This window comes from Meriones unguiculatus, chromosome 14 (assembly GCF_030254825.1).
Source record: "Meriones unguiculatus strain TT.TT164.6M chromosome 14, Bangor_MerUng_6.1, whole genome shotgun sequence".
NCBI lineage: Eukaryota > Metazoa > Chordata > Mammalia > Rodentia > Muridae > Meriones > Meriones unguiculatus.
In genome coordinates, this window is record NC_083361.1 from 30,012,935 (window position 1) to 30,122,358 (window position 109,424).

Here is a 109,424-nt window from a genome sequence, read left to right on the forward strand (position 1 = left end):
GAGTGAACTGTCCAGAAGGATGTAGGAAGAGGATCCCAAGAAGACAGTAGGGAAAAACTTCTCAGGTGAAAGAAAGGCCAGGAGTCTGGTGTTTGAAAGCTTGGGAGGGCTCATCCCCTCAGAGCCTGCTCTGCAGCAGGAAAGATGGGCACTGCAGCTGCCCAGGGATGCCAAGTGTAACCTAGTTATAGCACACTTATGCTCTCTCTCCAGAATGGCCAGAATCTTACATACTGGCTGGGCCCCCTGTCCCTTCAGGCCTGCTTCATGGCCTGTAGCCTGCAGGAGAGGTGACGGAGAAGCTTCAGTTCAGACACAATGCCTGTGGGGACTTCGGCTAGACAGCAGAGGCAGAAAGCAGCCAGTGCAGGCCCAACCAGGTCACTTCAGACCAGAGCAGTGGTGACATTTAAACAACCTCCACAACTCCATCTTTGCCCCCATGGAAACCCCAAGTCATAAACCATATTGACTTTAATCTCAAGTGTCAGAAAGTGTCAGGAGTCTGGGAGCTGACCAACTACAAACAGGTTTGTGCAAAAAAAAGAGCAAATAAAACATCATTCAGAACAATTTTTGACATCAGAGCCAGCAGTGTATTTTTTCCAGAAACCACCACAACAACAACAACATGATCCTCTTAGGCAAAAAGCACCAGGCCTTATCACTATGAATTTGTGTTTGTGTGTTATGTTGATACATAAGTTTGGAGAAACTGAGCGGAAACCAACGGTAACTGTCTTCTTTACCAGGCACGGGGTGCTGGAAGAGGCTCCTTAGAGTTTAGCGGGCAGCTTTCTGTGTTTGTGCGCTTTGACTGGAGCTAAAGGGCTCTGAGCACAGCGCCGCACAATGGGAAGTTTTGAGTTGGATTTTAGAAGAAATAACTTTGATCGTTTCAAAAGCAATGAAGCCTGATGCAGCCAGGAGAAAAGAAGGCGGTAATTTATGGCTGCCATTAAAGACACAAAGACAAAGGCTGGAGGGAACGTTTCACTTTGCGAAGATTTACAAACGTGTTAAAACAAAACAAAACAAAACAAAAAAACACCCTTCAAACCAGAAATAGCCAAGTGTCTCCCTCAGCACCAAACACAAAAGGACTGGGAGGGAGGAGCCAGAGACAGAGAAAGGGGTGGGGCCTGACTGCCTTCACTGGACAGGAAAGGTTAAAGGGAAAGTGCAGGAACGGTCTTTCTCAGAGGCTCCATCAGCAGCAGAATACACCCGCAAAGAGACAGGCTCAGCCTGGGCCCTGAGCAGACACAGGCTGGGGTGGCACACAGAGCTGATCAGAGGCCTGAGGCAGCAAGCTGTAGCCAGTAGCCAGAGCCCCCCCAAAGATCAGTGCACTCCTGTGCATGAGCTAGGTGTGTGGGTGGGTGGGGATTGGTGAGGTTTTTTTCTTTTTTTTCCAAACAAGGAATTAGTGTGTGTGACATATACATACAGTATATATAGACAAATGTCCACATACACTTGAGGATGTGTGTAAGTAAATATTCACAGGAGAAAATGGAATAAGAACCATTCAGAGAAATCCACATGAGAGCACTGGTACTCAGCATATGGCCATCTGTTTCATCCATTAAAGGGTCCGTTAAGCCTTTGTTCCTAGACTGAGGCTGACTATAGTGGCCTCAGCTACCTGCGCCTGGAAAAGATGGGACTACCTGGCTGTGGGGGTCAGGTGGTGGCCATTGCTTCTGTTTGCTGCTCACTGAATCTGCTCTTTACAGGTTCCTGTGGTCGTAGATGCTACCTATACCCAGGACAAAGCTGGGAGCCCTGCTGCCCTTGGCGGCCCACCCTTAGCCTCTGGGCCCTTTTTTCTTTCACTTCCTTGCTATTAAGATGCACTTAACTAGATAACCATCCTCTGCGCAATTTCGACCCCAGTTCTCTGTCTCTGTCTCTCTGTCTCTGGCGGTCTCTCTCTCTCTCTCTCTCTCTCTCTCTCTCTCTCTCTCTCTCTCTCTCTCTTTCTCGTGTGTGTGTGTGTGTGTGTGTGTGTGTGTGTGTGTGTGTAACCTGTGGGGCTGGGTATCAGGGAGGCCTGGTTAGGGCCAGGAGCACACAGTGAGTGTGAGTGTTGGCCTGGGCAAAGCCACTGGGGTCATTCACCTCACTCAGGTAGCCTTGTCCTGAGTTTTCCCGATAGGATATGTGGAGCCCCCCAAAAGTGTTGGAGGGGCGCTGGGCCTTGGGTCCCGTGTCTCGTCGTGTGGGGACTAAGCGGGGACACTCTCTGGGCGTCCGGGTGACTACTTCGGGCTGGAAGTACCCGGTCAAGTTGGAGGGCGCTCCCCACGGGGGAGCCGAGCGCTCCGCTGGGCTGTGCTGACAGCGCTCCGGCCCGGCGGCCGCGCCCCCTCCGCCCCGGGCCGGGGAGGGGCCAGGCGGGCGGGGCGGCACGGGAGGACCGTGTGAAAATGAGGCCGGGGCTCGGGGGCGGGCGGGGCCGGGGGTGTCGGCGGGCTCGGAGGCCGGGGCCCGCACACGCCTCCCCGCGCCGCCGCCGCCGCCGGCTCTCCGCGCGCTGCGGCTGCCATGGGGGTCGCGGGCTGCGGTCGGCCTTGGGAGGCCCTGGCGCTGCTGCTGCTGCTGCTCCTGCCGCCGCCGCCTCTGCTGGCCGCCGCCGTCCCTCCCGGCCCGGGTCGCGCCAACGGGCCGCCCGAGGGTGAGTGTGCAGCCGCAGGGCGCACCTGGCGCGGCGCAGGGCAGGGACTCCTGGGTCCCCTTGAGAGGTCTCCCGCCCCCGGAGCCCTCACCCGCCGTCGAGGTGGCCGGAGGTTCCTGCTCCTTTCCCGCCCTGGTACCTGTCGTCTTCGGGGTCTCCTAAGAGTGCCTGGCGTCCAGATGGTCGCTGCTGAGTACGGTGGAGACCCGGGTCTAGGGTCCAGCTCCCCCTTGCGTAGATGGGGAAACTGAGCTCGAGGCAATTTGACTCTTTTTTTTTTTTTTCTCTCCTTTGGGGCTCATACTTTCCAAGATGAGCTTCAGAAACGTTTGTGAGCACGGAACAGCTACTGTGCCAAGACCTGGGATGTCCCTAAGCCTCCAGTAGTCATAGATTAGAACTCTGAACAGTCTGCTTTGACTGGACTTAAAACTCAAAACTCTCTCGTTTCTATCTTCATGTGCTGAAGTGGTGTCGACCCTGGACACTCTTTGGCTATGGTGGGTTTGCAGGTTGAGAGAACCGGCAGGGTTGGGCTGGGGCCTCTGGGACACCATTTCGGTATTGCCCGGTTTGAGAGCTCAGGATGCTGTTTGTTCAGAGACCAGGGAAACTTTCACCCTTGCCCCATCCCAAAGTCTGAGAAAGCCGAGAGACAGCTGTCTTGGCGATCGGAACTTTCTAGCCAGCCCTGCTCGCTCCTCCTTCCTCTCCCTTAGCAGGCAGTCTATACATGCTTCTGTGCCAGGCACGGTGCTGGCGTGGCATCAAAGACCTGGCTCAGTTGTTAGGGCACTGTGGAGAGACAGGTGAGGGTGCTCAGGGACAGCCCTGCATACTCTGGACCATGAATGAGCTAAAGATGTGGGAGCATGTGCGAGCATGCGGTGGGGGACATGTACCTGACATTAGGGGATCGTGGCTCACTTCAGGAGGACTGAGTCTTGGAGGCCAGTGAGGGACGCTTGGGTGATTCCACTTAGAGCAATGCATCTGCAAATGCATTGAGAGGTCTTAATGGACTTGGGTGTTCTAGCAGTATGGCATTGGAGGAGTAGAGCTGGGTAGGCTTGTGGGAGGCTGAGAGAGAGAGAGAGAGACTGGCTCTTGGATGCTGTTCCAGGTGCTTGCTGTGTTCTTTTGCAGATGTGGATGAGTGTGCCCAAGGGCTAGACGACTGCCACGCTGATGCGCTGTGTCAGAACACACCCACCTCCTACAAGTGCTCCTGCAAAGCTGGCTACCAAGGGGAGGGCAGACAGTGTGAGGGTAAGTGACCCAGAGCGGGCAGGTAGGCAGCAGAGGCGCTGCCACCTCCTTAGCTCCATAGCACACGGTGACTAACGAGCGCTCCTGCCACCTGCTCTTTGAGGTAGTTTTCAGATCCACAAAGGGCTGGGGCAAGAGGTCTTTCCCAGAAGGATCACAGTTTTCTTGGGCTCTAAAAGGTCCTCTTGTATAGCTTCTGGAAAAGGAAATGAGATTCTTTGCCGTTTTTTGGTTCTGCTCACAAGGAGAGCCAGACTCTCAGAGCTGCAACGTTCCTGCCTTCCTGGAGACTAAGGAGGAGTCCTGTCTTCTGCTGTCTCTGGAGGATTCATCCTGTCTGTGGTCTGGGAACTCCTAGGCTTTGGAATTATACCTAGGCACTGCCTTATTTGAATGGCAAACCCACTCTGTGCTGAGGGAGATTTGAGTTCTTCGGTGCTCCAGAGCTGTGAGCCTGACGTCTGGACTCTGCCGACTAGAGATTAGTTCTGAACTCAAGCTTGGAGCTGGATGGAAACTGCTCTCACCGGAAGAGGCAGAATGGTAGCCCTGACAGGTTTTCCCGGGAACTTTGGGCCATTTCCACTGTTCATTTTATGGATGGAGACATTGAGGACAGGGAGCTTGGGGTCATAAACACATGATTCGCCTGCAGGTGAATGTCTGTCTGCCCCAGCTCCTGGTCTGTCATGCTCACTCAGCCTGCAGCTGCTCTCGGACAAGACATCCCCATAAAACTGATGAGGGATATTTGAGCTCAGCTGTTCTGTGTCTTCTTGCCTCTGGACTCAATCTTGATGAACATATTTGAGGCCTCTTTCTTTCTGAAAGGTTTTACTCATAGTGGGAGTTGATCTGAGTGTCTGCAGGAGCAAACCTGACATAGTAAGTCTTGTCTGAGGCTTGGAAAACAGCCCTAACTTCAGGAAGAAGGAAAGCGTGATACATGTCTATTTGGGTGGTGTGTGATGTCTTGATGTTTGATTCATGACTTTTGTTTTTGTTTTTGATTTTAGAGAAAGGGTTTCTCTGTGTAGACTTGGCTGTCCTGGACTCACTTTGTAGACCAGGCTCAGACTCACAGAGATCCACCTACTCTGCCTCCCCGAGTGCTGGGATTACTGGCCTGCACCACCGCACCCGGCTTTGATTCATGTCTTGATGTTTCAAATGACCCCGTCTCATCTCATGGCCTCTGAGAAGTCCAGTTCTTGGTGTAGGACAGTCTGTGACCTCCAGGGGTAGCTGGTGTGTGTAGTAGACACTCATTCTTGGCTTTTGCTGTTGTTCTTGTTTTGATTTTGAATTTTTCTTCTTTGAGATGGGCTTGTGTAGCCTAGCATGGCCTCAGACACACAACCAATGGTGAAGCTCCTGCCTCTACCTCCCAAGTGCTGGGATTGTAGGTGCATACCACCATACCCAGCTAGATCTATCTTTCTTTCTTTCTTTCTTTCTTTCTTTCTTTCTTTCTTTCTCTCTCTCTCTCTCTCTCTTTCTTTCTTTCTTCCCATCCATCCAATCATTCATTTTAATTATGTGCTTGCATGTAATTTGTATGTAAGTATGTGCTTGCGAGGGCAGGTATTCTTGGAGACCAGAGGTGTCAGACCCTGCACAGCTGGAGTTATATTTAAGCTCAAGTGTGAGTGCTGGGAACTGAACTCACATCCTTTTCAGGAGCAGTACATGTTTTAACTGCTGAAACCATCTCTCCAGCCCCCATTTTTCTATTACTTTTCTTAAAAAATTTTTTAAAGAGAACTTTTCATTTAGAAATACTTTTAGACCAAAAGGGTTGCAAAACTCATGGCTACTCTTCACTCATCTTACAAAAGCACCATCTATCAACTTACAAAAGCACTGTACAGTCACCCAAACCAGGAAATCAGCAATGGCACAATCTCACTTAAAAAATAACTGTAAACATCATTCAGATTTCATCAGTCTCCCCTGATGTTCTGTTTCCGCTCCAGAATCAACTCCAGGTCCTGACCCACATAGCCAGCATCCGTGTTTCCTCAGCTCTTAGTCTTTCTTTGTCTCTCGCATCCACTTTATTTATTTATTTGAAACAGGGTGTCATGTAGCTCAGGCTAGGCTTGAACTTTCTGTGCGGCCAAGGAGATGATGCTATCAAACTCCTGATCATCCCGCCTTCATCTCCTAAGTGCTGGGACACCACGCCTGGCTTATGTGATGTTGGAGACTGGATAGAATCTCATTCACTCTAACTGAGCTACAGCTCCTGCCCCATGACACCAGCACTTAAAAAAAATGATTTATTTGTTCTATTTTGTGTGTATGTGCACCACACATGTGCAGGTGTCCAAGGAGGCTTGAAAGAGGTGTCTGATCACCTGGAGTGACAGGTGATTGGGAGCTTCCTGGTGTGGTTGCTGAGAACTGAACCTGGGTCCTTTGCAGGAGCAGCAGGTACTCTTAACTTCCAAGGCCATCACTTCATAGTTCCCAACATCAACACTTTTGATGGACACTGTTATTTCATTTGCCTCATGTTAGGAGGCAAAGAATTGATAGAGCTTGTCATGATGGCTGAGACAGGAGGATTGCCATGAGTTTGAGTCCAGCCTTGGCTATGTACTGAATTTTAAGACCATCCAGAATAAACTGTCTTTTTTCTTCTTATGATAGGATCTCCTGCATATCAGTAAGGCTGCCACGGAAACACCACAGGGACCTTCCCAGTAAATATATGATCAGTGATATATGATGTCACTGTGTCCCATTTGGGTGATGCTAACCTCCACCACCTGGTTTAAGATGATGTCTGTTGAGCTGGGCATGGTGGTGCACACCTTTAATCCTAGCACTTGGGAGGCAGAAGCAGGTGTATCTCTACAAGTTAGAGGCTGACTTGGTCTACAGACTGAGTTCCAGGACAAATAGAGCTACCCAGAGAAACCCTGACTTGAAAAACAAAACAAGACAAAAAGGTGATGTCTATTGGCTCTCTACTCAGTTACTATTCCCTCCCCACATTTACAGTGGGGGCATATTTAGGGGAAGGTACTTTTGGAATAATGCCAACATCCTTCTTCCCCCTCAAGTCTGTTCCCTGATGTTGTCGTCAGACCATGGATCTTACCTGCAGCAACGAACACTGTAGTGTGCATTGAGCTTTGCACCCAACCCCCTTATGTATCTATAAACGAGGGTTCTTTAATGAAGAGGTGCCTCTTCTTGCTCATTCATCCATCCCTTTATCTATTTCACTGTCTACTTTTGTATATTGGCTTTATATCATTATTTTTTTTCAAATTGTTCCAGCTCTAGCCAGTGGAAGCTCCTCCTTACTGTTGCCTGTATCATTTTGACATCCTTTTTTGAGAATTTTCTAATATTTTGTGTTGCAAGATCCTCTACACCTTTCTTATATTTTCTGCTTGCCTTGGACTCAACCATTTTTTATAATGGGCTCTGGTTCCTTTGATGGAAAAGGATGGATATACAGAAACTAAGACCTGAGTGTGTGGTGCTCCTAAGAGCATTGTGTGCATTGTTCCTAGGGCTCCTCAATGCACAGAGCTAGATGCCCTTGAATGTATACTGTTCATTTGTTGTTGTTATTGTCTGTTTCTCTGAGACAGGGTCTCTCTTTTTCATAGCTCTGGCTGTCCTGAAACTTGCTATGTAGATTAGGCTGGGCTCGAACTCACGGAGATCCACCTGTCTGCCTCCCATGGTGCTGGGATCAAAAGCGTGTACTGCCATGCCTAGCTTATTTGCTCTTTGTTCTTATTCCTCTGCACACATATGGCCATGTATTTACCTGTGCTCAGCCCTAGTAGACACATGACATATTTATAGGATGACTGATGCATGCCTTTGGGAGTATCCCAGTTTCACCAACCTCAGTATTTATTAACTAGAATGCAACATGCAGCAGTTCGTGCTTTTATGACATCCAGCAAATGGTTGCTTTCAGTTATCTAGGTTAGCACTTTTACTGACGTGTGTCCTAGTTATGTTTTAATTCATAATATGCTTAGTTTATTTGCTTCCTTTTATGCCTTACTTCCCCATTCCCACACTCCCATACTACACCTCCTGGAAAGCTGTACCAAATTGGCATCCTCAAAGAGGTGCAGTGCCTTCTTGTTCCACTTAGCCTGTCCTATGACTCTTCTTTCTACCCCTTTTCCCTCACAACTGTAGTTTCCTGTATTCTTCCATTATGTCTTTTATACAAACAGGCAAATAGAAGCCTATTTTCTTTGTTAACAAATTTTCAGATGTACCATGTATATATTATAAAGCTTACCAATTTTATATATACAAATCAAAGGTTTGTAACAGATTTTCTGAGTTGTGCAGTCATACATACAGAGTTCTAAAACGTTTTACTTTCTCAGTAACATCCACTCTTCACACTTTATTCCCAGCCCTTCCCCAGAAACAGCTAACCAGCCATCTGTTTCCAGCACCCTTCCTGGATACCTCATATAGATGAACTCATGAAATCCAGGTCCTTAGTATTTGGGTTGTTTCTCTTAGATTGCTGCTGTTGAAGCAGTGTCATGCTGCAATCTGTATCCACACTTCATCCCTTTTTATCAGTGAAGAAGTCTGTTGTGTAGACCTACCACAGGCTTTGTTTGTTCCTGAGACAGAGTCTTGCTATATGACCCAGGTCCTCACACTCACCATGCAGCTCAGGCTGATTCAAGCTTGGGTCCTCCTGTCCACCCCCACCCCTTTATTGAAAATGGATTTTTTTCTCACATAATATGTCCTGATTACCGTTTCCCTTCTTTATACTCCTCCCAGTTCGTCCCCACTTCCCCTCCCATCAGAATCCACTCCCCTTCTGTTTCATTAGAAAACAAACAGGCTTTTTGTAAAAATTTATTGTAAAATAAATAAAATTAAAAAAAACCCCAAAACATCAGAATAGGACAAAATACACACACACACACACACACACACACACACACACACACACGGAACCGAGCCCAAGAAAAGGCTCAAGAAACTAATTAGATTCGGAGACCCACTTGTTTACATACTCAGGCATCTCATAAAAACACTAAACTGGCGGGGTGAGATAGAGAGGAGAGGAGAGGGAGCAAAGTTAAAAAAAAAAAAAAAAAGGGAAAAAAGCCCTGGCATGACATTATGAGACAAGGAACCTCCAAAGATGCCATTGAGTTCATTTTTTGTTGGCATCCACTGGGGCATGTGGCCTATGCTTATTCCCACTAGACTCCCTTGATGGAAGTGAAATTTTCATTTGCGAGTGGTTATCAATTGGAGATAGCTTCTGGGTTAATGATGGAGGTATGTGTCCACTTCTTTCAGCTCTAGGACTCATCTGGTGCTGACATGAGCATGCTGCTTCAGTCATGGCTGCGTCAGTCCTGTTGAGTTAGAGGGCCTCATTTCCTTGGTGTCCTCCATCCTCCTGGGTCTTAGACTCTTTCTGCCCTCCTCTTCTGCAGGACTACCTGATCCCCGAGGGCAGGGATTTGACGAAGACATCCTGTTTAGGGCTGATGTTCCAAGGTCTTTCACTCTGAATAAGGTTGGGCTGTAGGTATTTGTGTCTGCACTCTCGGTATCTGTCCCATGATCTCCTTATCCTTAGACTGCTGTCTTAGTAAGAACAACTTTATAGTAAGTTCCTCTGGATGTCTTCAAGTTGTATTAGCTTTTTTGAGTCTCTTTATTCCCACATAAACTTTATGCATGTTGAAATTTTGTATGCATGTGTATGTTTTGATGTCATCTTGAATTTAACATATCTAGGCTTTCTTTTGCATTTTAATTTGTTTTTTTATTTAACACTATATTCTATTAATTATTTCAAACCAGTCCGTAGAGACCATCTTCGTTCTCTTTTAGAGCTGTCTAGTACTCCATCAAGTGAATATACCATGACTTAGGGTTTGTAATCCTTTGACGAAACACCATGACTGAAGCAACTTGTGGAGGGAAATGTTTATTTCGCTCAGTTCCACAGCACTGTCATCTTTGAAGGAAGTCAGGGGAGGACCTCTACTACCTTGGGAACCTATAGGCAGAAGCCGATGCAGAGGCCATGGAGGGGCGCTGCCTACTGGCTTCCTTCCCATGGCTTGTTCCGCTTGCTTTCTTATAGAAGCCAGGGCTAGCAACCCACCTACCACCCATCAGTAGCTAGTGAAGAAAATGCCTTATGGCTAAATCACATGCAGGCATTTTCTCGATTAAGAGTCTCTCCTTTTAGAGAACTACTTTGTGTGTCCAGTTGGCGTGAGGCCAGCTGGCACATACCACACCCATTAAACCGCTCTCCTAAATATGGACTTTCAGGTTGCTTCTAGGATTTTGTAGTCTCAAACAGTACAACCATGAATGATTAGGGCCTGTTTATTTTTCTGTTTGGGTGGATTTAAAGAAGTGGGCTGCCAACAGGTGAATGCAGACACATGTCTCCCACAGAAATAACACCTGCTGTGCTCTCTTCTGTTTTCTTTCTCAGACACGGATGAGTGTGACAATGAGCTCAACGGAGGCTGTGTCCACGAATGTTTAAATATCCCGGGCAACTATCGCTGCACCTGTTTTGATGGCTTCATGTTGGCTCATGATGGTCATAATTGTCTAGGTAAGAAAAACATTTGACCATGGCAGTCTTCCTCTCCCCACCCTCTAGCATCCTTTTTCTTTTTGAAAACAACCAAAAGGAGGACATGGGATATACTTCAGTCAGTAGAGTGCTTGCCCAGCATGCACAGAGCCCCACATTCTGTCTCCAGTGCTGCAAACTAGACACCATGTTGCATGTCTGTAATCCCAGCACTCTGGAGATAGAGGCAGGAGGATCAATAGTTAAAGATCATTGTTAGCTACCTGCAAACTTGAGGCCAGCCTGGGCTATATGAGACCCTGTCTACATATATAAAGAAGACAAAAAGGGATTCAGGGGTCAGGAAATGTGGGCTTTGGCCCCTTAGGTATTAGGCTATGTGACAGAAGACTGGATAGGTAAATTGCTTTAGTCCAAGGAGATGGGTAGACATTGCCATTACTGTTTATTGATTTTCTGACACGTAGTCATTCAAACCTTAGGTGTTTCATTGAAAGGATCCAAACTACCCTTTAAGTACTGCGTATTTTTGCCTCAGATACGTGTTGGGTCACAGCCAGGTAGATCCCCACAATCTTTCCCTTTCTTTCTTTCTTTCTTTCTTTCTTTCTTTCTTTCTTTCTTTCTTTCTTTCCTTCTTTCCTTCCTTCCTTCCTTCCTTCCTTCCTTCTTTCTTTCTTTCTTTCTTTCTTTCTTTCTTTCTTTCTTTCTTTCTTTCTTTCTTTCTTTCTTTCTTTCAAAAGACTAACAAAAACTTTCCAAGAGCATCCTCCAAGACTTTCACAATATCCACTGGTGCTCATTCTCTGAAGTGAAGACTGCAGAGCGATTCTACCAGGTCCTTCTGTGAGCTCTAGATCAGAACCTAGAAATCCCAGTGGGTGGAGCTGAGGTTGATAGTCTGGGGGAATGCAGCACGCCAGGCATGTGCTTTGCTTTGCTGGGATCCTGCTATCAGCTCTGCAGGATAGCACTGATGAGCCTTTCTGTGGCTGACCTGCTGGCCAGCGAAGGAGCAACTTGAACCAGGCTCTGTCTCTGGTGGACAGCTATTCAGATCTTCCTTTACAGTGTAGTAGGAAATAGTCACTTGATCCAATGCCTTGAGGTCAGCTTAAGAAGCCCCAGAAGTGCCAGGGAGATGGCACAGTTGGTAAGCTGACTGCTGTGCAAGTCTTCTGAGGACCGGAGTTCCAATCCCCAGCACCCATGTTAAAGTAGGAATAGTGGCACACACTTGCAATCCTGGCACTGGGGAGGCAGAGTCCGGCAGAGTCCTGGAGCTCCTTGGCCAAATGACCTAGCCCAGTTAATTATATAAGTTGGAGAACACTTGAGGAAGACATTTGACATTGACCTCTGACCTCAGGCACCCACCTGAACACCATTCCCCTTTCTCTGAGTCCAGGCTTACCTTGTGTTCAAAAGGTTGGGCTCTGGAGTCAGGGAGGAGGAGGAGGAAAAAAATGTTTCCATTTGAGATTCAGCCCTGATGTGACATTTTAGTGTTACCTAGTGTGGGCCTTTCCTGTCTGTGCCCCCATGAGAGAGGCCAGGCTTTGAGTGCACAGGTCACATGGGCTTCCAAGCCTGCAGTTGTCAGACATCATGAGTAGCAAGGAGAGTAAAAACTCCGAAGGAAGCAGCATCTCAAAAGGATACATTTGAAGACAACCATGAGAGCAGAAATAAATCACAATGAATTCAAAACTCAGAAAAGACTTCAATTTCTTAGGTAACATACATGCTAGGGGCTTGTAATAGTTGTTGTTGGTTTTACTCTTCAGGGAGATTTGCCTTTGGTTTGCTCAAAGTGTCATTTTGAGGGTTGCTATCTGGTGGCTGACCTACCTGACCATTACTGTGGGGTGGGGGCTTCCTCTGAGCAACAGGCTGAACCATCCAAGGCCTAACAATGTCAGCCAAGGCTAAGTGGAGCTTTCTAAACACAAGCATGCCCATACATTTCCAGGCCTAGAGTCTTGCCTTAGCCAATATTAGATGGCTCAGCAGAATGTCCTTGCTACCCACCTGGGGTCTCTTCATGGATTCTGCCAAGCATCTGCTTTATAGAGACACCAAGCATTCACCGAGCATGTATGCAAGGCTAAGGATTCCTTAAAGGGAAGGTAGTAGAGGATTGGGGATATGGTTCAATTGGTAGAAATTTTTTAAATTTATGGGCATTAGCATTTTGCCTGTGTGCAGGTGTCAGATCCCCATGAATTGGAGTTACACAGTTGTGAGCTGCCGTGTGGGTGCTGGGAATTGAACCCAGGTCCTCTAGAAGGGCAGCCAGTGCTTTCAACCTCTGAGTCATCTCTCCAGCTTGTTGGTAGACTGTGTTTAATCAGCCTGCACAATCCCTGAGTTCAATTTCCAGCACCTGGTAAAACAGGCATAGTGGCACACACCTGTAATCTCAGCATCCCGGAGGCAAAAGCAGGAAGATCAGGAGTTCAAGGCTATCCTTAGCCACTTAGTGAGTTTGCAGCCAGCCTGGGCTACATGGGAGCCTGACATAGAGAAGAAGAGGAGAAGGAGAAGCAAAAAAAGGAGGAGAAAGGAGAGAGATATGAAGGAATGCTGTCAGCTTGAAAGAGCAGAACCAGCACACAGAGGGACTTCTCTGGGCCTGCACACTGCAACGAAACACTTTGTGGCCAGAAGGAGCTCAGAGCCCAAGTTTCTCCAGAGTAGCAGGTGTCTGTGTTCTCTGGGGGCGAGCCTTTCCCTGTGGCCGGCCTCCTAACCACACCTTAGCTATAAATACAGCAGCCAGTGTGCCAAGTGCAAACCGTTCAGCTCGGACACAACAAGCAGCTCTGAACCCCCCAGCGCCGTGGTCAGGGAAGCAAATGTACAGGAAATGAATACAGCTCTTCCCTGCAGCTGAGTTCAGCCCTCCTGAACTTGGTTCCCGTTTATGACACGTTACTTCACAGCTATTTAGCTTGGTTCTTCTGAGAGGTTTAACAGGCACCACTACCTGGGCCCCACCCCAGTTCAATTACATTGATGTCTCTGGAGGATATAGCCAGGCATTTGGGGGCTGCCACAAGGCAGAGTCTGAAGGCAGCCTCTAGCTCCTGACCCACATTTGTCATGTGAACACACACTGTATTTATTCTATCTCATTGTGTCGCCCATTTTGATGACACATGGCTTGGAAGGACACATGGACTGAGGCTGCTGTAGCTCTGGAGAGCTTGCCTTCAGGCGTGCCAGGGAGACAGCCCTCTCTTACTCACCACGAGCCCTTGCTGCAGAACTCCTAGGCCAGGTGTCCCGGCACAGGCTTCTCTCTGGAATGTGCTTCCTTCGCCCTTTGGCACAGCCCCGGCAAGTTTGTTAGGCTTCAGGGGATGGCTCAAGTCCCATCAGTTTAGAACACTGCTCAGTAGTGTAGGAGGACCCGTGTCTGTAAGATCTGAAGCTTGAAACCAGATAACAGACATTTAAATTTCCAGGTTCCAGATACACCCAGGAGTCAGTGATAGGCACATGAGATAGTAGGCCAGAGAATATATATATTTAAATCAGCTTTCTTCTTGAGCCTTTGTGATATCTGAGGTACTTCTGGAAGTTTCCTCCTTGGCTCTGGTCATCTGCACTGCGCTGCTGGTCGCTCATTCGTTGACTAGTTAATGAACACTGTCCTGTCCAGTGCTCTACTAATTACTATTTTATATTGTTCTGTTATAAAATTTAAATCTATACCTGCCAGGAGTACACAGTCTGGTGGGGGCCCATGAAGAGTATTGGGAAGGCAGTCCAGGAAGAGGCTCAGGGCAGCTGTGACAGCTTCTCAGGCCATAGTGGAAGGAAGGTTTCCCTCAGGGGTGAGTCGTAAGGAAGGTGAGCCTCAGGGGTAAGGCTCAGGGCAGCCTTACTTGCTCTCTTCCTGACAGCACCTTCCTGGGGACTTCCCCTGACTTCTCTGCATCTCCCCTGCCCCTGGAACTGCCCACAATTCTCCCCTGGCTTGTGCGGCTCTGCTCCCTTTCCCACCTTCCTGGCTTTGGCCCTCTCATCTTCTGCAAGTGTTCTCTGCCACTATGCCTCTGCTCCCTCATGCCTGCCAGACCCCGCCTTGCACCTCAGTGTGTTAGGATAGCTCTCTTTACCTTGGGGGAAGGGAGCAAAACTGTGTCTCATTTCTATTCCTGAGACTAGTGTCAGTCTTCCCCATGTGTCTTTCTAGAAAGCCCCCCTTCCTGTCTTCCAAGGAGTATTAGAGGGGTGACACTCTTCCTGGGGCATCTGGTCTACCCAGCAGTTGTCTATGCCTGCCTCAGAGGCTCACCCACTCTGCTCTGTCTCCTTCCACAGCACTGGCTTGGTCTGTCTTGGGTACACACTTGCCAGACCCCAGGTTTTCCATTCTTCTGTCCACCCCTACTGCTGTCTTAGAGTTCCCAAAGAGGAGGCTTGGCTGTGCCCCCCCGTCCAGTGAAAAATGAGCTTTTTGGCCTGCTGTTTAAGACCCAGCAGCCTTGTGACCTTAATCTATCTTCCTGAATGTATCTCCTGTGACTTCCCTCCAGGCTCTAGCCAAATGGAATGACTCACTGCTATCCAATACACTCCAAGCTTCCCAGCCTCTGCCCAAGGGGAGGGCTCTTGCCCTTCAGCCTGGAGTCTCTTTTCTCCAGGTTTATAACTGCAGGAATCCTAAGGGCCCATCCCTTATCAGCTTTTCCCACAAAGGCTGTGTTGATAGCCCGCAATCAATCACGTGCTACCTACCTTCTTTCTCTTGTCCCACCCTTTTCTTATCTTGGGATCCATTGTACGTTGTCTTTCTCTCTCCTGAAGGCATTCTCAGGAAGTAAGCATTATCTCTCCCATCTACCACTCTGCTTCAGAAAGTGAAGGTGTTCCATGGCCTTTGTGTTTGTCTCAGGAGCTTGACTAGGTACCCCAGACCCATGGACCCATGGGGGCTGGGTGAGTTAACCACAGGCTCCTTTGGCTTTGGCTTGGAGAGTTTCTGTAATACAGGAACAAGAGGGACAAGAAGGACTTTCTTAGCAGGAGTCCCTGAGCCGCCTGGCAGGGTTGGGTTTTTGAAATAGCCATGAGAGCAAATCTTGATCCTTCTCTTCCTCCAGATGTGGATGAATGCCTGGAGAACAATGGCGGCTGCCAGCACACCTGCACCAACATCATGGGGAGCTATGAGTGTCGCTGCAAAGAAGGTTTCTTTCTGAGTGACAACCAGCACACTTGCATTCACCGCTCGGAAGGTATCTTAGCCTGGCCGGGGTGGGAGACTGAGTCTCATCAGTTGTGTCTGTGCCTTGCCCCCCCCCAGCATACACAGTGCTTCAGCAAGGAAGCAGAGTGTCTAGAAAGTCTTGGAAGCTGGGGACAAGTCTAGAATGTGCTGCTAGAGAGACACAGCCATCTCTGTCACCTTCATCTTCCTCACCTAGCAACATGGCAGGCTGTGGGATCTCTGAGGTCCTTGAAATTTTTCACACCCTCTGATCTTAATCTCTAAATAGAGTACATTTCAAACATCAGTACATGGCTCCAGAGAAATAAGGTGTGTGATTTGCCAAGTTTTTAAAAAAGATGCTGAAAACAACAGTACCAGTGCAAGCCTGCCCCTTGCTCTGGGCTGGGGGTGGGGGTGGGAGCTGGATCCCGCCCCCTGGGACAAGCCTCTTGGAGCCACAAGCCACATCTGGCCCTTTCCTGAGTTTTGCATCTATTGCACTCTGTGAGTCTATGGCTCTATGGGAGGCGAGGCTGGGGAGAAGGCGAGCCCTTCTCTGGACTAGAGCTCTCCGTGTCCCATTCTGTCATTTACTCAGCCATCACCACTCTTCTGATGGCCTCCCTCTTACACTCTTTGCCTTGAGTTTGTGTCTTTTATTATTACCATTTTTAAATTCTTATGACTTTGTTGAAGTCATTAAAGGCAAGTGGCTAATCAGTTATTTTTAAATGAATGTCATCTTTTAAATTCTCTGCCTTATCTTAAGCCAAACAGTGACTGTATTTCTCTGGTGTTGCCCCTGCCCTGTTTTTATATTTAAGAACCCAGATCTTGGGCAATTTATTCATTTTAGCATATGATGCTATAGATTCCCATATCTTAAGAGTGAAGTCACTTTAAGATCTTCCATTATTAATTACAAACTTATAAACTGATTATTTACCGTGGCTTCAGGTGGACTTTCCAAGCATTTCTTCATGGGAGATGACCTTACTCTATTTTCCAAGAATGGTACGTTATGTTTCACTTGATTAGAATGCCTTGGTGTTGGGGGGCAGTGTGTTCAAGAGAGTCGTCACCCCAGTCTATTCCTTCTCGGTGCTCATGGAGGAGACTCACATCCACTGTTGCTTATCTCATGTTAGGTGTGGCTCTTGAAGAGTAGTGATGGCTTTTTTCTTCCTGCTGTGGGGTCTCTGGATCCTGGTGGCATTGAATGAAATTTCACATGTCAGAACTGGAGATGGGAATCATTTAAGGAGCCAGGCAGACTGACCCGAATCTCAGAGCATCTCTCCTTTCAGTAGTTGCTCAAAGCTGCCTCCAGGGAAGTCACTCTGGCTTTCTCTTCTGGTGGCTGTGGAGGGAGGCAAGGACCTGCTGGTAAAGCCATTGCATCGGCACCCTCAGTATAGACTCCAGCCACCGGCAGCAGCTTGCTGGGGCTTTCTGGTCTCCTACTTACCCCTGGCTCAGTGTTCCTCTCCCCTCCTACAAGCCCCCTGGACTGATTTGAGATCCAGGCTTCTTAGAGCAGAAGTAAACACTGTTCTTTCTGCAAGATACATTAGAATTCTAACTCTTCCACAATTCAGACATTCTTGGATCCCCTGATGAGTACTTAACATGAATATAGATGTCTGGAACTAAAACCCAAATCCAAGAATTGCTGTTGTGGTCTGGAAGCTCTGATCTTCTGTTGTGTTTCAGTTTGACTGCTGGGCAAATACTGGCCAGTGTGAGACCACAGCAGGTTATGGCAGTTTGTAATGGTGACACCTTCCATCCTAAGACTTTTTAGCTGTTCAGCCAAACAAATGATTTCTAAAAATGATCGTTTCATAGGATTTCCTTCTTCATGTGTACAGTAAGTAACTTTTTGGAGACTGTATTTAAACTGACTTTAAAATCCACACACAGGCTAGTATTTTCTTATTGCTACTGTTTTGTTTTTTTAAATAATTATTTACTAAATGTTTTTCAGTAGGGGGAACTAGTAGCCGATTTTGATGAAAACTGAAGCTACTGCATTTTTGTTAAAAATCCTTTAAAAAGCCCAAAGCTGTGATAAAGAGAATGTGTGTTTTCACCCATGTAATGGAGCGTAGGCTGGAGAGAATCCTCACCCAAAGCCTGCCTTTGTTTCCATTCAGGGGTGCCTGGGCTCTCAAAATGAGCGGTTCTCTTTTGTCTCTGCCCTAAGGGTATTTAGATGGCCTTCTGCTGCCTGGACCTGGCTGCAGGGCCTGGGTGAAGCCTGTGCCTCCAGCTGTGCACATCTCTCATTTGTAGAATATTTTCCGTCTCATTCTTAAGGCGCATATTCTTAGTTTAAGTTTCCAGGAATCTCCTAAGGTGGACATCTGGCCAGGGAACAAAAGTTTGGGACATCTACAGGGTTTCTGAGCATTTTCTCTTTTGGTGAATCCTTAGTTTTAGACATGGCTACCAGAGCATCCTAGGGAAGTTAGGGCCCTGGCTGGCCTTCCTAGTTTGGATGAGATCTATCTGCCTCCTCTAGCTATGGCTTTGTTTTGAGGTGGGGTACTGTGAAGGTCTTTGGGGTCACGTCTTGAAAAGCCACCTGCATTTTTAGAGTCGCTTCAGTCTTCGTCACCTCCTGGCAGCTTCAGGTCCAGTTTGCTGTGTGGGGACACTAGGGGCAGTTTCTCTTGTATCCTGATGGCTTCTGGTCTTCCTTGTGAAATGTTTCTATTGTAAATGAACTGCTCAGGGGCTGCAAAGGTCACTTTGCAAATACCGTAGGCACATAAACAGAGTAAAATATCCAGAAGGTGAAGGGAAGGTATGGGGGGGTAGATTTTCTGTGGGTTCCTACCACTATAATTGAGTACTAATAACAGTTACCTGCAAGTATCACCATGCCTTGATTACTTCAAATGCTCTACTGACCCAGACAAATGTAGGATTTGCTGGGTCTTTTGGGGGAGGGAAGGACACTCCCTCCATGCGCAGCTCTCACCTCCTGTGCCATTTCGGTACTGGGGCGTGAATGACATCTTCATAAAGGACCAGCCAGAGTGAAGAGAGCTTTGAAACAAACCAGTGCAAACCTTTCTCTGGGCTACTTGACAGCAGCCCTTGGCAGGGGCTGATGAATCCCAGCAGCATGAAGCAGATTGTGTGCGGGGGCATACAGCTCAGAACTGTCAGATGAGAAACAAGGTGGTCTTTGGACAGACCCAAGAGGATTAGAGGATGCTGCAGCTGCTGCACTGTCTTTTGAAATAGAAATGTCTTTTGAACTAACTGTTCCCCAGACACACAGGTGTAGAGAAGAGACACATCACTTCACTAAAGTCTGTTGGCTGAGGTTTTAGGGGCAGAATACAGAATAGTGTTCAGTCTTAGTGAAACTGAATGAAATCTTCCAATTCTCAAGTGAAAACACTCCTAACTCTAGAATTAGAATGTCTCATGACCACTGAGAACCAAAGCCTCATTTTCAGGGATGTTTTAGAGTGGTATTACACAAATGCCAAGAAATAATACATGTGCACATCCTCACTAATTCAGTCCTGACTGAGAAGACATCTTGAGCATATGTCTGAATTTGGTACCCACAGAGCAAGGTCTCAATGAACTGGTTTCCTGATGAGGCAGGCTGCTGATAACCCACACAGGTGTTTCTTCTGCTTGTTGTACCATCATTTAGATCAGTGGTTCTCAACTTGTAAGTTGTGACCCGTTCAACAAACCTCCGTATCCACAAATATTTACATTATGATCCATAAACAGTAGCAAAATTACAGTTATGAAATAGCAACAGAAATAATTCATGGTCGGAGGTCACCACAACATGAGGAACTGTATTGAATGGTCACATTAGGAAGGTTGAGAACCACTGACTTAGATGCTTGTTAAACCGCCAAGTATTATAGCTTCCTGATGTATCCTCTTTCCACCACCATTAGCACAGATTGGGCCTAACGGGTTCTTACAGAACAGCTAACATTACACAGCAGCTAAGGGAACCCACGTGCAGGAACTCTTCCCTCCTTTCCTTTCTTCCCCGTTTTGCACTGTTATGTGATGCTGTCTGCAGGAGGCATAGCGCTCTGGGCATGCAGGGGAGGGGCTGAGATGGTCACATAGGAGACCAACCATCTAGGTGGTGTCTGCGTGCTCCCGAGGAGTGGATGTAAGTATATGGCAGACATAAAAGTTTGGGCACTGCTTTCTGGGATGAGGGCACCAGTTTTCTTTATTTTTAAAGGATGATTTTATGTGTATGAGTGTTCTGCGTGCATGTGTGTCTGTGCACCACATGTGTATCTGGCACCCACAGAGGCCAGAGATGATGCTGGGTTCTTTGGAACTGAAGTTGCAGATGGTTGTGAGCCATCATGTGGAAGCTGGGACTCGAACCCAAGTCCTCTGGAAGAGCAGCCAGTGCTCTTAACTGCTGAGCTCCCTCTCCAGCCCCGGCTTCTCTTTAAGAAAATTTGAGGGATCCTATCTCTTAGGTGACAAAAGAATCTTTCATGTCTCTGTTAATTGCCCAGCCTGATTATTTATTCATTCATTTAGTTTTTCAAGAAGGGTTTATCTGTTTAGCCCTGACTGTCCTGAAACTTGCTCCATAGACCAGGCTGTCCTTGAACTCAGAGATTTGTCTGCCTTTGCCTTCTAAGTGTTGGGATTAAAGGTGTGTGCTGCCACCACCTGGCTTTTTATCCTTTTATTTTTATTTCTTGGAGCCCCAGACTGGACTGATTTTAATGCAGATTCTTTTATTTATTTACTGTGCATGTGCATACAAGTTCAGGTGTGTATGGGTGCATGTGTATGTATGTATGTGTGACTGTGGGTACACTCCTGTGTATACCCATAGGCCATTGCATATGTGTGAAGGTCAGAGAACAACTTGTGGGAATTGGTTCTCTCCTTCCATGTGAGTTTAGGGCATAAAACTCAATTGGTGAGGCTTGGGGGTTAAGTTTCCCTTACTCACTAAGCCATCTCACCGGCCAGAGGTGGTCTTTAAAAACGTGTGGCTGGGACCATGCAGGGGCTGTGTGCCTAATAATCCCAGTTCCTGGGAGGTAGAAGCAGGAGCATTATGAGTTCTGGGTAATTCCGAACTACATAGGGAGCTGAAGGCCAGCCTGGGCTTCAAAGCAAGACCCTGTCTCATGAAACAAAAATAGATAAAACATGGGGCCCATCGAGATCCAGGACGGCAGGCCCATGGCCTTCTCCACTGTCCACCCTCATAGCTCTTTCCAGTCTGTCACACGTACTGCTGTTTTGCAGAGGGCCTGAGCTGCATGAACAAGGACCATGGCTGTAGTCACATCTGCAAGGAGGCCCCGAAAGGCAGCGTTGCCTGTGAATGCAGGCCTGGGTTTGAACTGGCCAAGAACCAGAGAGACTGCATCTGTAAGTGTGAGCTGTCACTCAGCTGAGGTAGGGACAGCCTACCCAGAAGTGAGAAAAACAACCACAGGCACAGCCACAGCTCAGGGACACAGAAGCCACTTGTGGAGATCATTCTTTCCTTCCACCATGTGGGTCCTGGGGATGAACTGAGGTCATCAGACCCAGGGGACTCTACCTTGTTCTATCTCACCAGACCAATAAGCTTTTTTGTTGTTATTTTATTTAAAAAAATTTTAAACGATGTCACTGTTTAAATACTTTTCTGTTATAACATTTGAAGAATTAAAAAAAAAAAAAAGCCACATTCCTGTGATCCTAGCACTTGGCCAGTGGAGGCAGGAGGATCAGTAGTTCAAGGTCATTTTTGGATACTTGGCTATAGAATCAATTGGAGGCCAACTTGGGCTACATAAGACCCTGTATCAAAAGATTAGGAAAAAAAAAAAAAAAAAAGAGGGTGGAAAACATGACCCAGAATCATATCACATAGCCAGTTCTTTTTTTCTCTCATATTCCTATTTAGTCATCATTCATGCGCATGCCCAGTTTTACATAGGTGTGATTATAGTACAAATATATAATTTGTTCTTTTAAATTAGAAAAATTACATATGAAAAAATTTAAACCACTCAGAGGCACATAATGAAAACCTGCTCTACGCCCTCTCTCTCTCATTCTGCCAGCTGCCTGATAGCTTTTGTTCTTGTATTTAGACAAGTTTTCACTGTGTAGCTGGCCTGGAACTCACAGAGATCCACCTGCCTCTGATTCCCAGTGCTGGGATTAAAGGTGTGTGCCACCTCCCCTGCTACAGTCACGCAATTTTATAGTTGGCTTTTTAAGTTTAATTTTTATTTTTTGTCCTGCCATCAGTGATTTCACACAGTCTTCATAACTCTTGGCTGATATTTGCATTTACTGTGTGCAAAGAGTTGCCACTTCCTGTGGCTACTTTCCCTTATAAGGAAGCCAGGTGACGAGAGAAGCCCTAACATAGATTACAAATTAAATGTTGTCAGTGTGTTCCAGACATGAAGTGCTAGAGAATTTCCAGAAGCCCCGGGGTGCAGCTGTGCTCACAGGCAGACTTCACCAGAGGGAAGCAAAGTCTAGAATCACTTGGCATAATCCCCCTCCACAGAGAAGCCCTCCCCACACCAGCCTTTCCATCGCCCTCTCTCTATATCACTCTGTGCAAGCCTTGCTTTTGGTACTGCTGTGGTTTATACAGTGACGCTGTGACGCTGCGTACACAGACAAGAATGAGGCCTGAGCAGAAGGTCTTTTATGTCACATGTCAGGCAGGTACTTTGGGAAGCATGGTGGTGCACGCCTTTAATCTCAGCGCTTGGGGAGTAGAAGCAGGTGGATCTTTGAGAGGTCAAGGGCGGCTAGGGATACACGGTGAGTTATTTAGGTCAGTTACATAGTGAGATCCTGCCGTTAAAATTTTTTTAAAAAGTTCTTTGGTTACAAACCTAGCCTTGGTTGTGGAAACCTCAGTTCTTTAAGTATTGATTCACTTTGATCTCAGTGACTTGTAACCATGGAAACGGTGGGTGTCAGCACTCCTGTGAAGATACAGCCGAAGGCCCTGAGTGTAGCTGCCATCCTCGGTACAGGCTGCACACTGACGGAAGGAGCTGCCTCGGTGAGTGACTTTTGCTTCAGCCTGCCCACACCTCCCCTGCACCCTCTTCTTACCCTTAATCCTTAATAGTGTTTAGCCCCAGTGTGAGGTATGGCTGATATCCGAGGCCCCTTCACATGTCACGGTGTAAGTGGCCTCTCTTTAGAGAGCTCTTGTTCTTCCCACGGACTGGGCTGTTCTGGGATCTGGTGTTCTGGAGACCTGGATGATATATTCCAAAGGAAGAGGGTGACAGAGACCAGAACTGGCTGTGCGCGACGGTACAGCAACCGTTACAGTCACAGTACGTCCTGCTTTTCATGACCTTTGCTTGCTGTCTTGGAGTTCTTGTCCTGAACTGAGGGCCCTGCAGTCACTCTGAAGCTGGCATCTCCTGGAGTCGCTTTGCCCAGCTCCTTATATTCCAGAACCCTCTCCATGCTTAATGTTCAGAAGGATCTTTAGTCACTTAATATGCTGTTTCCCACAGAACCACATAATGGCTTGTTTTTATGGAGTGGACAGTTACCCATCTGCCACTGGTCCAATCATCTCATGGCTGAGATTCCAGCACAAGTGCTTGCTCAGGGAATGAGTAGTTTGATCATTTTTCCTGACAGCTGTGGTTTTGCTTCTGTTGCAGAGCAAGAGGGCACTGTCTTGGAGGGGACAGAGAACAATGCCACATCAGTGGCAGACGGAGATAAGCGGGTGAAACGGCGGCTGCTCATGGGTACGCAACCCTCTCTCTTCCTTGGCCCTGTCACAACTCCTTCCCTCTCTAGCTCATTACAGCAGGCCTAAGCTTAGAGCTCATGCGTCCCAAGGCCAGCTGGGCTTGGATGAGCAGCTTCTCTGAAGCCAGGATATGTTTTGCTTCTCTACCCCAAACTGTTCCTTTGTCACTGTCCAAGATCCCTGGTACTGTGCCAAGTCATTAGAATAATCAGGTTAATGTCCTAGCACTGCCCAACTGTGTGTGAGACTTGGCAAACCGCTTCTGAGACCCTCTCAGCCTGTAGGTCTCTCTTTAAAATACATGTAATGGCTACGGGCGGAGCTCCAATAGCGTGCTTGCCTAGCATGTTCAAAGCCCTGGGTTTGGTCCCCACCTACCATAAACTAGGCTTGATATCACATGACTATAACACTCAGAAGGTGAAGGCAGGAGAATGAGAAGTTCAAGGTCACCTTCCTTACATAGTAAATTAGAGGACAGCCTAGGGTACGTTAAACCTTGTCTCAGAATAACTAAATTTCAGGTAGGCATAGTGGTGCATGCCTTTAATCCCAGCACTTGGGAGGTAAAGGCAGGTGGGTTTTTGTGAATTCGAGGTCAGTCTGGTCTACACAGTAAGTTCCAGGCTAATCAGGGCTACATAGTAAAACTATGCCTCAACAACAAAAAAATAAAAATAAACAGGATGTAATGAAACCTCTTAGGGGTTATCAGAGGACTCGGTTAAGATAATAGCATGTGGTGCGGTACTTGCCATCAAGCCTGATGACCTACGTGGTGGAAGGAGAGAATGGGCTCCCACAGGTTGTCCCCTGACCTCCACACACATGCTGTGCACATGCGCCTACCCACCTGCCTGCATAAATCAATAAGCACAATACATTTTTAAAGAGGTAATAACGTGGAAGAGCCCGGAGTCTAGTGTGCGGGATACAGTGGGTGGCCGTGGAGCACCAGCTCTCTTCTCTCTGATTAGCTGTAATGACAAAGCGTTCTGGGCAGCCTCCAGCTTAGCATGGCAGTTCGTCTGTTTCTGTGCCCACCAGCCTTCCATCTCGGAGTCAGCCAGTGCTAACGCTAGGGGATCTGAATGGGGAAGAGTGGCACTTTGGCTGGGGGACATGAGACAGTTGGCCTGCAGCCCCGACAGTCAAGCTAGAGATGAGAGAGAAGGGGCGGCAGTTGTGGGGATGGGACCAGACAGATCTTTTGACACATTATTTTGGAACATTGGGTTTGACTTAAGTAAAACTGCCCATCTGACAGTTCCCGGGTTTACTAGTCAGCTGTGATATTGACCCACACTGATTACCAAGCAGGGGACTTTTGGATCCCTCTTCTGCTTAATTTTTTTCCTTTTCTTTATGTGTGTATGTAGCATGCACACAAGATTTCACACTGCTCACTCATGCACACAAGTGTGGAGGCCAGACATATATGTTGGGTGTTTTCCTCTAGTGCTATTTATTTATTTCATATTTTGAGAGATCACTGAAACCCAAGCTCATCAAGATTTGACTAGACTGGCTGATTACTGAGTTCCTCAGAGTCGTCTGTCTCCTTTCCCCGTCCCTCCCCCAAATGAAGGATGCTAGGGATTCAAACTTAGGTGTACACACACACCCTCCTCCCATGTCCTTGATATGGCTTATCAAAATTTCAGTCAACCCTAAGTGTTTATGTTACTGAGCGCATTATACAGCGTTCGTCTAAGTCCTGTAATGTTCTGCCGTTGTATGCTGGTTGCAAATGGGAGAGCTGTTTTCCAAGACCCACCCACCGGTGCCTTTGCGGAATCGCTGGCACAGCTTTCTAAAGCAGCTCTTCCTAGCTCCCTTCTCTTCTCTGACCATCAGTCTCTCTGGGGCTTCCTGCTGCTGGGGAGGGCCTAACTCCTGGCCTGCAAGCTCTGTCAGCTGCGCCTTTCCCATGGGCCTAGGAACCCCCTTCTCTGCTCTCCTGTTTTGGCAGAGCCCCTGTTTTGACCTTTTGCACATTATATTGTGGATGAGATAAAGGTTTCTAAAAACCTTGTGTGCCTCCAAATGCCTTTCTATGCACTCTCCTTCACCCTTCACTGAAAATTTGGCTCGTTATAGAAATCAGAGTTGGAAGGAATATTCTATCAGAATTGCGACACCAGTGCTCCATTGTTTTCATCTTATTTTCCTCTCTCTCTCTCTTTCTCTCTCTCCCTTCCTCCCTCCCTCCCTTCCTTCCCCTCTCATCTCATGTAGCCCAAGCTGGGCTCAAACTCACTAGGGATGAGGATGATCTTGAACTTTGGGTCCCCCCTCCCTCCGTCTACTCCCCAGGTGCTGGGATTGCCAGCATGTGTCACCATGCTCAGTTGATGCATTGCTGGGGATGGAGCCCAGGGCTTCATGGGTGCTAAACAAACACCCAGCTGAGCTACAGCTACATCCCAGCTCTTTCTTTCTTTCCTTCTTTCCTTCTTTCTTTCCTTCTTTCCTTCTTTCTTTCTTTCTTTCTTTCTCTCTCTCTCTCTCTCTCTCTCTCTCTCTCTTTCTTTCTTTCTTTCTTTCTTTTTCTTTCCTTTCTTTTTCCTGAGACAGGGTTTCTCTATATAGCCTTGGCTATCTGGAGCTGAGTCTCGGATTGTGGGTTTAAAAATCTGTCTCTCCAAGCACCAGCCTTTCATTGAACTAACTGTGATTCCCTTTTCCTCCTCTGTGATCCCTGGTGCATGGTCTGACCTCCCCAGCATGTAAGCTGTACTTTAGCTGGGGCCTGGTCACCTGGCTATCTGGAAATGAGAGCTTAGGGGTGGGAGCGGTGTATCAAGGTGTGGGAGATGTGGGTTTTAAGGCTAGGGATGGGGTGTTGGGGCTGAATGTGGGGGATGGGGTGTGGAGACTTCTCAGGCAACCTGTTCTATTTCTTTATTTTTAAATTTATTTATTTATTTAGTATTACTATTATTTTTTTACTTCATCCTTATCTCCTAGAAGAGCTTCCTGTCTCTAACTCATGGACCTCCCTGGGTTCTGGGGTTCACATTGGCTTTGCCCCTGTGAGACCCCCCCTGCAGACCCAAGGGATTAACCTTCTTCTCCATTGACATGCCACTTCTTAATAGTTGACATCTTTTTCTGTCTTCTCTTCCATTTTATTCCAGAGGAGTTACACATTTAAACACTTACTTAATCCCAGTGTAGCTAAGTATTCGGAGGAAATACAGACAAGTACACATAGCTATTGCGTTTAGTTAGTACTAAGCTTGTTCCCCCAGGCTTTCAAACAAGGTAGCTAGGGAAGTTTCTGGACGTCAGGGTGCTAGCATTGCGTGAGTGCTGACTAGTACTCACCTATCGCTGAGGGTGACCAGGTGAAATGAAGAACTTCCAGAGTTCATTATTCAGTAGCTGTGGCAGGCTTTTTCAGGGAGATGGAGTGAGAGAAAACAAAGCAAAGCAAGTGAGTAAATTGGTATTTGCAAGGACAAAGTCTTTAGTGTGTAGCAAGGGAATGGTCAGGATGAGCCCCTGGGCCCGTCACTCAGATGAGAGAAGCTTCTGTAAAAGAAAGGTACATCACCTGTTCTGTGCTCAGTCTCGCCAGATTGAGTGGTTGTACTCAGCAGGTTGTTGTCTATGGTCACCAGGGACCTTTACTGGGTGGAGGATGTTTCTGTAGATTGGTGATACCGTCCCTCTGGTCACCAGTTTGCTGAATACAACCTGAGTACAGTTTGCTCTGTAGGTGGCAGAGACTCGGGGTAGGACTGTGAGCACCCTTCTGTGCTTTCAACAGTATTATCTGTAGGGCTCCTTTAGGACTCTAACTGCCCTTCCCATCTCTCATCAGAAACGTGTGCTGTCAACAATGGAGGCTGTGATCGCACCTGTAAGGACACGTCAACAGGTGTTCACTGCAGCTGTCCCATTGGATTCACTCTCCAGTTGGATGGGAAGACATGTAAAGGTGGCTTTCGAGTGTCCCGAAACTGGGGGCTGAGGGGCTGGTGACCTGGGTGGAGGGAGGCCCAAACTGCTCCTGTGGGGGACGGAGGCAATTCTGCCCTTCCACACCACTTGAGTGCTTTCAGATTTGCATATGATTCATATTGATGGGAGCTTTTCTTCCCTGGGCTAGTGGAAGGTTATAATTGAGTAAGCATAATTAGAAACGACTTAATTACACTAGCTGCTGAGAAGGTCAGCCTCTGCAAGCATCAGATAGATAATCCATTTCAGGAAAGTGGCCTTATTAGCGAAAGGTAGTTTATGGAACATTCATTGGCAGAAGATAATATCAACCTATCATAAATAATAGCCTGGAGATTACATGTAAATAACGGCCAAGATTATTATCCAGAGCAGTTAACGAATAACTGTACCACTATCTTTTACTAATGAAGACAGACCCTAATGACTTGCTGGTCTTTTATGGGCAAGAGTACAAAGGGTTTGTTAGTTCTTTAGCATGATAAAAAAAATAGATAAAATGGTTGTGAGATAAAACTGGGGAAAGATAAGATTAAGCATCAGGAATCATTAAAAAACGTTGAGACCATTTGGTCATTGTGTAATTTGCCAAAACAAAAGCTCTTGTGCCTTATAGCTTTAGTCATTAAGCTAGAAAAAAATCATACTAATGGAGGTTGTCTTATCTCATGCCCTTTGGAGGGCATTAGAGGATGAGAATAAAATAAAACATGAGATCACCGTTCCTTTCCAGAGTTTGTTCCTTTAGTGCTTGTCGACGGCATGGAAAGTCAGAACTGTCAACTAGACGGGGTACTTATCTTTCAGCCAGACCAGAAAGTGCCTATAAGATTGAAACCATCAGTGAACATTCCTGAGTGCTCTTGAGGGTCTGATTTTCTTTCTGAGGATAAGTGGCTGGCACAGGAGCAGTTTGGGGACTGGGGGGAGGCCAGGCAGCAATTGGCCTCTGGTTCCTAGTGCTTGCCTTTTACAGATATTGATGAGTGCCAGACCCGGAATGGAGGTTGTAACCATTTCTGCAAAAACACCGTGGGCAGTTTTGACTGCAGCTGCAAAAAAGGATTTAAATTACTAACAGACGAGAAGTCTTGCCAAGGTATGTGCTGGAGCGGAAGCTGAGGACAGGGAAGGTGTAAATGAGTCCTGGCTTGGTAGAGGCTGGCTCACCCTGCTCCCGATGGAGTCGTGGATTCCCATCTCCTGGATTTTACGTGCTGCATCCTAGGTTGAATGAAAACATGGTGTAGCTCACATGAACTTTGGAAACTAGGCTGTTAGCATTAGGGAACACCTTAGAGGCCCTGTCAGACTTGATTACGGTGGAACCCACTGCTAGGAAGGGAAGAGAGCATGCGATGCCAGCAGGGTTAGGTTGGATCTTGAGATTAGAGATAGTTCTCCTTTTCTAAAATCTATTTTACTGCAGTTGAATGCTTGGCAAAAGTTGGTGGCAAAAATTTGTAGATTTGGATAACACTCATACCTAGCAAAAAGTCGGGGGTCAATTCCCAATCCAGAACCAGCTGGTCTCTTCCTCAAGCCCTTACTGTGGATGACTGCTTTGAGGTGGGTGGAAAAGGAGTGAGTGGAAGATATACTGGTTGCCTAATAGGAAGATTATAGACATCCCTCCCTTCCTTCCTTCCTTCCTTCCTTCCTTCCTTCCTTCCTTCCTTCCTTCCTTCCTTCTTCTTAAAGACTTATTTTGTATTCTTTGAAATGTGTTAATGCACATGCAAGTGCAGGTGCCCACAGAGGCCAGAGGCATCAGATATCCTGGAGCTGGAGTTACAGGTCGTTGTGAGCCACCTGCTGTAGGTGCTGGGAGCCAAACTCCACTCGGTCCTCTGTAAGGATGGCACACACTTTTTTTTTTTTTCTGAATATATTACTTCTTTTTTTCTTCTTTATTAATTGCACTTTATTCACATTGTATGCCCCCTGTGGTTCTCTCCCTCCTCCCATCCCAATCCCTCTCTTCCTCCACCCTCTGCCTGTATGCCCCTCCCCAAGTCCACTGATAGGGGAGGACTTCATTTCCTTCCTTCTGATCCTAGTCAATTAGGTCTCATCAGGAGTGGCTGCATTGTCTTCTTCTGTGGCCTGGTAATGCTGCTTCCCCTCAGGGGGAGGTAATTAAAGAGCAGGCCAATCAGTTCATGTCAGAGATAGTCCCTGTTCCTATTATAATGGATACTTGGATACTGAACTGCCATGGGCTACATCTGTGCAGGGATCTTAGGTTATCTCCATGCATAGTCCTTGATTGGAGTATCAGTCTCAGGAAAGACCCCTGTGGCACACACTCTTAACCACCGATGCATCTCTCTAGCTTGTAACAGACCCCTTTCAACTGTATCCTTCCCGCAAACAGTGAACAGCAGTTGTCAATGTTAACAACTGATCTAGGGCAAACATCATTTCTATTTGCAGATTAACAGCTTTCATGCCCTGTCAATACATATAAGAAGAAAGTTTCAGGAAAAATACCGTTATTTATCTTGTTCCATTATTTCTGGGAATAAGGCTGCCTTACTTACTTTATTAGCATCTCAGCATCGGGGGCTCACTGAGGGGTAGAAGCTTAGTTGGTAGAATGCTTGCTTGGCATGCACAAGGACCTGGAATGGGTCCCCAGCACTGCATGAACCATATGTGATGTCCCACACCTGGGACTAGGGAGGTAGAGGCAGGTGCTTTAGAGATATCCTTGGCTGCTTATCAAGTCTGAGACCAGCCTGGCTAGAGATCCAGGACAAACAAACAAACAACCACAAAAACCTCAAAGCAAAGCCCAACACTGCATAAAGATCAGAATATAAAACGTAACACTGGTTGCTGGGGAGATGGCTCAGTGGGCAAAATGCTTGCCATGTGAGTGTGCGGATCTGTGTTTGGGTTCTCCAGCGCCCGCTGACAAAGCTGAGCGTGGTGCCCGGCATTGTGGCGCACACCTGTGATCCCAGCACTCAGGGAGGCAGGAGCAGGACAGATCAATGTAATTTTGAGGCCAGCCTGGTCTACAAAGGGAGTTCATGAAAGCCAGTGCTAGACATAGAAACCTTGTCTTGTAAAACAAACAACAAAACAAAACAAAAGCTGAGTGTGGTGGTGTGTGCTTGTAATTCCAGTCCTGGGCGGCAGAAACAGGAAATTCCCTGGAGTTCAATGGCCAGGCAGTTTGGCAGAATTAGCAAGTTTCAGGTTGAATGAGAGACCCTGTCTCAAAAAATAAGGTGGGGAGCAATTCAGGAAGACCCTGATGCTGACCTCTGGCCTTCATACCCTTGTGCACACACACACATGAATGCATGCATACACACAAGATAAAGATATAACATCTTTAAAAAAAAAAGATACTTTACAGAGCAAACTGGGCTTTCCTTCCCTCTTTGTTCCTAATACATAATTTGCCAGGCAGTTCAAATCCATTCTCTTTTAGACTCAGTGAGTTAATTCTAGATAATTACTTTGTGATTTTCTTCGGTTTGACTTGGAAAGCCAATTTTTCTATTCCACACAATGTTTCATAATGTATAGGACAAGCAATATGTTTAAGCTGTGTAAACACATTAAAAAGGAATTAGGAAAGTGATCTCATTACTTTTGGCAAAGCAAACATCCACAGTGAGCAGCCAAAGTCAGCTACTGAAGGAGGGCACCTTGTCAGCAACTGGCTGATGTTAGTAACAGACCTCAGGAAGGGCATCAAGTACCAGGAAAGAAACTGACATTTTCTCATTTTCCATCCATTGCTCTTGGTAGAACAAATATTTTCACAGAGTGAATTTGCTGAAGAAACTGTCAGGATTTCTAGAAAAAGCCAGGGAAAGAAGAACTTTGTAAGACTTTGCTCTTTTATGTTAATTTTTCTTGATCTATCCATGCTTCCTTTTCCCCTTCCCCTTATTTCCTCTCACCCTCCTCCCACTTTGTGTGTGTGTGTGAAAGAGAGAGAGAGACAGAGACAGAGATGGAGAGAGACAGAGAATGACAGTTTATTGTTCTTTTGAGTCAAATCAGGTCTTGATTGGCCTGGAAAGTCCTTAAGCTATGCTGGCCTTGAACTCATGGTGATTCTAATGCCTTTGCCTCCAAAGTGCTACAATTACAGGCACACACTATCACATCTGGCTAACATGTTTGCCTTTCATTGATGGAGCTTTTCATGGTATGTTTGGTATAGAAAAGTGGTCCAGCCCAATGGCATGGTTGTCATCCACTAAGTGTGACCCAGGGTTATCTATTTGGAGGCATTAATTAAACCATCCCAAGAGTTCAGGGAGTAAGAAGTAAAAACAAAACAACAACAACAAAAAACCCCACATAATCAGGTTCTCAGATGCAGCTTGCAGAGGCTGGTTTGCATGGCTCTACTTGCTGCTAGAGATCTCCTCTGAGCCTCTGATATAGAGGGCACAGGGAGGAGTAACAAAACCAAGAGATTTTCCAAGTAGATACAATTTAGACTTTAACGAACCCAGTTTCAGCATCTTTTATAGAAAATCACAGAAGGTTAGTGTTAATGAATTCTTTTCATGCAGAGGGCATTAAGACACAGGGTCAAGTGGCCTGTTGGGGTAAAGATGAGAAAGAGAGACACCAGAATTGTTGCCAACCAAAGCATTTACTCCTTTTGTTTTGCCATTTACCAACAAATATAGAGCAATGATAATGAATAGCTATCATTACTATTTATAAACTGGGTTATGAAACTATTTTTAGGTATCTCATTTGCCTTTGTTTATATGTTAGTTTGCTTTTTATTGCTGTGACAAAACAGCATGACCAAAAGCAACTTGAGGAGTAAAGAGCTTATTTGGCTTACACATCAGATCACAGGCCATTGCTGAGGAAGGTGAGGACAGGAACTCAAGCAGGGCGGGAACCTGGAGGCCAGTACTGAAGCAGAGGCCATGGAGAAACACTGTTTACTGGCTTGCTCTCAATGGTTGCTCAGTTAGTTTTCTTATACAGCACAGGATAACCTACCCCCATCTTCCCCACAGAGGGCCAGTCCCTCCTACCTTAGTTGTTAAGCAATAATATCCTCCTACCAGCCCATCTTATGGAGGTATTTTCTCAATTGAGAGTCCCTCTTCTCAGATGACCCTTGTGTCAAGCTGATTAAAAACTTAAATAAATTATATAGCTTAAATTTCTCAGCCCTTCCATGTAAGTGTGAACAAGAGAGATCATATGAACTTTAAGGAAGTAAAGTTTGAATAGGATCTACAACCAAGGAACTTATAGTGGTTATGGGTTATAGTTATAACATAGTCAACATGTTCTTTGATACAAATGATCAGAGAGGATGGGTTGACCAGTTGTCCTTACACATGTTGTTTTGCTGTTGGTCAGCAACTTGGAATTACCACAGACACCTGTACTCACGCAGCAGAGCTGGTGTCAGCCCCCCTCTCCCTTTGATCATTACAGATGTGGATGAATGCTCTTTGGAAAGGACCTGCGACCACAGCTGCATCAACCACCCTGGCACATTTGTTTGTGCCTGCAGCAGAGGGTTCACACTCTATAGCTTCACCCACTGCGGAGGTGAGTGGGCTACCTCTCCACAGTGAGGCCCGCCCAGGAGCAGAGCCACACTGGAGGGGTTATCTTCTCATTCTGGGGCAAAGAGAACAGTCTTGGACAGTAGCAACAAGAAAAGTACCCACCAAAGCGAATATGCTTACATTTACCCTGGTAGCACCTCAGGCATGCAACGGAGCACAGAGGAACTGAGCTCTGTCAGCTGTGGATTCATCAGCGAATTGACTTGTGCTTATATTCAGAGAGTGGGAGAGAGTCTTACAGGTGCTGAGACAATATCCCGTTGGCCTTCCCAGCAGAGGATAATGCTGCTGTCTTCAGCGAGGCTTGGCAGGGCACCCAGCAAATGTGTAGTTTTGCTCTGCCTGGGCATTGGCTGTAAAGCCTTGGTTCGAGCTTGGGTTTAGAAGGGGACATTGACTCTGTCTCTTCGTTCTGTGCCTATTTAACAATGTATGCTCATGTCTCATACCCTTATGGTCAAATAGGCTGTGGTATATATAAATCAGATTTTGTGCCAACTGACTCTCACTCTACTTTCCTGGCAATCACCTGTCATTGATTTAGACCTTAGAACAACTTGCCTGAGGTCTCTTTGGTGATTCTAAGTATCTGTGGGATTTGGAGACCTTTGACTGGAGCATTTCTTGCCAGTCCTCATGCCCTGAGTTTGAGAAGAACAGATAATGATGTGTCTTCCTTCTTTCTCCCCACACATTATTGGCACAACTAAAAGCATACCTTCCACCCTACCCCATCTATCAAGAGACCCCAGTGAAATACTCCTTGAAGACAGATGTCAGCCTGGTTGGGAGCTACCTTCCAATTTGGGTTCAGTGCCAAGTTCATGGGCATGGGTAGGTACACACAGCTTTTCTTCTCTCTCCACTGTAGAAACAGTTTAAGCAGGGAATCTTAATTCTGTCTCTCTCCCTTGGTAAGCAGACCAGAGGATGATAGAGTTTCAAGTTCAAACCTCATGCAAGGTCTGAGTCTGAAAATGGTGTGCTTCCTTTTGAGTGTTTCTGTCAATGGTTAAAGCCTCCCAACCAAGGCTCATGCTGGTGGGCAGTGTGCAGCATGCAGCCAGCAGGTGTCAAGTACATGCCCCTAAAAATGACAGTCGGTCAACCATGTGACTCATCCTACTGCTTCCTCCTCAAGGGAGAAATGTCATGACAGGGGCCATTTTTGCTCCACAGACACCAATGAGTGCAGCGTCAACAATGGAGGTTGTGAGCAAGTTTGCGTCAACACAGTGGGTGGCTATGAGTGCCAGTGTCATCCACGGTACAAACTCCACTGGAATAAAAAAGACTGTGTGGGTAAGAGGCTCCATCCTTCCATAGTTCCCATGTGGCTGCAGGCTCACCCCAAGTCCAGAGATTTCAATCTCTGTGTGCTTGCATTCGGCCCTGGGCCCAAAGTGCACTTTTCTCATTGAGTCCTTCCTTCTGAAGCAGCAGCAGCTGGTCTTTAACAAGTCCAAAAACAGGAGATACTTTGCAGGCTCCTTGACATTTAGCTCTGTGCTTCTGCATAGACTGGAGCATCCCTCTGTTTCACGGTCGCTTCTCTGCATGAATGAACAGCAGACAAGTGTTTCCCTGACCTCCATGGGAGGCACAGCTTGTGTCAGCAAGGCTGCACTGGGGCGGGAGGTCAGCTTTGCCTTCTTTTCTTGGGGCCTTTGGCATGCTCCACTTTCATCACACTTGGGTACACACTTCTTTTTCCTTAAGCACCTGTGTTTTGTCCTGTCTAGAAGTGAAGGGCTTCCTGCCCACTAGCATGACCCCCCGTGTGTCCCTGCACTGTGGTAAGAGTGGTGGAGGAGACAGGTGCTTCCTAAGATGCCACTCTGGCATTCACCTCTCTTCAGGTGAGTGGCATAACCCCCCTGGGGAGGCTCTCATGGTGGGGCCTGTAGGTGTTAGATGCACTCTCATGGCAGGGCCTGGAGGTATTAGATACACTCAAAGGGCTTCAGTTCTGGACCAGATTCTTCTTGACCACCAGTGGCCCATGCTTAGAGAGCCCATGTCCAGGGTGGTTTTTCTAGTAGCCTCTGTGGAATGTGTGAGGGTGGGGTGGGAGGGTGACCTTAGCTGCTGTCAGGATAGCCTGTCATCTTGCTTATGCGTTGTGACAATTCCACATTCTGTCTGTCAGGACTGCAAGAGGCCTACTCTGTCACCTGCGGCTCTTCCTCTCTCAGAAGCAGACAGCAAAAATCAAATGACTCTGCTTTTGGGGGTAATTACCAAACTGTGTTCTTGCAGGGGCTCGTCATGTTCCATGAGCTTCTTTCATGGGGTGCCGTTTGTGGGGGTGGTTTTGTTTGCTCTTTTCTTATCTGGATGCCGAGAGCACATTATAGGGTGTTCTTACCCACAGCTGTATTGTCTGATACCTAAATCACCCGTGGGAACCATACTTACTGAGTGTCCTCTGTGTACTTGGGAGTCCTGCTCAGCCTGGATTGACGAGAGGTCCACAGAGCTCTGGAGAGAGTTCCACGATCCATACTCCTTCTATCCCAGAGCACTTTAAAGGCCCAGTAGCGACCATGTTTGGGACCCTGGCACATATGGCATTCATAGAGGTGTCTTGGACAGAATGGGGAAGTGGGATTCTCTCTCAAGAAGGCGACCTGAACTTATTCCAGTTTGTCACAGGACTAAATACAAGTCCAATGTTTTCTAGACACCTCATCTTCCTAGATAAAGACACATTTGCCAACTTGGCACAAGCTTATCCAAATTGAGAACCACATTATATCTTGATGTCTATATTATAATGATGTCCAAAGTTTGAAATCCCAAGCAAGATGGTAGTTTAGAAGTTAAAATACTCCAGCTACACTATATTGCACTATATTGCAATATATTGCATAGAGCAGGCTATTTAATCCACTTGTAACTCTATGCACATATACATACATACTTACATACATACATATATATGTATGTATGTGCATGTCTCACTTTGTTACTCTGGCTAGCAGAGAATGTATTATATAGTTCAGGATGACCTTGAATTCATGACAGTCCTCCTGTCTCAGCTGCCCAAGTGTTGGTGGCATCAATTTATTATTTATTATTTTATTATTATTATTATCCTCATGAATCAAAACAACAACAACAACAGCAAAACAAGGCTCAGATAAAAATAGAGGAGCCGGGATTTGAACTCACACAATCTGAGTTCAGCATCTTAAGCACTGCTCATTGCTGCCCTTTCTGATGGGTGTTAGGACCAAACCAGAGGAGACAACATGCTCTGGTTCACCAAATCTCTCAGTGCTAATTCCTCGGTCATAGTGGATGCTCTAAGCATCAGCAAGCAAGTAGCTAACAGTCCTACAGTGTACCAGGCAGCAGCTAAACATTTATATTTTTTTGCCACTATCTCATTTAATCCTTGCAATATCCTGGTAATATGGGTGCTTCACTATGTGCATTTACTAGATGAGGAAACTGAGATAAGGAAGGTTAAGGAACATGCTGATGTTTTCACAAATCAGAGGGCTTTCATATAGAGGCATGGGCTCCAGCCCAACATATAGTTAAGAACAATTTTGGGAGAACAGAATTCTGCACTCACTCCATTCCAGATCCCAGAAGGACTGGCAGCTCCTCAGCCCTGTCCTCTCTGGAAGCTACACACAGCAGAGACTTCCTTCAACAATCTTATCCAGTTTTGAGCTGGAGGATACTTGCCTTCCTTTTGAGGAAGGCACAAAAACTACCTCATCTTTCATCTGGCTGTGGAGACCGTTTGGGGCTTTTTCTCTGTTACATTTGAACACTGGATCCATTGCTCCCCTGAGACATGGATCAGGGGCTCCAGGTGAACCTGTGCAAGGTATCGGGCACTTCATGAGCCAAACCTTCATTGGATCATCTCAAGGGTTAAGAGGGGTTCACTGGCTACATAGTGAGACCCAGACAGTGGGAGCACGCCATCATCTTCTGGGTGTTCTCTTCTTTTGCCTATGGAGGTAATTTCTCTCACTTATTTCTTTCTGAAGATGTCGTCACCGTCAGGACAAGTGTAACCTTTAAACTAAATGAAGGCAAGTGTAGTTTGCAAAAGGCCAAGCTGTCTCCCGAGGGCCTGCGACCAGCACTACCAGGTATGGCATCAGATGGCTGGCGCAGGGAGCTTGCCTGCACGGTGGGTAATGGACAGCTGAGCTGCAGCTGGCTGTCCAGCTGATGCGTGCACATGTCAAATGGCACTGAGCTATTCAGAATCTTCAGGAACTTCTTTCTCTAAGGAGAGCAGGGCTTGCCCTAACTCCTGTGCAGCTCTGGGGTGATACCTCGGGAGGTCCTTTGTGAGGTCATCGTTGAAGCTCTGGGGAAACCTCAGAGTTCACATGGGTCAGTGGGGCTTGAGATGAACCAGTCACTTCTGACCATGTCGGGTTGAAGTTTCCAGTCTCAGAGATGGTTTGAAGCATACACTATGGGAAGAAATAGGGTTGACTCAGAAAATGATAACACTGATGAACAAAGATAGGATATCCAACATTCTTGCTGCTCTGGTGTTTGGAAACTGTGGTCCCATTGGCATGTAGCAGAACAAACGCCATCCAAGAAAAACTGCGCTTACCCAAACAAGCAAATCTAATGCACTTCTTTCTTCCCTAGTTTTCCTTTCCATCATAACAAATAAATGGAGACATGGATTAGGAAGTTCCTTCACTCTCCAGAGGTCTACCCTCAAACAGATTAACCTAACGCACATCCTAGCTACTCTGACTGCCTGCTGGTTAATAATCAAGATGTAGTTTGCTGCCTCCACTGATGGAGCAGTCACCTAGTAATTATATGTCTTCAAAGAATGTTAATAGCATAGGGAAGTGTCTTGCAATATGGCTGAGATAGTAGCTGGGTGTGGTGGCACACACCGTTAGCCCCGACACTCAGGAGGGGGAGGCAGCTGGATCTCTGAGTTTGAGGCCAGCCTGGTCTAAAGAGCAAGTTCCAGGACAGCCAGGGCTACACAGGGAAACCCTGTCTCCAAAAAACAAAAACAAAAACACCAAAAAAGAGATAGAAAGTGTCTAGCTAAGCGAAATTGTATCTAAAAAAAGTCAAGTTGAAGAAAAAGCTTCAACTTTTCAACAGGGAGAGTTGGCTATATTATTAGTAGTCATTGTGTCTGGGTGGGAGAACGCTGGGTGATTTATTTTTCTGCATTTTTCATATTCCCTTTTATATTCACACTTTTCTGTAGCTTTTATTAAAATTGTTCTTTTAAAATTTCAAACATGTACATAGTACATTCTGATTACTGACACCCCTCCACCTTCTCTCCCCTTCTTCCCATTCCTATCCCTTCTCCTCTTCCCTACAAGTCAATTTCCCATAGCTGTGTCTTTTTGCTTTGCTTTGTGACCAACTGAGTTTCACCAGGGCCATCTGTACGCCTGTGGCTTTGGAGCTGAGCAAGGTGCTGGGCTCATCAGTGAGTACACAGCTCTTTCTCTCTCTCAGACTCAGCACACAGCTCAGTGGAGAGGGATAGGGCCCCACGAGCTCCTCTGAGGTCCATGACTGACTGTTGGTAGGCCCCTTCCAGGACACCTCATAGCATTGGCTATGTGGTGGTCAGAAGAAAGCATTTCACTACTCCTTTCCCTGCCTTCTGTCTCTTACATTCCTTCTATCCGCTCTTCCAAGATATTTCCTGGTCCTTCACGGGACTGATATACATGCCCTATTTAGGGCTGAGTCAATTTTTTGTACTTTTAAATTAGGAAAGTACTTATTATTTTTTTTTAATTTTTATATGTATAGGTGTTTTGACTCCTGTTTATCTGTGCACCACACATGTGCCTGGTGCCCAAGGAGGCCAGAAGAGAGTGTCTGCTATCTTGGAGCTGGACTTAAAGACAGTTCTGAGCCACACTGTGGGTGTGGGAATCAAACCTAGGTCTTCTAAAAGAATAGCCAGTGCTCTTAACTACTGATGGAGTCACCTCTCCAGCCCCAGCATCACTTGTTTTTAAAGATTTATTTTTACTGTCAGTCATGTGTACCTGTGTGGGTATGTATGTGGTATGTGCATGAATCTGGAGCTGGAGTTGCAGAGCTGAGAGCCACCTGATGTGGGTGCTGAGAATCAAAGTCTGGGCCTCTCTGCACGAACAGTGTGGGCTCTTCACCACTGAGCCAGCTCTCCAGCCCAGCAAAGTAATATTTAAAGACAGGTTGGGTCTGAAGTAAGATGTTAACAGTAGGGGGAGCTCAAAGGAGGGCGTGCAGGAAGTCTGCACTTTTCAGTAAATCCAAACTTCAAAATACAGAGCTTTAAGCTAAATATGATGACTCACATCTGTAATTCCAGCACCCGGGGGCCCAAGGGGAGAGATTGGTGTGAGTTTAATGTGGGCTCTGAGTATACAATGAATTCCAGGCCAGCCTGGACCACAGAGTGAACTTTGTATGAAAACAAAATAAACAGATAAAAATAGTTTTAGGGCCAATGGGCTGGCTCAGCAGGTAAAGGTGACTTATGCCATGCCTGACAGCCTGAGTTTGATCCTCAGGACCCAAACCTATAGAAGAGAGAACTAACTCCTGCAAGTTGTCTTCTGACCTCCACATGCACCCCCTACCCATGGCACACGTGAGCCATGGCACATGTGTAACCTTACACATATATGTACATACAACGTACATAACATAAAATGGTTTTCATATAGATATGGAAAAGTTGAAAGGAAAACAAATTCAAATTTAATGCCTACTTACGCTCTAAGATTAGCTCTTTTAAAAATGTAAAACAGGGCTGAAAAAGGTGGCTGAAAAAGGTCTTCTAGAGGGCATGGGTTCAGTTCCCAGCACCCAGCACCCAGCACCCAGCACTGATAATTGCCTGTATCTCTAGCTCCAGGGCATCTGACATCATCTTTTGGCCTCCTTAGGCACCTGCCCATATATGGCACACATACACGTATATAAAAAAAATAAAAATAAATATTTTTTAAAACTATAAAATGTATGTTTGGGGGAAAATACATATGCAGAAAATGAATTTGTCTCTTCCTTTGGCCCTTATTGTCTGTTGCTTTGTAATTGAAGATTATGGAACAGATGACTTTAGCTCAGTAAAAAAGTTCTAGAAAGACAAGTGAATAGATTTTGTGGACACGCTGTCCTGCTTTGTCATTTGGTTCAGTTCAGTTTTATCTACTGGGAGTCAAGAGATTCACCAGAAGCACTGGGCAGAGGGGACACCAGAAAGTCAGGGATAGGGACATGCAAGGCAAGTGTCCCACCATTGCCACAGACGGCGTCATGACACTGTTTGCTTCTGCTGAACCTCTGTGCCGTTTACTGTTGGAGGCATCACTGCTGATGTCCGCTCTGCTGCTCCCTGTGGGGTGGAGGTGCACCAAGTTTGGTTGGATGAGAGCGGGGGTTGGTTTCCTTTCGTTCTGTTTGAAGCTTTGGCATCTGCTCGGGTTATCCAGTCCAGCTTTGGGAAAAGCCACCATGAGAACACCCACCAACTTCACCAACTGTCATACAAATAAAATACAAATAGCCCTCAGCCCCTGGCTCTCATCCTCTACATATGTGGCTGGTCAGTGGGAGACAGTCTGCCTTTACCCGAGAAGAGTGTTGAAGAGCTAGGCTGTAACACTACATAGGAATGAAGATGTCCCAGCTTCAGGCTTAGGGCTGGCAATGGCTCGGCACGTGGAGTGAATCCCTCAGTCCTTGGAGGGTTGTAATGTTTACTGAGCTCTCGTGAATGCTCAGCTCTGTGCTCTGCCAGGACTTGGCTCCCGATCGTTTTGTTTCTTCATACAGAGAGGCACAGCTCAGTAAAAGAGAGCTTCCAGTACGCAAACCTTACGTGCAGCTCTGTCAAGCGAGTCCCAGGAGCCCTTGGCCGACCGAGCACCCCTAAGGAAATATTTATCACGGTTGAGTTTGAACGGGAAACTTACAAAAAGGAGGTGACAGGTTGGTCTGAAAGCCATCTGTGGTGCCAGGCTTCTCGGCTCGTTCCTTTTCTCTTTGCCTTTCATTTTCCATCATTCCGGGGGAGGGGGACAGAAACTAGCATAAACACTCAAGTATCTCCTGTTTGATTTTCACCCTACAAATTACACTAAATTGGTTTAGAACCTGATGGAGCGCCCCCCCCTTCATAAAACCCAAAGTTGCTATTTGGGTTGCACAAATTTGTGTTTGGATTAAATGCTGCCCAGGCTGCTAGGTTCCCAGCTCCATGGAATTTGGGGTGTTGGCGGGTCACTGGACATCCTCACTGCAGCCTGAGGACTCCTCCCATGCTGCTGTTCCCCCACCCCACCCTGTTCCTGCAGCTTCCTGCAATCTGAGCTGCATGGTAAAGCGGACAGAGAAGCGGCTGCGGAAGGCCATCCGCACCCTCAAGAAGGCTGCCCTCAGGGAGCAGCTGCACCTGCAGCTCCCAGGCATGGACCTCAACGTGGTTAACAAGTCCCCCAGAGTGCCAGAACAGCAGGAGGAGACCTGTGGAGTGGGCCAGGGCCATGAAGAAAGCCAGTGTGGTGAGTAGCCCAAAATGTGATTAATGACAGATTTGCCCAGCCAGACACCTACACAAGGGAGCCAGTGACAGGCCTGGGCCATGCTTCTTTGGCTGGGCTCACTCCAGAGAACACTCTGGATGCTTTTCCTCACCTGTAGCTGCTGTATATTCACCACCCTGGGGCTCCCCAGGAGCTGAGGTGTAACTACCTTGTCCTTCCACATACCTGACATGTTTGCTGCCTGTGGCCGGCAGTATTTGTAAAACTGAAGGACAGAAAAGCAAATGCAGGGTTGGCAATGCTGCCTGGCTAGGGCAGGATGCGAGGCACCCTGAGTCTTTACACATGCTATTGTCATTGTTTCTGTAGTCACTACTTTTTGGCTTGGCCCCTGGTAGTAATGAATGGACTCATTCCTGCCCTTAGTTTTGTGCAAAGGCAACACCAGAGGCTGCAGAGGTGCCTTGGAGATGCCTGAGCTTTAGGCCGAGGCTCTAAGCAGAGCTGGCTCCCTGGTGTGTTGTTGGTCTGTGGATGTGTGTATGTTTCAGAGCAAATAATTGGCTCCAAATCCAGCAAGAGGCTCTCGGGTGGCCAGAGGTGAGATTTGCTCTGTGCAGTTCTAGAGACACTGCCTGAAAAGCCTCACAGAGGGAACCTGGTTCCCTCTTTACAGTGATAAGTGCGATTGCTTTGGTTCTTATCTGTTAGGAATGTAACATTTATCCTATTGATAGTCTTACAGGGCTAGGGTCAGCATCCCCTAGAGGCAACAGAATGAATATAGTTGTCTGTGTTCAGTTGCTTAGAGTCTTACTACTGGCAGTAAGATATCACAGGGCAGCAAAGCATTGCCCTGTGAAACATAAGGACCTGCATTTGATCCATGCCACTCATATACAAAGCCAGTGTGTACACGTGTGTACCCCAGTGCTGTGAGGCAGGGATGGAAGCTCACTGGAGTTTTCTGGCCAGCCAGCCTTGCCTAGCTGCAGAGCCCCAGGCCCTAGTGGAAGAGCCTGTCTTGGAAAAAAAGTTATCCGAGGAACAACAGTCTAGTTTGTCTTCTGATTGCTACATGTATGCACAGACATGTGCATGCACACACACACATATACAACCCATATATACCTCGTGCATGCCCCCAAACAACAACAACAGCAGTAGCAGTAGTAGTATTTTCACTCCCGTGTACGGTGATGTTCTGAGAAGAAGCAGGCATCTGTTCTGAAGGGTCAGTAGACTTTCAGGCCCGAGCACTGGAGCTTGGGAAAAGGGGTAGGGAGTTGGTGTTTCTGCATGGGCACGACTGAAGCTAGCTTCATTCTGGACAACTTTCAGCAAGAGCCACAACGCCAATCTGCTGCTTTGCCAATGCTTACAGAACATCCAGCCATGAAGGGCCAGTTCCCAGATAGCCTTGACTCTTATTCCAGCTGATTTTCTTAAAAAGAAAAGAGGGCAATAAACCTAGCTGGCTGGCTTCTCATTTGGAATCCTCTGAGTTCCAGTCTCCATATCAAATTAGTGACAGAGCTGGCTGTCGCTGCCCTGCTTTCTAGGGTGAGTGCAATGTTTCTCAGGCGAGCAGGCAGGCAGGCCCTCTTTCTGGTCTCTGGGAGCTGAATTGCAGCCCTTCCCTTTCCAGGCCTACCTTACCAGGGTAAGGGCTGGTGGGTTCATCAGGGACAGTGAAGAATTCAGGAAAACTAACATCAAGACCTGTGGGCCTTCAGGGATCTTGTTAACGGTACTAGCATAGGCGTGTTGCAGGGAGCAAAGGCCCAGGAAGAGGAGCAGGTCTTACTAACTCAGGCCTTTTGGCCACAAACCTATGGGAGAACACCTAATAGAGTTGTATGCGAATGTGTCCCTGACATGCCTATCATCTAAATTTGGTTGGGTTTTTTCTTTAAAGAGTTTTCTTTTCCCAAGAGCTTCCTCTAAACCACATGAATTTGGTTCCCAACATGGACCAAGTCAGGCAACAATGTTGAAGACTTTCCTATGGGAACACAGCACAGGGATTGTTAGTGAAGGAGGAAGTGGGTACAAAGAAGGGTCAGGTATACTAATTAGAAAGGACTTGAGAGGCTGTGAGAAGGTTCAGCAGATAAAGGCACTTGTAGCCAAGACTGATGATCTGAGATTGATCCCTAGGATCCACAGGGCTGAAGGAGAGGACTCTTGAAAGTTGCTCAGACTTACTGATATTTCTGAACTCTAGTTGGCATACAAGGGAGACAAGCCTAGGATGGTCCTTGGTTCTTTGTAAACAATATTTTCAGCTTCTGTTTATTATTGTTCTTGTTACTATAATGAAACACTGGAGGTTGGGCATTTTTACAAAGAAAGAGGGTTATCTTGGCTTGTGATTCTGCATATCAGATGTAAAAGGACTGCATCTCATGATGGCCTTTTTTGGTCATAGTCTCAAGGAGGCCCATGGCCTTAGAGGCCAGAAGACGAGGGCATACATGCGGCTCTTGATCCGCCCTCCTCCCTTTTATCTTTTCTGTTTTGCTCTATTTGTGTCTTGCTGTGTGGTCCTGGCTCCTTGAATTCATGGATTTAACTGATCCTCCTGCCTCAGCCTTCTGAGTAGTTGATATTCTTCTCCCTATTCTTTTGTTTGTTTGTTTCTTTGTGTTTTTTTTTGTTTTGTTCTGTTTTGTTTTTCAAGACAGGGTTTCTCTTTGTAGCCTTGGCTCTCCTGGAACTTGCTCTCTAGTCCAGGTTAGCCTCACAGAGATCTGCCTGCCTCTGCCTTCCAAGTGCTGGGATTAAAGGGGTGTGCCACCACACCCAGAGCTCTCTCTATTCTTATTAAGCCACCAGCATTCTGTCGCATGGGCCCCATTCTCATGAATTTATATAATTCTAAAAATTTCTTCCCAAAGCCCTACCTCTAAAGACCTTAGCTTGAAAAATTTTTTTTTACCTTTTTAATACTTAATAAGGATTAAATTTCAACACATGTATCCTCCAAACCATAGCAGAGCCCCAGGAAGGTGTTTTGAATGACCTGCAAGGAGGATGGAAACCATTATGCTTCTCTTTTTAATTATAAATGTGGTGTATACTTCAAATGGTACAGAAATGTATAACCCTGAGCGTGCTCTCCAGTCCCACTGCCCAACACTGTTGAAATTTGCTGGTTTTATATGCTTTTAAGCATATAAAATGTTATTTATTCATCTGTGAATATTTATTAAGCTCCTACTGTGTACCAGGTCTTATTGTAAATGCTGAGGCTCCAGCAGTGAAGGAGACTAGTACAAAGCTCCTACTGTGTGCCAGGTACCTTTGTAGATGTTGAGAATCCAGTGAAGAAGACAGACTAGCAGAAGTCTCAGCCCCCTTGAAGTTTATAGTGTTGGGAGAAAGAAGCAGCTTTCTCTCCCATAAACAAGGACACAGAGTATGCATCAAATGATGACAAGGGTATAGAGAGCAAATCACCTGGGAAGTGACATAAAAAGACCTCAGGCAAGGTGAGGAGAAGGGAGGGATCATGTTCCCCACCTGTGGATGTGGTCAGGGAAGGCCCCCATTGCAAAGCATGGTGATACAGACACAGGGGAAAGGGAATGTGGCCTTTGGGACACTTGGATAACTACTTCTGGGCAAAGTTGACCACCCCCATAGGTATTAGAAGAAAGCACAGGATGATGAGGCCTGGGGTTGGAGGGAAGAGCCTCAGGGCAGAGGCCCTATTCACTCCAAGAGAGAAATCAGCATGTTTTCCTACCCATGGTTCTGGAGCTCAATCTGGGGCCTCACACTCTCCACTGGCAGTGGGTGTCTAGGTGTCTGCCAGCCCTGCCCCATGAGGACCCATTGATGTGATTCCTGATTTTCCTTTTACAAACAGAGCTACAGTGATTAGCCTTCTCTATGCACACCAATATTCTTGAAGGCTAGATTTCTGAAATGTAACTGCCAAATTAAGAACATGCATGTGGAGACACTGGTAGATACTGCCCACTCGCCTCCCTCATCCCCGCTCAGTTCATGCTGCTCCAGCACTGCGTGAGACTGTCGATTCCCCACACCCTCATGTACGTGACATGTTTATCATTGATCCTTTTAATTTTTGCAAACCTAGTAAGCAATAATAAATCACTAACTGTTTTGATCAGCAAGAACACATAAATACACTGTCTTAAATTATTTGTAGTTCTTCTTCTGAGAACATTTATAGGTTTTGTCTACTTACATTAAACTGTCTTTCCAGTATCATTTTTCCAAAAAAAAAAAAAATTAGCCAGGCATTGTGGGGCATGCCTTTAATCTCCGCACTAGGGAGGCAGAGGCAGGCTGATCTCTGTGAGTTTAGCCCAACCTGGTCTACATAGTTAGTTCCAGAACAGCCGGGGCTACATAGTAAGACCCTATCTCAAAACAAAACAATAAATAAAAAATAAAAAATAAAAAAAAACTTAGGTCTGACAAGAGTTCCATAGATAAAGGTGCTTGCCACTAAACCTGATGGTTTGAGTTCAGTCTCCAAGTTCTACGTGGTGGAAGGATAGAAGCAATTCCCACAAGTTGTCCTCTGCTCTTCACTTATGCTATGGCACACACGCTTACATAAAATAATTAAAAAATTTTCAAAAATAAAATTTAAAGTTGCAACAAAGAAAAGATTCACTTCTAATCAACTTGAAAAACTTTTTTATTGTCATTTGTGCATAGTAAAGTTTATGAATTTGGCATTTAGGGACAGCCTGTTTGTCAAGTAACCTTTGTACCATCTGTGATCAGTCTTAGCAAGATGTCAGAAAAGACATGGGGACATGGCTCAGTCAGTAAAGTACTTGCTGAGTGGGAGCAGTCTGAGTCTTCAACGCCTGTGCTGACGTAAGGAGCCAGGCATGGCAGGCCTGGGCCTGTAACCCCTGTGCTGGAAAGCAGAGTCAGGAGCTCACAGGCCAGCCAGTCAGGCTTACCTGGAAAGCAACAGGCCTTAGTAGGAAATCCTTTCTCAAAAAATAAGGTGAAGAGCAATTGACAAAGACATCTAACATATATGACCTCTCCATGCAATCACTCATACATGTCCACCCATGAACATGTACACAAACATGCACACAGAAAATAAATAAATAAGTAAATAAATAAATAGGAAAGCAACTCGATTTTATAAAATACAGATTTCTGGGTTGAGGCTGTAGCTCATGGTAGAGTTTTTTGTTTTTTTGTTTTTTTTTTTTTTGCTGCATGAGTGAGGGCCTGGTGTTGATCTTGAGGAGTTGGAGAGTGGCTCAGCAGTTAAAAAAGCACTGCCTGATCTTCCAGAAGACCTGGGCTTGATTCTAGCACCCACGTGGCTGCTCAAGACTGTAACCCCAGTCCCAGGCCATCTATGGCCACCAGGCATACACATGGTTCACAGACACACATGCAGAAAAAACACCCATACACATTAAATAATTAAGTAAATAAATAAATATTTTTAAAAAGAAATACATTTGATAAATGTAGCACAGTAGCACTTGCCTATAACACTAGAATTCAGGAGACTGAGGGAGGAAGATTAAAAGCTTGAGACCAGCCAGATCTGTATGGTAAGACTTTGTCTCAACGATAACAAGAACATAATTTAGTAAACGGTTGATATTTATCAAATACTTACAGTGTGTTCAGCATTATGCTAAGTGCTTTGTATATATTTTGTAATTTAATCCCTACAAGTCCATATTCTATTGTGCCATTTTTATAGATAAGAATAGAAAGCATAGAAAAATAAGCTCCCCCTACCCCCCAGTTTCAACCAGCAATTAATGTCAGAGGCAGGACTTAAATCCAAGTCTGAATCAAGAGCCCATGTTTCTCACCATCCTAGTCTGGGTGTGCTCCTGACCAGCCCGTGCCCTGAATCACCCCTTCACGCTGTACTCAGGAAAGAACGCCAGCTGTTCACTCTGTGGGTAGTGAGGAGCTCATGATAACCCAGATGCCAGCTTGTGAGTTGCACATAATTGTTCCAGGTTAGGATCAGAGAGGGACACCTAAGCCTGTTTGGGAGGAGGCACTGTTGCTGGTGGGTGAGGAAGAGCATTCAGATGATGGCACAGCCTAATCAGGAAAGAACAAGCCAGGCAGAGCCAGGCCTGCACATCAGGGTTAGGAACCTTAGAGATTCAGGAAGGGCACTCACAGAAGACCTGAAATGTACTGACAAGGAGCTTCCGTTTTACCTTTCGGTGTCTCGGGTTCCCATTGTTGTGATAAATGCCATGGCCAAAAGCAGCTTGGGGAGGAGAGGGTTGATTTTTGCTTGTGTGTCCCAAATAATGGTATATCAGGAAGGGAAGTCAGGGCAAGAATCAAGGCAGGAACCTGGAGGCAGGAACTGGACAGACCATGCAGGAACACTGCTTACTGGCTTGCTCTTCATGGCTTGCTCAGTTTTGGTTAGTAGGCTTACCTTTAATGGGAAGTTCACAATTGCCTGCATCTCCAGCTCCATGATACCCAGAGCCCTCTTCTTGGCCTCTGAGTGCACACACACATAAACACACAGAAGCACACACATATAGATAATAAAAATTTTAAAATAAAGATGAATCTAGGTTTTGGTGGAAAGGGAAACTAGGGGGAAGCTTCTTACAATAATCCAAATAAGAGATGATGAGGAAGTAAGGGAGATTTGGGTGCTGTGGAAATGGGGGGCAGGGATGGGTGAGAAGCCCTGGAGGGTGTTGCATCTGAGTGATGGAGAGTAGATGAGTGAGGAACAGCTGTGGTTTGGAGCATGAACAGCAGCAAGAACAGATATGCCGCTTAATAACAGAGTAAGGGCTGAGGCCTCAGAGAGAAGACAAGTGCCCCTGTGCCTGCTGAATTTGAGGTTTCCAGGCAGAGTTATGGTGTTTACTTTTCCTGCTGTTGTGACAAAATGCTTGATTAAAAAAACACATTTTAAAAGGAAGGCTCTATTTTGGCTCACAGTCTGCGGACGCAGTCCATCGTGATGCGCAGGGGCACACAGCAGCTGGTCACATCATGTCTGCAGTTGGCAGCAGAAAGATAAATGCTGGTACTCAGCTCACTGTCTTCTTTTTATTTACACTGGGACCCCAGTGCAGGAGATGGTGCCACCCACAGTTAAGATGGGCCTTCCCCTCTTGGTTAAACATCTCAGAAACAATCTCACAGACATATTCTAAGGTGTGTTTCCTAGGTGATTCCTAGTTGACAGCTGAGATTAACTGTGACAGGTGTCCACAGACATCGGGACATGCAGGGAAACTTCAGATTTCCCCATGCAAACCCTCCTGTCATACTCTGAACACACATGTTCCCCCTTAACCCTATCCCGTTGTACAGGCTGCCCCACTGGTATGCCTGTCTGAAGCTTGCTTTTCCATTCTAGTCATGGAAATCACATCCTCCATTTCTTACCCATGTGGCTCTGCTGTTGGGCCCTTCCTCCCCAGAGTTCTCTCTCTCTGTGAGACCATTGCTGACCTCACACAAACTGACTTCTTCTCTTATAAAACAAACCACCCCTCCATTGACTTTTTCTTGCTTGTCCTATCATGCTCACAATAAATATATAGACAGACAGACAGACAGACAGACAGACAGATAGATAGGCAGGCAGATAGATAGATAGATAGATAGATAGATAGATAGATAGATAGATAGATAGACAGACAGACAGGTAGATACCACTATGTAGTAGATACTTCTAACTGCTCTGTCCAGATATAGGTCTGTCTGTCTGTCTCTCTCTCCCTCTCCCCATTCCTCTCTCTCTCTGTCTCTTTAATATATATTTTGAATTTATGACTGTTTTCTGGTACTACTGGCTAGTGTAAGCAATAAATAACAAAAGATAGACTAAGACAAATGTTAAATAAACAAAAACAAGCATAATTCTAACTGGCTTTCCTCTTCGGGTATATTCTTTCCAGCTTGCCAAGGCTCAGTGTTGACTGTACGGACATAAATCCATTTCTACAGCAGACCTTTATGTGTTGCTAATGCCTTGTGTGAACTCTTCTCAGATCGGATTGAATCATGATTGTTTGTCTCATGATATGGCTTGATCAAGAGAGAGCAATGGTGGTAGAAGATGTGTCCACCTTAGCACACTCCTGTCTTGCTGCAGTGTTTGTGTCATTGGCAAACCTTCAGTGCATATGGCTTCTCAAGACTCATCCACAGCTGCTTTCTGTGATTTTATGGTGTTTAATCACTTTGTTTGAAACTAGATAGTATAATCAATTAAGTGTATTTGACCAGACACAGTTAAATTGTAATTCCTCAAAGTATATGGCAAGAAGTGAATCTATCAGCCCCAGAGTTGTGGAATGCCCATAATTCTCTTCTTTTTTTTTCCCCTTGGGGGTAGGGGTCAAGACATTTTCTCTGTGTAGCCTTAGCTGTCCTGGAACTCACTCTGTAGACCAGGTTTGTCTCAGACTCACCGAAATCAGCCTGCTTCTGCTTCCTGCTACCACTGTCCAGCCAATTCTCTTTTCTTGAAGAAAAGAAAATTTCATCCCCACAACTGTCTCTTGACTCTTGGTCAGGTGGGTTGACTGAGGGGCTAGCTTTACATACATAACAGTGGAGGCTTGTTTCTTACTTAATAGGGAGAAATGGATATATAGCTATCTGAGAATGTTTTTCTTACACCTCTGAGTCATCTAGAAAGCTGTGAAAGGGCAGCATCTACCTCAGAGATCACAGAGAGCTAGCTGGTGGCCCTTGTGACCGAAACTTGGCTGGACTTACTGTTTCCCCCTCCTTCTCAACCAAACCTGCCTCTCCTTTCCTTAGTATATGGCCCTGATTTTTTAATTAAATTTTTATTTTTATATTAATTATAGTTTATTCACTTTGTATCTCAGATGTAGCCCCCTCCCTCATTCCCTCCCAATCCCACCCTCCCTTCCTCATCTCCTCCCATGCCCCTCTCCAAGTCCACTGATAGGGGAGGTCCTCCTTCCCTTCCATCTGACTCTAGCTTATCAGGTCTCATCAGGGCTGGCTGCATTGTCTTCCTCTGTGGCCTGGCAAGGCTGCTCCCCCACCAGGGGGAGGGGTGGTCAAAGAGCCAGCCACTGAGTTTATGAGACAGTCCCTGTTCTCATTACTAGGAAACCCACATGGAGACTGAGCTGCCATGGGCTACATCTGAGCAGGGGTTCTAGGTTATATCCACGAGTGGTCCTTGGTTGGAGTATCAGTCTCAGAAAAGACCCCTGTGCCCAGATATTTTGGTTCTGTTGCTCTCCTTGTGGAGCTCCTGTCCTCTCCAGCTTTTACTATCTCTCACTTCTTTCATAAGATTCCCTGCACTCGATATTGAACTCGAGTTGGAAGAGGCAAGTCCAGTCTCAAAATGGAGGTCCATGATTCAAAGGAACCAGAACAGCTGAGGAAGCTGTTTATTGGTGGTCTGAGCTTTGAAACCACAGATGATAGCTTAAGAGAACATTTTGAGAAATAGGGCACACTAACAGATTGTGTGGTAACGAGAGATCCCCAAACAAAACATTCCAGGGGTTTTGGTTTTGTGACCTACTCTTGTGTTGAAGAGGTGGATGCTGCCATGTGTGCTGGGCCACACATGGTGGATGGGCATGTGGTGGAACCACAGAGAGCCGTTTCTAGAGAGGATTCTGTGAGCCTGGTGCCCATTTAACGGTGAAGAAAATTTTTGTTGGTGATATTAAAGAAGATACAGAAGAATATAATCTGAGAGACTGCTTTGAAAAGTCTTTATGGCAAGATTGAAACCATAGAAGCTATGGAAGACAGGCAGAGTGGAAAAAAGAGAGGATTTGCTTTTCTAACTTTTGATGATCATGACACAGTTGATAAAATTGTTGTTCAAAAATACCACACTATTAATGGGCATAACTGTGAAGTGAAAAAGGCCCTTTCTAAACAAGAGATTCAGTCTGCTGGATCACAGAGAGGTCTTGGAGGTGGAAATGGCAACTTTATGAGTCGTGGTGGAAACTTTAGAGGTAGTGGTGGTAACTCTGGTCATGGTGGAAACTTTGGTGGAAGAGGAGGCTATGGTGGTGGAAGTGGTGGCAGCAGAGGTCGTTATAGAGGTAGTGGTGGAGGATATAATGGATTTGGAGGTGACGGTGGCAACTATGGTGGTGGCCCTGGTTACAGCAGTAGAGGAAGCTATCTATGGTGGTGGAGGAGCAGGATATGGAAATCAAGGTGGTGGATATGGTGGAGGAGGAGGACATGATGGTTACAGTGAAGGAGGAAATTTTGGTGGAGGTAACTATGGTGGTGTAGGAACTATGATGACTTTGGAAATTATACTGCAATCAAATTATGGACCCATGAAGGGAGGCAGTTTCAGTGGAAGAAGCTCAGGCAGTTCCCATGGTGGTGGCTATGGTGGTGGAAGTGGTGGATGTGGTCGCAGAAGGTTTTTGTTAAAAAAAAAAAATAACACAAAAACAAACAGCAGAAAAGGCTACAGATCTTAGCAGGAGAGAGAGAGAGGAGTCGTCAGGAAAGCTGCAGGGTACTTTGAGACATCATCCCAAATGCATTAGAGGACTGCCACAGGAGGAACGATGATCCACAGTTAGAAAAGTTACTGCAGCTTAAACAGGAAACCCTTCTTGTCAGGACTGTCATAGCCACAGTTTGCAAAAAGTGCAGCTATTGAGTAGTGCAATACAGTGTCAATTAGATGTACATTCCCGAGGTCCTTTATCTGTTGTAGCTTTTTCTTTTCATTACATCTGGTATATTGCCCTGTAAATTGTGGTAGTGGTACCAGGAATAAAAAATTAAGGAATTTTTAGCTTAAAAAACAAAGATTCCCTGCACTCTGCCCAAAGTTTGGTTATGAGTCTCAGCATCTGCTATGATACAATGCTGGGTAGAGTCTTTCAGAGGCCCTCTGTGGTAGGCTCTGGTCCTGTTCCCTCTTCTAATGTCCATCCCGTTTGTCTTTCTGAGTGAGGACTGATCATCTTACCCAGGGTCCTCCTTCTTTCTTAGCTTCTTTAAGTGTAGAGATTTTAGTATATTTATCCTATATTATATGTCAAGGACATTTGCTCAACCACGTTTGTAGCAGCTTTATTCATAATAGTCAGAACCTGGAAACAATCCAGATGTCCCTCAACGGAGGAATGGATACAGAAATTGTGGTACATTTACACAATGGAATACTACTCAGTAATTAAAAACAAGGAAATCATGAAATTTGCCGGCAAATGGTGGGATCTAAAATTATCATCCTGAGTGAGGTAACCCAGAAGCAGAAAGACACATGTGGTATATACTCATTTATAAGTGGGCATTAGACATATAACATAGGATAAACATACTAACATCTGGCCCTGCTTTTTACAAGGTGGCTCAAGCCCAAAACCTGAAGTCTTCCTGCTATCTCTCCCCTTCACTGGTAAATTCTTCCAGCCCTGCCTGCAGGTGGGCTCCTGGGCCCCCCTAGTGTCCCCTCCTCCATTGTTATTGCTGGGTTCCAAACCACCTTCCTTTCCCAGTTTGTCCTCACAGGCTCTGAGTGTTCTCCTTTCCCTTCCTGCCCTCAGTCTGCTCTCACACAGCAGCCAAAAGCTAGCTTAGAAACATCTGTTGTACCACCTGCCTGTCCAGACCCTCTGAACACTGTAAAGCCTTCTTTCCTTACCACAGCCTTCAAGACCCAACACAACCTGTCTTTGTATTGTTTGGTTGGTTTTTGTTTGTTGCTTGTTCGTCTGCTTTTCAGTGTTGTGTTTCACTACGTACCACAGGCTGGCCTTAACTCACAGTGATCTTCCCAACTCAGCCTCCCAAGTGTTAGGGTTATAGGTGTATGCCACCATACCTAACTCTGTATTTAATTGAGATAGGGTTTCACTGTGCAGCACAGGCTGGCCTGGAACCTGCAATTCTGCTTCAGCCTCTTAAAATACATCTCCAGTCACCCTGTCCCTTTCCTCCTCTTCTGATGACACAGGTCTTCTGCAGCTAGGCAGTCTCATTGCAAGACTGTTTCCTTCCTTCCTTCCATTCTAGTCCCTGCCCGGAGTGGTCTTTCCAAGACACCTTGCTGAATGCAGACACTGGGTCCCAGTGTTATGGCGTTTTCAGCAGAGAAGACTGGTGGGACATGGGTTTAAGCCGTAAGAAAGTCGTCATTAGCCAGCCAGCAACTACACTGGGTGTTCAAGATCCCACTGTAGTCTGAGCCTTGAAGCACAAAAGCCATGTTCTAGGTTGACATACTTAAGTTAACAAGAACAGTTAGCCAGAAGCAGAACTACAGAAGCAAAAAAGCAAGGTTAGTACATGTAGAGATTTTCCCAGAACTATATGGACTTTGATGGATAAGGCCTGCTTTAGTTTTGGCTGGTGGTGCTGTCTGTGTGCTGGGTTTTACACCCTGAGTGGTGTTTCTGTCATGGAGACAGTTGCGCTGAGGTCGGGGGCCCTGTTTCCAGTGCCTGTTTCCTTTGTACCACCACGCCACTTCTTGGCATGTGCTGTGTGTTCTTTCGCCTGTTTATTGTCCATGCTCTCCACAAGAACAAAGGCTCTGTTAGGTAAGGTCACGTCTATCTGCCTCCCTGCTGTATGTGTGGCTCCTAGAATAATACCAGACACACAGTTCTTGTTTGGTATAATTGCTAAATGAAGAAGCAAATGATTCTTCCTGGGTACCACTGAAAGCCAGGGCTGGCAAGATGACTCAGTGGGTAAAGGTACCTGCCAACTTGAATTAAATCTCTGGAACCCACAGCCGAGAACTAACTCCCACTAGTAGTCTTCTGACCTGTACCCCACGCCCACCCCCAAGAAAAATAAAATGTAAAAAATAAAATAAAATAAGAAGAAAGAGAGACATCCCAAGGACAGGTGACTATATGCAAAGAGGGCAATGTGCAGCTTTGAGGGGGGATTTAAATTGAGGGCCAAAAATTCACTTTGAAGGAAATAAAGTTTTGGCTCCACTTAACTAGGCATGAAGAGACTGTAACCGACAGTTGGGTCCTCAACAAGGGAGGTATCCAGTTGAACTCATTTCTGGGCCTCAACCATGAGGATGCTTTCAGACAGCAGCTCTGTGCATATCCCAAAATCCTACAAAGATGATGAAGAGGCAATCCCTCATCCAAGCAGCTGCTGTGTCCTGTTATCCTAGGGCACTCCTTTAAAGGGGGTTCAAACCAGGATGCTGAGGCCACTGTGCTCACTGCCTTGCGACTCTTGGGGCTTGCCTCTGGGCTGGGACAAAAGCAGCCGCCCCAGGATGCCTTGGGAATCTGCATGGGCTGCTTGTGGCTTTCCTTCAGAAGTCAAGGCTCAGTCCTTAAGACAACGTGAGACACTGGAGAGTGGCCCCTTTTATTAGGTTCACCCTCTTCGCAGCAGAGAGACCATAGTGTTTGCCCATAACCTGAAATACTCAAAGGCTAGGGCACTGAAAAGAGGCCTTTAGGCCTCTTTGTCACCATTAATCTGGTCCCTGCTGGTTTCTACCCTTTTGCATCAGAAAGGCTTTATTTTCTCTCTTTCTCTCTCTCTCTTTTTTAAGAGGAGGAGAAACAGCTGTGCAGGATTTGAGAATGGGATTTTAATGGTCACTGACACTACACAAAAGCTCTACTGTGATGGTGGAGTGTTCTGGGGGCAATTGCCTCCTTTGTCTGAGGGCAGTGACACAAGCAGGCCACTCCGGGGGAAGAGAAACAACTGGGACATGTGATTGAGGTACCATCCAGCACATGTGCACAACACTGTTCCCAGGCATCCATCATGACGGGGTTTCACTCGCATTTGCCTTTTGAAAGAAGCAAATGTATTTGGAAGGTGTGAGGCATGAATTATTTCCCTAGGTGTTGCTCTCTGGTAATTGTGACTGACAAAATGTGGTTGTTCGTGTAATGCAGGCTTCTCTCCGTGGGGAGAAAGAAACTAGCCCTTCTTAGCCACAGGGCATTTGACAAATTACTCATCCCTTTCATGGGTTAAGAAATCCCAACTGATTAGGGATACTGTGGGGCTTCTCCAAGTGGAACATTGACAAGGCTTGGGGGTTGGCTAAATAGCTCCAAGATGGAGCCATACCTGAAGAATCCTGTGTCCATCCTGTTACCCTGTTCAGTGGGGTGCAGCTCTAGGCCTGAGCACAAGCATGAGCCAATGGTGCCAATCAATGTTGATCTGCCTCTATGTGAGGCTTGACTGTGCTGATGGGACCATGGTTATAACCTGGGTCTCTGCCAATAGTTCTTCCTCCAATGGGAACGGCACAGGCCAGAGGCACTCTGGCAAAGCTGGCATTGATTTGCTTTCTGCTAGCCTCTATGACAGCTTGGCTGGAGAAATCCATGAAAGGGTTATTCTCTAGACACGGGGATGGACGGGTGAGACACAGCATGACATGTGGATGCTCTGTCTGTCACTCAGTCCAGCTTTTCATGAGACTTAGGCTAGAAGCAGCGTGGTGGCGGGAACCATCAGACCACGACGATGTGTAGAGGCTAAGTGTACAGCATAGACTCTGCCACAGATACGTGCACCTGCTCATTGTAGTACTGAGTGCCAACGAAGCAAGCCAGGTTCACATTTAAGATGTCAGTTACAACAAAATCACAAACCCAGTGGTTCAGAGCACTGGCTGCTCTTTCAGAGGACCCAGGTTTTGTACATAGCACCCACGTGGTGGTAACAGCCACGTGTAACTCCAGTTTCAGGGGATCTGACACCTTCTTTTGGACTCTACAAGTAGCAGACACACACACACGGTGCACAGACAAAGGCAAAACCTCCAATACATAAAATAAAAACAAATCTTTAAAATAAACCAGAAACGCATATAAGAGAAAATATGAATAATGCAAATACAAAAAAGTTAAGATTTAAATATAAATGCAAATTTTGTTAATTGACTACTTTTGTTTGTTTTTTGAGACAGGGTTTCTCTGTGTAACCTTGACTGTCCTGGACTCACTTTGTAGACCAGGCTGGCCTCGAACTCACAGAGATCCACTTGATTATAGGCATGAGGCACCACACTGGCTTTTTCTTTTTCAATACTTTTATTTATTTTAAAAAGACATTTCTTGTATATATATGCGTGTTCTATCTGCATGCATACCTGCATGCCAGAAGAGGGCATCAGATCTCATTGTAGTTGGTTGTAAACCACCATGTGGTTGCTGGGAATTGAACTCAGAAGGAAGAGCAGACAGTGCTCTTAGCTGCTGAGCCATCTCTCTAGCCCCTGGCTGAGTACATTTAACTGTAGAAATAATACCTGAAATATTGTATAGCCTCATTCTGATACAAAAACCTCATTTTAAATATTGTTTTTGAGAGAATAATAAAAAGTGAGTAATAAAGGATTTTTGTCGTTTTTGAGACTAGGTTTTACTATGTAGGCCTTGAACTTAGAGAGATCTATCTGTCTCTGACTCCTGAGAGTTTGCATTAGAGCGAGTGCTCTCATAACTAGCACTGAATGCTTTGATTATTGATGATAGAACATTTACTATGTTTAACCATAAAATTACATATGTGAACTGCACTCCTAGGATAGGAGTAAAGTAAACATCCCGCTATGGACACTTGAGATGCATAATAGTTAACTTTGTCCGTGGCTCCTTTTTTCTATTTAAGTTTAAAAGAGAATGTGTTTGTTCTGGTCAGACTCTTAGCTGCTTAACAAAGCCCTGAGTTGAGCTTCTGTCTCCACTTGTGCTCCATAACCTTTTCCTTTCCTAAATTCAGAGTCCAGGGTGCTAACCACCACACATGGGAAACTCCTGCCTTAAATTCAGAACTCTAAACCTTAACGAAGATGTGTCTGACTCATTAGCTGTGAGGCTTTAGTCCAAGTCTCTTAGCCCCCTCTTCCTAGTCTCTCTTTTTGTAAATCCGAGCCAGTGAGGTCACGTGCTCCCCAGGGTCCCACTAAGGAATACGTGACATATTGCAGCTAAAGTGTCTGGCATGGTGTCATGTATGCTGTGGGTTCTTAATGCTGGCTACATAGAAAGGCTATTTGGGGAGAGGGGCTATAAGGGTGATGTTTGACTGTTGAAATAGGAAGCCAAATTGGGTATATTTGCTTCACCTTCATGCTGTAGAATAGGGCACAAATCCTTATTTAACTAGTGCCATCAGAATCTCTATTTAACTAGCAATCAGAGGCACAGTCATGAATTTTCTTATTGCTTATTCTTTCTGGAACATTTACAAGGGTTTATGCACTTTATTGCACATCTGAAGTATGCTGTTTTATAAGACCCTCAAGACCTTACCCGCGCAGCAGCTGAAGGGGGGAGGTTTAGAAAATACTCCTTTTGATGGGATTCCTCCTTCCAGTGGCTAACCACCTCCCCCTCAAGAATAAAACCCCAGTGTCTGGAATTCAGGAAACCTTTGGCCTATCCAGATCCCCTTTCTTCCTTTTCTTCTAATATATCATGCAAGAACCTTTGTGACTTGTCTCATTTCTACTGGAGAGATCCTATCCATCCTTCCAAGCTTCACTCAAATATGGCTTCTTCTAGGAAGCCTTGCAGGACGCTGCCTGGCAGAATTGAGACACCTTCCTCAGGGCTGGATGTGTACGTTGCTCAGTGGTTTCGAGACCATTGGTCCAAGTCCTAATTCTTCCAGGTGAAACACACACACACACACACACACACAGAGAGAGAGAGAGAGAGAGAGAGAGAAAGAGAGAGAGAGGGAGAGAGGGAGAATTAGCAATTTCCACCTTTATATGCCTTTGATAGCCCTGTAAACTAGGACAATCCAGAAATTAAAAAATAAACAACCATTTCACCAACAAGTGCTTCTGCTACAAAATAGGTAAGGTCCCTACGGTCCCTGCTGGTCTAGGGAGATACAGACTTATTAGACAGGGGTGATAGGAGCAGGAAATCCAGAGGCAATGCTCTCTGTGTCTTTAAGGGATTTGCATGGGGACTGTGGTCCACCTTCAGCACCTCCTTCTCTGATGCTCTCATCACCCTTCCTCAGCCTCCATCTCCACTGACCAGATTGTCCCCCTTTGGCTAGTCAGTTGCAGGGCTGGGACGTATTATGATGGATCACAAGAACGCTGCATTGTATGTCCAAATGGAACCTTCCAAAATGAGGAAGGACAAGTCACTTGCGAACCATGCCCAAGACCAGAAAATCTTGGGGCCCTAAAAATCTCAGAAGCCTGGAATATATCTGAATGTGGAGGTAAGGATTCTGTCTGTCCATTCTCACTCCTCCAATCCCCAGTGTCATTGTTTAGACTAAGTTTGGATGGTGCCCAAAGACTCTGGATGGTGTACACTGGACCTTGGTCTTCTCACAAGCAGGGCACATGTTGGCTTCATCATTAGTTCTCTAATGCTGGGTTGGCACCTGACACGCTGGGCTGATGCACACATGAGCAAATGAATGAAGAAGGGGACACAGCTCAGTTGGTGGAGTTTGAGCTCCAGTACTGCATTAGCTGGGGGTGGTAGTAGACAGCTGTAACTCAGTACTTGGGAGGTGGAGTCAGGAAAATCAGGAGTTCAAGGTTATCTTTGACTACATAGTTGAGTTTGACGTCAGCTCGGGCTACATGAGACCCTGTCTCAAAAGTAAAGACAAAAGGATGGGGAAGATATTGGCAGAACAGTATAAATGTTTCACTCACACGCTTTCTTCACTCTGTAAATATGCACACTGGAGACCTTGGTCTAAAGGGCCCTGGTCAACTAAATGGGTCCCAAAACAAAAACAAAAACAAAAATCATAGAAAGGAACAGGTAGTGATGAGGGAATATTCATAGGGATGGGATGGAGGGAAAAGTAAATTCAAAGAGAGTACTTAGAAGACCCTGGATACATGCTGATACAAAATTAATCCATAAAAAAATAATTGGAAAAATACCAAAAATCTCACAAGTAAACAAAAGATGGGATTTGGGTGGGGTTGCAAGAGACACAGACTCAAGGAAGTACCTTGCTAGTGACAAGTTGCTTCCTATAGAACAAGGGCTTCTGGGAGTCTTTCATTAATGTCTGACTCCTTCCCTGATCTTGAAGGGAAAAAGAAAGCATGGTTTAAAGTCAATGTCACTGGGTCCCTCTGTCCACGTGGGGTCAGGTAGCTGGGTTTAGTAGACTGACTGAGGTAGGCCAGGAAACACCTCAGTGCAAGAAGGTGCAGCGGAGTCAATGGTGCAGTGGGAGGCTCGTTAAGTCTGTGCAGTTACTAGTCAAGGCCGGGCTTCTGAGTCTAGTCACCAGATTGACTCCATAGCAGAGATAGTCCCATCCCCCTCGCTCCAGTCCCACCCCAATCAAATCCCATTACAAGGGACCCCTGGGTAGCATGCAGGCCAAGGCTCCACACATACTAGGCCTTTCTTACACTAGAAGCAGATGGCATGACCTCATCCTGCCCATCTTTACCCTGGGCTCTCTATGCCTGTGTGTCAACTTCAGGTTCTTGCCCACCTCCTACTGAGGGTCCCAGTGGGACTGGCTGGGTGCTTCTCATGGGTGTCTGAGCTGAAGTCTGTATGGGGTATCAGCCTCACAAAGGCCTGTCTCTTCTGCAGAGAGGTGGGGAAGGGCCTCTGTAGGGGGAATGAGCTTCTTCACTCACTCAGCGCCATTACTCCTTGCAGGCCTGTGTCAACAAGGTGAATATTCAGCAGATGGATTTGCCCCTTGCCAGCTCTGTGCCCTGGGCACCTTTCAGCCTGATGTGGGCCGTACATCATGTTTCCCATGTGGAGGAGGTCTTTCCACCAAACATCTGGGAGCCACTTCCTTCCAGGACTGTGAAACCAGAGGTGAGTCCTTGCTTGCCCCTTTCTGGAACGCCACTTCTCTTCTGAGTTCCACTGGGTCGGGTGGAGATCTGATCCAGCTCGGTCCAGGCTGGCCTGTGGCAGGGCTTCAGGTCTCCCCAGCCACCGAGGCCACTCACAGAAGTGCGATGGCTGGGCAGCAGTACAGAGGTTTCACAAACAGACCTCCTGGGCTCTGCCCCTCCAGCCTTCTATCTCAGCAGCCTCACCACCCCCTACCAGTCTCCTCCAGAGTCACACTTCCCTGTTTCTCCCAAGGAGGGCCACTTCAGCCTCAGCCTGTGCCCTCAGTGCTCCTCCTACCCTGAAGATATAAGAGGTGACCACTGTTGCCTGGCCATGTGTATTCATGTTCAGTTTTTTGTTTGTTTGTTTGTTTTTCCTGAGTGTTTTGAATACCTTTCCCTCTGGCCAGTGAGGGAATCAAGTGTTGATTAATCCCGGCTTGCCAGGAAAGCAGTATTTCATTTAGGCATATGAATTTTTTTATAAGCCTTGAAGTATTTGGTTAAAAATAGTCTTTTTCTTCACAGTTCAGTGTTCGCCTGGGCATTTCTACACCACCACCACACACCGGTGCATTCGTTGTCCACTGGGGACATACCAGCCTGAATTTGGAAACAATAACTGTGTTTCCTGTCCGGGCAATACGACCACTGACTTTGATGGCTCCACCAACATAACACAGTGTAAAAGTAGGTTTTTCTTTATGGTGTTTCACAGGCTGGACTGCAGGGTGAGTGCCTGGGTTGGACTTGGGCAGGGAAGTGTGAGGAGGCAGCTGGGGTCCCAGGTTCATTCAGGGTCATGTGCATGTTAGTCCCACTCATAGCTAAGTGGACCAGTGTAGGGGAGGGAGGGGCTGCAGTGCTCTTGGCTGTTAAAATGGGAACTAGAGCTGTGACCCAGAATTCCTCACCCTCTTAACCTGTGTGCTGCAGGGATTGAACCAAGCGCTTAAGACAGAGTGCATCCTCTATCCCTGAGCCCCACCCCACTGCCTCTCTGCACTTACAACTGTCCTTTTCCCTGGAGGATAATTTTAGTTCAGTCTAGCGCACCAGGCATTGTGAGAGAGCCTGCCCTGTGCCCAGCATCCTGTTAAGTCAGCAGGGCCTGCTCAGGAGTGTGAGCCATAGCTTCAACAATGGGGAACTGAATCATTTAAGGGCTTTGCTAATGTGGCTACTTCCTGCATTACCTACTGTATGGAAATTCCATAGTAAAGGCTGAAAGCAGAGCTCACTCTTCTAAGGGTGGCCCCATCCAGGCTAGAGAGGAGGCCTCCCCGGAGTGCGGGAGCTTGGGGTGGAGAGGAGCAGCGGATCAGTGAGTTTTATGGCTAACAGGTTAGTTTTCTCTCCCTGGTTGTTTTGCGTTGTGTTTTGTTTTCGCTTCGGTAGTGGCTACTGAATCTCGGGCCTGGCGCATGTGAGGCAAGGAGTTTTCCACCAAGCTGCTGCCCAAGCCCCGAGGGTCCTCTCTGTCTCAGTGTAGTTGTAGCCACAGATGCTGGTCTCGAATGCCTGCTTTGACGGCAGTCTCACTGCTGCATTTGAGAGCCTCTTGTGTTGGTGGATTAGACTTTGGGAAGACTTATAGTGTTAGGGGGTTCTCCTGTATGCCAAGGTGACCCTATTCCTAGGAGCAGGGATGCACAGTTCCTCAGGCAACCCTGAATTCCATAGCTCTCCCCTCTCTTTTTCTTCCCAGAAGAAAAGCCTAGTTATCATGATTGCTTTTTAAAAAAAAAAAAAAAAAAAAAAAACTATTGCTAACTCCCAGCTATAGTCAGAGAAGAAAAATCACCCCCCGCCCCCGATGTCTCTGGTACAGGTTTACCTACCACTGTTAAAGAGTAAGCCCCTTCAACTCCTGACTGTGTCTGCCTCAGTTCTGAGCCCCAGATCTTTGGGGGGACAGGTGGAGGATCAGTACCTGACAACAGAGCTGACATAGTGAGCATGTACCCATGATCTCTTTTCCTTTGGTGCAGATGTAAACACATAGCATGCCCAAGTGCATCTAACAGGTCATTGAAATTCCCTTCTCCATTTAAAAATAAAACATGGCTTTAAACAGAAAGGTGAGAAATGTTTATTTTCACCAAAGGTCTTGGTAAACTGTTCCCTACTGAACTATGAGCTGTGTTCTGAGTTCAGTGTCATGTTCCCCTGATGAATGGAACTGTAACAAAATAGCACAGACTAAATGCGTTGAGAAGAGGGTGGGCTACTTTGGAGAGGCTGTGAGCATGAGAGGATGCACATTCTCTAGGTTGTCATTTCCTAGCAACAGAGAGTCTGTGGATCTCAGCCATCCTTGGGGTGTATATAATAGCAATGACAGTGTTCTGCCCTCCTAACTCATGGTACTTCCTTTCCAGACAGAAAGTGTGGAGGGGAGCTGGGGGATTTCACAGGGTATATTGAATCCCCAAACTACCCTGGGAACTACCCAGCCAACTCAGACTGCACCTGGGTCATCAGCCCACCCCCAAAACGTCGCATCCTGATTGTGGTCCCTGAGATCTTCCTGCCCATTGAGGATGACTGCGGTGACTACCTGGTGATGCGGAAAACCTGTGCGTCTCTCCCTGGGCTTCCCTCCCTTCCCAAGGCAGTCTGGGAAACCTGATGACCTGCCCCCAGCTTTAAATGTGAGGAGCAGGCCTAGTAGATTCTTTTCTTCCTAGTAAAACAGAGATGGGGCATGAGTTTGTAGCTAAGTGGGGCTGCACTGTTCACTCTGGGGGTCAACACACAGTTTAGGGACTGCCCAAGGCCAAAGGCATGAAGGAAGGCCCCTCCTGTTATCCCAACTCAGCCTCTGGCATCTATAAAGAAGCACTTCTCAACTTATGGGTCTCAACCCCTTTGACAAACCTCTATCCCTCCAAATATTAACATCACAATTCATAACAGGAGAAAAATTGCAGTTACAAAGTAGCAATGAAAGTTAATTTATGAGATGAGGGAGGGAGGGAGGGATTGGGAGGGAATGAGGGATCGGGACACGGCTGGGATACAGAGTTAATAAAATGTAACTGATAAAAAAAAATAATAAAATAAAAAAAATTTAAAAAAAATAAAAAAAGAAAGTTAATTTATGTTTGTGGGTCACCACAGCACAAGGAACTGTAGTAAAGGGTCACAACATCAGGAAGGTTGAGAACCACTGCATAAAGGGATGCTACCATCAATGCAGCCTGATGACATAGCTGAGAGTGGGTTCAATCCCAGCGTCACCTCCGACTGGGTCTGTGATCTTGGGTGGAAGTTCTGAACCTCTCACTGTAGTCTTCTGGGAGAGGGGGCAGAAATGACAGTGGCTGCCTTGCAGGGTTGTTAGGACTGAAAGAGTTCAGGTTGCAGAATGCTTGGAAGAAGCCATGTGTCTGTCTGTCTGTCTTCTTTTTTTTAAAAAAAAATTACTGGTATATACTACCTATGTAAAATAGTGGGCTTCATTATGACATGTTCAGACATGTAAATGATATTTTTTGATCATATTCTCCCTCTGTTATCCTCTTGTGTCTCTTTCCAGCTTAACCCCTTCCTCTTTCCAATTAGTCTCTCCTGTGTTTGTCTTTGGGAGGGAGTTGTTTTGTTTTCTGTGATCTGTGAGAATGGGTGAAAAGTTGTTTACAGGAATGTGGGCACTTTCCCAGTGACTATGTAACTGGAGAAAATGTGTCTCTCCCACGCACCCATTAGTGTGTAGATCATAGGGTGGTGGTGGGAGAGGGGTGGAGGCTGTGATCATGAGCTCCTTCTCTCTTCCTAAGATAATATGGATAAGCCAGTCTGGTACACACGCTGTGAGTCTGAGACCACAGCAATGACCATTACTGGTGGTTAAAATGCCTGAAGTTGGATGAGGGTTGGAATCCTATCCTTGCCACACACTCGCTGTGGCCCCTGGGCCACAAGTCCTTACTGTAATAGAGGCGGTAAGTGATCAGCCTTTGTGGCTTCAGAGGAATCAATGAGATCAAGCCTATAAAATACATAGTGTTCTTCTGGAAAGCTACAATATGTGGGGGAGACTCTTGCTGGGTATAAGCAACTGGCTCTGAACTCTGGGGCCCCTTCTCTACTCCTACCATGGATGGGGAGGCTTGGGCTGCAGCCATTTGTCAGGCTGAGGGCAGGTGGAGCTTAGCCTTGGGGTAAAGTATAATTCCCCAGTGGAATCTTCTCTGTTTCCAATGCATTCTACTGGTAGGATGAGTCAGAGAGTGATGTGTGTGTATGTGTGTGTGTGTGACCTGTGCAGGCCTGAGGACAACTGCAGCTGCCATTCCTCAGATGCCATCCACCTTGCTTTTTTGAAGCAGGTTCTTGAACTGGCCAAGTAGGCTAGGCTGTCTGGGCAGCAAACCCCAGGGATATACCTGTCTCAGCTATCCCATGACCACTATGTCTGACTTCAAAACAAAACAACAACAAAACCAACAAAACAAAACAACCCCCTATGGGTTCTGGAATCAATCTCAAGGTTTCATGTTCGCAAGGCAAACACTTTATCTAGGGAGCTGTTTCCCCAGCCCAACAGTTCTTGAGTTTAACTTATTGTGTGGGTTAAGCATTTTTAAAGATGAGCATTCCCTCACTTCTGGCTCCATGACACTTCTTGAACCCCTAACCCCCATCTTCCCTTGGCAGCTTCATCAAATTCTGTGACCACATATGAAACCTGCCAGACCTACGAACGTCCCATCGCCTTCACCTCCAGGTCAAAGAAACTGTGGATTCAGTTCAAGTCCAATGAAGGGAACAGTGCCCGAGGATTCCAGGTCCCCTACGTGACATATGATGGTAAGCAAAAGCTGCTCTCGGGCTGCTGCCATGGCAGGGGTGGGGTGGCTTGGCTCCGAACTGAATGCATTGGCTTCTGAGCCAGTTGGCATATGCTCACAAGCACACCCACTCCAGCTAGCCTGGCAGGGTGAGGCGAAAGGACATGGCTGACTCACTGGGGCCATATTTTAAACAGACATTCGGGGTCATTAACTGTGGGGAGGAAAAAGAATGGCTTAGAAAATAGAGGGGAAGTGAGCAGGGTCAGGTGTGAGAACATGGCTGTTGGAGTCGGGAAGCCAGCTGATCAGGATTTTGTAGGTAACTTACTTTCTCTACTTGTAGGTAACTTCTACTTTCTTGATTTCCCATGGTGACTGAACCTAGGGTTTCTAACTCTGAGCTACACCTCTAGTCAAGCCATATTTTCTTAATCAGTGATGAAGAAAATAATTTGAATGAACTTTAAGAGTTTAACACGGGACAGATAGCAACTGCTCAAAAATATATGAACTTTTTAAGGTTGTGGCTTTATTAGATAGACTCTGCAGAAGGGTAGAGGCTTAATTTCAGGTTTTGACCCTGCTTTGGACTATGCGATCTCAGGCAAGTCAGATGATGTTTCTGGATCTTTTTGATCCCTGGAGACCTACTGAGACTCTGAGACTTGGTCAACAAATATTTACTGTGACCAGAACACAAAAGTGTGTATTTTGTCATAGATGCTGTGTAGGGTGCATACAAGGCACTGTGAGCACAGAGTGGAAGGAGGCAGCAATTATTCTGAATAGGCTTCCAGGGAACAGATCAGTTTCAAGAGGTTTGGGTCCTGAAAGAACATGTGAATTGGAGTGAGACACGAATAAAGAGAAAGAACATTCTCGAAGAGGCCAAATGACAGAGGACCTGGCAAAATTGGGGTCTGATTTGGCCATAGGGTAGGGAGCACAGGGAGAAAAACACATGAGGGTGGGGCTAGGCAGTGGGTAGCCTTCAATGCCAAACTCGGGAGGCAGAATTCATTTTATAGGGAGCCATTAAAGAATTTTAGGCAGAAAGACAACATTCTTGGCTTTCCTAAACTTACTTTATATAATTTATTTCTAAAGAGTGAAACAAACTAAACTCATTCTGCTCTGCATTTGTCTCAAATAAAGTCTAACGCCCAGGAGAAGGGTTCTTGAAATCTGCCTTCTGGGAAGGAGAACTGAGAGCTGAGTCTAATTCCTTCGTGGAAGTAGGTATCCAGCAGGCTCTCCTGTCTGGAATCAGGGAGGAAGCCAGACAGACTCTGAGGCTTGAGCAAATATTATCAAGGCATTGAGACATTTTCTTATGTCACAATTTAGGATGCTGTGTTATTCTGCCTTCATGACATATTAAATGTTCCCCTTTTTAATTGGAAATATGAAAACAAGGGCTGGAGACGTAGCTCAGTTGGTAGAGTGTTTGTGTAACCTGTATAAAGCCAATGCTCAACCTCCCAGCATTGTATAAGCCAGGTGTGGTGGCACTTGAAATCCTAGCAGGAGGAGTACAAGCTGTCAGCAGTGGTTGGGACTACAGATGAGTCCCGTGCTGGAGAAGGGCAAGAGTCATGTGTCAGGCATGGGACGTTCTGAGCACCAGGTATGCACCATGGTGCCGTTTATGGGGCACATTCCTCATGGTCACCCCGTGAAGCAAACCCAGTCACTTTCTGATGTACAAATGAGGCCACCCGGGCTTAGAGATTTAAATAACTGGATGATCCAAATCTAGAGACTTCAGAGCCTGAGTTCTTACCTACAAACTGCTCTGTGTTTTGAAAGGCAGAAGGAAGGAAGGAGGCACAGGTGCTCTTAGAAACGGGATGTGTTGTTTTAAAAGGCAATATTCTAGAAGCATTTGCTATAATGGCAAAGCACAGTATGGTTTTTCTGTTAAACTAGAGCACACAGCAACCTGTATTCCTAATAGCAGATTCCCTTCATGGAAAGAAGCCAATCCTCGGAGGTACAGATTATGAACAAGGGTGCAAAACTAAAACTAAAATAAGCAGGGCATGGAGGCATGCACCTGTAATTCAGCACTTAAGGGGTAGAGGCAGGAGGATCAGGAGTTCAAGGCCAGCTTTGGTTACACAGCAACTTTAGGGCCAGCTTAAACTATATTAGACTCTATTAAAAAAAAAAAAAAAAGAAAGATAAAACTTATACTTTTGATTTTGTTTCATTTATTTGGATTTTGTTGTTGTTTATTTGTTTGTTTTGAGACAGGGTTCTATAGTTCACAAAGTCAGTATGTAGCCCAAACTGGTCTTGAATGTGTACACTTACATTATATAGTCATTCAAATAAAAGAGTGAAGACAAAAGTGCCACATCAGTAGTGGCAATGGCAGTGTGTGTGCATCAAATGCTAATTGTGCAGTGATGGTCCTCCATCACCATCTCTGGACTGAAGAAACTTCTTAGGAGCACTTCCAACCCCCTCCACAGATGCTCTCGGGATTCATTTGGCTTCTCAGCACATGCTACGCATACAGAACAGCAATTTTTGATGTGTCCAGGCTCTGGAGAGGACTATGCTCTGCATATGCTTGTTTGAGTTATGACTATGGGAAGTGGGCTAGACTTCAAAGTGGGGTGAGATTACATTTGGAAAAGAACACCACATGCACCGCATTTAATGTGTATGCCAGGACCAAAGAATTGATCGATGCAAAAGCAAAAAGAATGTTCTTCTTCTTCAGACAGCTGAGTTCTCCATCCTCAGCCCTATTCCATCTAAAGAGAGAAGAGTCTTTCTTGGTGGTAAGCTTGGTCACCTTATCCACTGCAAGGACAGAGGGATAGTGGGGGTGTGGCAGGTATTGGTAGAGAGGGAAAGAAAAGCCTGGATGAGCTCCTGGGGGAGGGGACAGAGGTAAGAGCAGATCACCAAGCATGGAGCCCCCAAGACCCCACTACAGGAAAAGGCTGGGAACAGAAGGAAAGCAAAGACTCCTCAGGGAGCAGCCAGTGAGATAGCAGCAAAACCAAAGTGCAGAGAGTTCTAGAAGATCAGAGAGGACCTGGATGAAGGCGGAGAGTGATGAGCCAGGTCAAGTGCATGAAGGAAAGCGAGGACCAACATTTGACACCAGGACACACACCGTGAAGGCCATTGCTGACCTCAGCAGGCAATTCTGGAGGAGTGGTTGGGATGAAGCTGACAGCAGTAGGCTTAGCAGGAGAAAGTCCATTTGTGGACAATGAGTGCTGCCCCTTCCCTGCAGGGATTTTGTTACTGAAGGGAAGAGAGACACCAGAAGGAAACTGGAAAGAAGGGAAGTAAAGGAAGGCACCCTTAAGACCTGCATGCTCTCATGCTGATGGGAATGGGTAGAGAGATTTTTGTGCAGGAAAAAGTGCAGAATTACTGGCATAAGTGTCCTTGACATGCACAGGCAAGATGCATCCTGACTGAAAGCACAGAAGGCTCCTCTGAGGGCAGAGGAGGAAGGCAGGGCAGATGCCAGTGAGTGGAGGTGCTGGCTGTCTTCTCTGTGTCGGTGTGGAAAGTTCTCTGAGAGCAGCCGCCATAGGGGAACTTCTCAGAGCTTAAAAAAATGACAGAAGCTCAAGTTTGGAAATTAAATAGTGAGAAGAAAAATACGTCCTTTATTTCAACAGAGGACTACCAGGAACTCATTGAAGACATAGTTCGAGATGGCAGGCTCTATGCATCTGAGAACCACCAGGAAATACTGAAGGTAAGTACCTGCCTCAGACATGTGAGTCAGCCACGGGCTCCACATACATAGCTCTACTTTCTAGACACTGAGCCTGTGTGACCAAGGTCAGCAACACAGCTGCTAGAGTTTATGAGTACAACAGGTATTGGGTATTTGTGGAGGGGCAGGTGCGAAAGGGGTTTGCTTAGAAATCCAAGTGTAAAAACATATAGTGTTTTAATGTTCAACCTGAATAGTGAAAGACCTCTGCCTCCTAGTGTATGCTTCAGGCTCAAAGCCCACCACATTTTAGGTACTTGTAAGTAGTCAATAGCGAATACCATATCAGTAACCCCAAACTATTTTCCAAATCTCTATGTTGTATCTCATCTGGTTGAGGAAAACGGTTTTTATATATCAAATCTCCTTTCATAAGGTAATAAGGCATACTTATTAACAATTAAGGAGAATCAAAACTGGAAAGGAGATAGCAATCAGAGGAAACGGTTGCCACCAAGTGATTCTAGCTGGAGCTCCTGTGGATCGTGAGTCATTACGATCCCATTGGCAAGATGTCAGGTTTCAGTGTCTTGGCTCCGTAACAAAACTGTGTTCTTTTCAGGATAAGAAACTGATCAAGGCTCTGTTTGATGTCCTGGCACACCCCCAAAACTACTTCAAGTACACAGCCCAGGAGTCCCGAGAGATGTTCCCAAGGTCTTTCATCCGGCTGCTACGTTCCAAAGTGTCAAGGTTTCTGAGGCCTTACAAATGACTCAGTGTCCTACTGTGGGCTCTGTGGGCCGAAGCCATCTACCCTCCACATGCCAGCCCGCCCTCAGATCATCATCACGCCCAGTATCTGTGACTCGTTAGAGTTCAGGTTTTATAGATAATACAGATATCTTGGCAAACTGAACTTGGGCTTTCTTTCCCAGCATTTCAGATGTGGACTGCGAATGGCTTTGAGTTCCACTGTGTGGGCACATGTTCTGGATGTGGCGAGGGCTAGCTGGAATGGCCTCCTTTTGGGTTCTCATTCCTCTGATGGTCTGTAGTGGAAAGGAGGCCACAGAAGGGCCACTCTGGCTGCAGCTCCACTTCCTCCAGGCCAGTCCTCTCCCAGGAGCATCTGACCTCATGCAGACCAAGACAAACAGACAAGCAGGAGGGGAAGGCAAGCACTCTGGGAGCCACCCAGGCCTTCTGAGTCATGGAAAGACTCAGGTCCTCTCAGCTTTCTCCAGCATCTGTGGTGCCAGTTTAAGCCTAAATGTGTGAGTTCTAAGCAATGATGACTTAAGGAAAAACAAACAAAGAAACAAACAAACAAAAAAAAAAACAAGACTAGAAAGAATTAGAAATAAAAAGGGCAGTGTAGCCCCTCTGGAGGCTACACACACACACACACACACACACACACACACACACACACACACACAGCAAATCCAGAGGGCTGGTAGCTGCGGCAGCCCCCTGCCTTCAGTCATCTGAGCACTGTGCTGGGGACTGGAGAGTTCCTGGGTGTGATCTGAGTGGCTGGGAGTTATCCACTCTTGTGGAAGAGAGGTTCCACCCGCCCAGGGGCAGTTCTGCCAGGGCTCCTCCCAGTGCCGTGTGACTGGTACAAGGGCCTTCCTTTCCCATCCTGCCGAGGGAAGCTGAGTCCGAGGTGAAGTGGCATCACACAGGGCACTGTCATCCTCGGAAGGTGCAGCCCCACGCTGGCTCACAGGTTGTGCAGTTGAGCTATTCTGAGCTATTCTGGTCTGCACAGCGGGACTGAATGGTGATCCCCTCCCTCAGGAACTTTGCTTTTCCATATTCTGAGCTTTTAAACATTCTACACCTTCCCTCAGGCAAAAATCGTATTACAGTGGATGAAGAAAAGATTCTGTTGGACTAGAGAGCTAGCTCAGGGGTAGAGGCGCTTGCCTGGGCTTGACCCTCAATACACTACACACCCCCTCCCCAGCAATCCTGTCAATCAAGCTGCCCTCTCTCTAATGGGCAGGCTGACTACACATAGCCAGAGGATCTTTTTTTTCTTTCTGGGGCAATTATACCACATAATTCTGTATACCAATGTACTAAAAAAAAAAAAAAAGTCTAACAAGCATTTAAAAAAGAAAACAGGATTTCATTATTATTAGATCTGCTTTTCCACCTCAGTGTTGTTTTTAATCTATTAATGACATTGACTTTTTCCTTATTTTATTCTTTTTTTTTTTTTTTAAGTTCAGGTCTTACTATGTAGCCCTGACTAGCCTGCAATTCTAAATGTAGACCAGGATAGACTCAAACTCACAGAGTTCCACCTGCCTCTGCCTCCCAAGTACTGAGATTATTGGTGCCACCATGTCTGGAGACATTGGTGTTGTTAAAGGTTCTAATGAAACACTTTATTATTATTTGGCTAAATTTTCTCTTCAAGAATTTGAATGTCTTGCTAGGCACACTGGCACTTGTAATCCCACCACCCAAGAAATACAAACAGGAGGATCAAGAATTCAAGGTCACCCTCAGCTACATAGAGAGTTTGAGGCCAGTCTAGGCTACAAGAGACCCTATCTAAACAAACAAACAAACAAACAAACAAACCACAACCACCAACAAAAAACATATTCAGTCTTTAAAAAAAAAAAGCGTTAAGAGGTGGATGTGGTGCATGCCTTTAATCCCAGCACTTGGGAGTCAGAGGTACGTGGATCTCTGTGAGTTCAAGGCCAGCCTAGTCTACAGATCCAGGACAGCCAGGGCTACACAGAGAAAGCCTGTCTCAAAAAAACCAAAACAAAAATCACTAAGGGGCTAGCGAGATGGCTTGGCAGTTAAGAGCACTTGCTGCTCTTGCAGAGACCCCAGGTTCGGTTCCCAGCACCCATTTAGGTAACTTACAACAACCTAAGCTCCATTTCCAGGTGCTCTGTCACTCTTCTGGCCTCTCTGGACACTGCGCATGTATGCGCTGTGCCTATACTCAGACGCGCACACATACCTATGCAGCTTAAAAATAATAAATTTTTGTTTTCAATGTTTAAAAATTTGTTTTATGTGTAGGTGTTTTGTTTGCATGTATGTCTATGTATCATGCATGCCTGGCCCAGAGAAGCCAGAAGATGGTATTGGATTCACTGGAACTGGAGTTACGGATAACTGACTTTAAGCCAAAGTGTGGGTACTGGGAATCAAATCCGGGTCCTCTGGAAGAACAGTCAGTGCTTTTAACTGTTTCCCAGCTCTCTAGCCTCTAATCATTTTTATTTTTATTTTGAGGCAGGGTCTCATTGTCTATCCCTGGCTGGCCTTGAACTGCCTATGTAAATCATGTTGGCCTTGAACTTGCTCACCGGCTTCTGCCTCCTGAGTGCTGGGACTAAAGGTGTGCACCATCACACCTGGCTATAAAAGAAATCTTTAAAAAAATCATTAAAATGAACAGTCGGCTTTTGATATGCTACAAGTCAACCTACATTTCTGAGTTTGACATAGGGTGGAAATTCAGATTTCACCTGTTAGTGACTGATAAGAAGCACCGGAGGGCTGGGCCCAGTAACTGTGTTCATGATAGTGTATTGGATTGTTTCCCCAGAAGGCTGGGGGTGGGAATGCTTGCGGGGTTGGCAGGAGGCTGCATAGAGCCAGTGGTTCTGAAGTATCCTCCAGGAGCAGACCATTTATCATAGCCATGCTTCTGGACAGGCGTGAGCCCCTGGGGTTGTCAAGCTTTTACTCTAGGCATATCCAGCCTCTCTGAGAGATTCTGTAGCCCTACCAGGAGCCTGCCTAACTAGCCAGTCAGTTGGATACCTGCTAAGACAACTACTCTCATTGCATATCTGTGCCACGAACTATTCTAGGCCCTAGAGATTAACCAAAGGTCTCAGTAAGAAGAAAGGGCCCTAGCTCTCACGGGGCTTGTATTTCAGGAGGAAGAGACAATGAATTTGAATTGTTTAGTGGGAGGTGTTATAAACTAAAACTGACTGGTGTAACAGTGGCTACTCTAGGTTTGGGGACTGTACAGTTTATGAGGCCGTGACCTCTTAACTGAAAACTACATGGTAAGGAGCCAGCCTGGGGAAACTAACCTGGGGAAACCAGAGGGAGAAGCATTCCAGAGAGGGGCACCCTAAGGGCAGAGGCATAGGCAGGGACATGCCCGTGAGCATGGAAGTCTAGTCAGAAGGCAAGTGGCATCCAACCGGGTCAGAGAACCACAGATGGGCCAGATTCCACCAGCTGTGGAACTCAGAAGGGGAGGAGGTTTGGGTTAATTGCAAATGTGCTTTGAAGTCTGTGATGGACTTAAACAGAGGAATGGGATGGGGTTTTTCTTTTTTGTAGGTGTTGAGTGCATGTGCGAGCGTGCACAAGTGTGTGTGTGTGTGTGTGTGTGTGTGTGTATGTATGTGTTCGCGCATCTGGATGTGCGTGTGTGCATGCATGTGTGCACACAGTACCACACACACATATATATGTGGAGGTCAGAGGACAATCTGATGTCACTCTCAGATGCTGTCCACCTTGTGTGTTATGACCTGGGCTCTCACCAGCCTGAAGCTCAGCGACAGGGTGGCCCGTGAGCCTAGGGATCTCCAGCGCCTGTCTGGCCAGCAATGGGATTACAAGCACACTCCACCATACCAGCTTAACTTTTAAAATAAGGATTCTGGAGATGGAACTCAGGTCCTCATGCTCATACATCAAGTACTTTATCCACTCACTTTACCGACCTTCCCAGCACCTCCCTCCCCTCCCCCCACTTATGTTTTTTAAAAGTCCCAAGGACTCCTGCTTAGAGGAAGCAGGCACAGAAACAGCATACAGGAGGCTGGAGCCACAGAGCAGACACTCATCTGGGTAGGCAGGGGGTAAGGTTCCAAAGCTGAGTGTCCACCTTCCTGCCATTAGAGCTGGCTCTGTGGGTGAGTTCTGAGCAGGCATGGGAGTCTGTGAGTCCCACCTTCCAGCTGTGGATATTGTTCTATAGCTGTGTGCTGCATCGGCGGATCTAGCAACGTCCCCTCCGCTTCCAATGCTAATGAGAGCCTGCCTTAACACTAACAGATGATTACCTTCCCGTGGGGAAATTGCTTCCTCTGAATCATCCTTCAAGCTGTTAAGTGCAAAGCCTATAGGCGTTTGCTGGATTTAAGTTTGCAGATGATTCTCAAAAGGCATGTGGGAACTTGAGAAAGGCAAAACTGAATGTAAGAAGAAAGGGCTCACTTGCCCTGAGACAGAGCTTTGCAGAAAGCTGGACCAGGGCCGTGACCTGCTGCAGACTGCCTCAGCAGTTAGTCCATGCACCGAGGGACCCCCCCAGCCCCAGCTACAGTCCTCTCAGAAGAGATGCCACTGTGTAGGGCTGTATGCATCTGTTCCCTGCCCAGAGCGGGGTGCGGCGGGTCCTGAGGGATTTACCCATATCTACACCACTTCTCAGGAGCATCTGAGAGGCAAATGGGCCAACTGAAGCTAAATGGTTGCTCATTAAGTAGAGGAAGCTTTCTTACCCATGGACACCTAATAGGCCAGCCATGAGCTGTCCCCAGGGCAGGTCCTGAAGGAGGCCAGAAGGCACTCATCTGTAGGGAGTTAGAGGCCACCATGGGCACTCCTTCCCATGACTTCTCCTATTTTAGGGGTATGCGAGCTCCTAGTACCCTGTCTATCTCCTTTCTCTAGGTATTCCTATCAGCCTGCAGGAGACTGGCTGGTGGTGCAGTGGGACTGTTCCAGTGACTAAAGGCAGTGAATATAGCCACGAGGACACGAGTAAGCTGGATATGGCCACTCACATCTGAAATCCCAGCACTCAGGAAGTGAGGGCAGCAGTGTGGCTTTCGTTCTGAGGCCAGCCTAGGCACACTGCAGCCACCAGGCCAGCCATGGCTAAAAGAGAAAGACTCTGGAAATAAGACACAAATATCTATCAAGGATCTCCCCCAAATAGCACAGTAGAAACAAAATAAATCTAGAAAAGTGAAAACACTTTAATTTCTAGGCAAGTTGTTCCAGTTGAATTAAAACAATACAAATTAAGCCCATCTACCACAAACAAAATTAACAAAAGCTCAGTATTACTTCCTTTTCAGTTTACCAGGGAAATGCCACGACAGTCCTTAGTTACTAACACTCCTTTGTTGCGTGTTTGCATATTCATTAATTTATTCAATGTACATTCACTGAAAGCCTACTGTCCTTGGTGAACTGAGAGCCCAATGAAGAGAGGCAAAAAAAAAAAAAAAACAAAACAAAACCAAAAACCTGAGCATATAAAGGTAGATGTTAATGATGAGTGGTGGCTTTGTTTACAGTGGCTATTCTCCTTAGGATAAGATAATCACTGGAGTCTGAATACAGGCCCATCACTGGATCCTCAAACCAAGCCTGGCAGCATGGACCCTGGCAAGCTCCTTTACCCCTCCAACAAGAACTCAGCCTTGTGTGGCTACAGCAGCTTAACACCAAGTGAACAAGCAAGTCCTGGAAATGGTGCCACCTAGTGGTTGAAAACAGAGTTGACGAGTTTTTTCAGTTGACCGTGCTATTTGCCTGGAAACTTAAATGCTGGAAATTCAAAATAAAACATTACCAAATAGGGCTCTGAAGGTCAAGGATGATCTTTGATAAATGATTGGCCATGTGCTGAATTGATATAGACCACAGAGCATATTGGTTTAGAACCTTACTCTGCCTCGCCTAAAAATTAATCATTGATTTAGGTGATTTCAAGCTATCAACAGCACTGTCAATCTCCACCCCTCCAGGACACCGTCACTCCTCACTCCGTTTTATGGTGCAGGCATTAGGGTAGGCTGGATATATATTCTGAATTGGTGAGGAAAAGGAATTGAAGGAGGCTACAAAGAGTGTATAGGGCTCTTGCATAGGGCCAGAATTTAATTCTCAACACTCATGTGTGGCTGCTTGGCTCCAGGGGCTCCGCTATTCTCCTCCAGCTCCGAAAGGCACCTGCACACAGGTGCACAGACCTGCACAGAGATATGAATGCATACTTTATTTTTTTTTTTTTACATCATTGTTAAAAACTGAAGGAATGAGGAGGAAATCACCACCAATTTGTAATCTTGTCTAATGCTTTGGCATTTGTGGTTCTAGGGGCTGTGACATTCCCAACTTGGATTGTTCTCTTATCCCAAAATATTGTCTAGGACTAAAGGGTAATTCTGAACTATAGTCTGGTGTCTTCCCAATGCTATGGTTCACATTGGAAACACCCTCTCAAGTTCAGGTGTTGAGTGTTTGGTTTCCGACTGGGGGTGTTATTTTAGGAGGTGTAACATTGGAGGAAGTGGACCCTCCAAGGAATGTGCTGTTGAAGGTTTCTCCAGTCCTTTTCTTGCCTTGTTGATTCCTGTCTGTCACCGGGTGATCAGCCTCTTTCTCCTTCTCTTCCTCCTCCTCCCCCGTTGAAAACTGCCTTCACACTATGCTCTGCCTCACAATGGGTGCAGAGACACACAGCCAGTAACTATGAATGCAATTCTCTAAAAGCCAGAGGCAAAATGATTTCTTCCTCCTTTGAGATGCTGAGATGGCTGTTCTTAGCTGTCAACTTGACCACATCTGGAATAACTAAAACTCAAGCATCTGTGCACATCTGTGAAGGACTTCTCCTTAATTAAATCATTTGAAATGGGAAGACCCACTTTTAATGTGGATTTTTGGTATGTGAAAATCTGCCTTTAATCCAGATCTTTTGAGATGGGCCATGCCTTCTGCTAGCAGCCTATAGAAGGAACGAAGGAAGGAGGAAGCTTGATCTCTTTTCCTGCTTGCTCTTGCTAGCAAGACCTTTATTGGTATTAGAACCCACTTCTTCAGGATTCTAGCGTGGACTGAAGACCAGTAGAGACAACTGAAGAACTCCTGGATTCTTGGACCCCCATTTGGTAGACAGCCATTGTTGGACTAGCTGAATCACAGACTGTAAGCCATTCTAAAATATCTCCCCCTCCACACATGTATACACACTTGTGCACACACACACATACACACACACACACTTTCATTCTCTAAGTTCTGTTCTTCTAGAGAACTCTAACTAATACAGTTCCTGGGAAGTTGGTCCTGGCAATTAAATCTGACTAACATTCTCTACAAGAGAGAGAAATACAAATCCATCTCAAATCCGAGCTTTGATGCTGACTTTGTAACCTGACTGGAAGTTGGAAAACTGAACAGTTGCTGAGCAGAAGCTGGGACCGATGACACAGGGCAGTCACACACCTATCACACACAGTAGAGAAGCACGGTGGTAACAAGACGAATCTGTCCACCCTGGCCATGCCTGCTGTCTCTGGGCTTCTATGTGATGACCGATTTATCACAGTCACAGCTGCAGTGGCTGGTGTGTTTGGTGACTGAACAGGGCACAAAACTGAGCACAATGTAGTAAGATTGTGGTGGTGGCAAAGACCCAACCAGGATGTTGGTTCCAGGTGACTTAGCGTGAGGAAGGCAGCTCTGAGCAGCTGCATCACAGATGTCAATCTGAGTTTTGACTAATGTGGGTATGAGAGTAAGAAGCCAAGCCTTCAGTCAGGATTTCCAGTGAGGCAATGGGGTGACTCTAGGAAGCCACTCACCCGAGAGCAGCCTTGCTGGTACGTCCAGAGTGCTTTTCCAGGTCTGTCCTGTCTGCTGGTCACTGAGCAACGTTCCTTCTCTAACGCTTAAGGTTCACCATGCTCACTCTCTCAAGACTCCCGTTACGTATGCCCTCTGACATTCCTGGACGGCTAGCCCAGTTTTACTCATAAGCTGTGTGACCTTATGCAAATTACTTAGGTCAGCAAGATGGGGATCTGAGTTTGGACCCCCAGTCCCCATATAAAAAGCTAGGTATGGGAGCTGGGAGCATATACCTGTAATCCCACAACTGGGAGGTAGAGACAGGAGGATTCCAGGGGCCTGATGGCCGGCCAGCTAGTCTAGTGAATCAGTGAGCTCCAGGTCCAATGATAGGGCAATAGAGGAAGACACCAGTATCAGCATCCACTTTCCATACACTTCTACACACACACACACACACACACACACACACACACACAGAGACTACACACAAAACGTAGAAAATACTCAAATGTTCATCAACAATGAACAGTGAAACAAAACAAGGTATGTCCACACAACGGAATATAATTTGGCCATAAAAAAGCACTGGTATGTTAAAAAATAAATGAACTATGGAAACACTGAACTGATTAAAAGAGGCCAGTTAACACCAGTCATTGTGTGGTTCTAGGTATGTGAAATTCCCAGATGGGTAAAGCCAGGAAGAGAGAAAGTAAACTGAGAATTTGGAAGAAAGTGTGGCACAATCAATAATGGATATGGAGTTTCTTTGAGGGTGATGGTTGCACATCCCTGTTAATCTATTGGACACATCTCTGTGTGCAGCTGTGAGGGTATTTCCAGACAGGCTTAACCAGGAAGTTAAACATTCACCTACTCTGACTGTGGGTGGCACCATCCCCAGCCTGGTGTCCTGGACTGAATAAAAAGGAAAAAGAGAGAGAGAGAAAGTGAACTGAGCACCAGCATCCATCTCTTTGCTTCTTGGTCTTCCAGGATGCGAGCAAGGCCCCCTGCATGCTCTTGACACTGCAGACTCCCTGCAGTGGGCTGTCCCCTCAAACCATGAGCCAAAATAAAGCTCAGTCCTTGAAGGGCCTTCACTAGGAATTTAGTCACAGCAGCATAGAAAAAAAAAAGCAATGAACACAGGGGATTGTGTTCTTTGTGTCAGTGGTATGAGGGACAGAGAGAGCTGTGGAAACATTCTGGATTAAAAGGCTGAAGAAATATGGCTCTAGGTGGCTTCTGTACTAGAGGAAAATAAAAACTTTATTACATCCACTGACAAAACCGGAACATGAATAATTTAGATAAAAATATATCAATGTAAATTTATGAAGTTTATATCTGTACTGTGGTTACGTGAGAATAAAGCTCCTCTTCTCTCTTTTCTGGGTTTAAAGACACAGCTTCACTGCCCTTGAACTTTCTACATAGCCCAGGTTGACTCCTAACACCCATGCTTTCCCTGTCATTCTGTCTGTCTCTCTTCTCTGCAGAGGGCCTCATTCACTACATACTTGCACCTGGCCTGGAACTCTATGTAAACCAGCCTGGCCTTGACTTCACGGAGATCTGCCTGCCTCTGCCTCTTGAGTGCTGGGATTAAAGGTCTGGGCCATGAGGCCTGTGCTGGCCTCTAACTCTCAATTGTCCTGTTTTAGCCTTCCAAGTAGTAGGTAAATTACAGTTATTCTTTGTAGTACTTTATACTTGCAAGTCGAAGATTTGGAATTATTTGTAAATAAAAAAAAATTTGAGTAGCCAGGAACAGATCTGGAAATGTAGTAGAGTAGTTTACTTACTTGTTTAGCATGCTCAAGGGCCTGGAATCAGAGAGGGAAAAAAGATTAGCTAGGAATGACTTTTCTCTCTGGGCAATGTAGAACTGAGCATGAAAATAGGTCAGAGTGAGTACTCTCTCCCTCTCTTTCTCTCCCCCCATATCTGTCTCTGTCTCCCTCTCTTTGTGTAAATGTGTGCATAATTACATTTCTGGGAGTGCACTTGCAATGTACTGAGTGCTTATCTTCCTGCTGTTTGCCTTCAGGCCTTGTCACCATCATTCCCTGACAGCATGCTCACAGGAAGGAGATGAAACTTCTGCAGCATGTCAGGGTTACACAGACGGGAGTGTGTGTGGAGAGGACAGAACCAAACTTACAGCCAAGCCTGGACTCCTCACTTCCTAACTTCCCAAATGGACTACTGCTTCTGATGCTGAGGCAGGCTTTCTCCTCTCTCTCTCTCTCTCTCTCTCTCTCTCTCTGTGTGTGTGTGTGTGTGTGTATGTGTCTGTGTATCTGTGTCTATCTCTCTCATTCTCTCTTCTCTTGCTATATGTTTGATTTGACATAAAAATCTGGCCCCATTCCAGAAAATGAAACCAAATCATTGCTGACAGGAGTAGATCCAAAAAGACTCAGCCAACTTTGGAAAGCACCCACAGGGCAGCCATCAACTCTGTATTTTGACTTTGCAGCAATGCTTAGAATGTCTCTGAAGGTGGTGGTGGTAGTGGGGCTTATTTCTACTTTAACTTGCCGAAGTAGAAAAGGTGTCCAAGGCTAGAGGTAGGGCTTGGGTGCTGTGTAGCCAGATATCCTGGCAGACATCTGGTACTTGCAGAGGACAAATATTTGAGGAAGCTGCCTGCCACAGGGAGTCATGGGAGTGGTAACGACAGGCAGGAAAAAGATTGCTCTGTCCATAGCAATAAGGATGGGTCAGATGAGATCAGAGTATTCCAGGGAATAGCCATTCTAACCTCAGGGTACCATAGGTGATGTGTATGGGTTGAAGGAGAAAGGGGCTAGCTCTTTGTTCTTACCCACTCTCCTGGCCTCCCAGCCTCAGCTCTCATCCTGTATTCCATTCTCAAAGGCCTCTTTGTCAGCTTGAAGCTCAAAGAGCGTTTCTGGAAGAAGAGCTTGTAAGCCAGGAACGGCTGACAACTAAGATGGGTGCACCTGCATGCTCAGACATCAGCTTAGGAAAAAGCAGGGCTGAAACAGATAATACCAAGTAGCCCCCTAGATCCAGCCGTGCCTGAAGACCCTGCATCTTTTGATGAAAGGAACAAAAAGAAAACCTGAGGTTTTGCTTAAGAAAGTTACAATGGTTCTCCCCCCCCCCCACCATATGAATAACATAAGGGGGTGGGGCTGGAGAGATGGCTCAGCAGTTAAGAACACTGGCAGCTCCTCTAGAGGACCTGGGTCCAATTCCCAGCATCCACATGACAGGTTACAGTTATCTGTAATTCCAGTTCCAGGAGATCTGACACCCTTTTCTAGCCTTTTGAGGCATTTCATGCATGTGGCACACAGATACACAGGCAGGCACAACACCCTACACATCAAATAAAATAAATCTTTTGTAAAGACAAAGACCATGAAAAACATCTTAACTGGAACAGTACTGACTGTTAAAAGTCTGCTATGACTTTTAAGTGCAGATTCCCTGCAACAGCCAAGGTAGGGTGCAGAGAACTTTGGACGGGAGCTACCTAATATGGTGTCTTGGTCGGGGTTACTATTGCAGTGATGAAACACCATGACCGAAAGCCAGTTGAAGAGGAAAGGGTTTATTTGGCTTATACTTTCACATCATAGTCCTTCTCTGAAGGAAGTCGGGACAGGACAGAAACTGAAGCAGGGAGGTAGGAGTTTACTGGCTTGGTAAGGCATTACTGCTTCTTGGCTTTCTCCCCATGGATTGCTCAGCCTGCTTTTCTTAACCCAGGACCACCAGCAGCCCAGGGATAGCACCACTTACAATGGGCTGGACCTCCCCCCACCAATCACTAAGAAAATGCTTTACAGCTGCATGATGGAGGCATTTTCTTAGTTGAGGTTCCCTCCCTTCCAGTGACTCCAGCTTGTGTCAAGTTGACATAAACTAACCAGCACACATCGGAAATCCAGAATCTGGAGACATTAGAAGAGAACTGGCCAGTCCCTGCCTCAGGGGGGCCTCAGTCCCAAAGATCAAGGAAGATTTTCAGGACTGATTTGTGTGCTTGGAGTTTTACAAGGAACATTAGTCAGACCCACTCAGAACATAGTGGCCTATAGGTTTTCTTAGGGTTGGCCAAATAATGGTAGTAATTCCCTTCTGCTGGGCTCTTGGTACACGCCAACGTGTTATGCGGATAGTCTCATTTAATCCTCACAGCACCCTGACAGACCGAGACAGTGCTGGCACTGTTTTCTAGAAACTATTCCATAAAATCTGGAGAATGATCTAGTTTTGAGTGACTTTATCAAGTACAGAGCAAGCCAAAATAAAAGAACAAATAGCAAATAGTAGACAGACAGACAGATAGGTAGACAGACAGGAAAACACCATTAAACGGTGCATTCAAAACACCCAGCAGAAATGAACTTTGGGAGCCTGTTGAGGCAGTCAGCTTGTGATCCTGATAGAGTCCAGGGTGAATCCATTTGAGTGAGGCTTCCAAGAAAAATAACAACAAAAACCAGAAAAACAAAAGAAACAAACAAAACAAGTAGGAAGGAAACAGCAAACTGAGGGATCATGTCATCTAGCAGAAACTGATTGGCATTTCCAAATGAGCTTTCTGTCAGGGGACAAAGCTTCTGTAGGTGAACTTCTGGTTTCTCTTCCCCACTGTTGGCACTTACATATCACAGGATAAACAAGAACATCTGCAGGAAATCATTTACCTTCCAGCCTTTCTCAAGGACATAGTATTTTTATTCTTGGGCTGTTTTGCCGTTCTCACAGAGTTAGGGGTGGGTAGATCATTTCCAGACTAGAGGCCTTGAAGGACACTTTGAGACAAATATACTTGGTCTGAAAGAGTGGTTTGTGGGGTCAGCCTGCTTTCAGAGCCAGCTTCTCGGTGGGCTCAGACACACGACAATTTACCGATACATTGACTAAACCAAAGTCTCACAGTCAGGAAGTCACATAGCTCATCAGTGACAAAGTAATGCTTTAAATCTAGTACATATTCTAAAGCCTGTGCTTTAACCACTTTTAAGCCATTCATGATCTAGTGCTGCAAGAGGGCTTTGGCTAGATGAAGAATTAATATTAATCTTTTTTTGTTGGCGCTGTCCTCAGAGTTTGTAATGCAAAACTGAATATGCAATATCACTACCTCATTTTTTGTACACATGTTCTGACATTCAGAAGTAGAAAATGACTGGCTCAATTACTTGGGAATTGAATATACCACCCAGAGATTAGCCTTCTCAACTTGAGGGACCAGGCTGTAGCCTGCAGAAAGTCAGTGTGTGTGCTGAGGTGGGGGAGCAAGCCTCATCACATCAACCATGTATAAGAACAGTGATGGGTTCAGTGTGGCAAGAAAGGTCTTTAAGATGTCAGGGGACCAGTGAGAACTATGGCCACAGATTCAATTGCAGACCCCAAACCCCGCTAAAGCAATGAGCTCTGAATTCACACAAAGGTTCCCAGCTCCAGCCACAGCCCATTGATTTTTCAGCAACACTTGATATGGCCAAATTCCAGTTTAACCAGACAGATCCTAGTTCCTGTTGTTCCCAGGGGGAGTCCAGCGATGACAAGAGCCCCTTTCTTCTGTCAGAACATCCTCAACAATAAAAGGCTACAAGACTGAGCTAAACTGTCTCAAGAATTCCAACTCCTTCCCCAGAGCATCTACCTTCCTGATTTCTTTCCTGAGGAACGATGTTGTCCCAACCCAAACCACATGTGCCCTCTGTGCTGGGCTGTTCTGACATTCTGCCAAGCTGGGAGGCACCTGTCCTAGAGAGACAATGCAGGGCTGTCTTTCATAGCTCCCTAGGCAACCCACTGGAGGAGCAACCAGGTAGGGACCCAGGCAACAGGACAGAAAGGATTCAGGGCAACTATTATGGAAGTGTGCCAGAGGACTAGAAGATGAACAGCCCCACCTGCTCTCTGCATGTGGAAAAGCCTGGGGCTTCCTTGAAGCTAGGTGAGTAGCTTTCTGAATTTGTTTTCCTAAAAGCAGTCTGTGTACTCCAAAAACTAGGGCAGGATTTGAAGGGAGGGCAGAGGGAAATAAGCAGGTCCATGAGGTTGAAGCCAGCCGTTCCAGGTCTGCAGACCAGCACAGATTCTCAGGATAGATCCTGCAGCTCTGCCTCTTGTTTTCCTTAGACACAACCTTAACTTTTTGCCATGCCTAGACTAGTGGTGTGCTCGTAACAGGACTGTGAGAGGATGGTACTCGGAGAATACTTTCACAGACAGTGAGTAACGGGAAGGAAGGGGTCAGGACATTCCGGAGGCAGATTGGGTGGTTTGCATATTTGCCTGTATAAAGGGGATTAATGGTGGTGCTATCTCATAATTGCTGTCCTTCACTAGAATAACACATTTTAAATGTTCATACTAGTGTCTAGCTCACAACCATAAGAACTAACTGTCATTAATATGACTTATGGTGCTCTCAGGGCACAGATCTTTCTGACTTCTGTGAGGTGGGGAGAAGTGTGGTGATTCCATCACATAGAAATGTGATTTGTACTAAGTCATGCATCAAGACTCCAACCCAGAAGAAACAGAACACTCCTTTTAGAATGGCTAGAAAGTATGAATGAGTCTCAAAGTAAAACGTCTTTTCCCACAAGGATGCATTCCACCTCCATCCCTGAGCGTAAAACCTAGTGTTTGCAGAGAGAACAAAACAGGTGTTTTCTTGGTTTTCTTAAGGCAGGTGTACTCCCAGAGAGGTGAAAGCTTCAGACCAGACCTGCCTACCTGCCTCCCCACCTCTGGTACTGGGCTCGGAACAGAGGGTTCCAAGAGGAGGAGGGTCCCCAGAAGGCCCCGCTCTAGCCCGTCCTCCTGCAACCCCCTCCGCAGTCACGTGGCCCGGTGGGTGGGGACCGACCTGAAGTTGTTGGAATTCGGAGCCCTCCCAACTTTGAAGCACAGAGGAGCGACTCTGAGAAGCCCAGCATGGCTCAGCTGTCGGTGATCCCGGGATCGGCCGCGGCGTGGACAGGTAAACCTGTAGTTCAAGGGTGGCGGCTGGTGTGGAAGAGGCCACTGGAGCACAGGGCCGCACAGCCCATCCCATGCAGGGCACGCGGGAGAGGGCACAGTTGGGCGAAGCGGCTCCGCTGGACACTCCGCGCCTCAGGGTCGGCCAGTCCGCCGCGGGCTGCTCCTTGCTGGCCCTTTTCTCCGGGTGGATAATGGAGCGCAGGTGGGTGATTGACGCTAGACATCACCCCAACCCCTGCGCCGGAGGGGCGGGGCGCCGTGCCGGCCACGCCCTCTCCCGCGCACTGGCTGCTCCCCGTGACGTCACGCTCGGCTATAAAAGGCGCGGGAGCCGGCTCCCGCGGCGCTGTCCAGGAGCTCGAGGCTGAGTGCTGGGGCGGGGAGACCCGGCCGCCGGGCCGCCGGGCCTCAGCGATGTTTTACTCAGGGCTCCTCACCGAGGGCGGCCGCAAGGAGAGCGACATGCGGGAAGCGGCGTCGCTGCGGCAGCAGCGCCGGATGAAGCAGGCGGTGCAGTTCATCCACAAGGACTCCGCCGACCTGCTGCCCCTGGACGGCCTCAAAAAGCTGGGCTCGTCCAAGGACACGGTGAGCGCCCCACCCCCGGCCACGCCCGCTGTGGGCCTCCGGCCGCCGCGGTCACCCAGGCCCTCGCTGCCGCTTTCACTGAGTCACCCAGCCAGGCCTGTCCCTGCCTGCCCCCTGGGGTCCTCGTAGCTTCCCTCGCCTCTTCTCCCTCGGCGCAGCCTCCTCCCAACGTAAGGAGAAAAGACCCTCCCCTATTGCCCTCGGATCTCCTTTCCCTCCGCTTATCCAGAATCTCGAAATTGGCTCCCGGAGCTGGAGCCTCGCTGCGAAGTCTTGGCTCCCGCTGCCTCCTCGCAGGCTGCGTGGCCAGTTGTGTGTCCCAGGCAGAGGTGACTCGCAGTGGGTGATTGAAAAGAGTGGAAAGCGAGGTTTCTTGACAGTTGCTGAATCTATATGACTTTGGTTGATTCTACTGCGGCCCCCTCTCCGCCGCCCCAAATCTACTTAGTTGAGTTTTGGTCTTAATCTACCTTTGATATTCCACCCAATCGGGGTGGGGGTGGTCAGGGGAAAGGGGGATTCAAGCTCGAATATTTCCAGAACCTAAACATCTTTTCTTCACTCTCATTTCTCCCTCTTCTTCAGTCTTCTCTCTAAAGAGAGAGAAGGAGGGAGGAAGCCCTGACTTTTCCATCTCACAGATGAGATAATGCGTGTACGTAGTTGGAGCTGGGGAAGGTGCAGTGTTTTTATTTCTGTCAGGATTATTCTTGGTATTAAGTCCAGGACGTAGGCCAGAATCCAAAACCATATTGTCCTCCATCTACCAGGACGTAGGCCAGAATCCAAAACCATGCTGTCCTCCATCTATAAGGGTGAATGGCTGAGGGATATGACCTATATTTAATTCTCACCCCTTGCTCTCAGGTTTATGTGTAACTGGGTAGCTTCATTCGGAGTCTGCTTGTGCTTTGATGTTTTTAAATTGCTATATAATCTAGGCTAGCTTGGACCTCATCACATGGACCATGTTGACTTCTAATTCTTTATCCACCTGTCACAGCCTCATGAGATTGCTGAGATTATATAGGCATCACCACTCCCAGCTTTTATTCTTTTCTTATATTTATAGTTTTCTTAATTATCTGTGGATAAATTTATGAAACAATAATTAATGTCTTTTTTCAGTATAAATAAATACTCTAGATAATATTTCTAGTATTTGTATAGTTTGAGCTTCTGAAATACTTAATTTTGAATGTGCTTGCTGGCCCTGCTTCACTGAAATTGCCATTTCTGGCCCCAGTATGGCAATGGAGGCAAGCACTTCTGCTTTCTTTTTCTTTTTTTTTTTTCCTTTCAATAGTTTGAATGATCCATCAATACCAAAGATTTTTCCCTCCTGACATTAGATACTTCCACGAAGGGAAAGTTACTCCAGTTATTCTACTCTTTTTAAAAAGCTGTTGTTCTGCTTGAGTCTGGGTACAGTTGATCTAATCATGCTAGCTGAGAGTGATGAGTGATGAAAACATATTACTACCAAAGAGATGGCTCTCTCTTCCCTTCTTTCATTTTAAAGCATTCACGATTCATTTGGCAAACACAGTCCAAATCTCCTCTCTTTCAGACCAAAGTGGTCCAGTTCCATAAGGTGAAAGGTATTATGAGAAGAATTAAAGTGTGGGCTTGTAGAGTGCCAGATCTAAGGCACTGATGTTTGCTTTGGGGGCTAAGGAGTTCTCTAATGGGAATTACCACAGCATCTTTCTTAGAGTCCTTATACTGCTTTGTACTGAGGAAAATTCTGTTCTGACTCCCTCTGTCACAGTTGAGCCACCTGGAGTAAAAGCAAAGAACATAGCTGCAGGCTACAAAGAGGATGCTTTCAGAGCAGAGCCATGGTGTGACACAAGCAGCTGACTGTGAAAGCCTGAGCCATGCTTCACACTTTCTGATTCCCATTTTCATAGACTTAATTTTCCTCTCTGACTGTTCTCACACCTCTAATGTGCCAGTTAATTCAGGAAGGAACCAGAGCACATCACAGAAACCAAGGCTGAGTGAATGAGGGCAGGGAGAGATGCAAGTGCTGGGGAGAAGCAGCGTGCTTAAAGCTCTTTTGGAACTGATATTGCAGCCTCAAAGCAATCTTAAAAAGGATTTTAGAAACATATTCTTATCAACTCATTTTACAGACAAGACAGATCATGCTGACTCCATTTTCTTCCATAATGTGAAATTTGGAGGGTATTAAAAGTCACAGTAGTTTTTATTTGAAGTAGTTAACCACATAGCACAATAGAAAGAGGGAAAAAGGGTACGAGAGAAGGATGCAAATCCAACTTTTATTGACTCTGGGGTTTGAGCAAAGTTAAATGTGGGTTGTTTTCATCATATAAGTATACCATGTTTAAATTATGCAGCTAGCTTAATTTAGTTAAGCTAATCCTGAATTATCTACTGTGTATCATGCTGTTTCTATAATGTTTACAGTTTGATAGCAAACATTTTTGGTTTAGCAGATGGCACCTTTAAGGCAATCAAAGATAGTCATGCTCTCTTGACCCCAGGACAGTGCCTTTGTCCAGTTCTTTTGTGTATGCAGTTGGCTGCTACACAATCTGCTGTGGAAATTATTTCTTATGTCTGGCTCTGTTATTTAATCATTTTATTGTATTGTATTTTGTATTAAACTAAGAACTAAAACCAGATTTCTGAGCCATATTATTTGGACTGAAAAAAACAAAAAACAAACAAACAAAAAAAACCAACAAAAACCTGATATAGCTAAACAAAGCATTCTTATTCTTGGAGTTTTGCTTACTGTAATTTTTCTTGTTTTGGCTGCCAGGATAATAAAAGTTCTTACTGTACTAAAGACTTTAGTTTTTGAAAGCAGTATATTATGTGATTATATGCTGTGTTTCTTATATGATGTATTACTTACCTGTCTGGCTATATCTTTCCTTGCCATGTAGCAGAGAGAAATTTTCTTTTCTTCCTATGTTTGAGTCTGTATATAGCTAAAACCTTAGCCAAACTATCTAGAATTACGGCCAGGGGAGGGATAAGAACACATTGAGGGCAACCGTCAAATACCTGATGAGAACAGATCTCTGTCAATTAGAGCATCTCAATCTGGTGCCCTTAGATTAGCTTCCTATAATGGCACAAGTCTATGACTAGAGAAATTTATAGCCTTAGAAAAGGAGCATTAAAATACCAGCCTCTAGAAGGGAACCTGTGATGGATGTGGTGAGTAGGAGTGGAAGTTGGGAGTGGATATGGTCAAGGTACATTGTATATATGTATGAAATTGTTAATAAATAAAATACTATTTTCTTTCTTTTTTTTTTGAGACAAGGTTTCTCTGTGTAGCCTTGGGTGTCCTGGACTTGCTTTGTAGACCAGGCTGGCCTCGAACTCACAATTATCTGCTTGCCTTTACCTCCCAGAGTGCTGAGAGTATAGGAGTGCACCACCACGTCCAGCTCAATAAAATACTATTTTTAAAGGTTTAGTTTTATGAAGATGCTGTAGTAAATGAGGGAGTAAAATGTGTCAGCAAAGAATGAATGTTCTGGGTGAAAAAATACAGCAGTTATGCTGGGAGACAGTGGTATAACACCTTTAATCCCAGAAACTGGGAAGTAGTTAAGGGCAGATCTCTGAGATTGAGGCCAGCCTGGTCTACAGAGTAAGTTCCAGGACAGCCAAAGCTACACAGAGAAACCCCGTCTTGAACCCCCACCCAAAAAAGATTCAGCAGGTCCAATGGTCTGACCATCAGGGTGCTTCATATGGTTAGGGAATTGAGAAAGAACCAGTATGGCTAGAGCAAAATGAGCAATGAGCATAGTAATAGGAGATAGTAATAAACACAAATTGGAAGACTGGATCTGTTTTTGTCATGTTGGGCACTGAACACTGAACCAGAGCCTTGCACATGCTAGGTAAGCCTCTACCACTAAACTACACCCCCAGCCTCTGATATACATTTAAAAACAAACAAACAAACAAACAAACAAACAAACAAACAAACTTAGCTGTGGTCAATATGCAGAGGATGAACTGAAGCATAAAAATAAGACAAGTGAGGAGGCTGTTGCCTTATAGATAGAAAATGATGGTAGTTTGGTTAGATTAGAAGACGTATGAGGAAAAGGATATTGACTGAGGATGTGGCTTCGAGAAAGGATCAACAACACTTGGAAGGGGAGCATATGAAAAGAATCAAGAATGTGCATGATGCCAGGGAGATGGCTTAGTGCTTAAGAGCATTTGCAGCTAACTGGAGTTCAAGTCCTAGCACCCCCATGGTGGCTCAGAAACTTCTGTAACTCCAGTTCTAGGGGATCTCACTTCTCCCCTCTTTTGGCCTTGCTAGGGTACATGCACACCCATGCACGTACAACACCCATACACATAAAATAAAAATTAAAAGAAAAAGAATATGTATGAGTTGGGTTCTCTGCCTGTAGTTCTAAGCTACTTAAGACTAGAATGGGCAATATAGTGAGACCATTCTCAAAACTTCAATGAAAACAAAACAAGTAGATGGCAGTGCCATTTGCTAAGGTTGGCAGGAAGAAGTAACTGGCTGAACATGGAGTCAAACCTTTATTACTGTTAAAAAAGCGAAGCTTAGTGAGATTAGTGATTTGCCCAAGGCAATAATATGTGACAAGTGGTAATTTGCTAAAAGTAGAAAGCCTTCATGCAGTGATAATTAAATAGACGAGATTGGGAAGGAGGACGAGTGGTAGTTAGTAGATCTTGAATGCTAAATTGAGAATTTTTGTTTGATCCAGCTGGCAAGAGAACCTTTGTAAGGGGAAGAGATTGTGAAGGTAATGTTTTAGGATTATAGATGCTTAGAATTAGCAGCAGTAGAAATGCAGACTAATATATGAGGTAGCAGAATTTTATTCACCAAGATAGGGGATAGAGAAGAAAAATCAACCTTTATGGTAAATATGGGTAGGACAAGTTGAGTCTGAAGTGCCTGTGGAGTGTTCACGTAGAGGCACACAGTTGGGTTTGTGGCCCTGAAACTCAAGAGTGAAAGCTGTGTGTGAGATAGAGTCCTTATAAAGGTAGAACTTTATGCAATGAAAGCGGGTAAAATTGCCCATGGCAAATATGTAGAATGAGAAGAATGCCAAATATAGAGCACTGAATAACACTGACATTTTAAAAAGGAACAGAGGTAAATGATCCAGTAGACAAGGCAAGAAATAAACAGAAAGATGGCTTTAGATACTAGTTGGAAGAGACGTTCAAGAAAAATACATTGTTGAGCTTTGCAGCATTTCTGATGACATACATATAGAAGAAATCCATTAGTAGTTAAGTAGTTAATTGATATATGTTTACATAATAAACTCAAGTATCTGCAGATGATAGCCCCAAATATGGGTTGGGGAGATGGCTCAGGGTTTCTAACACACACTGCTCTTCAAGTGGACCTGAGTTTGGTTACCAGTTCCTACGCTGGATGGTTACAACCACTGGTAACTCCAGACCCGGGAGATCTGATGCTCTCTTCTGTTCCCTGAGGGCACTTGCACTCATGTATATACACTCCCCGCCTCAACACATAATTCCAAATAATAAAATAAACTTAATGGACCAATTAGGACAGCTGTGATGGAAAAGGTGTTAAGCAGGCGTATTGGTCATTTTTCTTGAAACTGTGACAAAATATCTGACAAAAGAAACTTTAGGAAACAATGATTTATTTGGCTCATGGATTGAGGGTACAGTAGGCCATGGTGGATAAGGCATGGTAACAAGAACTTGAGGCTGTTGTTCGAGAAGCAGACACACACACACACACACACACACACACACACACACACGTGCATGCACATGCACAGATGCATGCACACACACCTATGAATACTTATAAGTTAAATAAATCTTGAAAAGTTAGAGTGTGTGTGTCATATGTGCATACAAACACATACTTTAGTTTTCCCATATTCTGGCAGATGCTTTAATTATCTAATTGGTTTTCCATTTTCAGCCCTTTCCTATTTGACTTTCTATAGAAATTAGAAAAGCTAAATTCTTCTCCAAGTTTTCTTGTAGTAAGGATCAGCTGTTGAATTTCAGCAATAAGATACAGGGGGGGAAACCTGCTAATGGAACTTATTAAAAAACAAAACAAAACAAAACAAAACAAAACAAAACAAAACAAAACATCGACTTTCCTGACCAAAGGCATAGATGGTATTAGCATGGTTCCCATCATCTCCCCTCTTTTTTTTTTTTTTTTTTTTTTTTTAATATGGATGCAATGCCTGGAAATAAGGCATCTTTCTTATAACCATGGGGGCATGAGCAAGAGAAATGAAATGGTTAATCTGCTGAGTTAATGTAGGCACTGTCCACCTTCAAATCTCTTGTTACTATAGAAGAACAACACTCCACTGAGCCTCTGTAAGCTGGTCTTTTTTTGTGGCTCTTTTCTATGGTATGGGATCACTGTATTTCTAAATAAATGGTGATGTGTCAACTTCTTTTTTCTTTAGAAAAGCCCTTCCTATGTTGTCTAGGCTGACCTTGAACTTGTGACCCTTCTGTCCCTGCCTCCTGATTAGCTGGTATGTACCACCACCTCTACTTCCGATTTATTGATTTTACTAGTCTGTATTGATTTTGTTAAAATGTATTAAGATGGACTAGCAAGACGGTTCAGCAGGTAAAAGCACTTGCAACTGAGTCTGATGACCTGAGTTCCATCTTTCCACATGGTGGAAGGAGAGAACACACTCCTGAAATTTGCCCTCTAGCCCCAATATATTTAGGGTAGTGTGTGGGTATACATGCACTGAACTCAAAATTTTTTGAATGACTAAAAATTCCATTCTCTTATACCTTATGTCTAAGTTAGGATTTCTATTGCCATGAAAAGACACCACGACTATGGTACCTCTTATAAAGGAAAACATTTAATTGGGACTGGATTACAGTTTCAGAGGTTTAGTCCGTTATCATCATGGTGGGACATGGCAGAATGCAGGCAGACATGGTGCTGGAGAAGGATTTGAGAGTTCTACATCTTAAGTCACAGGCAACAGAAGGAGACTGTGTACCACACTGGGCATAGCTTAAACATATGAGACTTCAAAGCCGGCCCTGACAGTGACACACTTCCTCCAACAAGGCCACATCTCCTAATAGTGTCACTCTGTATGAGCCAATCATTCAAACACATGAATGAGTATTTTCCCAAAATTAATTCCTTGAAGAATTTTTTACTTAATATTCAATGTGAAAGTGCTTTAAAGCTATAAATGATTACAAGCTCATTGAAAAAATTTGAAACTAAAATATAATCACATCATTTTCTCCTTTCCTTTCTATTATTATTATTGTTATTATTATTATTATTATTATTATTATTAAAGGCTTCTCTGTGTGTAGCCCTGGTTGTCCTGGAACTCACTCTGCAGACTAGCCTGACTTCACACATAGAGATCTGCCTGCCTCTGCCTCCAGAATTCTGTGGTTAAAGGCACGCATCACCACCACCTGGTCATTTTCTTCTTCTTTCTTTCTCTCAACCTCATGTCTTATTTTTCTTTAATAAGTATATAAATACAACCTTCTCAGTCTGTACAATGTTACTAATATCTATATGATTTTGAGGTTGACTACTTGGTATTGAATGACCAATTCTGGGGTTGCAAATGTCTTCCCAGGGAATACTGTTTCTCTCACAGCTTTCCTTAGTTGCCTATAGTTCTTTGTCTAAGGTTGGGGCCCCATGACATATCCTGCTTCTGTGTTAGCATGTTGCTCTCGTCCTTGTTCAGGTCTTGTTTAGGCAACCATGTGGAGATTTCATGGTTGCAGCTTCCCTGACACTTCTGGAAGATGCACTATTGCAGCAGAATTCCTGTTCCTCTAGTTCTTACATTCTTTCTACCTCCTCTTCCTTGGTGTTCCTTGAGCCTTAGGGGCAGGAGCTGTGTTATAGATGTGTCAGTTAGAGCTGAGCATCACATGATCACTTGGCCTTTATATTTTGATGAGTTGTGCTTTTCTGTAATGCTGTCTATTGCAAAGAGAAAGTTCTTTGATGGAGGGTGAGATATCTGGCTAGACTCTGGCATGGGATATATGAGTCTTTTTTATATTTGAGGCAGAATTTTTATGCAGCCTTGGCTCGCCCTGTACTCACTCTGTAGCTAAGGCTGGCCTTGAACATTTGATCTTCCTGCCTTTACTCCTCAAGTATTAGTTGGGATTACAAGCATGTGACAGCATGCTGGGTCCATTTTTTTTTTTTCCTTGGAGACATTCTTCCTGAAATCCCATTTTCTCCTTTCATTTTGATCTGGCTGTTGTTCATCTTAATAGGAAAGTTTTTCATCCAGTACTGCTTTCGGAATTTCCTTTGCTGTCCTCTACTTTCTAAATTTTATTTATATGTGTTTGAGTATTTTGTCTGTGTACTGTATGCACGCCTGGTGCCAGCTAAGACCATAAGCTAGCATTAGATCTTCTGAGCCTTGAGTTACAAAAGGTTGTAGCCACCAAGTGAGTGCTAGGAATAAAACCTTCAGTTCTTCCTAAGTGTGGTACCAGCACTCCAATAGCTGCTATACACGTCTGAAAGGCAGACTATTAACCAGTCAGAGATTTTTAAATAACAAAGAGTAAACTTTTAGCATTGTTTGGATCAAGTGGGAATCATATGCAAGATTTAAACTTTCCTGTTTCCATTCCTACTCACATTGCTGATGGTAGAAGTTCTAATACCTCTAGCTTCTCAGCTTTGCCAGGTTTTTTGGGATGATTGATTAGACTGCTTTTGCAGCTAGAAACCACTATGCATGTAATAGCTCAAACATAATTCTCTTAAGTATTGGTACAAGTGGCCTTTATTATTTGTGGGTTTTTGTATCCACAGATTCACCCAACCTTAAGATGAAAATTAAAAAAAAAAACAAAAAAACAAAAAAAACTTTTATAGGGACTGGAGAAATGGCACAGCACTTGCTCTTCCAGAGGGCTCAAGTTAGGTTCCCAGTACCTATGTTGGTCAGCTCACAATTGCCTAATAACTTCAGCTTGAGGAGATTTTGATACCTTCTTTTGGCTTTGTGTGTGTGTGTACACTTAAAAAATATTAAAAAATAAAATGAACATTTAAAGAAACAAAACCTCTGAGCTGAAAGTAGTAGTGCAAATCTTTAATCTCAGGCAGAGGTAGGCAGAGCTCTGTGAGTTCAAAGCCAGGCAGAACAGCATAATGAGACCTTGGTTAAAAAATAAAAACATGTGCCAACCTTTTCCTTGGTCATTGTTCTTTAAACAATATAGCACAACAACTGCTTACACTGTACTATGTATTGTAAACAATCTAAAGATGGTTAAAATATAGTGGGTAATATGACCAGGTTATATGCAAATAATGCCATCATATATAAAGGGCAAGTATGCATGTATTTTGATACCTGCAGAGAGTCCTGGGATCAGTTCTGATGGTGACTCTACTAGTGGAGAAGTAAGACTCTTCTAGAGACCAAGGTTGACAGTGACCCCTGAAAAGGTTTCCATAGCCGTCAATCTGCTCCAGTCAGTTAGAATTTTTAAGAAATGTGTGAAGCAGTATGTTCAGGATCTCCGTATGGGCCAGGCTTAAAGGTGTGCACGTCAATTCTACTCATATTACATCCTCTAGAACTCACTCATATGGCTCTACCAAAGGAAGGGTAGAAAGCATAATATAGCTAGCTGCCCAGGATGGAGGGAACTGTAAATTTAATGAGCATTTATCAGTCCCTGCCATTCCTGTGGTCCATGAAGTAAAATACTGCAATTTTTTTCTAGTCTAAGCCAGTTATTTTTCAGCTACATGCTGTTCAGATGGTAATTTTTTTTTTCAAAATCTGTTTTTCTTTTTCTCTTACTATTTTTTCTTTTTTTGTTCTTGTGGGCTTTTTCTCTTTAATATCATGTTAGGGAAATTTTGTTTTGGAGCAGGGTCAATGTCAGCTATGTAGTCACTTAAAATATGTAAGCATGAGGCTAAAGTGATGGCTCAATGGTTAAAAGCATTGGCTAGGGGCTGGAGAGATGGCTCAGAGGTTAAGAACACTGGTTGTTCTTCCAAAGGTCCTGAGTTCAATTCCCAGCAACCATATGGTGGCTCACAACCATCTATAGTGAGATCTGGTGCATGGGAAGAATGCTGTATAAATAATAAATAAATGATATTAATAAAAAATAGTATGGTGCCTCTCCTCCTCTCCTATCAGCACACACACACACACACACACACACACACACACACACACAAAAGCATTGACTATTCTCACAGAGGATCCAGGTTGAATTCCCAGTATGCACATCTATTAACTCTAGTGTCAGAGGATTTGATGCCCTCTTCTGGCATGCATATACATACATGTAAGCAAAATGCTCAAACACATAAAAATGAATAAATAAGTAAAACGTAAAAATATGTAGACATAATTAAATGATAAAAATATCAGAGTTTAATATGGGTTAGTTGGCTATGAAATTTAGATTTTGAATACTTTCTTAGAAGTATAAGTGGAGGCAGGCAGATCTCTAGTGAGTTTGAGGGTAGTCATAGTTACATAGAGAAACCCTGCCTTGAACTAAGCAAAACAACCCACAAAAATTGGTTAGTGCCGGAAAGGTGCCTCAGTGGTTTGAAGCATGTGTTGCTCTTACAGAGGACCCAGGTTCAATTGCCAACACGGTGGCTTACAACCATCCAGAAATCTAGTTCTAGGGAATATGATTCCTTCTTCTGGCCTCCTTACTCACCAGCCACACATATGATACACATATACACATGCAGACAGAACACAGAAAATAAAATAAATAAATCTAAATTATTTTAAAAGAAATATGAAAATCAATAAAAATAATTTTATATATTAACATAAAATGTTTTGTTTTCTTCTTGTATCCAAGGATGGCCTTGAACTTACTGTTGTAGCCAAAGATGATCTTGAACTTTTCAAACTCCTGCTTCCACCTTCCAAGTACCAAAAGTACAGGCATGCACTTCACATCTGGCTTATGCAATACTGAGAATGAAACTATTTGCATGCTAGGTAACCACTCTTAACAGAGCCACAGTTCCCCAGCCCAGAAAAAAAAATTTTTTTATATACTAGCTAAAAATAGAGAATGTTATGACAGTTTAATTATTATCATCCCATTTTTATATGTTTGCAAGATGGTCTTTTGTTTGCTTGTTTTGTTTGGATATGCTTTTTTGGACTTGCTCCTAATTTAATTAGAAGACCTTACTTTTAACTTTGTATACTTTAGTGATATTTTAATATTTTACATTGAGCATATGTTTGAATGTTTTTTATTCAATAATGAAGCGAAGAAGGGAAAAGTCAGCAGGGCTACATGTCCTGGAGAAGTTAAATAAAGTCAGGCTAAAATTGTCTATGGGGGCTGGAGAGATGTGCTACCAGTCAAGAGTGCTTGTTGCTCCTCTAGGGGACTTGGATTAGGCTCTGAACACCTATGCTGGGCAGCTCACAACTGCCTGTAATTCCAGATCCAGGGCCTCCAACACCTCTGCAGGCAGTAGCAAGAGTGCATACAACACACACAAATAATTTTTTCTTTAAAAAACTATCCACTAGATGTTTTTGAGTTTTGTGGTGATTTCCTCTTTCCAGGATCTAGGAATGATGAGTATGCTCTTTAGCTTACAGAGGAAGGCTCCAGGAGAAAGAGAGAAAATACAGAAGAATGACTATACTAAGAATGCATTCAGAACATTAATGATTAGTATCCTCTGCAAGATTAAAAATAACTAAATACTGCTGTGTTTAGCGAGACAGTGTGGAAGGAAAGAACAAGCCTTAGATACTAGGCTTTGATGACATGGTCTTTAAAGCCCCATCTGCAAGCTCATTTGAGTAGGTCGTGCTAAGTGGGACTTGGCAGAAACCACCACCCTGCTTTAGTATGGCTTGAGGTAGGAATTCAGCTCATTACTGAAAGAGATTAGAATGAGGAATTTCTTTCCACCGAGGAGCAAAGTGTTCTTTCAGTATTGCACCATAAAATCTGGTGGAGTTAGAACTCTTTTTCTAGCCATCCTTATCAAGCTAAGAAACACATATTTTCTTCACCAGTGTTTCTTCCTCTCCTTCCCTAAGGATACTGATTTATAACCTGCTTTGCCAAGAATCACTGTAATTTGGGAATCTCCTCAATGTAGTTATGGTGAGTCACAATTAACACAAAGCTTTTATATTTCTTCCTTTGAAATCTGTAAGGTAGCTTATAATAAAGACTTTTTCTCTGCTAGCCCCTTCCCCAGGAAGGCTCTGGAATTATAAGAGCCTTACTTACTTACCCTTTGAATCAAAGGAGTAATGTGGTTGGTTAGAATCTTGGGGCTAAGTGCTATCCTTTGAGAGTTTTGAAATTTTACTATAAAGTAGGCATATAGAAAATTTCTCAGGTCAAATGATTTAACCTAAAAAAAAAAAAAAAAAAAGAAAGGTCTAAATAGTCTGGAGGCCACTTTAGTAGGAAGAGAAGAACATGAATAGATATGCTATAGAAACTACTAAGTTCTTCCAAAACTCAGGCTTGAATGTACATGTGTCATTCTGTTTCCTAACATTAGATTTCTGGCACGTATATAAGGTTTGTTAAGTTTCTTCTTTGTCAGTGCCTGTTTTGGGCCCTCCACTTTCTTGTTCATAAAAAAGTGGGAGAATCTGGGGATATAAATTAGTGGTAGAGTGTTTGACTACTACACAAATCCTGGCATACCCTTGGTTAAATCCTTATACTGGAGGATGTTGAAGGATGGAAGAGAGTAAAGAGGAGAAGAAAGAGGAAGAGGATGAAGGTAGGTAAATGAATAACAAGATGGGCCAAGCAATACAAGTGTTTTGAAATCTACAGGCTATCAATGAGGATGATTCCTGTGGGATTTGCCTGGCTCTAAAATATACATGTTAAGAGGTTTACTCACCCATGACTGTCTGTCTTCCTATTCCATCTACCCTGTTGGTAACTCCATCTTCAGAAGAGCCAGACCCTCGAAGTAGGTATAGAATGTAAGACTATAAGGGATGACATTTAATGTAGCAATAAGCAGAGCTTCTGAATATCTATGACAATGAGCTGCTCTTTCTAGAAGGCACTGACTAACAGTTGTCTAGGTAAATACAGATATCACTTATTCTAGAATAAACTTCTTTCTTCCTTGTAAAAGCAGGAAGGCAGAAGTTCACTTCAACCAGGGTCCTTTGATGCTCTTAAGCAATAGTTGGTCCTATATCCGTGTATTGGTTATTTCTGTAATAAAACACCATGACCAAGGCAATTTATTGAAGGAAGGATTTATTTGGGCTTAGAGTTTGAGAGGGTTAAGAGTCCATCACTATTGTGGTGGAGAAATTCAATAACAGGCAGGCATGGTGATTGGAAGCGGAAGCTGAGAACTGAGGGCTCATATCTTCATCTACAAACACAAAGCTAAGAAGGCACAGTGGGAAAACCTCAAAGTCTGTCCCAGTAACATACTTCCTCCCAGAAGACCAGACCTCCTGTCTTAGTCATCATTCTATTGCTGTGAAGAGACACCATGACCAAGACAACTCTTATAAATGAGAGCATTTAATTGGGAGCTTTCTTAAACGGTTTCGGAGGTTTAGTCCACTGTCATCATGGTGGGGAGCATGCTGGCACACATAGCACTGAAGCAGTAGCTGAGAGTTTCATCCTGATCAGCAGAGGGAAAGAGACAGAGGGGCCAGAGAGACACACAGAGACAGAGGTAGGGACAGTGGGAGGGAAGGAGAAAGGAGAGAAAGAGAGCGAGAGAGAGAGCCTGGCATGGGCTTTTTTAAACCTCATAGCCTATCCCCAGTGACACACTTCCTCTAACAAAGCCACACCTTCTAATACTTCTAATCCTATCCAAGTGTTCTACTTCTTGTTGACTAAACCTTCAAAAATATATGCTTGTGGGAGCCATTTTTATTCAAACCACTACACCCTCCTAAGCTTCCCAAAATGACACCAGCAACTAGGGACCAAGTATTTAAATTCTTAAGAATATGGAGGACAGCTCATTCAAACTACCACATTTCACTCCCTGCGCCCACAATCTCAGAGCCATTTTATAATGCAAAATGCATATAGTCCAAATTCAAAAGTTTCCATACTCATTTACAAGTACTTTTTAATCCAAAGTTCCAAAGCCTTTCACATTCCTTCAAAAAATAGCATGGTCAGGCCTGTTACAGCAATAGCCCACTCTCTGGTATCAACTGCTGTTTTTGTTAGGTTTCTATTGCTATGGTAAAATACCACGGACCAAAAACAACTTGTGTGGGAAAAGAGTTCATTCCATCACTGAAGAAAGTTAGGGCAGGAATTCAAGGAAAAAACCTGGAGGCAGGCACAGGCCATGGGTGAACTCTGCTTAATGGCATGCTCCTCATAGTTTGCTCAGCCTGTTTTCTTATACACCCCAGGATCTCCTTCCCAGGGACAGCATTACCAGAAGTAGGCTGGACCTTTCCATATCAGTTGTCAGTCAAGAAAATGTACCACAGGTTTGCCTGCTGCCAACCTGATGGATACATTTTCTCAACCGAGGTTCCATCTTCTCAGATGACCTGAGCTTGTGTCAAGTTGACAAAAAACTAAGCAGTACACTCTAGAGTAGTGTATTACATTCTGGTGCCGATCTTGACAATACCAACGACATCCTCATCTGAAGGAAGAATAAGAAGCAAGTTGGAGCTGTTATATGAGGTTCCTTCATTACTGTGGAGCCAAGGGTGGGGTGTTGGGAGAGGAGGGTGTGGCTTGGAAGTAAGGAGCGTCTGCTTTCTGTCCTTCAAGCAACCTCATAACATTCTGCAGAGGCGCCTCATGGAAACCAACCTGTCCAAGCTCCGGAGCAGTCGTGTCCCTTGGGCCTCCAAGCCCAACAAATTCAATCAGGCTAAGTCTGAAGGGCTAAAGAAGTGTGAAGATGATGACATGATTTTAGTGTCTTGCCAGGTAATGTTCAGAGAACATTTTTTTTTTCTAGAGGTTTTTAGAAAGTAGGATTTGGGGACCCTTTATGATCCCAATAGTAAGCCCTCTCTTCAAAACCTTATAGATAGTGGTTGTTAACGTAGAATGGGTTTGAAATGGGTTGGAGAGTTCTTTATACTAGAAATGCATACAATATTTTATATGCGTGCACATTTGAATGGGAAAAAGTACCAAAGCTTTTATCAGATTTATAAAAGGATGTTTGATCTTTTTAAAGAGCCGGCACATAGTTGAGTAGTGGAAAATTCATTTAGCATTCTCAAGGCCCTGAATGTGACCTCCAGAATGATTTTTTTAAGATTGTATATATAACATTTAGTATATAGAGGGAACCCACCAAAGTCCCTTATGGGTATTCTGTGAGCCTTAGATTTAGCAGAAAAAAGGGTCAGTCAAAGACAAACTTAGCAGTGGGGGAAAATGGGACAGCACCAACCAACCAGTTGGAAGGTTGTTCTCAAAACATGTCTTTATTTGACATCTGCTGCTTGCTCTTCATTTCTGTTCTCTTTTGTATCTCTAGATCCTATTAAAGAATTTATTTCCTTCCCACAGTGTGCTGGAAAGGACATGAAAGCTTTGGTTGACACTGGCTGTCAGTATAATCTCATCTCCTCAGCTTGTGTGGACAGATTGGGGTAAGTAGCCACTTGTGCTGGATGGAATCTGTTTGAATCTGGTTTAAGATTGTAGATCTTTGTATCCACAGAAGCACAGAGAAACATGCAATGGTTTCTCTCATTTGTGGCTTATTTCATATGGGCAACATGAAATCATATATAAACAGATGACATAAAGAGTGACAAGAAGCTGTCTAGGGCAACAATGGGAATTAACTGAACAGAGGAGTGAGAAAGGGAAATGGATCTTCACCATTTGTCAAGGTGGAGAGCCCACCGTGCTGGAGTTCTGCAGAAATAACACTCTCTGCTGTCTGCATACTACGTGAGTCTGGGGTCTTTTCTTCAGTGAGCTTTGGACCCTAACACATATACATCCAAATGCCAGAAAGGGCATCAGATCACATTATAGATGGTCATGAGTTACCATGTGATTGCTGAGAATTGAGTGCAGGTCCTCGGGAAGAGCAGCCAGTGCTCTGAACCACTGAGCCATCTCCAGCCCGATCTGTTCCTTCTACGTCTGCCTTGTTCTTACTCCCCACCACTGATGTGACTCTCTGAGGTTGGCTCTGTGGATTATTTTATACATTACTATCTAGAGTTGGGTAAAGTAAATTCCAGGACTCAAATAAGAAGAATCTTAATTTTTTTTAATGTAATGAAGAGATGAGTTATGTACAATATTATGATGGTTTTAGAAAGACTAATGTTGTCCTGGTGCATAACTGGGCAGCAGACTGCCATGATTCTGGAGGAATTAATTACCATTTGCAAAACTGCAATCAGTTTTCTTTTAGATGGGCTGTAACACCAAAAGAGAAGAAACAGAGAACAAAAGTATTGGCCCAGAAAGTCCACAATTAAGTATTTATCCACAAACCCATAATAGCTTGAGTGCTAGCTATTCTAATCAGCTTATATAATTGTATGGAACCGTGGTGCTATTCCTTTTTTTCAGTCCTGGCAAAGGCAAGTCAAATTAGTGAGAATTTTCTCCATAATATTCCTTGCTGCTACCAGTATCCATGTTCTTACCAAACAAATCCCTGTCTCCATTAGCCATATAGCCTAAGACAATTCCATGTGAATAAACTGAAATACAAAGGATAAGAAAATGGGACATTGAACAGCCTTTTGTAAATTAGGATGAATTTGCCCTCTGATATGTTATCTATAGATGGGTAAAAAAAAAAAAAAAAAAAAAAAAACCAACACATTAATTAAACTACCTTGCACACATATGGGTGTGTTAGGATGCTGAGTGGAACTGTTTGTGTCAGCTCCTCTCTACACAATGCAGGTAGTAATTTAAGCCTCTTAAAAATAGGAAACAAAGTTGGGCAGTGGTTGCACACATCTTTTTTTTTTAATTTTAGCTTTTTAAAAAGATGTATTTATTTATTATGTATACAGTTGTGTGCCTGCATACCAGAAGAGGGCACCAGATCTTATTATAGATGGTTGTGAGCCACCATGTGGTTACTCAAAATTGGACTCAGGAGCTCTGGAAGAGCAGTCAGTGTTCTTAACCTCTGATCCATCTCTCCAGGTGGTACACACCTTTAATCCAAGTACTCGGGAGGTCAGCCTGGTCTACAGAATGAGCTCCAGGACAGCCAAGGTTATACAGAAAAACCCTGTCTTGAAAAACAAACAAACAAACAACAACAACAAAAAACCCAGAACAAAACAAAAAGAGACAAATCTCACATTTTCTTTTATAGTTCCCTGGCATGTGTTTAGGAAAAGGAGCTGAAGTAAGCAGAATCTGGCTAACCCAGGAAGTCTCAAGAGAACCCAATTCTGAGACAGAAGCTTTTGCCAATGTGATTATGATAGTTTTCTCTCTGTTTCAGACTAAAAGACCTTGTCAAATCTCACAAGCATGAAGGAGAAAAGCTTTCTCTACCAAGGCATCTCAAAGTAGTAGGCCACATTGAGCACCTACTGATTACTGTCGGCTCTCTCCGACTGGATTGCCCAGCAGTTGTGGTTGGTGAGTTAAATTGGGACTAGACCGATGGACCTAACATGAACTCCCTTAAGGTCTCATACCTGTAATATCGACTTCTTCAAAACACAGGATTCCTATTTCCTTATACTATATACCTTTGTGTTAATTTTACCCTTTCAAGTGCTGGAATTAAAGGCATGTGCTACCATACATAGCACATCTATTGTTGCTTTGAGACAGGGTCTCTGTATATAGCTCTGTCTGTCCTGGAGCTCACTCTACAGACCAGGCTGGTCTTGAACTCACAGAGATTCTCCTTTTCCTATTCCCGAGTGCTGAGATCAAATGCATGTACCACTATGCTCAGCCTAGAACATTATTTCAATTTTTAAAAAATGTATTTACTGGGGGCTGGAGAGATAGTACAGTGGTTTATAGTATTTTGTGCTCTTGCAGAAGACTGAGGTTAGGTTCCTAGCATTCATATAGGATAGCTTACAACCTCCTGTGACTCCAGCAAGACATCTGACACCTTTTTCTGATTTCCCCCTTCTCTGTTGAGTTAGTTTCCATTGTTGCCCTAGACAGCTTCACTACTATTTTATGTCATGTTTACATATGATTTCATGTGCCCATATGAAATAAGACACGAATGAGAGAAAACATGAAGCATGTCTTTCTGAGATGGACTTCATTTACTTACTATGATTATTCAGTTGCATCTATTTTCCTACAAATGACATAAACTCATTTTATTTGTGGCAAAAAAGTACATTGTGCCTATAAGCCACAAATAAACAGACTTTTTCTACATTTAATTTATTTGTTTAGAGAGAGGTGTGCTCATGTGACATGACACTTATATGGAAGTCAGAGGTCAGATCTTTCCCTCCAACATGTGGATTGCAAGGATTGAACACAGGTCATCAGACATAGCAGCAAGCACCTTGTCCATGAGCTGTCTTACCTGCCTGAAGACAGATGTTTCTTTATGTGCAAGTTAAAATGTCCCCAAGGGCACTTTTCATAAACTTGTTGGTGAAGGCAAGATCCTCTTGCTTCTCTGCCATAAATGCCTGATTGCCTACTCTCCTTCTGTGCTTCTCACATGTTCTGTGTTAGCCTACCCTAACATATTTTTTACTGAAGGCCTCTGTCCTCTAGAGAGAAAAAGACTGGTTTGAATTTTGGCTCTTACTTTCTTTTAGCTGTAATTATCTGATGAAGTACTCAGTGAAAAGTTCAATGGATGTTTACTGGGGAGTTAGCTGGCTGGTTTGTTGGGTGGGTGGATAGATAGATGGAACAGATGGCCCTAATGGTGATGAGGCTGATGTTTAAGCCAGCATAGAAATGTCTGAATCTTATTGTTTTCTTTTTATTAGATGATAATGAAAAAAGCTTGTCACTTGGTCTCCAGACTCTTAGATCTCTGAAGGTAGGACTGACTCTGCTTTTCCTTTGGTATTTCCTCTTAAAGTAGGGAACTGAGAGTAGCATCATTGACAAGTGATCAGTGATCCTCCTTTGTTTTAGTGTGTCATAAACTTGGACAAGCACCGGCTGATTGTGGGGAAGACAGACAAAGAAGAAATCCCTTTTGTGGAGACAGTTTCTTTGAATGAAGACAAGTGAGTACTGAAATTAGTCAGTGGGGTCAAAGCCATATGCCACAAGTCAGGGGATTCTCAGATAGTATATGGGCTTATAGCCCCCCTTTAGCTTTAGTCATAGCAGAAGTCTGCCCTTCCTCAGACCATAGTTTACTGTCTTATATAACTCTAACTATGATAATAAACAACAAGGATAGCATGCAGAATGGTGGACGAAATTAAGAGCTTTTTAAGGTGTAGGTGTGTGTAACAATGTTTCGGTATATAGTTCAGGCATGGAATGGGGTGTGAGTTGGGAGTGGGGGTGTTGAGATAGGGTTTTTGTATGTAGCTCAGGCTGACTTTGAATTCATGAGCTTCCTACCGCAGCCCCCTAAGTGCTGGGATTATACATGAGAAGTTTTAAAGCCAAAGTTAATTTGCTTTTGGATTAACTCCGTTGAATTTGCTTTCTGTTCTTTGTTTCTTTCTCATTTTAGCACTTCAGAAGCATAATTGCAGCCTGAAGCGTGTCTGCATGTGTACACACACCAGGGGACAGACGGAGAAAACTGGGCTTGAACTAAATGCAATAGCAGCTCGCTGTGGACCAAGTCCTTCCCTCCAGTACATCCTGCAGGGGCCTCTTCCCACTCAGACCTTTCTAGACTATTGTCTGTGCTGTGAGATCTTGTCTGGTTAATGCTTAATGGTTAAACAGCCATTTTTTTTTTTACTACTTTGAATATTTAATTTTTAGACCTTTTTTTTTTTTTTTGACACTGCCAGGTCTCATTTGTGGCCTATATCTCTGCTTCTTCCAAGAGTTTGCTTTTATTAGTACAGTGTAGGGGCTGCCAGTTTCTATTTCTCCACAGATAACACTTGCTTTTTTAAAAAGTAAGATATATAATAGGAACCTCTTTTTAGATCTTTCAGAAATGTGTAGAAACACTATGTCTTGACATTAGAATCCCTTCTGAAGTAATTGATTTTTCCAGTGTGACTGATCTGAAAGATCTCAGGGAGATATAGTCCAGACATTTCATTTAAACATACAGACAGGCAAGGCAAATGAATGGTCTCAATTCATATATTAAGTCAGTGGCAGAAGACAGCCAGAACTCATACAGCCAAACCAAGACTCTTGTGCTGCTTCATTTGTTTCCAAGCCTTGCGAGGAAGGCAGCAAGGTTAGAGTACAAAAAAAGGAGGGGTGCTGGACATAGCTTAGTGGTGGAGTACTTGTCTAATCTGCACAAGGTCCTGGGTTCAAAGGCAGCACTAGAGATAGAGAAATGGCTCACTAATTTATAGTGCTTGCTGAGCAATCATGAAGACTGCCATTTGGATCTCAGTACCCAAACAAAAGCTGGGCATAGTCCCCACATCACCTGTAGCCCCAGAACGGAGGGGTTTAAAAACAGGATAAGTGCTGGGACTTTCTAGCTACCAGCCTAACCAAGAGAGGGAGGGAAAGAGAATATATATCTATTCTCTATATTCCCTGCCTCAAAGGAACAAAACAAATTGTGATAGAGGAATAGAGGGCAGCCAGCATGTTCCTCTGGCCTCTGTGAGCATGTACAGCTGCACAGCTGCACAGGCACTCATACAATTTTCTGCACACACCCCCTCATAGACACATACCACAGAATACAATGAGTGGCTACAAACATGAGACCGTTTCTCATAGTGAACAAGAGAAAAAAAACCCACAGATGTGAAGAATAGTATTTCCCGAGATAGCATTGATAATCTAGTTGTCACTATGAGATATTACCCCTAAGAACCAGTCAGAATTTTTGTCTGTCTTGTTTCATGTGACAGAGATTCAAGTAGCCAGAAATAGAGGTAGGAAAGGAAAAAAACAAACAAAACTAAAAACAAAGTAAGGCTGAAATAGAAGGGAGGAGACTAAATACACTAAGTCAGAGGGAAGCCAACCTAGGAGCCTTTCCTGGGATTGATAGAGGGAATGGAACCTCCAGGGCAGGGAATTAAAAGATGGGGAAACCCCTCAGTACCAGGAAAGAAGAAAGGTGGCTGGCAGCATTAAGAACCATTAAGAAATGGGGTATGTTGTATGCCTTTAATATCAGAAGGCAGAGGCAGAGGCAGAGAAAAGTGGATCTCTGAGTTTGAAACCAGCCTGGTCTACATAGTGAGTTCCAGGCTAGTCATGGACATACAGTCTCAAAAAACAGTTAAGTTTGGATTAAATTAAATTAAATTATAATCAAGACAAACAAACAAACAAGTACAGAATAACCTTTGTAACTGTCCAGTATTTCCTGACCGATCTCAGTGTATTGGGGAAACCACAGGGTTGTTTTTTGTTTTGCTTTGTTTGTTTGTTTTTAAAGATTAATTAATTTATTATATATACTGTGTTCTGCCTGTATGCATACCTGCATGCCAGAAGAGGGCACCAGATCTCATTATAGATGGTTGTGAGCCACCCTGTGGTTGCTGGGAATTGAACTCTGGACTTTTGGAAGAGCAGCCAGTGCTCTTAACCTCTGAGCCATCTCTGCAGCCCCCACAGGGTTGTTTTTTTAAATTTTTTGTTTTGTTTTGTTTTTTGGTAGCATGTCATCTCAGGCATAGAGGTACCTATAATGGAATCTCCTCCTTCCATTCAGTTATAGGAGTATTTGGCTAAGTCAGAAAAATAGCTAACTGTGGGTAACCCTTCAAGATATTTCTAAGTCTACCCTTGGCTCATAAAAGTTCTCGAACTTTGAGTCTGGTCAGGAACCACCAACTATCTTGTCTAATCCCAGCCTTCACCCTGCCTATGAGCCACTCCTAAAATTATGTTGGGGGGACATACTCCTTTCACTGAGGCCTCCCTGCACTTTCGTTTATCATATCGTACCAGCCTGATTTTCATAAGACAGAGCTGGAATATGTCACCCCTTGCTTTCCTACTTGAGAGTTCTACCCCAAGCCTTGACTCTTGGCTGCAAAGGAAGCATACTGCAGGTCCTTCTGGCATCTCCTAATTTGGATTTCCTGTGGATCAGTGAGACCAGAAATTCTCAGGTTCTTGAAAGATGCAATTAATTCTGGCCCTTTTGAGTTTAGTACTATATGGACCAGGATGATTAGATGGCCTTTAGTGTTCCTTCTGGTCTCTGAAAACCAGTCAGTGATTTTCTAATTTGGGAATGGAGACAACTGGGGGAGACCAGACTCCGTGTCACAGTTCACTCAGCTCATCAAATCATCTGAATTCTCTAGCCAAATCATTTTAATACCCGGCATAGATACACCTGAAATGCCTCAAGATAATTATAGGAAGTCTTGGGGTTTATTAGTGGGTTTTTGTTTTGTTTTTGAGGCAGGATTTTATTATGTAGCCTAGGCTGGCCTAAAACTCAATCTGTAGATGAGGTTGGCCTTGAACTCATAGAACTCTGCCAGTCTCTGTCTCCTGTCGTTAATGCTTGTTAAATGCTGCCAAATTATTCTTATAGCTTCTGTCTTCCCAGTGTTCACAAGGGAACACTGGCTCTACTTTGGGAGCTATCAAAGTAAGAAGGTAAATGAGCTTTTCCTAGTCAGAAAATGATAGTGTTTCTAAGGGCGTAAGAAAGTGTCTACTGCATCATAGTTCTGAGTCCCTGGAAAGTAGTAGCAGACCTGTCTCATTCCTTAGTAGATATCACATCCAGGAATTTGAAAGAAAAAATTGATTGGTATTTCTATGTCTAATTTAAGGAAGGGATATTCTATGACTTTCATTTCTTCCTTGTTCTGCACACTGCCCACTAGTGTGGTTTTCTCTTCCTTAGCTCAGAGCATTGCAGACTGGATTACCTAGCTGTCTTTACTCTTGTGTAGTAGAAATACCTTTTCAGGCTGGGGACTTGAGGAGATGAACTGGATTCCTCCCTCCTGTTGCCAGGTCTCTCTGCATTAGCACTTTATCTGCTCAGTGTTTCTGGCTGTCGGGGCTTATTTGTGACACTGATGTATCAATAAAGTGGAATCTTTCCCTGTGTGCTTGTCTGACAGCCTCTGTGCTAGGGTCCCAGCCTGAAAGCTGAGGAGCCAGGGCACAGCCTACATGCACTAGCATTTCTGCTTTAGGGGACTCCAAATGTAAGACTTTGTGGTTTTCAGCTCCTCAGCTGCTGCTACTCCTTCAGCTCCCTCTTAAAGTCTTTGAACAGACTCTCCTTGAACCCAGCTTTGTAGTCTACGAAACAGGTAGAGAAAGGTACTGAACTCAGTGCCAAATGAGAACATCCATGTAAAGTGCTGGTTAGTCAAAACTTCATGGACAAGAGCAATCTTTTACATTGAACCAGTTGTTAGTGTGTGAGAAAGAGTTACTTATAGAAAAGGAAGTGTTTATTTGGACAACAGATTGGAAAGGTTTGAATTAACATTATATAGTTGTGTCATTAGAGGGCATTCCAAAGAAATGCATTTTGCAGATCATAGGTGTTTACCTTTTAAGGATACATATCTTTTTAATTTTTAATTTCACATTTATTTATGTATCCTTTATACTTAAATGTATGGTTAAGAAGCTTCAAACAGCATGCTTCAACTCTTGACAGTGACTCTCACATTCGAGAACTATGTCTGCTACTCATCAGGTACTGCCATCCCATCTCAAACATTTTCTTATCTTTTTAAATTATCCTAATTATGAAAAATGTCAAAAGTTTGCTAGACCAGACTCAACAGAATCAATAGTTATAACCACCTCTAAAAAAATCTATACAATTATTTTAATAATGTTACCTGCTGCAGGACAGTGGTGGTGCATGCCTTTTAGTACTCAGGGGGCAGAAGCAGGAGGATCTTTGAGTTCAAGACCAGCCTGGTCTTCAGAGTGAATTCCAGGACAGCCAGGGCTACAGAAAAAGAAACCCTCTCTTGAAAAACAAAACAAAATCTTACTTGTCTTCTCAGAGACCTTTAAATAAAAGATGTGGTATGTTATAAAAGACTAGAACACTAGGGCTAGAAATCCAGGTGTGGTGGTGCAAATTCCAGTATTTAGGAGGCAGAGGCAGGAGGATTGTGCATTTAAAGCCAGCCTGAGCAACACGGGAAGACTCTGTCTCGAAAAGGGGGCGAGGAAGG

At 45.0% G+C, this 109,424-nt stretch overlaps 2 protein-coding genes and 1 pseudogene across 5 annotated transcripts; all 3 read left to right on the forward strand.

The window, feature by feature from the left end:
• The first annotated feature begins 2,514 nt into the window (after positions 1–2,514).
• Scube2 (signal peptide, CUB domain and EGF like domain containing 2) lies at positions 2,515–70,326 on the forward strand. 3 transcript variants are annotated; one of them, XM_021636273.2, is made up of 23 exons: positions 2,515–2,680; positions 3,827–3,949; positions 10,434–10,559; positions 15,656–15,790; positions 21,046–21,171; positions 22,706–22,822; positions 23,445–23,534; positions 27,369–27,485; positions 28,485–28,607; positions 32,951–33,067; positions 34,267–34,389; positions 34,830–34,946; positions 35,237–35,320; positions 37,098–37,202; positions 40,897–41,052; positions 41,418–41,624; positions 58,647–58,817; positions 60,245–60,412; positions 60,964–61,125; positions 62,817–63,014; positions 65,098–65,250; positions 68,888–68,967; positions 69,551–70,326. In XM_021636273.2, exons 1-23 carry the CDS (start codon positions 2,551–2,553, stop codon positions 69,701–69,703), a joined length of 3,081 nt encoding a protein of 1,026 aa, XP_021491948.2. In that variant the 5' UTR covers positions 2,515–2,550; the 3' UTR covers positions 69,704–70,326. The 3 variants fall into 3 exon arrangements, with proteins under 3 accessions (XP_021491948.2, XP_060223042.1, XP_060223043.1); XM_060367059.1 differs by lacking the exon at positions 21,046–21,171; XM_060367060.1 differs by lacking the exons at positions 34,830–34,946; positions 35,237–35,320; positions 37,098–37,202; positions 40,897–41,052.
• Positions 50,944–53,805, forward strand: LOC110548195 (heterogeneous nuclear ribonucleoprotein A3-like; annotated as a pseudogene).
• A 14,548-nt stretch (positions 70,327–84,874) lies between the features above and the next one.
• Nrip3 (nuclear receptor interacting protein 3) lies at positions 84,875–108,327 on the forward strand. Of its 2 annotated transcripts, none has more exons than XM_021636276.2 (7): positions 84,875–85,116; positions 99,949–100,110; positions 100,705–100,787; positions 102,629–102,768; positions 104,112–104,164; positions 104,263–104,357; positions 104,819–108,327. In XM_021636276.2, exons 1-7 carry the CDS (start codon positions 84,943–84,945, stop codon positions 104,832–104,834), a joined length of 723 nt encoding a protein of 240 aa, XP_021491951.1. In that variant the 5' UTR covers positions 84,875–84,942; the 3' UTR covers positions 104,835–108,327. The 2 variants fall into 2 exon arrangements, with proteins under 2 accessions (XP_021491951.1, XP_021491952.1); XM_021636277.2 differs by having other exon boundaries at positions 99,970–100,110.
• The last annotated feature ends 1,097 nt before the right edge of the window (positions 108,328–109,424 follow it).

Coding starts and splice junctions, on each gene's coding strand:
- Scube2 (XM_021636273.2), top strand. CDS start 2,551: ATGGGGGTCGCGGGCTGCGGTCGGCCTTGGGAGGCCCTGGCGCTGCTG. Junction 3,950..10,433: donor GGAGGGCAGACAGTGTGAGG/GTAAGTGACCCA, acceptor TTTCTTTCTCAG/ACACGGATGAGTGTGACAAT. Junction 63,015..65,097: donor CCTGGTGATGCGGAAAACCT/GTGCGTCTCTCC, acceptor TTCCCTTGGCAG/CTTCATCAAATTCTGTGACC.
- Nrip3 (XM_021636276.2), top strand. CDS start 84,943: ATGTTTTACTCAGGGCTCCTCACCGAGGGCGGCCGCAAGGAGAGCGAC. Junction 85,117..99,948: donor TGGGCTCGTCCAAGGACACG/GTGAGCGCCCCA, acceptor CTGTCCTTCAAG/CAACCTCATAACATTCTGCA. Junction 100,788..102,628: donor GCTTGTGTGGACAGATTGGG/GTAAGTAGCCAC, acceptor TCTCTGTTTCAG/ACTAAAAGACCTTGTCAAAT.